At 34.7% G+C, this 124,424-nt stretch overlaps 2 protein-coding genes across 22 annotated transcripts; one reads left to right on the top strand and one right to left on the bottom strand.

The window, feature by feature from the left end:
• Positions 1-6,928: 6,928 nt before the first annotated feature.
• LOC123553770 (RNA-binding motif protein, X-linked 2-like) lies at positions 6,929-47,964 on the bottom strand. Of its 3 annotated transcripts, none has more exons than XM_045343414.2 (5): positions 47,870-47,964; positions 22,354-22,512; positions 18,939-19,068; positions 18,061-18,244; positions 6,929-16,866 (listed from the first exon to the last, which is right to left on the bottom strand). In XM_045343414.2, the coding sequence occupies exons 1-5, from the start codon at positions 47,872-47,874 to the stop codon at positions 16,226-16,228; spliced, it is 1,119 nt and encodes a 372-aa protein (XP_045199349.2). In that variant the 5' UTR covers positions 47,875-47,964; the 3' UTR covers positions 6,929-16,225. The 3 variants fall into 3 exon arrangements, with proteins under 3 accessions (XP_045199349.2, XP_045199348.2, XP_045199347.2); XM_045343413.2 differs by lacking the exon at positions 47,870-47,964 and adding an exon at positions 31,703-31,794; XM_045343412.2 differs by lacking the exon at positions 47,870-47,964 and adding an exon at positions 29,910-30,053.
• Positions 39,841-122,866, top strand: LOC123553768 (glutamate-rich protein 6-like). Of its 19 annotated transcripts, none has more exons than XM_053548814.1 (22): positions 39,841-39,976; positions 42,496-42,639; positions 44,957-45,043; positions 56,071-56,200; positions 62,010-62,137; positions 62,624-62,674; positions 64,051-64,083; positions 68,283-68,401; positions 73,636-73,719; positions 75,521-75,679; positions 81,708-81,889; positions 83,761-83,828; positions 90,018-90,089; positions 104,140-104,397; positions 107,026-107,183; positions 108,251-108,298; positions 108,834-108,878; positions 114,299-114,384; positions 114,837-114,989; positions 116,720-116,948; positions 117,835-117,914; positions 118,518-122,866. In XM_053548814.1, exons 2-22 carry the CDS (start codon positions 42,561-42,563, stop codon positions 118,705-118,707), a joined length of 2,439 nt encoding a protein of 812 aa, XP_053404789.1. In that variant the 5' UTR covers positions 39,841-39,976; positions 42,496-42,560; the 3' UTR covers positions 118,708-122,866. The 19 variants fall into 19 exon arrangements, with proteins under 19 accessions (XP_053404789.1, XP_053404784.1, XP_053404785.1 ...); XM_053548809.1 differs by having other exon boundaries at positions 90,015-90,089; XM_053548810.1 differs by lacking the exon at positions 73,636-73,719 and adding an exon at positions 70,257-70,340 and having other exon boundaries at positions 90,015-90,089.
• Positions 122,867-124,424: the final 1,558 nt, after the last annotated feature.

The following is a 124,424-nucleotide window of genomic DNA, read 5'->3' as shown; positions in this document are numbered from 1 at the left end:
TTAAATGTAGTGCACCTATCAAAGTCAATAAAACAAGACAGTCTTGTGATAAAGTTGAGCAATCCAGAATATTTTTTTGACATGATATTTGTTTAGTGGTGATGGAGAAAAAACATCAAAAAATAAAACAGTTTATTTTCAGTTATGTATGTTATGTTTTCTCTGTATAATTTAATCTGTTTCATCACATCATTGAGCCCACACAACCAAGTCTTGATATCCATGAATCATCTGTCTAAGTTAAAGACTGTGCATTTGTTTTTGGATGAATGCCTTTTTTTCCAACAGTTTTTAGCTCACCTGTCACAAAGTGACAAGGTGAGCTTTTGTGATCGCACAGTGTCCGTCGTCCGTGCGTGCGTCCGTCCGTAAACTTTTGCTTGTGACCACTCTAGAGGTCACATTTTTCATGGGATCTTTATGAAATGTTCATCTTGATGATATCTAGGTCAAGTTCGAAACTGGGTCACGTGCCATCAAAAACTAGGTCAGTAGGTCTAAAAATAGAAAAACCTTGTGACCTCTCTAGAGGCCATATATTTCACAAGATCTTCATGAAAATTGGTCAGAATGTTCACCTTGATGATATCTAGGTCAAGTTCGAAACTGGGTCACGTGCCATCAAAAACTAGGTCAGTAGGTCTAAAAATAGTAAAACCTTGTGACCTCTCTAGAGGCAATATATTTCACAAGATTTTCATGAAAATTGGTCAGAACATTCACCTTGATGATATCTAGGTCAAGTTTGAAACTGGGTCATGTGCCATCAAAAACTAGGTCAGTAGGTCTAAAAATATAAAAACCTTGTGACCTCTCTAGAGGCCATATTTTTCATGGGATCTGTATGAAATTTGGTCTGAATGTTCATCTTAATGATATCTAGGTCAAGTTCGAAAGTGGGTCACGTGCCTTCAAAAGCTAGGTCAGTAGGTCAAATTATAGAAAAACCTTGTCAGCTCTCTAGAGGCCATATTTTTCATGGGATCTGTATGAAAGTTGGTCTGAATATACATCTTGATGATATCTAGGTCAGGTTCGAAAGTGGGTCACGTGCCTTCAAAAACTAGGTCAGTAGGTCAAATAATAGAAAAACCTTGTGACCTCTCTAAAGGCCATATTTTTCATGGGATCTGTATGAAAATTGGTCTGATTGTTCATCTTGATGATATGTAGGTCAAGTTTGAAACAGGGTCATGTGGGGTAAAAAACTAGGTCAGTAGGTCTAAAAATAGAAAAACCTTGTGACCTCTCTAGAGGCCATACTTGTGAATGGATCTCCATAAAAATTATTCAGAATGTTCACCTTGATGATATCTAGGTCAAGTTTGAAACTGGGTCACGTGCCTTACAAAACTAGGTCAGTAGGTCAAATAATAAAAAAAACCTTGTGACCTCTCTAGAGGCCATACTTTTCATGGGATCTGTATGAAAGTTGGTCTGAATGTTCATCTTGATGATATCTAGGTCAAGTTTGAAACTGGGTCAACTGCGGTCAAAAACTAGGTCAGTAGGTCTAAAATTATTAAAATCTTTTGACCTCTTTAGAGGCCATATTTTTCAATGGATCTTCATGAAAATTGATCTGAATGTTCACCTTGATGATATCTAGGTCAGTTTCGAAACTGGGTCACGTGCGGTCAAAAACTAGGCCAGTAGGTATAAAAAATGAAAAACCTTGTGACCTCTCTAGAGGCCATATTTTTCATGAGATCTTCATGAAAATTAATGAGAATGTTCACTTTGATGATATCTAGGTAAAGTTCAAAACAGGGTCACGTACCTTCGAAAACTAGGTCAATAGGTCAAATAATAGAAAAACCTTGTGACCTCTCTAGAGACCATATTTTTCAATGGATCTTCATGAAAATTGGTCAGAATGTTTATCTTGATAATATCTAGGTCAAGTTCAAAACTGGGTCACATGAGCTCAAGAACTAGGTCACTATGTCAAATAATAGAAAAAACGACGTCATACTCAAAACTGGGTCATGTGGGAAGAGGTGAGCGATTCAGGACCATCATGGTCCTCTTGTTCAGTTATGTAATGGTGAGCAGTTAACAGCGAGCAGTTAACCTAACCAGTGTTCCTGGATTCTGTACCAATACAAACCTGTTCTCCAGAAGTAACTGCCAACTTCCCCACATGAATCAGAGGTTGAGAAGTTCAAGACTAGTCTTATAATTTGACCCAGTTATTCGACCCTGTTGTCATTTTCTCCTGCTGTCATTTTTAGGGTGATCCTGCTGTCATTTGACTGCCTCAGTGGCCTAGTGGTAGAGCGTCCGCTTCAAGAGCGGGAGGCCATGGGTTCGTTCCCTGGCGACGTAAAAACTGGTACTGGTAGCTTCCTGGCTTAGCGCTTGGCATTAAGAGGATAGTGCTAGGACTTGTCATCCCGGTGTCAGTATAATGTGACTCAGGGTGGGATATCATTCCACATGTCTACTGAGGATACTCCATTGAGGCAGCACTATAAAGTTGGGCATTGTGCTCACTGCTACAAGTAGACACTGACGTTTATAGGACTGAAAAGTTATTGAAAAAGACATTAAACCCAAACACACACACACACACCTGCTGTCATTTGACCCAGTTGTCATTTGACCCCATTTTTATTTGACCCTGTTTTTAGCTCCACTATACAAAGTATATGGAAAACTATTCTACTCGCCCCGGTGTCGGTGTCTTTCTGTGTACCCACCTTGGTTACAGTTTTTTAACACTTTCTCTTTTTAGCTCACCTGTCACAAAGTGACAAGGTGAGCTTTTGTGATCGCGCAGCGTCCGTTGTCCGTTGTTCGTCCGTCCGTGCGTGCATGCGTCAGTCCGTAATCTTTTGCTTGTGACCACTCTAGAGGTCACATTTTTTGTGGGATCTTTATGAAAGTTGGTCAGAATGTTCATCTTGATGATATCTAGGTCAAGTTCGAAACTGAGTCACGTGCCATCAAAAACTAGGTCAGTAGGTCTAAAAATAGAAAAACCTTGTGACCTCTTTAGAGGCCATATATTTCATAAGATCTTCATGAAAATTGGTCAGAATGTTCACCTTGATGATATCTACGTCAATGTCGAAACTGGGTCACGTGCCATCAAAAACTAGGTCAGTAGGTCTAAAAATAGAAAAACCTTGTGACCTCTCTAGAGGCCATATATTTTAGAAGATCTTCATGAAAGTTGGTCAGAACGTTCATCTTGATTATATCTAGGTCAAGTTCGAAACTGGGTCATGTGCCATAAAAAACTAGGTCAGTAGGTCAAATACTAGAAAAACCTTGTGACCTCTCTAAAGGCCATATTTTTCATGGGATCTGTATGAAAGTTGGTCTGAATGTTCATCTTGATGATATCTAGGTCAAGTTCGAAACTGGGTCACGTGCGGTCAAAAACTAGGTCAGTAGGTCTAAAAATAGAAAAACCTTGTGACCTCTCTAGAGGCCATATATTTCATGAGATCTTCATGAAAATTGGTCAGAATGTTCATCTCGATGATATCTAGATCAAGTTCAAAAGTGGGTCACGTGCCATCAAAAACTAGGTCAGTAGGTCAAATAATAGAAAAATCTTGTGACCTCTCTAAAGGCCATATTTTTCATGGGATCTGTATGAAAGTTGGTCTGAATGTTCATCTTGATGATATCTAGGTTAAGTTCGAAAAAGGGTCATGTGCGGTAAAAAACTAGGTCAGTAGCTCTAAAAATAGAAAAACCTTGTGACCTCTCTAGAGGCCATACTTGTGAATGGATCTCCATAAAAATTGGTCAGAATGTTCATCTTGATGATATCTAGGTCAAGTTCGAAAGTGGGTCAGGTGCTTCAAAAAGTAGGTCAGTAGGTCAAATAATGAAAAAACGTTGTGACCTCTCTAGAGGCCATATTTTTCATGGGATCTGTATGAAAGTTGGTCTGAATGTTTATCTTGATGATATATAGGTCAAGTTTGAAACTGAGTCAACTGTGGTCAAAAACTAGGTCAGAAGGTCTTGAAATAGAAAAACCTTGTGACCTCTCTAGAGGCCATACCCTTGAATGGATCTTCATGAAAATTGGTCAGAATGTTCACCTTAATGATATCTAGGTCAAGTTTGAAACTGGGTCACGTGCCCTAAAAAAACTAGGTCAGTAGGTCAAATAATAAAAAAACCTTGTGACCTCTCTAAAGGCCATACTTTTCATGGGATCTGAATGAAAATTGGTCTGAATGTTCATCTTGATGATATCTAGGTCAAGTATGAAACTGGGTCAACTGCGGTCAAAAACCAGGTCAGTAGGTCTAAAATTATTAAAATCTTTTGACCTCTCTAGAGGCCATATTTTTCAATGGATCTTCATGAAAATTGATCTGAATGTTCACCTTGATGATATCTAGGTCAATTTCGAAACTGGGTCACGTGCATTCAAAAACTAGGTCAGTAGGTCTAAAAATAGAAAAACCTTGTGACCTCTCTAGAGGCCATATATTTCATGAGATATTCATGAATATTGGTCAGAATGTTCATCTTGATGATATCTAGATCAAGTTCGAAAGTGGGTCACCTGCCATCAAAAACTAGGTCAGTAGGTCAAATAATAGAAAAACCTTGTGACCTTTCTAAAGGCCATATTTTTCATGGGATCTGTATGAAAGTTGGTCTGAATGTTCATCTTGATGATATCTAGGTCAAGTTCGAAACAGGGTCATGTGCAGTCAAAAACTAGGTCAGTAGGTCTAAAAATAGAAAACCCTTGTGACCTCTCTAGAGGCCATACTTGTGAATGGATCTCCATAAAAATTGGTCAGAATGTTCATCTTGATGATATCTAGGTCAAGTTCGAAAGTGGGTCAGGTGCTGTCAAAAAGTAGGTCAGTAGGTCAAATAATGAAAAAACGTTGTGACCTCTCTAGAGGCCATATTTTTCATGGGATCTGTATGAAAGTTGGTCTGAATGTTTATCTTTATGATATATAGGTCAAGTTTGAAACTGGGTCAACTGCGATCAAAAACTAGGTCAGTAGGTCTTGAAATAGAAAAACCTTGTGACCTCTCTAGAGGCCATACCCTTGAATGGATCTTCATGAAAATTGGTCAGAATGTTCATCTTGATGATATCTAGGTCAAGTTTGAAACTGGGTCACGTGCCCTAAAAATCTAGGTCAGTAGGTCAAATAATAAAAAAACCTTGTGACCTCTCTAGAGGCCATACTTTTCATGGGATCTGTATGAAAATTGGTCTGAATGTTCATCTTGATGATATCTAGGTCAAGTTTGAAACTGGGTCAACTGCGGTCAAAAACTTGGTCAGTAGGTCTAAAATTATTAAAATCTTTTGACCTCTCTAGAGGCCATATTTTTCAATGGATCTTCATGAAAATTGATCTGAATGTTCACCTTGATGATATCTAGGTCAGTTTTGAAACTGGGTCACGTGCATTCAAAAACTAGGCCAGTAGGTATAAAAATAGAAAAACCTTGTGACCTCTCTAGAGGCCGTATTTTTCATGAGATCTTCATGACAATTAGTGAGAATGTTCACCTTGATGATATCTAGGTAAAGTTCAAAACAGGGTCACGTATCTTCGAATACTAGGTCAATAGGTCAAATAATAGAAAAACCTTGTGACCTCTCTAGAGACCATATTTTTCAATGGATCTTCATGAAAATTGGTCAGAATTTTTATCTTGATAATATCTAGGTCAAGTTCAAAACTGGGTCACATGAGCTCAAAAACTAGGTCACTATGTCAAATAATAGAAAAAATGACGTCATACTCAAAACTGGGTCATGTGGGAAGAGGTGAGCGATTCAGGACCATCATGGTCCTCTTGTTTACTCCTTATATCTGTAATTTCTTAATGGATTTGCTTTAAGCTTAAAATAGTTATTCCTCATCATCACCCACATCATATGGCACATGGGCCATCACTCTCACACCAATATTTCATGAATTATCCCCCTTTTTCTCTGTTATTCCTAAATGGATTTGATTCAAACTGAAAGGCGTTGTTCCATTTTATCTCCCACATCATGTGACAGAAGACCCATAACTCTAATACCAATATTTAATGAATTATCCCCCCTTTTACTTAGAATTTCAGGTTTAAGTTTTGATGCCTTTTTACTATATTATTTGTTATTACTAAATGGATTTGATTCAAACTAAAAATAGTTGTTTAATGTCATCTTTTGAATTACACAAGGGCCATAACTCTTGCACCAATATTTCAAGAATTATCCCCCTTTTTTACTTAGAATTTCAGGCAAAGTTTTGGTAACTTTCACTCTCAGTTATTACTTAATGGATTTTATTCAAACTTTAAATAGTTGTTTCACCTTATCACCCACATCATATGACACAAGGTGCATAACTTTGGCACCAATTTTTCATGGATTATGCCCCCTTTTACTTAGAATTTAAGGTTAATTTTGATGCATTTTCACTGTATCTCAGTTATTACGAAATGCATTTGATTCAAATTCTAAGTAGTTGTTCCACATCATCACCCGCATCTTATGACACAAGGTGCATAACTCTTGCACCAATATTTTATGAATTATGCAACTTTTTGCTTAGAATTATACTTACATAGTGTTTTGATACATTTTCTCTTTACCTGTCTTATTACTTGATATTTTTGACACAGACTCGAACTATTGTGCAATATCTGTATATACCATTGGAGTCATTAAACACTCCAGTGACTGCTGCAGTTTTCTCAGACGTGCTCATTTTCACTATCCAGCACCAAAATAGTCAAGCATGCTGTCTCCTGTGACTGCTCTTTTTATTTGACATTGCTCAGTTGCAGTCATTTGATCCTGTTATCATTTGACCCTGCTGCCATTCAACTCTGTTGTCATTTGACAGTCACTAATGGAGAGGGATTTGAAACTAAAACCTCCCTGCTGAACCTTCCACAACAATATGTAACACAATTATACAGCAAAGCAATTGTGTATATATTTATTCTTTTTAATTACATAAAGACAGATAAAGTTTCCAACTAGGCTATCAACACGTTGTTGGAATATACTTTTGTATAACAAAAAATAATTAAACTTCAAGAGAAGTTTTGCATGTCAACATTTTTGAAAATGTTTTTAAACTACAGATTGTCACTATGAAAGTTCCGAATGCTCCGAGTCTCTTATCAAAGATAATTGGTAAGGGTAGATTTTGATGATTCGCAGGCTGGTTGCAAATGCACTATGTTGGTTTTCTCGTGGTGCGGCTCAGATAAATAAGAGCCTATGCCTGCCTCTAGAGGGTGTTTCATTATGGCTTGAAAACAGGTTTGAAAAGTGCAGTGCGTTTGCATTTTCTTATTTCTTTCATTTATTTTGTTTAGGTTTAGGAGATTTGTTTTGTGGTTTAAGTAGAACCAGTTTAATGTTTTGATGCAAGATTTACAAACTTCCTTAAACCAGCTAGACAGCTTCATCACATGAAAAAAAGTCAATAATAATTTTGATCCCAAAATGGTGGGAGAAAGGTAAGTCCAAATCCACAACATCTACTTGGCCATAGAGGAGAGTATTGTTTTACTAGGTTTGTACTAGATCTGGGACTTACACCTTACACCGAGAAATTGAGAGCCTTAAAATTATCAACTCAGAAGAGTTGATATTATACAATGTTTTAAAATCATAAGAGGTCTTGATGCATACTATATGAAGACTTTTTAGAACTTCTGAATCAAAAACCCGAGGGAAAACATTTAGTGAACTTTTAAATTGTCAAAGCCAAGAAGTAAAACAACTTTTAGGCTTAACAGTTTTTTTCACAATGCATCATTTTGGATTGGAATAATCTACCTGATGAAATAGTATCTGCAAAGACACTCGGTTACAAAAACAAATTAATAAACTTTGTGGCAAAGAGATGTATATTTATGAACTGTTTGATATCGCATGAGGCAACACAAGATTTGCCAGATTAAAACTGAATTCTGCCCCAAAATTATAACAAGTAATTTACCCAGAAGACAATTAAAGGTAGGCTTAAAAATGATCCTTGATCTTTCCATACGAGTCAGCAATAATTCTACAGTATATCCTACAGTATCAGGGTTCCTAGAAAGCAGAGAAAATAAAATTCCCCGACTTTTCCATGACCATGGGAACCCTACAGTATGTCAGATAGGATGTCTTGATAGTATTCAAACTTGCCATACAGACATTGTACATTAAACTAGACTAAAAGTAGTCTTATTTATGTATTACACTATACATATGTTAAAAGATTTTTGTTCAAAATGCAATATAAACAAGTAATTTCTAACAAGAGGGCCATGATGGCCCTATATCGCTCACCTGTTATCATTGCACTTGAGGACAAGAAGGTCCTCAGAAAAAATATCTAAGTCCAAAGGACAGGAACAACAAAAGAAAGAAATTTAACCAGAAAGAAAAAAAAATTCTTACAAGGTACAGATATGTCAAAATACACCTAAAAATTGGAGGTACCATCCATGTTGTACCATAGAAAAGTGGTCTCGGTTTTTCCCTACGGCCAATAATAAAAAAGTTACTAAAAATAAGCTATTTATAGTAACGTAAAAGGGAAGTAATTAATTTTTTTTGATTGTAAATGAAAAAAAGAAGGATCTGCCAAATAAATCTGTTGACATAAATGAAATTTCAGATCAGTATCTTCATTAGTTACGGAGATATACCCATTTTAATTTGAAATAAAGGGAGGTAATTTGAAATAAAATCAGTCCATAGTTATCTACCCTGATTGGCTCAGTCCAACTAATGACAATAATGAAATTTCAAATAAGTACTTACTGATATAAATCCATTTTGATTACAATCAGGGGAGGTAATCAGATATAAAATAACTCTGGAACCTACGATTGGATCTGATTTGTCATGGAATCCAAGATTTATTGTTGTTGAAGATATTTTGGAAGGTTGTATCAAATAAAACCATAAATGAAGTATCTATATGGCTGTAAAACCAAAATAGCCAATTTTGGACCTTTAAGGTGCCATAACTCTGGAACCCATGATGGAATCTGGCCAGTTCAAGAAAGGAACCAAGATTTTGTGGTAATACAAGTTGTGTGCAAGTTTGGTTAAAATCAAATCATAAATGAAGCTGCTATTGTGCAGACAAGGTCAAAATAGCTAATTTTGGCCCTTTCAGGGGCCATAACTCTGGAACCCATTAAGGGATCTGGCCAGTTTAAAAAAGGAACCAAGATCTTATGGTGACACAAGTTTTGTGCAAGTTTGATTAAATACAAATCATAAATGAAGCTGCTATTGTGCAGACAAGGTCAAAATAGTTTGGCCCTTTCAGGGGCCATAACTCTGGAACCCATTAAGGGATCTGGCCAGTTTAAAAAAGGAACCAAGATCTTATGGTGACACAAGTTTTGTGCAAGTTTGATTAAATACAAATCATAAATGAAGCTGCTATTGTGCAGACAAGGTCAAAATAGCTAATACTGGCCCTTTCAGGGGCCATAACTCTGGAACCCATAACGGAATTTCGCCAGTTGAAGAAAGGAATCAAGATCTTATGGTAACACAAGTTGTGTGCAAGTTTGGTTAAAATAAAATCATAAATGAAGCTGCTATTATGCAGACAAGGTCAAAATAGCTAATTCTGGCCCTTTCAGGGGCCATAACTCTGAAACCCATATTGGAATCTGGCAAGTTCAATAAAGGAACCAAGATCTTATGGTGATACAAGTTGTGTGCCAGTTTGGTAACAATCAAGTTATAAATAAAGCTGCTATTGTGCAGACAAGGTCAAAATAGCTAATTTTGGTCCTTTCAGGGGCCATAACTCTGGAACCCATAATGGGATCTGGCCAGTTCAAGAAAGGAACCGAGATCTTATGGTGATACAAGTTGTGTGCAAGTTTGGTTAAAATAAAATCATAAATGAAACCACTATCGTGCAGACAAGAAATTGTTGACGCACGGACAGATGGACTGACGAAGGGTGATCACAAAAGCTCACCTTGTCACAGGTGAGCTAAAAAGAATAAAGAACAAAATTAAATATGCATACTGTAGAGTGGTCAAATGTTTATTTAAAATGAGACCATTGCTCTTTCATGCACAGACTGATTCATGTATAATTCAGGGTTAGACACTAACTTATTTGAACAAGGTTCCCAAAGGAATCTCTACTTTTTAAATCTGGGGGTCCTCCTCAGGCTTTGGGATCCCTCATAATATGATAGATAAAAACAATCACAACAGGTGTCTTATGAGAAGTTACGGTCGTGACCCCAGTGGGATTCGGACCCGCAACCTCTGTATTGAGTGGCTGACACCTTAACTACTACAGAAGAATGTATCCAAACTGATATCAATTTACATTTTGCCAATGTCAAGACAAGGTCTCAATTTTGGAGACACTTGTATCTTATAGATATAATCATTGTCAAGTCTATTGTGACAACCACTAAAATTTATAATATCAAAAAAAAATTCTTGAAATTCTTGACTTCTCTTCATATATTTTAAAATATAAAATCTTAATATTACCTGGCATTTATATTTCCGATGATACAAAATTTATTGTAGTTTCTCTTTGAGGTTTGAAGATATAAAGAGTTAAAGTAAGGGAATTATATTTTTAGGCATAAAATTCTGCTTTGGATAACTTTCACATTGAAATTCATATACAATTTCATTTTGATGTTTGAAAGTTTGATTTATAGTTAAGGCCTAAAAAAAAAAATTCTTTGTTTCCGGTAACATGCTCAAAAAAATCAGGGTAGGTAGGTCGGAAAAACTTTTTTTTTTTATTAAGGGAGACTTTTCAGAAATTATTTTAGTGTCAAAAAATGAATACAAATAGGGGGATTATGCCTCTAGAGCAGCAGTAAGTTGATTTATAACATCACTGACCATGTTTAAAGCATAAAAAGTGCAGTTTTGCAACTTTTGTTAAAAAGTTGAAAAAAATGTTCTCCAAGGCCATAAAAACATTTAGGGTCGGGCCAAAAATTTAGGGTAGGTCAGGATACCGGAAACAAACAATTTTTTTTACGCCTAATAGACTTTTCTTCCGAATTGGAATCGGTAAGTATTTATATAAAAAACAACCATCAAACTGAATAACACTACAAAAATAACGGTTCGTAAAATTTCTGAAAGTGCAAAAAGATCGCCGAGATTGAGACTCGTAACCGACTACAGTATTCTTGTGCTAAAAATAAAAATATTTTTAGATAATATTACGTAATATTTTGATCACACGTCGGTACATCACGGGTGACTTCCGCTGCAATTAACTCTTGGGGTGTCATAAAATATTTGGAAGCCGCGGTCCTTCTGTTTTGATTAACACTTCCCGTTATGTAAGGCCATAAATTCCAAGCCATCGTAAACACAAATTTTTGTTCAGGGGAAATCTGCATGTATCACGCGTGACCTTCATGACCTAACACATTTAAAAATACTTAGATGTGAAATGGTTGTTATTTTTAGAACGAGGAAAGTCCCGCGAACTGGCCAGTTGCAAGCAGTTTTCTCAGTAATTTTCCATGACGTAGTGTCGTGCACATGTAGGAAAAAACCCCGGTGTCTTTCTTTGCAAAGTACTCGATATATTTAAATAGTAACCACATGATCTTGCAGTGCTCCAGCTAGGATTAAAAAAGGGCAGGGTGCTGGCACTGAAAAGGGCACTTCTGGGGTGGTGGTCGGTCCGGGACCGTGCTCCCCCGGGAAAAAAATATAACTGGTCCATGCATACGGTGCATTTTAACATACATTAGGCATGGAATTTGGCATAATTTAGGCATGTTTTTTGGCACACTTTAGGTATGGTCTTTTAATAGGCTATGTCTGTCATCTCTAATGCACCTATTTATTAACTAAAAATTCTGCTGTTTGTATTTTACTTGGCATTGATTTTCAACTTGTAACATTTCTTTGTAATTGCATACTGAATAACAATATCTATGTGTTTAGGCCTATTTTACTTGTTACAATTTCAGTACACATCTTCTCCATGTAGGCTACTTGATATTTATAAATTTATACCTGTAACATATTATATACAGAAAATAAAGTTTAAACTTCCACTTAAATAAATGAAATCGGGCAAAGTTTTTAACTTACAACAGTCTAAAAGCAAGTTTAGCACTTGTAATAGACATATTCCGGGTATCCAAAATTTTATATCCGGATATGGTTACACTTTTTTCTAAAAGTCGTGGAATGTCCAGTTTAAACAATATTTTTGAAAAAATATTATGATGCAAAGACAGTTTAACAGCATTTCACAGTATCTGACATTAAAGTGTACCCTGTCATTACATCTTAGTAAACTAATTTCAAAGAAATCTTCATGAAAAATCGGCAATTTCACAAAGCAGACGACAACTTACTTTCAGTTTCAAAAACTTGTAAAACGATAAAATCAAAATATTTTCCTATTTAAATTTGATTGTGATCGATTTTTTTTTAATTACATATAAATGTCTGTTGTCTGGACTTAAGTTTCAGTTGTATATAAAGGGGTATTTACGACTATATTACCGAAAACGAAAGTACACTTTGACAGGTGGCGCGAAATGATAATGATTTCAGACTGGTTTGCAAACTGTTTTAACACTAAGGTTCAATGATTTTAATGCTAGTGGAGCAGTCTAAAATATCATGGTCTGCCTCGGGCACGATTACAGCAGGTAATTGTTTAATTGTTTGCTAATTATGTCAATGCCCCCCGGCGTGTATCACTCGATAAAAAGGGGGCAATAAAGCAGTGTATTATAATCACTGAGGCAAAAAAGGGAAGTTTGGCTAAAAGAAAAGAAATGAATGGTTGTAAAACGGGCAGGGTGCCTGGCGGGGCAACAGGGCGGAACGAATTTCGGAACGGGCGATGCGCCCTGCTGTAAATCGCTAGCTGGAACACTGTCTTGTACGTAAATAATGATGACGAAATCCCATTATTTTGAGTTAGTAAACATCTGGAATTTGTTTCTTTAGGAAAAGAACGATAATAAAGCGATTGATTATGAGACACAGGATAAAACGATTCTGTTCAAATGGCCGTTAATCGGTATTAAACGTTTCTATCGGGTAACCGATAGACACGGGTCAATACGTTTCTGTTTGGTAATCGATAGATACGGTGATAAACGTATCGATGTGGGAAAGGGTTAAAATATTTTTCAAACAGGTATTTATCTTTTACTTTTTGGATATTATTGACAAAAAAAATAGGTATCCAGCCGGAATCCCAGCTTTTAGAAGTTGGTGTTCCTCCTCAAAATTTGGGATCCTCGGGCCCCCAGGACACCGTTAGTGTCGAACCCTGTATATCAATGTATAAAATACTGACAATCTTAATATCAAGTGTTGGTTGTTCCATAGTAATTGTTTATCACTTGGGAATGTTTGCAAACATTTGTGAAACTTTTAGGATGCAAACACATTCACTAATCAAGAAGTAGCTACTTCAAAGGCAGTCAGTCGCATCTGCGAAACATTTACAGTTTTGTATTTTTCATAAAATTTTGGCACAGGTTTCTTTGACAAAACAAATTTAAAGGCGTATGCTAGATGGGCGAAATTTTTCCCTGTAACAGAATTTCTTCAAACTTTGTATATTGGAGGGCAATCATCTAAGAAACAAAAATATGCATTAAAAGTCATCTATATAGGTCACCAGTATTGAAAGAGTTATCTGCCCTTGAAAATGGTATTTTCCCCAAACATTTGACGGTTGTACTTCTGTGTAACATATTGTTTCAATATTTTGGTAAACTTTAATGGTGCACATCCCTGTTAAAACTACATGTAAAACTGGCTGGTGGCCTGAAGCATTCTATAAATAAAATCACAAACACTGTGTAATGAAAATAACTGTACATCTGTGCATAACAAGAGGATCATGATGGTCCTGAATCGCTCACCTGTCCCCACATGACCCAGTTTTCAATTGAGCATGATGACGTTTTTTCTATTATTTGACATAGTGACCTAGTATTTGAGCTCATGTGACCCAGTTTTGAAATTGACCTAGATATTGAGATAAAAATTCTGACCAAGTTTCATGAAGATCCATTGAAAAATATGGTCTCTAGAGAGGTCACAAGGTTTTTCTATTATTTGACATAATGACCTAGTTTTTGAAGGCATATGACCCAGTTTTGAACTTGACCTAGATATCAAGGTGAACATTCTGACCAATTTTCATGAAGATCTCATGAAAAGTATGGCCTCTAGAGAGGTCACAAGGTTTTTCTATTTTTAGACCAAATGACCTAGTTTTTGACCACACGTCATCCACTTTCGAACTTGACCTAGATATTATCAAGGTGAACATTCTGACTAATTTTCACGAAGATCCATTCAGAAATAAGGCCTCTAGAGAGGTCACAAGGTTTTTCTATTTTTAGACCTAATGACCTAGTTTTTGACTGCATGCGACCCACTTTCGAAATTGACCTAGATATCATCAAAGTGAACATTCAGACCAACTTTCATGAAGATCCATGGAAAAATATAGCCTCTAGAGAGGTCACAAGGTTTTTCTATTTTTAGACCTAATGACCCAGTTTTGAACCGCACGTGACCCAGTTTCGAACTTGACCTAGATATCATCAAGATGAACATTCTGACTAATTTTCATGAATATCCATTTAAAAATATGGCCTCTAGGGAGGTCACAAGGTTTTTCTATTTTTAGACCTACTGAAACTGAAACTGAAACTGGTTTATTTGCTTAAACACCTATTTCTACATTTAAAACATATTCAATGGTGTTTTACAATACAAGTTGAAATAAAATATTAAATATAAAATATTTTAAATAAGATTAATTAAAACGAATCAAAATAGCAATTATTAATTTAAAGTCAATGATAATACTATATTTTAAAATATAGACCTAATGACCTAGTTTTTGAACTCACGTGACCCACCTTCAAACATGGCCTAGATATCATCAAGATGAACATTCTGACCAATTTTCATGAAGATCCATTGAAAAATATGGCCTCTAGGGAGGTCACAAGGTTTTTCTATTTTTAGACCTAATGACCTAGTTTTTGAACTCACGTGACCCACTTTCGAACATGGCCTAGATATCATCAAGATGAACATTCTGACCAATTTTTATGAAGATCCATTGAAAAATATGGCCTCTAGGGAGGTCACAAGGTTTTTCTATTTTTAGACCTAATGACCTAGTTTTTGACCGCACGTGACCCAGTTTCGAATTTGGCCTAGATATCATCAAGATGAACATTCTGACCAATTTTCATGAAGATCCATTGAAAAATATGGCCTCTAGGGAGGTCACAAGGTTTTCTATTTTTAGACCTAATGACCTAGTTTTGGACCGCACGTGACCCAGTTTCGAATCTGGCCTAGATATCATCAAGATGAACATTCTGACCAATTTTCATGAAGATCCATTGAAAAATATGGCATCTAGAGAGGTCACAAGGTTTTTCTATTTTTAGACCTACTGACCTAGTTTTGGATAGCACGTGACCCAGTTTTGAACTTGACCTAGATATCATCAAGATGAACAATCAGACCAACTTTCATACAGATCCCATGAAAAACAGGGCTTCTAGAGAGGTCACAAGGTTTTTCTATTATTTGACCTACTGACCTAGTTTTTGACGGCATGTGACCCAGTTTCGAACTTGACCTAAATATCATCAAGGTTAACATTCTGACTAACTTTTATGAAGATTCATTGAAAAATATGACCTCTAGAGAGGTCACAAGGTTTTTCTATTTTAAGACCTACTGACCTAGTTTTTGACCGCAGTTGACCCAGTTTCGAACTTGACCTAGATATCATCAAGATGAACATTCTGACCAACTTTCATAAAGATCCCATGAAAAATGTGACCTCTAGAAATGTCACAAGCAAAAGTTTACGCACGGCCGCACGCACGCACGCACGCACGGACGACGGACGCTGCGCGATCACAAAAGCTCACACTGTCACTGTGTGACATGTGAGCTAAAAAGGTGATTCTCCAATTTCAAGACAGTTTATGGCATAGCAATGTAATTTTTTTGTGTGACTTTAATTTTCTTTTAATATTGTAAATATTGCTTAATCATAAAATTAACCACTTGTACACTTAAAGTTTTTAAATATGGTTATGCAATTAAGATAATCTGATCGGTAAAAGTTCTTTAAGAGAACAGATAATTTTATAGCTTTGAAGTACAAAATAAACATGAAAAGTTATAAACATCTTTTCAATATTGAAATGAACACCAGCAAAATACCAACTATCATCTAGAATCTCTATATCTATCATAGGTTTCTCTGTCTTGGTAATGTTTCCTATCATCTTGTCTATATCTATCATCATTTCTGTCATTTCTATTTCCGTATCTATCATATCTTTCATCTCCCCTTTCCCTCCTGTCCCTATCTGACTTTCTATCATAGTCACGTTTATTTTTCCCGCCATATCTTCCTTCACCTCTATCATCACTGTTGTAATCTCTGTTCAGAGGTTTGTTTAATTCCCTGTCATCTCTGTACTGAGATCTGTCAAATTCCCTATCACCTCCGTAACCTCTTTCTCTGTTTCCTTCATATTCTTTTCTTCTGTCCTTTTCTGCACCATCAGTTCTTCTATTTCTACTGTCCCTGTCATATTTAGAGTTCTTATTTCTCTCACTATAATCATCAGGAGAACGATTTCGCTTTTTTCTCATATCTAAATTCTGTGCCCTTTCATATCCTGGGTCATGTTTTTCTTTCTTGACCTTTACCCTATAGTCTGTTTCAGAATCATAGTGTTCTTTCTTAATTCTTTTTGGTTTATAGTCTGTTTCAGATTCAGAGCTACTTTCTGAACTTGAGCTTTTTGCAGCCGCTTTTTTCTTCTTCTTTTTGTTTTTCTTTTCTTTCTTAACCTTTTTGTCTGCAAAAAAGCAAGGATACAACTTATATATTATGGTGGAAAACCCTGAAGAAATACTCTGAAATTCTGTGTCTAACTTGTCTGCTCAGCTCAATATGAAGAGAGCAGATCTACAGATCCCATGGTCATGAGTTTAATCCCAGGACAAGGTGTATTTTCTCCATGGCAATTTAAAGAAAGACACTGTGTCTGAAATCACTCATCTTCCACCTCTGACACGTAGAGACTTTGGCAGTCAGAGCTATCTGACCTTAATAAATCTCTTTAACAAGTATGATCAGTATACCACAGCTAAAATCAACGGACCCTTTTTAAATGTCTTGATGACAAACACATAGAAAGATGAATGTTAAAGCTACCAAAGCATGCCTTAATGTTAAAATAAAATATACTACACCCTTTTCTACCCTTATGTATGAAGCATCATTCTAACTTTTGTTATATAAATTCTGAACTTGGCAAGAGCTGAAATTTTTTTATACAAGCCGGAGAGCTCAGAATTATAAGAAAAGAACATAAAACAATGCATTGGATATCAGATAGATGTACAATTTTGACAATGAATAGCAACACACTATGACCAGGTTTACTAACAATTCTGCTGTTTAGGATGGAGATGCAGGGAAAAATGAGGTTTTGTGCATGTGGAATTAAGAGCAACAACTTTACAGCATCAAAGGCCAAACTAAAGTTTACAAAGAAACGATGGGTTTTATGCTCAGCCTGGCTTTGAAACTGATTAATTAATGGTCATAATTCAAATCTGAAATAATACCCCTTTTCCTCAAATTTCTGATAAAAATTTTTAGTCTAGCATCCAGAAAATTTCAAAAATCTACTAAAGCACTGATCAAAAAGAACAGAACAGAAGTTTTACTTTTGACTTAAGTATACAACTCATAACATTACATGACAGTCACAAAACATGTCATTTTGTAAGGGTTTTCTCATCTTTTCTTCTAAAAATTAATACTACCCAACTATATACTAATCACATTTATATTTACAAAAAGTAATCCAACTTGAGGTACATGTTACTTAAGTCCCCAAATGTAAGGCTATGGGCATACAGTATAGATCAGAATTCTCAACTAACCGTGTGGATACCCTATGGTAAATTTCATCAGACAGGCAGCAAGACTAAAATTCAACCAAGTTTATAAGCACAAACACTTCACTGAAACCTTCTCCTACCTTTTTTAATTTTGACTTTAACTTGCAAAGGTTCCTCTTCACTAGAAGCGTGTTCTGGGGACTGGGGTATCTGTGGGGCACACCCTTCTGTACGTAACTGCATTGTAACATCATCCTCATCACCATGTTCCTTTGGCTTTCTGTATTCCTCTACATGGTCTACTCGTAGAGTTCGTCCCAACAGCTGAAGTATGGAAGAAATAACATGAAATGAAAGGTAAAACTAAATGCATCTAAATATACATACAGTTGGTCTTCATCTACATTTTGGCTTTGTGTTCTTTCTCTATGACTGAGTTAGCAAAAACTCACATCTTGAGTACTCTGCTGTCCTGTACTTACCAGACTCTGATGAAGTTATATCTAGAGTACCATGTTCTCATTTATTTTGTAAGATGTGAAGTCAAGCTGGTATATTGTAAAATTTGCCTTCTTGTATAACTTTACTGACATACTGGGATATATTGAAAAATATTCATACAAATTAGGAAAACAATTTTTAAAGGGAGTAAACAGCTGCAGTCATTTGAAAATCAGTATTTGTCATGCTTTTTTTTCAATATAAAAACAAATTTTCGGTTCTTTCTTCTACCTCAATAATCAGACTACTTTCATTTGTAAGAATTGAATTTGGCATCGTGTAAGTTTATAAAATTTTTGTAACTGAGTTAGGAAACCTATCATGAAATGCAGCTTTACTATTCGTCATTTTCAAATTTGTGCAAATAAGCTAAAGCAGCCAATAAGATGCTTACATACTGGTCTCCAAATGATAAAACAGTCTAAGAAAATGAAGTCCCACAAGGAATTTAGTCTGAAGCTCCCTTTAAAGTTTAACAAGACCATTTGGGACAGGGATATGCTAATTCATTGCAAACCTTGATTCCATTGAAGTTATCTACAGCCAAGATGGTGCTTCTTTGGTCTTCATAGCATAGGAAACAAAATCCTTTAGATTTGCCTGACTTCTGGTCACGAACAAGATTTATGTTCACTATCTCACCATACCTAGAAATAAAAGAATGAAGTTACTTTTTTACACCATTTCAGCTGAATCAATACGTAATTTAACTTTCAAATACAGAGGAAGTCAAAAACATTACATTGAAAAACAAGAGGGTCATGACCCTGGATCGCTCACCTGAGTAATATTGCAAACATGTCACCAATAACAAGAAAGTAGGTCAGAAGGTAAAAACAAGAGGGTCATGATGACCCTGAATCGCTCACCTGAGTAATATGAGCCACATGTTTAAAATGCCAAACTGATGCTAAAATATTAGAAAGTAGGTCAGTAGGTCACATTCATGGTCAGTGAAAGTCGGTTTTAAGATCGGTGTGCAAAACTGTACATGTCATCCAAATTTCAAGGCTGTGTCTTAAAAAACAAGAAAGTAGGTCAGTAGATCAAAGTCACGGTCAAGTGACCCCTAATCACTTGGGGTCATCAGGTAATTATAATAAGACAGTCTAGGAAATATGATCTGAATTTTTTTAAAGTATTTATTCCTATTAACTCATATAACAATTGACCCCCAGGGTGGGGCCTGTTTTCAACCCAGAGGCATAATTTGAACAGTCTTGTTAGAGATCCACTAGGCAATGCTACATACCAAATATCAAAGGCCTAGGCCTTGAACTTCCGGACAAGAAGATTTTTTTATATAAGTCTTGTTAAATTTGGGACCCCCAGGGCAGAGCCTCTTTTCACCCCAGGGGAATAATTTGAACAATTTTGGTAGAGGACCACAAGGAAATGCAACATACCAAATATCAAAGGCCTAGGTCTTGCGGTTTTAGACAAGAAGATTTTTAAAGTTTTTTTCCTATTAAGTCTAAGTAAAACTTGTGACCCCCTGGGAGGGGCCTCTTTTTACCCCAGGGGCATAATCTAAACAATCTTCATAGAGGCCAATAGGATGATGTCACATGCCAAATATCAAGGCTCTACGCCTTGCGGTTTTGGACAAGAGGATTTTTAAAGTTTTTCCTTTCGGTTTCCATGGCTGCTGCTATAACAGAGTTCTGCATGGAATTTAATTCTTTGAACAATTTTGAAAGGGGACCACCCAAGGATCATTCCTGTGAAGTTTGGTGTAATTCTGCTCAGTGGTTTTCAAGAAGAAGATTTTTTTTAGAAATTGTTGACGGACACACGACGCACACCGCACAAGTGACGACAGACATTGAGCGGTCAAAAAAGCTCACCATGAGCCTTTGGCTCAGGTGAGCTAAAAAAGCATGGCTTAACATTTCTTCAATTTTCAAAATTACTGCCTGTAACAGTGATATGGTCTGTGTTTCATAGTGGTATTTTATTTCCTCTTTAAATACTTCAAACTGAGCATTGCTAATTTACAAGTATGGACATGCATTTTGTGTGATGTTCAGAAATTTCCACTCTGTAGAAAGCTATATTGTCTTTGAACATGGAGATCACCAAAATAGTCAATTTTTGACCCTTTCAGGAGCCATTAACTCTGGAACTGTGGGATATGGCTGGTTCAAGTAAGGAATCGAGATCTTATGGTGATACAAGTTATGTGCAAGTTTGGTTAAAATCCAATCTTAAATGAAACTGCTTTTTATTTGTGCAAACAAGACCAAAATAGCCAATTTCTGGTCCTTCAGAGACCCTAACTCTGGAACCCATTGTGGAATATGGCTAATTAGAGAAAGGAACTGAGATCTTATGGTGATACAACTTGTGTGCAAGTTTGGTTAAAGACGTATCTTGGAGTTGCCAATGCGCATCTTTTTGCGCATTCCCTTTTATGTTACAGAGAAGTAAAATTTTAACTAGCAGAGAAAATTTTTTCAAACTTTGCATGATCATAGAGAGTCATATTAGAAACAAATTTATGAAAGAATAATTGGGGGTCCCCATGCTACTGTTTGAGTTATCTGCCCCTGAATGCGAGTTTTGCTCTTTTAGGTCATTTCCAAGGGCAGATAACTCAAAATCAGCATACGAATAGCTTATTTGATTTCACATTATTTTTCGTTATTACCTTTCTAGTCATTATGCAAAGTTTTTAACCATTCTATCAAACAGAATTTTTGCTGTATTTAAATGAGTAAACATACTGCATTTTTCTTGAAAAATGGGGCATAATTTGAAGAAATTTTCTATTTGTTTGCGTAAGTGACTATAGAATAAAATTCATCACATAGAATTTCTGCAAATTTTGTACAGTTGAGGGAAATAAAGTAACAAACACTAATTGGAAATCAAATAAAGTGTAACAAACCATTACCTTGAGTTATCTGCCCTTGAAAATGACCTAAAAGAGCAAAAAAAACTCGCATTCAGGGGCAGATAACACAAAAAATAGCATGGGGACCCCAAATTTTTTTCCATAAATTTGTTTCTAATATGATGCTATATGAAGAAAATTCTCTCCGGCAGTTAAATTTTTCCTTGTTTGCCTATATAACAACTCCCGGATACATCTTTAAAATCCAATCATAAATGAAACTGCTATTGTGCAGACAAGACCAAAATAGTTTGGTTAAAATCAAACCACAATGAAACCACTATCATGCAGACAAAATCAAAATAGCCAATTTTTGCCATTTAAGGGGCCGTAACTCTTGAACCCTTGGTGGGATAAGACTGGTTAGACAAGAACCAAAATCTTTGGTGATACAAGTTGTGTGCAAGTTTTGTTTAAACCAAATCATAAATAAAACTTCTGTTGTGCAGACAAGACTAAAATAGCCAATTTCTTGCCCTTTAAGGGGTTGTAAATCTGGAACCCATTGTTAGATATGGCAGGTTCAAGAAAGGAAACAAGATCTTATGGTGATACAAGTTGTGTGCATTTTTGGTTAAAATCCAATCATAAATGAAACTGCTATTGTGCAGACAAGACCAAAATAGCCAATTTCAGGCCCTTACAGGGGCCTTAACTCTACAGCACATATTGAAATATTGCTGGTTCAAGAAAGGAACCGAGATCTTATTGTGATAAAAGTTGTTTGCAAGTTTGGTTAAAATCCAATCATAAATGAAACCACTATCGTCAGACAAGAAACTGAAGCTTTTCAACTTGCCAGATAATAGTTGGATATAAGACACTTCTACAAGAATTCGCTGGTATTAGGGCAATTATAAGTACTGCTGCCTTGTAGTACAAACAAAAAACTAAATGAGTCAATAAAATAATCTGTAAGAACAATTCAAACTGACAACAACAAACAAGGTTTCAGCCAATGAGAGACACAATCTAATAATTAAATAATTTTATTGTAAACAATATACGAAACAGTTACATTATAGTTTATACTCACTGAGAAAACACACAGACGATATCACCCTCTGTGAGATCATATGGTAAACCACCTACAAATATCCATGCACTGTCTTTATACTGGTCATGCCATGATTTCTTGTTTGTCAGTCCAAGCTCCAATTCCCTCTGGTTCAGCTTCTGTAAATTCTTCACATTCCTGATGATATAAAAAACTTTAATACACATGTACACTCCTGTTAATTCTTCACAAGAAACTTCATTTATACTTCTGCAAATTCTTCACATTGCTATATATAGCGGGTTACTTTCGTGGTGCCAATGTTCATGCTTTTTTGAAGAGTTTGAATTAATAGTGTCTTAATTTCACGCAAGCTACTTCCACTGCGAATTATAAACTTTGTAAACCACATAACGAAATGTCACTCTTCCTAGACATGGAAATAATAATAAACACGTGAATAAGTCTGTCACTGTTGTCTGAATAAAGAGGCATAATATTATAGCATATTATAATAATTCAACACTTGTGTGAAACATAGTTCTGTAATGCATTGAAATAAAATCTCACCACTGTTTTACTAATATTGAATTCTGTCAAATTCAAATCAGAGTTATGGGAATTGTTTCTCCTGGTGTAGACTTTGATAGTAAATAAGTTTCAAGTCAATAGCTTTGATAGATATTTGACTTTATCAAAAACTTTAACCAGCCGACGCTGGGTGAGTGCAATAGCTCTTCTTTTTCTTATTTGGGGATTTTCTATGGGAAGACACCAATTATCAGCCTCAATTTCTTAAGAAAACAAGGCAGTCTGAATGACAGCTAAAAGTGACAAAGTTTCATGAAAATCCTTCAAGGGGTTTAGCAGATACGGAGCAGACACGAAAGTGTTACGGACAGACGGAGACCATTCCTATGACACCCCATCACTTGTGGCGGTTAATTAAAAAAACCTGAATTAGAAAAGTAAACACATAATATAATCACATGACCAAAGGGAAAACATTCTTCTCAAAAAACACAATTACACATAAGAATTTTACTTTGCTGTGAATATAGATTTTAGTTTTATGATAGGTATCTACAGTCATAGATTTCCGCACGTTGTCAATCATAGCGCACACATTGTGCAAACAACACATAAACGTTTGAGATCTGGGAAGTACTACTAGTGCTGTCCTGGAACAACCAGTTTCTGACCGCTTAACAAGGTTTCTGTCAAGTTTTGCAAGACTTAACAGTTAACTTTGGAAGGAAGATCATTAATGTAAACCAGGAAGAGAAGAGGGCCAAGAACACTGCCCTTGGGGACACCGGAAGTGACTGAGGAAGAAGCTGAACTGGAGCCCGCAAGGACAACCTGCTAAGTTCTTGATGACAAAAAAGTCTTTGATCCACGAGTAGATGTTTCTGCTGACACCGTTGTGATCTAGTTTCTGTAATAGACGTGAGTGTGGAACTTTGTTGAAGGCTTTGGAGAAATCAAGTAGGACGGCATCAATCTGATGGTTGTTGTCTATGCCTTTGGGGAGATCACTGATAGTGGTGATAAGTTGGCTGTCTGTGAGGATATGGTGTATGTCAAAATGGTACATAATATTGCTGTGAATGATTTGTTCAAGAAAATTTACAAGATATAGAAGTCAAGGAGATTGGTTGTTAGTTTGAGGTGCAGGAACGGTTGCCTTTCTTGATGACTGGTGAGACGAGTGCAGATTTCCAATCATCTGGGATTTTGCCAAGGTCAATAGAAAGCTGGAATAGCCCAGTCAGGTCTGAAGGCAATTCCTCAGATGCCAGTTTGAGTAATCTGGTTGGGATTTTGTCTTGCCCTGCTGCTTTATGTGGCTTGAGATTGTTCAGTAGCTTTTGGACACCTTTTCTGTTGATATGTATGGCAGCAAGGTGCGGTGTATGACTTGTGGGCAGAGTGGGGCAGTTCTCTGTATCTTTTTTTGTGAAGACCGAGGTGAACTGGTCATTTAAAATGTCTGCTTTCTGCTAGCTACCACAATGTGTCAGGCCTTCCTTCTTGAGAGCAGACACACCAAAGCTTTTTTTCTCTCTTGGATTTGATGTAATTTCAGATAGTTGGGACTATTGCAAAAGCATGCCTTATTGTCTAGTTATATTAAATCTTCATTAAGCTGTTGAGTAAATGGCTGAATTGCATTTTGTCTGAATTTTGCCACCAGTCACCCTGCACAAGGGTGTAGGGGCTGGGGCGGCACCCGCTGCCCCAATATTTCGAGGAGCGGCGAAATGCCGAAGTCGTATTTTTTTTGAAAAAGCTAGAAAATATAATTGATAATAAATACAGTGGTCTTCCCTTGCCAACTGTCAATTTATAAGTGCATCAGCGAGTGATATGTAGGCCCTACACAGAGTCATATTGCTGACACCTCGCTAGATCACCTTGGTGACATGGTATTGTACAAAATCGTTAATCCATAACAACCAAAGTCGTCGTATTTTCACGCCCCACAGACTTGGGTTATAGGCGGTACATTAATTAATGAACGTTTATTATATTTAACTGCTTATTGCCGAACAAATTATAATGACTAAAATGCCATTTTGACTAGACTACACCTTTAAGTCAGGGTCAGAGCTCCAGATAGGCTTTTGGTGCAACTGGGTATTTACCCATCACTTTTTGTCTGAATTGGGTATTGGAAATTTGAATTGGGTAAAAATAATACCATTACCCAGCCTTTTCAGAAGTAATTGGGTATTTGCTAAAACCAATTGGGTATTTTACCAATCTCGCACTAACAATTGAGTATTTTTTGCTTACACTCATTAAACAGGACTAAGTACCTAAGTACTTTAATAGCACCCTTCAATGCTGAATACAAAAATGTATTTAAAATTGTAATGAATGTTCCATACTGTTGTTTTCTTTTTCACTTTAAATGCAGTAGGAGATCAGTTCATCCACAATATCCCAAACGATGTGGTCACCGTAATATGCATTCTCCCAAAAGATGTCATCCAGTATTGGTGACACTACATCATCACAAACATATAACTGTCATTGTTGAACAGCAAAATATCCCACTAATTTGTTTGTTTGTGCTGCAACAATGTTTTTTCTGCAACCTCTTTTACATTTTATCGGCGTAAAATTGTTTACAAAGCGTCCAAATAACACCGATCAGCCGAATGAAAGGTCCTGTGATTTTCCCAATAAATTGCAACCTGTTCTGCGGTAACATATAACCAGTCAGTCAAATCTAGCGTCTCGTACCCATTCTAATAATTAGGAAAATGCGATACGCAAGCGATTTTTTACGCATTGGGTATTAGGAATTTTACTTGCGTTCCAGTACGCACACTGTATGTATTCAGTTGGGTTTTCTGCAATTTTAATTGCGTAAATACGCAGCTTATCTGGAGCTCTGCAGGGTCTTGTGCTTGATCCCCTATTAAGACATTACTGGCTCTACCCTGGCAAGACGTTGTTCGTATTGTAACGCTTACTGAATGCATAAAGGGAAGTAATTCCATTAATATGCAATTTTGTAAACCTGTCAATTGTCATTGGAGTAAATTGACAGTATATAGGCGCAATAAATCACCTTTGGTGATGAGCTAGCTTTTCATCGACGGGATTTGTGGGTGTCTGTCCGTGTGGATGCCAGTACATGGCACTAAAACGTTACAGTATTTAACATCGTACCGACATAACAGTGTTTAAATACAGTAAAATGTAAAGAGGAGTAAAAGATCGAAAATGTATAACCAGTCAGTCAAATCTAGCGTTAAAGTCTCGTACCAGTTCTAGTAATTAGGAAAATGCGATACGCAAGCGATTTTTTACGAATTGGGTATTTGGAATTTAACTTGCGTTTCAGTAGGCACACTGTATGAATTCAATTGGGTTTTCTGCAATTCTAATTGCGTAAATACGCAAATACGCAGCTTATCTGGAGCTCTGCAGGGTCTTGTGCTTGATCCCCAACTTAGACATTACTGGCTCTACCAGTGCTCCAGCTAGGATTAAAAAAGGGCAGGGTGCTGGCAATGAAAAGGTCACTTCTTGGAGGGAGTTGGGGGGGACATAATCCCCGCCTCTCCGCCCCCATCAGAAAATTGTAACTGGTGCATGCATTAGGTGCATTTTAACATATATTTTAGACAAGGTATTTTGCATACTTTTGGCATTATATTAGGCACACTTTAGGCATTGGTATAAGGCATACTTTGTGCTTTGATAGGCTAGGTTTGTCATCTCTAATATACTAAGAATGCTGCTGATCCTATTTTACTTGGCAGTTCCAGAATTTTTTTAAAGACAGGTGTAATGGTTTTGACTTTTCTATATGCTACTTAGAAGTTTAGTAACTCTTACTTAATTCTGCAATATCACATGAATTAATTCCCTTTTATTCTGAAAATTTAATTACAATTGTTTCACAGCAAATATAAGTTTGTTAGAATTACACATTAATAATTATTCTAAGAGCAATTCTATTTCTCTTTAAAATGTAAAAAAATTTCTAATTATGATATGAGTAGAATATTTATTACTTATGAATATGTTAATATGCTAATTTCATACCAGTTTAATTGTTATTGAAGGTTTACATAAATACTAATGAATTCAAGACAACTGCACAGTCTAATTGACTGAGACTTGATCTTCTAAACGAAGATCTGAGAAACGACCATTCAACATACGTTTCTGTGATTTTGGATTTCGTAGTTTTTTTTATTTAACCAATCAGACGATTGTTCGAATTGTCAAAGAGTAAGAAAAATATAGCAGTATTTCAGAGTTCTATACCGGACCTGTTACAAAGCAAGTGGGCTTTTCGATTGAACTAACGTCATCTGACACAATACGAATATGATTTAAATATTAAAACTTCAGGCTACAGGAATTTGCATAAATGTTGTAAGCTATGGCTCTGTTTGGCTAGGAAAAGGTCGTCAGAACGAGACCATGAATAGGTCGTTCTCAGTCCTATCGTAGCGTAATAGGATATGTACTTGTCAATGAATGCACAGTGTATCTACAATCTCTGTATCACAAACGGAAGTCGCCAAAAACTAGGCGTTCATAAATCAAAATACAATTTTTTGCTGTCGCGGACGGCTTGGATTTTCGTAGTTTATTTTGTTAATACCGCATAAAGTAAGTGTATTTTTAGTCTACGTATTGTTTAAGAGCTACTGTTTACGTAGATACCAAACACGCCTATTAAAACTCTTAATATACTTCATTTCAAGTCAAATCACATGTGGGTATTTGTTCGATTTTGTAATGAAACTATTAATTCTTTGAAATACATGTATCTTGAGCTTTTAAAAAGAATTGAAACCTTTGCTACTTCGTAGATAAATATCTTACGCATCGATTAATTTAAGCATGGCTCCATGGTAACGAATGCGTTTTTAGGAAAATGTGTTTTTCTGAGACATATATGCCGATTACACTGTCCCACTAGTCGATACAATTAAATTTACTGGCCCACTAATCGCAGTTTCTAAAATCTGGACTGAAAGCTTAGTCGAAAAACTGTACGCCTATTCAAAACTTCTTTTCATTCATATATTTCAATAATTTTACTTTGTTTTATGATAACCAACAGTTAAAAAGTAATAGTTATAATTTCTTTCGTTTTCGTAACAGTCACGGACCAGTTTATATGTTATTACTGCAGTTTCGAATCCACTTTTTGTAAAGGTTAGTGTTTATTAGTAAGTAATTATCAAATTAATTTAGTCCGCGCGACTAATTCAATTTGGTAAATGCGTACTAATAAACTCTAACCTGCATAGTGTTTGAAATTATTTTTTGTAATAATGACTCGATTCTTTACACATAAATCACTAACGCATCATTCATATAATCGTTACGTGGCACAACTCAGTGTTTGATCCATTTCCGGCATCTTGTTTGGACTTTACCTCGGGAACTTTATCATCATTCACAGAAGAAACGGCTGCCGTCGGCGCGGTTATTGGTAATTTCTGTTTATTTTAATATCCGGCTCCAAATCCCTGCTGATATCAGTCAAAATCAAGCAGATTGAAGCTGATATCCAGTTATTTTTCTTTTGCATTAATAATTATTGCAGTAATCACTACAAATCAAAATGAAAATGACCTGGCTCCTAAAGTTTACATCAGTTGTTCTATAACTAACCACTGTCTTGGAAGATAGATGAGCGGACTCGTTTTGGACACTTTGATTGTACAAGGTCTTCATGTAGACAGCACGTTTGTCTGTTGGCGGAGCTTAAACTCAAAAAATAATTTCAAGAACAACACCTTGAGTGACCTTCACCTTGGGTATGATGGGCAGTCCCTGCATAAAAAGGCTTTGTTTGCACAATGTTTATGTGAAGTTACAGTAAGGTATAAGCAAAGTAAAACAAAAAAGATGTGACAGAAAAAAAGGTTGCCGAAAAACTTAACTTTAACCGAAACCGGGGCGAGTAGAATAGCATCGCTATTCCCCGAATAGTCAAGCTGAAAATACAAAGAAAAAAATAACAAAGTGTCCTGTCAAGCTGAGCGGAATAAATATATATTGTTCTCGTATGTTAACGGAAACACGTACACAGATTCTATAAATACTGTTTCACTGTCACAAGTAAAATACAATAAAAAACTTATAAATTCAATAAGTACAGTGTATAGAGCCTACATCGTCATTTCTTTATTGAATAGGCGTACAGTGTTTTGGCGAATAGTGGAACAGTTTTATATAAAGTTTTGCGACTAGGCGGTCAGTGCATAATTCAGATGCATGATGAATTAAACAATATTTGAACTATTCAGGATTGTAAATTCATATTTGTAGGTATAAACTCATTTGCATGGATTTATAATTTAACATTCAGAAGCGGTTCTGACACGTATTTCACTTGCAGTTCCTAAATAATAGGCATTTTCAGCCTGAATGCATCGTCTTTTGCTTTGACCTGCTGGGTTTTGGGTGAAAATACGTTTTAATTTCATGTGTTAATGTCTATTTAACGGCAGTTTGTTGCAGAGACATTTATCATACATTGAAAAATATATACAACAAAAATATTTATTTCAAATAGCCAAAGAAAAACATAAAAATACTCACTACCGACAGCTTCCAAAAATTTGAAAAACGAAAGTGAACGCCTAGTTATTGGCGACTTCCGTTTGGGCGTACAGAGAGTCTATACACTGTGAACTGGGTCAGCAACTCTGACCCTACGTCTAGCATATTTGTTTGTCACAAATCTGTGGGTTACGGACAGCCATTTTCTGTCATAACCCTGTAGATCATATAAATTTCTTCATCTAAAGGGGTACAGACAGCCCAATTCTGTCATAATCCTTATTACAGTATATGATACATTACGGGTTACAGACGGCCTTCTTCCGTCACCACCCACAAGTTCTTTAGTAAAACCTCATCTATGAACTGTACATAGTATTCATGATTATAGTTGTCACATTTTATTTTATGATTGTATTCTCGTATAATAACTTAGCTGTTCGCTATTGTTAAGGGTTTTTGTAAATAAATTTGAAAACTGTTATTCAGCTTGGTTTTTACTTGGTCTAACTTTAGAGTAAACTTAATATAACCAGTGTACGAACCTAGGGTAGTAACCACCCTGCTGAAATATCTGCTCTTTGGAACTATAGCATGGCTGGAAAGGTGCATGCTTAGTGAAACTTGAGTGAACTTGAGGGTTGCTAGTTAAGTGCATCCTACAGGATCAGCTTAAGTTGGCACTATTTTAAGTCAGAGCAGATTGAACGGTTACACAGGCATGAAATGGTGGCATCTGTTGCATTTTTTCTCCTCCTGTTTGGGTGGTCAGGGGGGTCTTCCCCTGGAAAATTTTGAAATACAGGTATGAAATGGTGGCCTCTGGTGCGTTTGGCCTGGCCCTGAATCCAGGCCTGTTCTTTGTAATTGTTTATTTAATAACAACATCTGTGTGTTAAAGAAATAAGAGCTTGAAATCATTTCTGTAGCTATAACATTTTAATAACTTTTGTTTAGGCCCATTTTACTTGTTAAAATTTCAGAACACATCTTCTCCATGTACTTGATATTTATAAATTTATATGTGTAATATACAGAAGATAAAGATTAAACTTCCACTTAAATAAATGAAATAAGGCAATGTTTTTAACTTACAACAGACTTAATGCAAGTTTAGCACTTCTAATACAAGGTATTCCGGGTATCCAAAATTTTATATCCAGGTATGGTTATACTTTTCTAAAATCTCATTTTTAAACAATATTCTTGAAAAATTATTATGATGTAAAGACAGTTTAACAGCATTTTACAGTATCTGACATTAAAGTTTACAGTGTTCTTACATCTTATTAATTCAACAAATTTCAAAGAAATGTTCACGAAAAATCGGCAATTTTATACAACAGACGACAATCTACTTTCGATTTCAAAAACTTTTAAAATGATCAAGGTAAAAAATTTTCCTATTTAAATTTGATTGTGCTCGATTTTTATCAATTAGATTTAAATGTCTGTTGTCTGGACTTAAGTTTTAATTGTGTATAAACGGACATTTACGCCCGTGACCGAAAACGAAAGTACAGTTTGACAGGCAGCGCGAAAATGAAGATAATTTTCAGACTGGTTAGATATTGTTTTAACACTGTAAGCTTCAGTGATTTTATTGCTGGTGTAGCAGACTAAATCGGGCCGATTTCAGCAGGTAATTGTTTGCCAATTATGTCAGTGCCCCCCCCAGCATGTATCACTCGATAAAAAGGTGCAATAAAGCAGTTTACTATAACCACTGAGGCAAAAAAGGGAAGGTTGGCTAAAAAGGAAATGAATGGTTGTAAAAAGGGCAGGGTGCCTGGCGGGGCAACAGGGCGGAACGAATTTCGGAACGGGCGATGCGCCCTGCCAAGATTAGCTAGCTGGAGCACTGTCTACCCTGGCAAGACATTGTTCGTATCTAACATCATACCGGCATAACAGTGTTTAAATACAGTAAAATGTAAAGAGGAGTAAAAAATCGAAAAAAACAAATATGTTCAACAGCTACTGAGCAGTCCAAGAAGTCGCCAGATTGCACCATTTACTCTATAGCTATATGTAAAATTTTCCTGGGGCCATCCCAGACCCCGTTGATAAGGGAGCGATACCCCCTCCAAACCGACCCCTCCACTGCCCCAATGATCAAATTGTCCAAACGCCCCTGCTGCATCTCTGCTAAATGTCCACACAGAGATTTTGTGGAGTATCATCGTTGAAATTGATCATATCCGAACCACGGTCACTATCCGTAATATAATTTGCTTTTCGCCCAACATAATTTCGTAAAAACGACAAATACGTCACAAACCAAATAGCTGTAAATGGAAACAAATAACAAAAACGTATCATGTAAAATTGTAATTACGTTAGAGGATTCATGATTTTAGAAAAAGAAGCTTATTTTTTCTTGACGGTCGAATTCAATCTCCCAGTTAGCAGACGCTTGAAACGTTTTCTGACGAAAACTGTCAATATTAAATGAAATGAACGGAATGGCAGTGTTTGTACAGTAATTTCAAATTTGATGACTATTTTAACATACTTCCTTGTCAATATACACATTTCGTAAACAGTAGACGCAGATTTATTAAATTATATCATTATAGGTCTCCCAATGTTTAAAGAACTTATGAACAGTAGACACAAAAAAGCTTTTTAAAAAATCTTGCATTGTTTTGTAAAGAAATGAAAACAACCTGCAAATAGTTTTGATAATGTTCTACCATTAGTTTTCTTCTTTAGAAAAGACATAGTTCACTTGAGCCTTATACTGGCTTACGACCACCAAATTCGGACGACCACCAAACCGGACAGTCCAGTAAACCCTTTATTTCGGTCTTTAGGCATACAGACATTAAATAGAAAAATGGCGCGAAAAAAATGGTAGTCGCATAATGACGGATACAAATAGCCCTCATTTCTTTTTGCTCTGTAGAGCTATTTTCCCTATTTTCTTTGCAATTTTTTGCTAAATTCACATGATTTTTAGTTAGCACTGACAATATTCTTCAAGAAAATGTAAGTTACAGACATTTAAAATGGGTCCTGATGTGTGCTGCGGTCATTGGAAATAGGTCAGTTTTATATAGAATGAAGAACAACAACTATTTAGTGTGTTATAACCTTATGGCATACAGACACTAAATAGAAAAATGGCGCGAACAAAATGGCAGTCGCATTATGGCGGATACAAATAGTCCTCAGTTTTTTTTGCTCTGTAGAACTATTTTCCTTATTTTCTTTGCATTTTTTTTGCTAAAATCACATGACAGATCTATGCTTGACATGTAGGTAACATTTTCATAATGAAATAACAACATGACAAAAATTTTCATGGAAACTTAGATCATACACCACCAGTATAATTTGGGGTCTCATTTTTTAGCTGATTTTGCAGTTTGTGTGTTTGACTGAAATTATTTTTCTTGCATCAAACATGACCCCCACTTTTCTTTTGATTTTTAGTTAGCACTGACAATATTCTTCAAGAAAATGCAAGTTACAGAAATTTAAAATGGGTCCTGATGTGTGCTGCGGTCACTGGAAATAGGTTAGTTTTATATAGAATAAAGAACAATAACTATTTAGTGTATTATAACCTTTAACCTTGCTAATCTGTTTACGATCAAATGGACGCTTGATTTTCAACAACAGGGCAAAGTTACAACAGTTAAATTTAAGTATTTTACAAGAAATGCTATATTTTATTTCGTCTGCACTCATGAAGCATGTTTACATGTCGTGGGAAGTCGGAAGTGGCGCGATACGCATGGCAGTATTTTCGTGAGGTCCCGCCACTAAATCTAAAGGTCCCATGCAAATTTGAGGTAAGCAGACGACACGTTTAGTAAACACTTATATTGGGGAAATACAGCTTGGATAATCTAGTGCATGACATTTACACACCCTAAAACAACACATTTTCATATCAAAATATTCACTTCGAAAAGTGAAATTTTAAAAGACTTGGTTCGGAGAGATAAGATCAAACCCTGTAAACATGAAGTCAGTGGGCCAACGACGGAAAACCGTCAAAGGATAATCGTTGTTGGGCCACTGTTGGCCCAACAATGATTAATAGGTATTGTAAATACAGCTGTTGGGCCAACGTTGAACCAACTTTGAATTTCAGTCACAGATATCTCTGCATTGGCCCAATATTGATTTTCAGAGAAAGACTTATACAGAGAAAACATCGTTGGCCCAACGTTGGCCCATTAGAAGTAATAATATAATAATTATATATTTTACAGATGACTGTTTTATAACAAGCCCCTACAGGTATACACGTTGTGTATGTGTAACATGCAGTTATTAATAATTAAATACTTTTCTGCACCAATTCGTAATCAGTTAAATTTGGGCTAATTAAACTTAAAACTTATGTGCAGCCGTAATGACATTTTGAACTGTTTCAAATCTACTACCTTGAAAAAAAAATTGTGAACAAAATATTGAAAAAAAAAACAAAACTTCTAACTCTATAACAAATATCTAATTTTATACAATCATAAAATGTTTACAATAGATCTGTTGAATATTCCAGAACATGAACTCTCGTTATGTAAGAAATACCAGAAAATGTGGTTAATTTTACTCTCTAGGCCAGATTTCTAGCTGCATATATGTGAAGTAAAGGAAACTATTATACATGTGATAGATCTAGATTTAACAAAACCCGGTCTACCAGCTATAAACTGTAAGTAGAAGTTTTTGAATATTTTTTGATAAAGTTGTGGAATCTTATAGAGAATTTCTTATTTTTATCCTGTTTGCAAGTATATACATGTGACTTGAACATATGTTAAATACTTTTATCTAAAACTGGCGGATGGCACTTGTGTGTTTGATATTTTTCTTTGTTGTTTTTTTAGTATAAAATTCTTTAAATAAAATAACTCATATTCTCGTTAATTCTAATACATTTTTCTCGGTTAAATACAGACAAAAATAAATTTCATACATTTTACGCAAGTTTATGTCCAGAGGTTTATGTGCATTTCTTTAGTTATTGTTATCAATTTGACATAGATGGTTTAATCAACATTATATATTTTACAGGGCGCTGTTCAAGAGAGTAATATTGGAGTTCCTAGCACTGTGGTGAAAAAAAAAAAAAAAAGTTGGATATATAATGAGTTAATATACAGACAGTAATTCACTTTAGTAGGATTTAATCAGTGACTGAAAAAAGAAAAATATCTAGATTTATAAAAGGCTGGAATCAATATTTGACATGTTATAATGATGAAATATTTTGTTATATTTCTTCAGGAAAATTGCAAACAAACTTTAACTAAATATTAGATTTCTTTTTGTTAAACTTTAACAAAATCACAACTATTTGAAAATAAAATACGTACTAAATAAATAATAATGTCTGCTATCTGGGAATTTGTAGATTTAAGAGAGGTAATTCGTACAATTCTAGGACTCAGACACTGTACGAAAATAGATGTGGTTGAAAATAAGTTTAATTCAATGTTGAATGTAAATTAAAAATCAATAAGAGTGACAACTCGCTGTCCAGAAACATGGTACTGTTAGACCTTAAAACAATGTGATTCGGTGGCCCTTCGTTCGGGCCTCGAATAAGTACTTGACCTAATTTAAGAAGTAAACAAATTAGCTCTTTAGTTAAGAGGAAAACCTAGCTTTGTTCATGTGAAATTTCAACCACTAGATATATCTATTTCCCGAGTTATCGTGAAAAATATTCCAAAAGTGTCCAGTTGTAGGACGCTAGCCAGTATGGCCTTCGCATTTTGAAATTTTTTATACATGTCACTGAGTATATCTGAAATCTGACATTGATGTTTGAAAAAAAAAGAGCTTTATTTTGCATATTTATGTCACATAGGTTAAGTTTAGTGGTGAGCATAATCAAGGACCACAAAAATATTTTGACCATAGGTCTAGCTTCTTTCACATAATTTATGATCATTTTTCATTGTGGCCGACAACTGTACTCATATTGAAAAATTTCGATTTCTTCAAAATTGTTGTTAAAAATTGAAGGTTTCCCATAGACTTGTTTTAAAAGTATTTTCATTTACGTCATATATTTTCTTTCATAATTAATAAATTGTAAAATATTTCATGCAGTTTGATAAAGCAATACTTCTTATTGAAAGAAAACTCTTTCTTTACTCCATTTTGATACTTCCAGTTTTAGGCCATTTTTGGCCAAAAGTGAACCGTTTGCTTTGTTAATGATGCATAAATTTGTTGATCATTGGCCAAGTTGCGGCTGTTTAGAGGTTATGGTCAATTCTCCCAGGGATTTTGGACTTGGTCCGGAATCCTGGAATATGGGAGAAAATATTATGAGTAATTGTTACTCATTCTCCTGTTGCTTGATATAATTTTCTGCGTTCCGTTTCTTACATGTTCATATTTTATATCATTTTTATTGTATGTCACATGTTTTTACGAACCATGACAGTATTAAATATATAGATCTTGAAATCTTATAGTCTGGGTTATCTGTCCTTTGGTACGAAATCACATAGTACGACGGGAACCAGACTAAACGTTGTCGTACATGTATGCTCGCGGACACTAACAAGAAAAACACAACTGAATATAAAGTAGGGTCCATACACACCAACACACACTCACACAAAGTAAGCTCACTAGAGCAAAACTAACAAATAAAGGAAACAATGGGGCACCGCTTTGGAACAGTCAGTGGCAAAACCAACCAGTATAATGGTACACCTAACCTCACTCTTATCCCCACCATGTTCCAAAGTCACAGGACAGTGTAAATAAAAGTTGTCCCTGCAAGTTGAAACCTTAACATACGCAAATGTTATCAGAAGGCGTGTTATGTAAAGCACAAAAATACATGTAGATAAAAAGCAATATTTATGAACCTAAAACGCATGGACACAATGCCTTTGCAGAATACAGATCATTCAGGGCCCGACGAAAAAGGCCAGAAGACAGAAATCAAAATAGCTCAGTCCCAGTCGGATTAAAGAACTACTTGTCATAGAGCCCAGACCTGTTCTGTCAGACACAAAGAGGGAAACGTAGCGTCAAACTGTAAAGGGCTAAGGAAGCTTATTTGTAGTATTCTGATTATGACGTTTATTGAAATCCTTAATATGAAACCTGGTGTAGATGTTGTTAAGTAAAAAGAAATGGTTCTAAAAAGAACGAGCTTTTCAAACATATCTTCTATTTATCTCCCAATGAGTCAAACCCCAATAGAAGACATAGATTTGTATAGGGTTGTTTAAATAGGTTAAAAGAAACAGTGTAAGCTTTAGAAGGTGAGATATGTTCGCAGCACGGAAGGTCTTTCCACCCCAAAACACCCCAAGACACCAAGAATATTAATTTATTTGTATCATTTATTAAATTTATATATATATCAAGTTCGAATCTGAGTCATGTAGGTCACCGGGTCAAATTAAAGGAAAAGCTATTTAACACTTTAGAGGCCACATTTATGACCATATCTTAATGAAACTTGGTCAGAATGTTAATCTTGATGATCTTTAGGTCAATAGGTCAGGTGAGCGATACAGGGCCTTCATGGCCCTCTTGTTTTTTTTTATTTTTACTTAAATTTACTAACATATTTTACAAACAAAATAACTTCTGAATGAAAGGGAAATAACTGGATCTCCTTTAGGATTTATCAGTTAAGCCTTTTGGATTGCTCCCCTTGAATTATTATGTTCTAAAGTTTCTTTTTTCATGATTCAGAAAAGGAAATTATCACCTAAAACATTGAAATATGTTATTATTTTGACATTTTAATACTAAACAATAGGATAGTTATTGCTTTGTCTTGGGGTGTCTTTTGGTGTTTTGGCGTGTCTTGGGGTGAAAAGACCCTCCCTGTTCCGCTGGACTTCTTGTCGAGCTGAACTGTGAACCAGTGGTTGGACGTTCCACTGTAAAACTGACTTTTAATAAGAAGCCAATTTTTGTTTTACTTCGATGGTAAGCAGGGGGTGAGATGTTATACTTGGGTGGAGATTTTGTACAGTATAGAACATGTTATAAATTGTTATCTTTATATAGAAAATAGTAGCAAAGACATTTAATACCTTCTTACCTGTAATGAAAAATTCGCACTCGTGAAAATTACTTCAACCTACGCCAAACTGGTATTTTCTGATCAAAATTGAGCAATTAAACACAATGGTATATCATTTGCTTATTTTGGGCAAACATGAACATTTTCGGAATATAGGCAGAAATTAAATTTTTAAGGTGATTCTCCACATTGGTTTCGCATCAGGGACATCATTTTAGATAAGAATGACGAAAATTGGTGACTTTTCAAGTGCATCTTGCAAACTAATGATAGAAATAAGAAAAATAAGACCATATAATACTTAATCAAGTGAAAACTTGGCATATTCTATGCATTTAAGATATTTTGCAGGTATGGACGGTCTATATTAAAGGGGCATAATTCCGACAATAGTCATTCTTATAGTCAAATTGTAGAGACTTAGCATCATCAGAGTTCTTAATTTTCCGGTACAGGATAAGTCGTCTGCAAAAAGACGTGCAGTAGATTGGCTGGATATGGAGTCAGGCAGGTCATTGATGAATAAAAGGAACAGCGAAGGACCCAGCACACTTCCTTGAGGAACAGAAAGAAAGAACTGGGGCTGTGCTGGACACTGACCCTTCAAGGATGACTTGCTGGGACCTAGAGCCTAGGAAGTCACCAATCCACTGGCGAGTAGTACCCCAGATGCCATAAAACAAGAACGATAATTTAGACATTAATTAATTATTTGATAGTGGGTATGTAATAAAAAGGTTATGAACTTTGTATGTGGATATAATAAAATTATGCACTTGTTCTTTCGCGGATAATATTGTGCTCCTAAAGTCGTGCAATATTACCGCTACAGAGCTCGTGCATATATATCCACATGCAAAGTTAATAACTTATAATTATTTGATTTTTTTCCCTTGATTTACCCAGATGTTGATAGCCGTCTTCTGAGTTGAAACTCCTGTTAGCCCAATTTTAATCGTACATTCACAATAAAAAGTTATGTTCTATCTATCTTCTATCTTCCATAACCGTCGAACCCCTTGCGGGGACGTAGACGTTTTGCACGTCAAAATCATAAAGAGAAAGAATATAGTGATAAAAAATTACAGTGGAAGAAACTAAAAAATAACATTGGTGAAATAAAAAGGTTAAAACTTGAGTTAGCAGGATAGGGCGAGACATGTTCAAGGCTGCAAACTGCGACACTGAACTGCTCTAGGGTAGGGAGGTGGGCGACACTGGGGGGAAGTTGGTTCCAATGGTACACAGTTCTTGGAAAATAAGAGAACTTGTAATAGTCGGTGGTTTCAGTAATTAACCTATAACTTAGGGAATTGCCATAGCGGACACATCGGGTCATTGGGGTAAGGTAATCTACGATTGGGATAGCAACCAGACCATGATGAATCTTATAGAAGAGTGATAACCTAGATTCTATACGCCTTAAATCCAGTTGACGAAGGTCTAGGGAGTGTAGCATATCTGTTAAACTGGAAGTACGGCCGTAGTCAGTCTTGGTCCAACGGGCGGCCCTCCTTTGGACGCTTTCAATTTGGTCTATCTGGGTTTGGGTGTGGGGCGACAATACCTCGGAGGCATATTCAAGCTGGGGTCGGACTAGAGTCTGGTAAGCAATGCTCTTAATGGGTTGGGATTTGACCTTAATATTTCTTCGTAAGAACCCTAGGGTTTGGTTAGCTTTTTTGGTTGACCTATTTATGTGATTGTCCCATGATAGGTCATTTGAGATATCCACGCCTAGGTATTTAGCTGAGCTGACCGATTCAATTTGGACTCCATGTAGGTAATACTGGGTAGGGATAGGATATTTCCTTCTAGTGGCGTGGATCACTTGACACTTGGAGGTGTTGAACTCCATATCCCACTCCAACTCCCACTTTTCAAGAAGTTTTAGGTCATGTTACACAAGAACGCACACATTAGGGGTGGTGAAATATTTTCAGAGTCCACTGAAGGGTGAACATATTATCTTTATTTTTCCATTCAGTGTTCAGTGCACTCTTAAAGGCATTTACGTTTTCTGCTACTACTGTCTGTTGGGACATATCAAATTATCAATTGATCCAATTATTTACGACTCTGTTGGAAAACCTACGTTGACTCACTAGACTGTTTACGTGATTTTTAGATAATTTGCAACAGTGTCCTCTTGTAGACGTAGATGTTGAAAACTTTATGTTAGGAATATAGGCTTTGTTATATCCATGCATTATCTTAAAAAGTTGTATGACCTCGGCTTGTTCACGTCGATAATACAATGTGGGCAGTCCTAATTTCCTAAGTCTCTCTTCATATGTAAATGTACACGACTGTGTACTTTGATTCATCCTCCATTATTTTCTCACTAATATATACGTTTATACTGAGCACTATTTTATGTTCATGTCCGTGAATTACCAATTCGTGAATTTTATACCATTTCTATAAATTTTACTTTGCCCAATCGCAATTTCCGACTTTATCACGTGACCATCACTAATGTAAACTGTCATGGCGGATTAGGGCAAAAATGTTACCATGATACGATTATAATTTTTAAACATTAATTTCTATCAAACGGCGGAGAGAGTTGTTGAAATTGTGGTATACATGTTCTTCAGCACTATTTCTAAAGTAAAACATCACACTTCTCGACCGTGAATTTGGCATTATGTAAAGTTGTGGGACAAAATTGAAATTATGCTCGGCGTAATAACTAATATCATGATTGACAAATCAGTTCGAAACAAATGTAAATTGATGGTGCCTGTTTACTGTCTAATTTCAAGAGAAATCCAAGTTGTATCTGTTGTTTTGTTTGCATCGAATGACTTGCATTTTGCTTTGACTTCCAGGTAAAATTTGAGCGAAGTTTGAAGTTCCAAAGCGCCTATTTCACTAAAGTCGCCCACTCACGAGAGCCCTGTACATGACGGTGTACTGTGATTCATCCTCCATTATTTTGGTCCTTCAGAATTTTGATGTTTAGATTGCTAGTCACAAATATCTACCACTCTCAAATCTAACCTCAAAGCGAAATGCAAGTCACCCGATTTTCTTTGATTTCCGTACTCGCTAATTACTGCTACCCGGGCTGTTTGCAATTTGCATAGTGTCATAATGAGTGTTGAATACACAAACACGCCTACTTCAGGTACTTGCGAGATTTTCCCGAGAAGTGTTAAAGCAAATCAAATACACCAGAGTCGATTGTGTTCTGCCAATTTGCGCCACGGTTATATCTTTGACACTTTGCATTTAATGTCAACATGTTCGAGTGCAATTTAAGAACCATGTTTTATAAAGAAACTGCTGATTAACCATGCGATTAATTGGAATATTGTACACAATTATTTGTTTAACATCGATGATAAAAGAACAACATGTAATGTATTAACTACATTAAATTGACTTCCATCGATGAATTGATTTGAATATGTGTTTCTAGTTTACACAGTTTACTTTCAGTTTTATTCGAGTGAGGTACTGACATTCACTGAGGTGGTAACTCGGTGTTAATAATAAACACTTCAAACAAGATATTTAACCAAAATTCGGCGGGTTACATTTACAGCATCGGTTTGAAAATGACTGTTTTCAAAATTTTGCAATGAAACAATAACCACTGTATGGGAAAGCAAATGAATGGTCACATCAATGTTTTTTATCTAGAAACAAGAAAATTACAGCCACCTTTTGAATCACTAAACAGCATTGCAGCAGGAAAAGTCTTCACACTTCTCACTAAAGTCTCCCCACTTCTCCCTAAATCAGCTTGAGGGAGAAGTGACTTCTCATAAAAAATTGGACCTAGCTAGACCCCAGATCTTGCAGGTAAAAACACTGACTGGTAAGTTTATGAAATATGTTAACATATCTGTTGGATTCTGGTTACAAGAGAAATTTTCCCAGATCATGGGACTAAAAACACTTGGTGGCTTCAATGTAATCATTAGGCTTATGGTTGAGTGCCAGTTGTCATTCTTTGTGGGGGTCATTTTCAGCAATGGTTGGGAATTTTTAGGCCTCTCATTGAAGACTGATATACGCGTCAAAAGGAACATCTCTTTCTTTGCCTTCTCTCTTGCACTGTTGTATAAAGGGCACTCACATGTATAAAAAATACTCCGCTGTCTCACGACATCCACATTGGCAGTATGGACAGTCAGTCAAGCCATCTTTGTAACTGTAGTCTCTCATACAGTACCCACCCTGTAGTGCCAATATGCTTCTTTGATGCAGTAGACCATCAAAGTTTACTTTGTTTCTGTTGACTTTTAGTTAGTATACTGGAATAGAGATTGCGCTTTCTGAGATTTCACATCTGCGTTGCCACTTGTCACAGGTTGCCGGCGATGCTACAGCACGTATTTCTGTCTTACTCAGGTGGGCTGATCCAACTCCTCAGCCTCCGTGTCTTCAGCCTCCTTGGCCGCTTCTTTAGCAAGGCCGTCAGCTTTGTCATTTCTTTGCATGTTTGCATGCCTGGCTGTCTACTAGAGGTCTATTTTGCAGCCAGTTCCCTCCACTTGCCTCCATAGCTGGCGTGTTTCAGAGCAAAGGTGGGGATATGAATTGCCCTCCCAGCACAAGGATATGATTCCCACTGTTTACTGGCTATCACTGCAGTAGCTACAACCATTCAATAAAAACATGCTTAGACAATAAATCAACAAAATTACACTGCTCAGTATTTAGTTAGGGGGCTGCTTAATGTGTCACTACAGTTTTGTCACGGTGTGCACGTTTGTATTTCAATAGAAGTTTTTGTATGCCACCCTCTTTTTCTTTAGCTCAGAATTTTTTTTCACATTTCCATATAACAAAAACAACAAAAGCATACTGAACATTTTAAGAATTATAGATTAATAGAAAGGGTTAAGCATGGACAAGAGAAAAGGGTAAAAATTAAGAAGAAACTCTAATAATAATATTATTTTTTATTCATTATCATAAACATCACATGCAGTAACTTTTAGGCAGTTGCAGCACACTTGCTACAAATCATTGCTAATTGGAATTTAATTGTACAAGAACCTAATTTTCACAACTCTTGATGAAGCTAAAGTCACGGTGTGTCAATTTGAATTGTAATTATTACTTAAAGTTTCTTATGATTTCAGAGAACGTGAGATTGGTTTGATAAAAAATGATTTAGAAAATTAAAAAAAAAAAAAGACGGGAAAATATGGATGACAATATTGACACAGCCAAAGCTACTGCTAGATCAGCTGAGTTTTCTGTAAATAGACCTCTTCCTCCAATTGGTAAGTCAGTTTGATTTTTATTCTAATTTCATAAACAGATTCATCTCTTTAAGGTATATAAAAAGCATTGAAGATATGACAATTTTGAAAATGAAATTTTATGTTTTTTTTTTAAATTTTTAATATTTTTCTGATTTTTAGCTAGACTATACTCACCCTGGCATCGGCATCGGCGTCACACCTTGGTTGAGTTTTTGCATGCAAGTACATACAGCTATCATTTAAAGGCATATAGCTTTGAAACTTATTTTTTCTTTTTCTAGGTCAATTACCAACCTCACTGGGTCAAGTTCCATAACTCTGACATTTATTTTGAGCAAATTATGCCCCCTTTTGGACTTATAAATTCTGGTTAAAGTTTTACATGCAAGTTACTATCTCCAAAACTAATGCAGATATTGAATTGAAACTTCACATGTGTCTTCGAGGTTATAGAACTAGTTGATAGCAGCAAGTCCCATAACTCTGACCTTCATTTTGGCCAAATTATGCCCCCTTTTGGATTTAGAAAATCCTGGTTAAAGTTTTGCGTGCAAGTACGTACAGCTATTACTAAAAGGCATATAGATTTGAAACTTATTTTTTCTTTTTCTAGATCAATTACCAACCTCACTGGGTCAAGTCCCAAAACTCTGACATGTATTTTGGGCAAATTATGCCCCCTTTTGGACTTAGAAAATTCTGGTTAAAGTTTTACATGCAAGTAACTATCTCCAAAACTAATACAGATATTGAATTGAAACTTCACATGTGCCTTCGGGGTTATAAAACTAGTTGATAGCAGCAAGTCCCATAACTCTGATATGCATTTTGGTCAAATTATTCCCCTTTTGAACTTAAAACTCTTTGGATATTTAACTATTTTGGGTAATATTTTCCTGCTTCTGGGACAATATTTCTGACCTTGACAATGTAAACAGGTGGTGCAAACAGAATGCGATGATTTTAAATGCGCAAAAAACTAAAGCAATGTATATATCCTCAAGAAGCACAGACTCAACTAGCAATTCAGATCTATATTTAGAAAATCAAGCCATTGAATTTTCTAAAACTGAAAAATTGTTAGGTGTTTACGTGGATGATAATCTAAACTGGAAGACTCAAGTTTAAAAAGTACTTAAAACATGTAACTCTCAATTATATTTACTGCTGAGAATCAAACAGTATCTTGAAATTCACACAAGGAAGTTATTCTATAATGCCTATATTTTACCACATTTGGACTATTGTTGTACAATTTGGGGCAATTGCAACAATGAGTTGACCACAAATCTAATCAAATTTCAAAAAAGGGCAGCAAGAATAATTCTAGATAAAAGCTATGATACTCCATCTGATGCTTTATTTAGCGAATTAAAATGGATGAAATTTGACGAGAGACTTCAATACAAAAAGGCAATAATGATGTTCAAATCCATCAATGCTGACTCCTTTCCCGAGTATATGAAAGATAAATTTCAAAATATTAATCAAAGGCATCATCATAACTTGAGATCTGTAAATAACTCTGAAATAGTCATTCCAAAACAGAAGAAAGATATCTTTCGTAAATCATTGGTGTACTCAGGTCCCAAACTATGGAATGATATTCCACTTAATATATGAAAGTCTGAAACACTTAAGGAATTCCAAGCTTCATACGTTAAGTGGAAATTCTCTTCTCATATGTGAATAATGCAATTATAATCTACCTGTTCATTTCCAACATAAATATATTTTGCTTTGTGTTAAACTTGATATTAATTATTTGAGTATGACAATCTTTAAATTATGTTAACAAAGCCACATTTCTTATTCAGTTTGTACAAAACTTTTATTTATGTACCATTCTTATTTGTTTTGTATTGTAACTTTGTGTAATGCTCTGTTGTTTATATGTATATATGTTGAGGCCCACATGGAAGATTGGGAAACCAAATGTGTAGCCTCATTAAATAAAGTCTTTACTTACTTACTTACTTACTTACTTACTATTTCGAATAGTCGTAATTGTCTGTCTTACAGACAGCTCTTGTTAATTCAGCATTCAGTGGTTTGTTAATTTTTCTTAAATCAATGATTGTTTAAATCTTAAAATTACAGTTGTTTTTAATACTGGCAGTCAGAGGCATATTATTTGTAAGCATTTGGAAACTAAAGTTTTGAAAAACAATCTTAGAATTTCATAAATGAATTTTAAAGCAAACTAAGAATTTGTAAACTGTAAACATAAAAGAAATCTGATGAAATAAAACATTGCTCCTGTTTGTGTGCGGGCACTGTGATGAGAAATTAAATACTCTAAACATATTTACATTTGGGCATTTGAAATTTTCAGGTGCATCTAAAGAAGAAAGTAATGATGAGGAAGGCAGTGTAGATAGAACTGACCCGTACCATCAAGATGATGATCAAAGATCTAATGGTAAGTATTTCAATTTTCAGCAGTAAGGTGGTCAGTTAAAGGTAAATATTGTGCCTGCATTCTGTACCTGTACATACTTGCTTTCTTTAAAGATGAACATCAAAATTTTATTCTTTTTTTACATATCAAATATAGAAAAATCATAAAGCAACATTATCCAGGCTGATGTGAACAGTATTAAGTATATAATCAATAAAATAATTAATTATAGTAATATTAAATTCTTCTATTTCACAGTTACCTAATGGCAGTAGAGCATTTTTCTTCACATTTTATAGACTAAACTAGTGTTTTTAGCTCCACTATTCGGAGAATAGGGGTGCTATTCTACTCGCCCTGGCAATGGGGTAGGTGTCGGCATGAGCTTTCTTGGTTAAAATTTTTCAGCAACCTTCAAATGTTTTTCTTTGTTACTACTGCTTATATCTTACTGTAACTTCACATTAACATTGTTCAGCATGCAAACAAAATAGATACAGGGGCTGGGCCTATTATACTCAAGGTCAAGGTCTCAAGGTGTTATACTTAGGTTATTTTTAAGGTTAAAGTTTTTTGGCAACCTTCGTTTTTCTGTCATATCTTTCTTACTATTCAGGGGTGTGGAATTTCTATATCCGACTTGTTCTACTCGGGACTTCCTGACGGCGGACAAGTGAGTTTTCGCATTCCGTTTGTCCGCGGACAAGCACAAATTTTCTGGTTTGAAATGAAAAAAAAAGGAAAGAACAATTTAGAAACTCTGAACAGTGCTTCAAGTTTATGGAGTTTATAAAAGAATCTGACGTACGAAACAGATGTTTCACCAGCCGAGGGCCTCTCAATTTCTCCATTTTTGGGAAAACCATACTGTGTCTAAATTTAGCATCTCTTTCTCTGCGTTCTGATTGGTTCCTTGTCTCGATCTCGCGTGATATTTGTACATGATAACTCAGCAAATAGAAACCGGAAACGTAAACAATTATCACAAAGGTTTTTTACTAATTTGTTGTTACCACTTCGTTCGCCAACAAAAATTGAAGTCAGCAGTCAAAGCACAAAGAGCTCGCTAGTACAAGTCAGAAAGTTTCATGCTTTCTCACATGGCTTCGCATGGCATGATGGGTATTTTTGTTAAATGCTTAACGGCCTCACGGACGAACACAAGCTAAAGTATCGAAAGCTTATTTTTGAAAAAGCTACAGTATTACACTTTATTATGTTTGCTTTTGTCACTACTTGTAGATTATTGTCCAAAATAAAGAATTATTTGCATGCTAAAATGTTGAAAATCCGGGCAAGTAAGTTTTGACTGCGGACAAGTAGATTTTCAAGTCTCATTTGTCCGTGGACAAGTGAAAAATATTGAGATTTCCACACCCCTGCTATTGCTTATATTTTACTGTAACTTCACATAAACATTGTCCAGCAAAAAAGTATGTACAGGGGTTGGGCCCATTGTACCCAAGGTCAAGTTTACCAAGGTGGGATACTTAGGTTATTTTTAAGGTTAAAGTTTTTCAGCAACCTTTGTTTCTCTGTCATATCTTTGTTACTATTGCTTATAGTAATTATCTTACTGTAACTTCACATAAACATTGTCCAGCATACAAACAAAGTATGTGCAGGGGCTGGGCCCATTATACCGAAGGTCAAGGTCACCAAGTTGTTATACTTGGAATTATTTTCATGTTAAATTGTTTCGAAAGCTTTGTTTGTAAACATACCTTTGGTATTTGAAGATAATGACTTGAAATTAAAAATATTTCTTTATAATCATCATCTGCATTTGTGGTTATAACCGTCATAACTCTAATTGTATTTAGACAGAATTATGCCCCTTTCATGTTTAAAGTTTTTTGGCAATCTTCGCTTTCTGGATATAACTTTCGTACAATATAAGATAATGACTTGAAACTTAAAATGTATCTTTATCACCATCATCTGCATGTGTGGTAACAATCCCCATTTCTCTGATTTGTATTTTTGACCAAATTATGCCCCTTTCATACTTAAATTTTTTGACAAACTTTGTTTTCTGGACATAACTTTGGTACTATATGATATATATGTATGTATATAATGTTCCACTGTTTTGATTTTAGTATACTTTGAGAAATTTGTCTCCTTAATATTTATAGATCAAAGAATAATATTTCATAAGAAAAACCTGGTGTAAAATTTTAGCCCATGAAAATTTAAAACACTTCATGGTTCCATTTTTTCTTATATGAAAATGTTGATAGTTTTTTTTTTTGCTAAATTTAATCAGACTCAGCAATAAATGGATAAAAAATACACTGGATATGTTCCAAAATAGACTTTTGATGATACATTCAAAGCCAGTACGATTATATTTTGAAAACATTTAGGAAACCATTTATTTATCTTTAGAATGGTGAATATTTATTTTACATTGCCATGAATTCAATGGTAATAAAAACCTTGCCAAACCCTTGTTTTCATTGGAAATATCTTTGTTTATCTCACTACCGGTAGTTTAAATCTGGGTAATTTCCCTTTGATGTTTTTTTACTATCGGTGTTTACCTCCCTTGAATTTCAGTACCTAGTCAGAGTTACTTCCCTTTGTATTGTTATTTACTGACAGAATCTTGTCAGGTATGACATCTTTTACTTTTAAAATTTTCCCAACAGTTTTTTTTTTTTTTTTTTTTTTTTTTTTTAATAATGCTCAACATTCAAAAGATAAATTATTTTTCATTGTATTTTAACAATATATTTAAAAGTCTAGGCAAACTTGATTTATTGTAGATATTTCTACTCTGGTACAGCAGAATAATTTGAAGTAAGGAACTATCATTTTAACTAACAGAAAAAAAAGACCTACCTCATAATTTAAGCTCAATTTCCATTAGGATGTATCCAATGACTTCACTTTATTTATGACATCATGACGTTGTTTTGATATCATGACGTCATTTTGATGTCACAACGTCATTTTTGACGTCATAATGACGTGGTTTCTATGACGTCATGATTTCATTAGAAAACTCATAAAAAGTGATGTTATTTCTGTGTTAAAAGTCTATCATTGTGCAATGTAAAGTTTTAAGTTCACACATAACTAATAAATAAATCTTTGGAAAAAAAAAAGAAGTTAATTTTAAGAAATATTAGCAATGGACAACAAGGAACCAAACAACATAGGATTCCCTCCTTGGAAATACAGAAGTAGGTTAATGGTTTACATCTTTATTTTGCTTCTTTATGATATTAATTTTATTTTAATTTTGATTACTAAATTAAAAACAGAAAAAAATAAATAAGTTATGTTATATATTGCCTTTTAAAGATATAATTTAAAAGTTATTGAATTAAATTACATATTACTATTTACCTAAAAGCTGTTTAAAACTGATACTTTGAACAAAATGGAGAAATTTTCCTTTCTTTTATTCCAAGAAGTAGTCATGGCTATGCAGTTTGTATACATAAATTAACAAATTATAAAAAACAACACAAAATTGGAGAGTATTTTGCACTAGAATTAGATATTTAAACATCTTACTGTATCTCAATTTTTTAAAGAAATATTCAAAAATCTAAAAAAAAAAAGAAGAAAAAATGATTGATATTTACAAGGAATTTTTAAACTTGCAGAAGTCCACATTTAAACATCCCCGGAAACAAAACAAAACAAAAAGTATCCAGATCTCTATCAGCATGATACACTGTGTTGATACTTCCTTTCATACTTAGCCTTTTCACAGTCATTTAACTATATGCGATAAGATTTTTCCTGTTATTCTAAGTCATTTTATTACATTCATCAGAGATTATTAGTGTATTTGTGTCTTGTTGGATGCCTACATAAAACAGAATAAATTAAGTTTTATTCTAATATATCATGTATTTAATATTAACATACCAAAGTTCATTAATTTTATATAATACCAAATTACATTTATGTTAAGAGTCCCCTAGAAGGTAGGTTTTGTACTGTCTGAATGAAAAAAACCCAACCTTTCTCAAAATGTTAAAAGAAATGCAGACATTTAGAACTTGAAGAATGGAAGTATTTTTTCAGTGTTCTAAGGTTTTTTTCTTTCATAGTTTTATTTAAGTTTTATTTATATTAATAAATTTTAGTCCATTTTACCCCATTGTTGCTGTGTTGTTCCTCCCTCCCCCTTATTATTTGTTAAGTTTTATTAAATAGTTTCCACTTGATAGATTATTATTAAAAATTAATTAAGATAACTAATGTGAAGTTTTCATGGGTATAAAAGCCAACAGAAATAGTCCATGTTGAAAGCTGAAGATGTTTGGCAGGACTATTTGCCCTTCTACTTGTCTAAGAGTAAATGTCCAAGGTCACATCTTAGTAACTGCTGCATGTATTGGATTTAAATTTCAGGCTTTCTAGTTCTGCTGAAACAAGCATATAAGATAACTTTGGGTTTGAATTGAAAGAAAGTTATGGCCTTTTTTAGCTCGACTATTCGAAGAATAAGTAGAGCTATCCTACTCACCACGGCGTCGGTGTCGGCGTCGGCGTCACACCTTGGTTAAGTTTTTCGCACCAGTCAACATTTTGACAAAGTCTTTTGAGATAAAGCTTTGAAACTTTTAGATTGTAAATTACTTAACACTGTAAATAATGTGAATCTATTTAGTAAAAATATTTCATTTTTGTGTACTTTCATCATCCTGTATATACAAAAATGATCCATGCTGTTCGCTAACAGTTTCTCTAATTGCAATAGGCTTTGAAAGCGAACAGCATGGAGTCTTGACAAGGCTGCGCGGATGCGCATGGCTCATCTGGATCCATGCTGGTCGCAAAGTCACTATGTTGGTTTTCACATGGCGCGGCTCAATGTAAATTTGCAAATCACTCTTTTTTTCTATTTTCTTGTCGGGGAATAATTAAAGAAACCTATGTTTGAAAATAAAGAATTTTGACAGCCCTGTTTTAATTCATAGCAGATAAACTGAAAAGATTTTTTTCTACACCCCCAGCCCCGTCCCCCCAACACTTTACTAACCCTTAAAGATGCGTGAGTTATGCAAGATTAAACATTTTCATAAATAATTCAACCACTTATACCATATTCAGTAGCTATAGTACATGTTTTAGCGCGACATATTCACATTTTGTGCCAAACTTGGTGAACATGAACATGTTGAAAAATTTCACCGAAACTGTGGGCAAGTAGCTTTAACTGACTCTGATATATATTACTAGATAATAGATAAATATTGACTGCAAAATACGCAACAATGTACATCATGTGAATATATTGAAATAAAAAAGATTCTAAAGATTTTTGTGAACTCTTTAAGGTCCTGTTTATATCAATGAAAGCCATAATGAAATCAGTGTTTGCGCGACGTTAACGCCGTCATTGTGTATCAACGTCACAAAATTTACATTACTAAAATTACGAATTGATAAAAATTATGCACACTGGCTTTATAATTAAATTGATGGCTTTGGTTAAGTTTCAGTGACTTGAATATTGTTTTATATTTTGCCGATTGTCAGTGCCACCTATATTGTATGACAAGTGGAAACAATCTGAACTTTGGTTCAGCTAAAATGTGTACAAAATAAAAACCTTATCGGCTGATGTTCAAACAACAGTATCGGAGATTTATAAGACTCTTCACTGAGATGGGACTTGGACTTAGTAAATTATGAGTCCGAAAAAACATTTATTACTGGATATGTCATTATGTGTTTCTCAGTGTCAAAGGCACATGTGACATATAGTGTCTGAATGTCTGTCCCAAACATACTTTCAAAGGGTCTTCTTACAGATTTTATCGGCATATACTTCAAGAGAACATGGGAATGTTGGTGGGAGTTTCACGTTTGATAATTATCTTTTGAGTTACAGTACCTGGCTAGAACTTTAGTCAAACTAATTTGATGCGATCCTGATTAGATTGCCTGTCAAACATATTAAACAACCATTAATCTGACTGTCAAATTATTTTGACTACATCATGTACATGTAGTTTGAATTTTTATCACATGTATCTTTGTCAAGCATTTGCATGGACATGTGTCATTTTACATTGAAATTGCAATTTGTTTTGAACAGAACTACTGAAAATTGTGGTATTAGTTATTTTATCTTCTCTAACCCCCAAGACTTCAAAGTAAAAAAAATGTGTTTAGCAAGTTGATACTCACTTTTGCTCCTCCATTTTGCCATTTCTTCAGTTTCTTTCCTTTTTATCAATTGTGGTATTTGTCTGACAGTCCCACATGAATTTGATCATTGTCCAATTATAATATACAGACAACAAATCTCGTACATGTGATACGCCAGAATTTTCAACATTTGGACAGCGTTGATAGCGAAGGTCATTTTTCGTACGTGATTATTCCTAATGTTGAGCTTTAGGTGCTGTAATTTCTACTCAGATCCAATTTCTTTACAATACTTGTTATCTCTGCCAACTTATTCCAAAGATTATTGTCTGTTAACTTGTATATTTTTCCTATTAATTTCACACAATTTACATTCAGTATAAGAGCTGAAATAAGACTTTTCTCGAAACACATCACAATTAGTTTTCATAGTCATAAATTGATTGTATATATTATAAAATGATGTTTTCAATGCAAAATAATCATTAAATTTGAAAATTTTTGAATTTTGACCATATTTTGAGTAGATGCGCCTATTTCGGCAGCAATTTCTGCAATAGAAAGGCCAATATTTTGTCTCCAGAATGTGTGAAAATGCACAAAATGCGTCCATTTGAGTCATATTCATGACGGAATGAATGATATTTCAGAATCAAAGTGAAAAATGATGCATACAGGTGAAACTTTTACCAAAATTTACAATGAAGCGACCATAGAGCCTAAATTTTGCCCAGAAAATGGGTAGGGGGTGGCCTCACTTAAATGCCTATATTTCTCTAAAATCTCGAATTTTCACAATGAAACTTGTTAACATGTTCGGTATTACATCTTTCTTGAAAATAGAGATGAAAATGTTATGAAATTTGATAAAAAGATATCTCTTATAAGAGCTGAAATAAGACTTTTCTCGAAACACATCACAATTAGTTTTCATAGTCATAAATCGATTGTATATATTATAAAATGATGTTTTCAATGCAAAATAATCATTAAATTTGAAAATTTTTGAATTTTGACCATATTTTGAGTAGATGCGCCTATTTCGGCAGCAATTTCTGCAATAGAAAGGCCAATTTTTTGTCTCCAGAATGTGTGAAAATGCACAAAATGCGTCCATTTGAGTCATATTCATGACGGAATGAATGATATTTCAGAATCAAAGTGAAAAATGATGCATACAGGTGAAACTTTTACCAAAATTTACAATGAAGCGACCATAGAGCCTAAATTTTGCCCAGAAAATGGGTAGGGGGTGGCCTCACTTAAATGCCTATATTTCTCTAAAATCTCGAATTTTCACAATGAAACTTGTTAACATGTTCCGTATTACATCTTTCTTGAAAATAGAGATGAAAATGTTATGAAATTTGATAAAAAGATATCTCTTAATATAAGAGCTGAAATAAGACTTTTCTCGAAACACATCACAATTAGTTTTCATAGTCATAAATCGATTGTATATGTTATAAAATGATGTTTTCAATGCAAAATAATCATTATATTTGAAAATTTTTGAATTTTGACCATATTTTGAGTAGATGCGCCTATTTCGGCAGCAATTTCTGCAATAGAAAGGCCAATATTTTGTCTCCAGAATGTGTGAAAATGCACAAAATGCATCCATTTGAGTCATATTCATGACGGAATGAATGATAATTCAGAATCGAAGTGAAAAATGATGCATACAGGTGAAACTTTTACCAAAATTTACAATGAAGTGACCATAGAGCCTAAATTTTGCCCAGAAAATGGGTAGGGGGTGGCCTCACTTAAATGCCTATATTTCTCTAAAATCTCGAATTTTCACAATGAAACTTGTTAACATGTTCAGTATTACATCTTTCTTGAAAATAGAGATGAAAATGTTATGAAATTTGATAAAAAGATATCTCTTATAAGAGCTGAAATAAGACTTTTCTCGAAACACATCACAATTAGTTTTCATAGTCATAAATCGATTGTATATGTTATAAAATGATGTTTTCAATGCAAAATAATCATTAAATTTGAAAATTTTTGAATTTTGACCATATTTTGAGTAGATGCGCCTATTTCGGCAGCAATTTCTGCAATAGAAAGGCCAATATTTTGTCTCCAGAATGTGTGAAAATGCACAAAATGCGTCCATTTGAGTCATATTCATGACGGAATGAATGATATTTCAGAATCAAAGTGAAAAATGATGCATACAGGTGAAACTTTACCAAAATTTACAATGAAGCGACCATAGAGCCTAAATTTTGCCCAGAAAATGGGTAGGGGGTGGCCTCACTTAAATGCCTATATTTCTCTAAAATCTCGAATTTTCACAATGAAACTTGTTAACATGTTCCGTATTACATCTTTCTTGAAAATAGAGATGAAAATGTTATGAAATTTGATAAAAAAGATATCTCTTATAAGAGCTTAAATAAGACTTTTCTCGAAACACATCACAGTTAGTTTTCATAGTCATAAATCGATTGTATATGTTATAAAATGATGTTTTCAATGCAAAATAATCATTAAATTTGAAAATTTTTGAATTTTGACCATATTTTGAGTAGATGCGCCTATTTCGGCAGCAATTTCTGCAATAGAAAGGCCAATATTTTGTCTCCAGAATGTGTGAAAATGCACAAAATGCGTCCATTTGAGTCATATTCATGACGGAATGAATGATATTTCAGAATCAAAGTGAAAAATGATGCATACAGGTGAAACTTTTACCAAAATTTACAATGAAGCGACCATAGAGCCTAAATTTTGCCCAGAAAATGGGTAGGGGGTGGCCTCACTTAAATGCCTATATTTCTCTAAAATCTCGAATTTTCACAATGAAACTTGTTAACATGTTCAGTATTACATCTTTCTTGAAAATAGAGATGAAAATGTTATGAAATTTGATAAAAAGATATCTCTTATAGGTTATAATGCAGTAATTCAGTCCAAAATATGCTTCCGTGGTGTAGTCGAAAGAAGTCCCTAATAAATAGATCCTAATTTTTCCATTTTTGGCCAAATGGGCATTATTTCACTCGTGGAATGAATTTTACATAAAATAGGACACGTTTCATAAGGAAATGCTTACTTTTGATGATGCAAGTCTTAACAATAAATGCATTATAATCCTCAAGTTCTTTTTGATAAATAGATCTGATGGTACCCATTAAACAAATCTGAAAAAGGATCTATAAACAGTTATATAATATTCTTGTATTTCAACTCTACTTGAAAAATAAAAAAGTAAGTCTTTAATGCATGCATTCTTGGATTGTGAGTTTGTAACCTCTTTAGGATTCCTTTGCCCAAGTTCCATGTGCGTACCCCCATCTCCGCCAGAAAATTGTGTTCATTTTACATAGCTGTTGGAAGCAATGTACCATTCCTTAAAATCAAAGTTATTTCAACAATTCATTAATTATGATGTAACACTGGTTGTGAAGTCCAAATTGAATTATACCGCCTATCATTTAAGTACTACCAAGTTACTGCTGATATATATGTATAATTTTAAGGATCGCAGCAAAACGTTGTTCTAATCACCAGCCATTATTAGACGACACTGTTTTAAATAATGAGATATTGATGTTCATTTTGAGAAAAAAAATGTCTTGTGGAAACTCTTCCTTATGATCTTTCCAAGATTTATTTACACAATCTAACTGTCATTTCGGCTGTCAATTTTGCAAACTGGGGCAACACAGAGCCTCAAACATGTTCTTCTGGTGTATTAATGGACAATTATGATTAAAAGTATTAAATTTTATGAATTACTGTCTCTTCACAGTGACACTAAGGCCCCTAAACAGTGAAAAAACGCCCGCCCTGAAATTTTGAAACCGGTTTGCAAAAACTGAAGCGAGCGGAAGCTGATTTTCAAAAAAAATATTTGTTTTTGATTCTGGAAAAAAATGGAGTGGGAAATCTGTTGACCAAGTAATCAATTTGATGTGGCCTTAGAAAATTTTGTGGAAGATTTGCTTGAATGTACATGTATCAATCTCTATCTCAGTAACAGTTGTAACTATGTATTGGACTGAGATTTTGCACACTACTTTCCAGTTATTCAAACCTACAAAATTAGCGCTGTACCTCAGTAACAACTATGCATATGTTTCAAATTGAAACTTTACATAAGGCAGTCTTCTCATCAGTGATACTTTCATAATCAAGTTAGATAACTCTTGGTTTATAACAGAAATAATTATGACTCTTTTTGACTTAGATAATTGTCAGGCTGTACCTGACTAACAGCTACATATATGGGATTGAAACTTCACACAAAGCATCCTTCACATCAGTCGACTGAAATAACCAACTTAGCCTTTACCCTGCTAAATGTCTAAATGGAATGGTCCCTCATTCAATTTTGGCAGTACCATTTATCATTTGAAGGGGTGTTTACTGAAAATTTACTGACTGAATAGCGAAAAGTGCAGACCATGATCAGACTACACAGATGTACATGCTGTTCTTGGTCTGCACTGGTCGCAAAGGCTGAACCACTTGCTGGCAGCAGGCTAAAGGTTAGATAACTCTTTGACTCAAATCATAAGTTTAATTTGACTTAGAAAATTTCGTTGAAGTATTCCAATTATTATTATAATGGATACTCGTTCTTCCCTTCCGGAATCCAAATTTGGAACAGACTACCAGTAGAGGTATTGTCAGCCCCGTCCCTAGATGTCTTCAAGACCAGGATGGGGAGGCTACACATGTAACTCTGGAGCAGAATGTTTTTATCCTGTTTTTAGATGCACTGATTTTCCCTTCACACATGTACATACTCACAATTGTGCGACAATGCTCCAGAGGAGTCCAGCACATTATCCGGAAGAAGAAGAAGAATTTGTTATTGCCATAATAAAATTTAAGAAGCATGTTTTGAATAAATTAGACACTCTCAGTTTGATCTTACCCTTTCTTCATAACTTATATTGCAGCATCCTCGGCAGCCTTAGACCGTCCTGGTGAAGGTAGTGCTAGACCACGCATTGTACGAGGCTTTCGTCCTGAGGCTATATCTGACGACGATATGGAGAAAGCCACAAGATCTGTGTCATTTACAAATGGGTGAGAAAAAGATACAGTTTTCTTTCTTATTTATGTAAACAATAAAAAATAAAAATTCTGTAACTGAATATTTATCTTAATGAAACATTTCATATTTGTAAATACCTACTCTGAAATCATTAACATTCTTGGGTGACTTCTTTTCATGGATTTTACTGTTGAATGAATGCATGAAATAATATCCCCACAAACAAGTAAACATCCAGTGAGTTCATTTTATATTCAAAATTTGAAATTTATGAATACAAGTCAAATCGAAAAAGCTGTTTGCTAAAACCATGAAATTTAGTGCCCACTAAATACTAAATGATTTTGCAGTATTTACATTTCATATAATGGTGAAGTAAAATGTAAACGTCTTTGTACATTTTTTTTGAAAAGTGTGATTATGATTAAAGAGAACCTGTAATTTGAAACTGGTTTACAACATAATGTTGGATTTTTTTTTACATATAAATATATTTGTTTAGATAGAAAGTATGGTTGCTTATTTTACTTGTTAACTCGCAAGTTGTCATTAAAATTTTATTCTTGGTATATTTGTTTCTGTATTCAGGACCCAGGTTATATTCATGATTATCATGATAAATTACAGTAAACCTTGACTTACTCAAATATGCAGAACTACCTTAAGGCTACTGAATCTCATTCTGTCACTGCAGAGTACAATGCTTGGGCCACCCTTAAAAATATGTTTGTTTGCAACTTTGGACCCTGTACTTCAAGGACTGGGTCAGTAGGTCGGTAATTTTTTTTTTTTCCAAAAGTGAAAGAATCGTCATTATCAGCCAGTTGCTGTTTAGACATTAACATCCTTTCTTTTTGGAAGCTGAACACATCAATGAAATATTAAGAACTCGAATGAAAAATATAAACTCAATCATTTCAGAAACGGCCGCTGGCCTACAGAAACGAAATTAATTCAAGCTCTGAAGCATGCACTTTCATGTGTTGTAGATCTACATTATTTTGTTTACAATTCCATGAAAATTTCAACATAGCTGCTGACACGAAAATATAATGCATAATTATACTAAATTTCTGTAAACATGCGGTCATCATGGAAGGCACATGCAGTTTTCCCGCCAAAATAATTGAAGAGACGTCTGCTTCCTGTTTCATTTGGAAATCCATTATGGCGTATTAGATGGTCCGATATTTAATACAAAATTTTAACGCAAATACTAAATTTTCTGTAAACTCGCGGTCAATACCAAAGTAGCATCATGGAATGCACATGCAGTTTTCCCGCCAAAATAATTGAAGAAACGTCTGCTTCCCGTTCCATTTGGAAATCCATTATGGCATATAAAATAGGCCGATATTTATGTGTTTTCATTTGTTAAGACTGGCTGTTTACAACTTGCGCCCACGTTCAACCAAATATTCGGAAAGTCAGCCTACAAGAAATGTATAGACGATATATATTGATTTAGCAATACAGTTTTGGAAAAATCCTGTTGAGTCAAGGGCATTTTTATTTTAAAACATACATGTATCATCGGCATGTCCTGACGCCGACAAGGCTTGTCATTTCTTTGGACATGATTTATCAAAAATTAGTCACTAGTTTTTAGAATAATGATATCACGCAGTACATGTTTTAGTAAACATGTTTTAAAACACTTTTATTAAATGGGTAAAATGCAAAAATAACACATTCCGATCATTTTGGCCACATACTACTTAAAGAATAACAGAAATTAATAAGACAGATAATTGCTTCGGAAATGATAACAGATATTTCGCATGTCTCATAAATTTTTTTTACAACATCGTAAAACAGCTGACTAAAATTGTCAGTAGTAATAAAAAAAGTTGCAGGGCTACCTATCATTTGCTTTAATCTGGCGACAAACTAACAGAAGAGTTCACCTTGCAAATCAATTTATTTTTATGCCCCCGAAGGGAGGCATATTAGTTTTCAACTGCCCGTCCATTCGTTCGTTAGTTCGTTCGTCACAACATTAACTTTTTGCATAAAGGCACTTTACTCGCGAACCACTGCATCCAGGACCTTCAGACTTCACATGCTGATAGTACTTATTGAGTACACGACCCCTATTGACTTTGGGGTCACCAGGTCAAAGGTCAAGGTCACCAGGTCAAAGGTCAAGGTGCTACGGGGGCATTTGTGACCATAAGTGACAGCTCTTGTTTTATCATGGAAATATAATGTTTTCTTCATGTAATTATATTAAAGTAAAAGGGATGTTCGTGATCTTTAGAATTAGCATTGCACTGATACATATCCTTATTGATCCTTACATATCCTTATTGATCCTGATTTTGGCAATCTAATGAAACAATTCGGCAGGAAAACAGACAAAACACATGCGCAACAGTTTAAATACATATTGGGCTAGCAATTTCGTGCGACAGCTTTGCAAAGAAAAAAAACGAGTGTAAAAGCTGCAGTCAGTAAGTTAACAGTTCAATACAGGACTGTCGGGGATCATTATATAATTTATATATTTTCTTATAAAAACATTTCAGAATCGGCTAGTGCCTTCACAAATATATAGAAGAAATTTCTGTGTCTATGGATGACGATGATATGTACTGATACAAAGGCACTACGTCGCCTCTAAATAATAAATGGGTACATGTGATTTATAAATAACATGCAAATCACGAGGATTCTGTACTATTGTTTTACTAAATTGTATTTGTATGGGCAAAGAAAAATTCGACTAGTTTTAGGTAAAAGTGATCTCCATACAGAGAATTTGTTCCCAGTTCAAGCATGTTTTCTTTTAAGCGTCGTTTTCATTTCTGGAACTCTTGTTAGCTGCAATGCATTCTATTTCTTTTCCCTATTCACTGTGTATATGCGAAACAGCCATTACAAGTGTATGAAATTATTGTCTGAAAAAGTTTATATAAATTTGTGTACCAATGGCACACTTGGCACACTGGCATAGTTGTAAGCTCTCCAGCTTTTACGCACGTCACCATGGGTTCAAATTCTGCTCAGACCATCAATTTTAATACTTTTTTGTGTAATTGTATCCATATTACCTGTATTTTTTTTGTGTACTGGTGACAGTTTCTTGAAATGTCTGTTTATTGAACAAAACACTTGTCCGACTCGTGAAAATTTTAGTCGACATTTTGTAGAACGGTTTTGCGGACTATTATGCATGAAGAAGAATATTAATGTTGAATAGTAGAGTAGTTTTTCATGAAATTGAATGAAAATCATGATATTAAAGCGTGACAATTTTCCGATCTGTTCAGTTTAAGCTTTAAGTTAAGTTTATGCTAATTCATTTTAGCTCGATTATGATGAAATTTAAAGCTTGAAGCTTATTGGAACCTGTCTCGAGCCTGCTTCCTGGAAAGTCCAGTACTGGTGTCATATGAGGTCATGGTCATGTCCAAATAGGAAATACAATATGATATGGTAACATGGAGGACTCCATCTTACAACAACGAGATGGATCTGCACATGCAATATTAATTAATAAATTAAATGATTATCGTTAAATATTTAAGTTCATTCACCGAAAATTAATTACAGAAACACATGGAATATTCATGAGTTCTGGGTCAATGCATTATAAACGTCACGTGCCAGTTGGATACATGGCTGGAAAATGGAAAAATCAGTTCGTCTCCATTGATTTTTTGACATCTACTCATGTGCGAGATACAGTAAATAATCGGTGGCACGAATCTATTATGTCAGGACATCTTGATTGACAATTCTCAGCGATGCTCTCCATGAAATTTAAAGCATGATCCAGACTGCAAATCTAATGAGAAGATACATGATAAAAAAGAAATATTTAATGAACAGAGAATTTCCAGGAGTTATATTTTTCATTGCCAGGAGTAACACATTTCCACAAGTTATATTTTTCCATTTCTGGAGTTATATTATTCCAATTCCAAGCATTATATTCTTTCATTTCCAGGAGTTATATTTTTCATTGCCAGGAGTTACACATTTCCACAAGTTATATTTTTCCATTTCCAGGAGTTACATTATTTCAATTCTAAGCGTTATATTCTTCCATTTCCAGGAATTATATTCTTCCATTTCCAGGAGTTATATTCTTCCATTTCCAGGCATTATATTCTTCCATTTCCAGGCATTATATTCTGACATACAGGAGTTATATTCTTCCATTTTCAGGAGTTATAGTCTTCCATTTCCAGGCATTATATTCTTCCATTTCCAGGCATTATATTCTGACATACAGGAGTTATATTCTTTCATTTGAAAATGCTATCCAGTTGGTTGGATGATTTTAAGAATTTTGATTGAAAAGTCTTGATGCTTTGAATGATTTAGTCCAGGAAAAAAGTATTTGGCAAAAAAAAGTATATATATTATTTGTTGATATTGCTTGAAATAGGGTTTGAGTGGAAGGTTGGCAACTTTTCACAGTTTTGTTTTGGGCCAGTGGCCATTATCAAATAAACTATTTGCCATTGGCATTTATTAATCCCCCGCCGTGGCGGAGGGATTATAGGAATGGTCTGCGTCCGTCCGTCCTTCCGTCCTTCTGTCTTTCCGTCCTTCAGTCCGTCCGTCCTTCCGTCCGTAACAAAATCGTGTCCGGTCCATATCTCCTAAACCCCTTGAAGGATTTTCATGAAACTTGGGTCAAATGATCACCTCATCAAGACGATGTGCAGAACCCATGAGTCAGCCTTGTCGGTTCAAGGTCAAGGTCACAACTCAAGGTCAAAGGTTTGAGCCTACCATTTTGTGTCCGCTCTATATCTCATAAACCCCTTGAAGGAATTTTATAAAACTTGGGTCAAATGATCACCTCATCAAGACGATATGCAGAACCCATAAGTCAGCCATGCCGGCTCAAGGTCAAGGTCACAACTTAGGGTCAAAGGTTTTGAGCCTTCCATTTTGTGTCCGCTCTATATCTTCTAAACTCCTTGAAGGATTTTCATGAAACTTGGGTCAAATGATCACCTCATCAAGACGATGTGCAGAACCCATGGGTCAGCCTTGTTGGCTCAAGGTCAAGGTCACAACTCAAGGTCAAAGGTTTGAGCCTTCCATTTTCTGTCCGCTCTATATCTCCTAAACCCCTTGAAGGAATTTTATCAAACTTGGGTCAAATGATCACCTCATCTAGACGATATGCAGAACCCATGAGTCAGTCATGCCGGCTCAAGGTCAAGGTCACAGCTTAGGGTCAAAGGTTTGAGCCCTCCATTTCGTGTCCGCTCTATATCTCCTAAACCCCTTGAAGGAATTTTATAAAACTTGGTTAAAATGATTACCTCATCAGAACGATGTGCAGAAATTATGAGTCAACCATGCCAGCTCAAGGTCAAGGTCACAACTAAGGGTCTAAGGTTTGAGCCTTCCATTTTGTGTCCACTCTGTATCTCCTAAACCCCTTGAAGGATTTTCATCAAACTTGGGTCAAATGATCACCTCATCAAGAACTCATGAGTCAGCCATGTCAACTCAAGGTCAGGGTCACAACTGAAAGTCAAAGGTTTCAGCTCTGTATCTCCTAAACCCCTTGAAGGATTTTCATGAAACTTGGGTCAAATGATCACCTCATCAAGACGTTGTGCAGAATTCATGAGTCAGCCATGTCAGTTCAAGGTCAAGGTCACAGCTAAAATCAAAGGTTTACCCTTTCACTATCCATAGCAGTGGCGGGGGATATAGCTGTCTTTCAGACTGCCTTGTTTGTAGATTCAGGTTTTGAATATTTTTTGTGGAATCATTTTATGTTTACATCTTGAAATGAGCTGTATTTGCTACCATATATCTTGCATTCTGTTAATAATTATCTTAAAATTTCTATTTTCTCATTTACAGACCACCAGTAACTTCTAAACGACGTACATATGATGGCAGAGAAATAATGTTTGTTACATTGAATACCCAGACAGACTGGGATTGGGTTGAGGAAGTTGAGACCACGGGTACAGCCAAAACTATTGCAGGTGAATACCACGATAACTGCTTTTATGAAAGGATCAGGTTACATGTTGAAATCAAGTTTTTGGTTTTTGTTAAAATAACTAGTTAAAGGCTAGTAGCTCAGTGAAACTTGCTGTATTGGTGTGGGTTGGTAATTCTATATGCTAGGTGTAGGTCAGTGATTCTTTGGCTTTCTTTCATTGTCTGGCCTTGATGTTTGGTTCTCCAAATATGTTATAATGTTTATCTTTATTTTGCTCTTTATTGTGCAAGAGCCAGATAATGTTATACACCATTCACAGGGCCAAAGTAAAAACCTTTTGAGTTTTGAATATATCCTGAGTCATTATGATTTTATAGGCAAAACTTGTTTTTGTAGACAGAATGTGAGCATGGCCTCTACAGTTTGTTTGGTAACGTATTGCCATTAATGTTAAAGTATCAGGACTTATTCTACGCCCAAAGTGTAAGATAAGTAATACATATGTATTGTGATTTTTGCTTTTCAGAGACAGGAAGTATTGGTGGGAAGGAGAAAACTGAACTGTCACCAAGATCAGGTAGATACCTCTGCATAGCATCTCCTTTGTTAGATTGATATGCTAACATAACAACTGTTTGTGTGATTGTATAATATAATTTAACATACATTATTGGGAGTTTGGATCTAGTGATATAGGTGTAGGCCAGTCATCATGTAGGGCATGGGTTCCAGTGGCGTGTCCTATTGGATGAGGACCATGCCTTATCATAAGACATCAGTGCTGGTTTTTACAGGAAGCAGACTTGAGAGTAATTGAGACAAGCTTCAAGTTTTCATCACAAACAAAACAAGCTGAAATAAATTAGTATAAACTAACCATACATTTGGTTTCTGTGTAGTACTAATCCATCCAAGTACTAACCTAGGAGGCCTCTGTGGCCGAGTGGTTAAGGTCGCTGACTTCAGATCACTTGCCCCTCATGGATGTGGGTTTGAGCCTTAATTAGGGTGTGGAATTCTTCATGTGAGGAAGCCATCCAGCTGGCTTACGGAAGGTCGGTGGTTCTACCTAGGTGCCCGCTCATGATGAAATAATGCACCGAGGGGCACCTGGGGTCTTCCTCCACCATCAAAGCTGGAAAGTCGCCATATGACCTATAATAGTGTCGGTGCAACGTTAAACCCAACAAAAAAAAGTACTAACCTGTCTGCAAGGCCTTCCCACTTAGCTCAGTAGGGGGAGTGCAGATCTATGGATTGCAGGATTCATTGTGAGTTTGATTCGCGGAGGATCCTTTAATCCTTGAAGATGTGATAAAAGACATTGTGTCTGAAATCATTCATCCTCCGACTCTGATTGATTGGGGAAGTTGGCAGTAACTTGTAGGTTTGTACTGGTACGGAATCCAGGAACACGGGTTAGGTTAACTGCCTGCCATTACATAACTGAAATAATGTTGCAAAAACAAAAAAAACTATAACCTGTCTGCAAGTATCTTACATTTTAACTTTAGGAATCAGATGTTGAATACAAATGACTTGAGGCGTATTTTCTGTTGTCAGATCTTCACAGAGCATATGCTCCAAGTCTGGGTTTCAAACTCACAACTGCCGTATTTTTTCTCTACACATTATGCTAAATAAGTCGTTAGTGCATCTTAAATACTTAGGTGAATTCTGGTCATATGTCCTTTTAAACTTCACAGATTAGATCAGAAAGAAATACATGTAATTTTTTGTGGTTTATGACAAAATGGTAATGTTACAAATTACAGGGAACATAAAACTGAACCAATGTTAAAATGCAGTTTAGCCCAGTCTAAGCTTTTTAAGTTTGAGCATGGACCAGCTGTTCTTGACTGATTTCCATCATATTTATAACCTTGGACCTTGTTCATAATTTAATGTTACTGGAAAGTAGTATATTTAGAAATTGCATGGATTATTTCAAAGATTTGACAGAGAAGAGCTCAAAAGAAAGTACTGGTAAGAAACATCTTTAAAGGGATACTCTGTATTCTGTATTGTTCAGATATATTAAAAAAACAATTTTGTTAAATTAATTCTTTCTACAATAATGACTACCTATATGTGAAGTCACAAATACATATAACAAAGCGTACTACGTAGAATTTGACAATTTGTTATCTTACCTTGTCCATGGTATAAATAGTAAGTGAAAAAACATGAATATGACATTTTATAGCAGTTTTCAGGTGTTATCGTAATCTGTCATACATTGGTCAGGATAGCCAAATCTTGGATATTGTGCATCCATGTCATAAAACTAATTAAAAATAATATTTTTGATGTACTGTTCACAGTAATGTGACAGCAGTTTACTATCCTTCAGTAGATAAAGGGACTTTGCTTTTTTGTCAACTATTCCACCTTTATATCCCTTTAACAGAGATCTACATGTAGTTATGTTTTATTTTTGTCAACTATTCCACCTTTACTGGTTTCGAAGCAGTTTCCATCATAAAATGAAGGTTTTTAAAATATCTGTTTTCTTGAACATTTCTGTTCCGTAAAATGCTCCCAAAGAGAACACCTTAGCTCTTCTGCTTTACGAAAACATAAATATCAATAGTGTCTAGCCCATGTGATAACACACAGAGGGGCTCCAAAAGGGATGAATAAATAGCGCTGAATCGGTTGACTACAGAAGCAGTTTCCGTCATCAATTTTTGTTTTAATATTTATGTACATTTGTACATTTTTACACTGAATACGACTAGAAAAGCACCATCCGTGTTTTTTTAGAATCTTTCTGGTGAAATTAATTAATACAATTTAAAGAAGTTTGAAGGTTCAGTTGTTAAATTAGGCTTGTTGAAAATAGGAGGTAAAAAAAGAAAGCAAAAACCTGAGACTCGAACTCGCGATCTCATGCTTGTGAAGCAGACGTTCTACCGATTGAGCTAATCGGCTAGATGACATCATGGCAGCAATTTATATATCTTATATGCACATATTACTACGTAAGGGATACAACCGTCACTTTGTATAGCACATAGTATGTGACCAGTTATCCCCCTTGGATAAGAATTTAAAATCTGGCAGGGGTAACTTGATCATCTATATTTCATATTGACTTTTTGCTCTTACCGTATTTTACCTAAGTCTTGGGACAGCATAAAATAATTATTTTTTTCACTGTCCCAAGGCTTATTTCCCGAAAAATAATTATTTTGAAAAGTGTCCCAAAAATATGGACACAATAATCGTCATCGGGTAACATCCCCCACCCACCCGTGTTGAAAGCGAAAAAAAAAAACAACGATTATCGGTAATTATTCTGTTGATAAACAAAGTAATTGGCCTTGTTTTCATCATCAATTAATACCCCCTCAACAAAAGAAGTGTGTCGGTATTATGACAGTAGAAGTGGAGATCAAAGCGGTATAGTTTCCCCGAGATTTTCATGACATTACGTCATGTTTTCGCGCCATGTTGCACATCACTGTTTGATCGTACCGCCTCGGTTCTTAAGTGCTGAGAAGTAGATCTAGTGTTGTAACAATCAATAAAAAAAAAGCTTCTTTTTAATTTGTTAAAGCGAATGTGCAATATCCCGTATAAACTGACAGGTAAACGTGTCAAACTATAACTGTTTTTTGTACTTTCTGGTCAAAAGTCTGAATTTTATGCCCATAGTTTGTATCATTTATTTACTTTTAGAAAGAAATAAGTATTTAGGATCGCGCTGTTTGAAATTTTGCAAGTAATTTTATGTAAATTCGACCGTTTTTATAGAATTTTGCCAACATTTCTGTCGATACCTTTTTAAAATCGTTATAGAATTCAAACTGTATTACTTCTCAATTGGTGTTGAAAATCTGAAGCGATAAAATCAAAAAATGAATGCGTGACGCGCGTTTTCTGTATACGTGTCGATGAACAAAAGTAATGGCGTTGTAAGTTAGACATTACGATAGGTCGCACATGCTCGTGGAATGGAAAATTACCGGCGTGGCGTTTTGATATCTGTACGATTTGCGAGTAAATTCCAGTCAGTGGTAAATAAAAATAAATAAAAAACGGAAAATGGACTTCCTGGCTGCAGCAAAAAAAAAAAAAAAAAAAAAAAAAATACAACACAACTGGTATGGTAAAAAAACACTTTACTAGTAAAAACACGACACGAAAATGTTAAAAGAAATAGTCTTTGGTTCTTATAATTATTTGATTTTTTGATCGATACAACACCATACAATGTATAATAACGGTATTTGGGTTTACACAACCTTAGTCCCAACACTTAGGGACGAAAAATACGCTGAGAAAATACATGTCCAAAAACTTAGGGTCAAGAAAAATAATTATTTTTCCACATTTTAGGGGTGTCCCAAGATTTAGGGTGTCCCAAGACTTAGGTAAAATACGGTAATTTTTAAAAAAAAATTATTGCCGATGCACAAAAATGACTCATTTTTATCTTTATTATGTGTTTTTGGTAAATCATCTGGTTTCGACTGCCAAAAGGAGGAACTTTCAACTTAATTGGGGATTACGGAGTTATTCTCTGCGCATGCGCATTAGTTGCACGTGAAATGCCCCATGTGCGGAATGTAAATAAAACAATTATGGACTGAACAATTCGAGTTTTCTTGGAAAGTTTTTACCCTTTGTTGCTGAAATTTCACAGAGCTCTGGATTGCAAGGTAGCGTTATGGAAACAATCTCGACTTCATTGTGAAGAATGTCACGAAACGTAAAATATTGCGTTGACGGATACTACTAGCCGACAGAAACTGCTTCGAAACCAGTATATCTCTTTAACAGAGATCTAGTTACATTTTTGTTCATTTCGTTGTTACGTATTGTGCGTTTTAATCAACCTGGTGGGTGGAGTTTTGCGACGCTCCACTGCATTATTGTGTTATTCAGTTGCCAATTACCTTACATTGTAACCAATGTAGCATTGAATTTTAGTCGTTGGTAACTGAATTCTTATGGAATTAAACAATTATATTGCTCTACCTATTTTGCTCGTTTTTTGAGATTACCATTATTTGCATAAGTCAGAGATTAACTCTGCCCTGCCAGGTCAAATAACACGCACAATACATTCTTTGCTTGACAACTGAGAAATCTTTGAACAAGCTTCCAGTTGGTAGCACCCTTTCTCAATTTTGTTCAGAGTTTGCAGAGAGCATTGGCATGTATTTAACTTATCAAGTTTTGTTTTTTGAAAAAAAGTATTAAGGCCCCTTTTAATGTTCTTTGAATGATAAAAATTCCGAGGGGATCAGTTTTCAAAGACTTCAGGGTTGTGTCAGTCATTGAAGTAAAACCTCAATGATCAAATATAATTCCAAGTTGTGTTTGCTTGTTGAAAGCTGCAAATTCATTTTCCCACAAAATAGTCATTTGGAACACACTATAAAATTTCATGCTTACAAAATGAAATTATTTTTTAGCACATATGCAAAATCTTGTTTCCACTTTGATGCAGTGATGCATAGCAAGGCTTTATCTGAATTCATTATTTGTCCTGTACAATCTTAAGTCTGGTTTTGAGGACTATAGAATTGTGTTTCCCCCTCCACCAGCCCGTCAGTCTGTCAATCTGTCAGCATTTTTATGTCTGCATCAAAAGTCTGTCATCGGTCAAGGAGTAGTAATATATTTGAAACAAATGTTTCACATAACAAGATTTGCCATGCACAGACCCAAACTCAGAGCTCTTAGGTCACACTTTGAGGTGAAATATTAATTATAGAATTTGTCTTGTGTCTGTTTCATGACTCTACCATCCATTAAGGGAATTTAATATTACTTGGCACAAATGTTCCCAGTAATAAGATAATTCGTCATGCACAGCTTCCATACCCTTGGCTCGACAGTCAATGTCACATTTGGAGGTCAAAGATTCCATGCCTACTCATGTTCCCAACTAAGCGATAATGTGCTTTATGAAACACCAGAAACATAGCTTAAAGGTCAATGTCACACTTAAAGGTTAACGTTAAGAGGATGTAAACATTTCAATTCATGAAGGGATTTTAATATTCTTAGCATAAATATTCCCCATTGCTCAAATGTCAAGGTCACAATTTTAGATCATTCATAACAATTTCTTGTTTATCAAGAACAAAACCTTGTTGTATCTTTAACCAACTTTCAATGATGCTTTCACTGTTGTATAGTATGCATGTATATTTATTTTCTATCACCAGCCTCTAGCAAGCCGGATGCATCTGAAGACAAAGCTACGTCAGATGTTTCACAGTACCCAATGCCATATAATGATGAATATGGAATCCCTATTTTAGACCTGAGCAGTGACACTGACGATGTAAGTATTGATTGTCTCCCTTTACATTGTTTTTATCCAAAGAGATAGTAATTGTTTAACAGTATTAAAGATTCAACATGGTCTTATTGGTATAGGGTATGTGATTAAAAAGTTATTGTTATGCTGTACATTGTTGGAACAGCCATTCATGTAGGTATTTTAGCCTTAATTCAGGACATGTACCCTTGATCAGAAAAATCACAGTGAATCCAGCTGTACTTCACTCCATTCATTTTTATTCTTTGCCAATTTCCAGAATGATAAAATTGAGCCATGCCATGCCATGAGAAAACCAACATAGTGCATTTGCGACCATCATGGATCCATGCTGGTTGCAAATGCACTATGTTGGTTTTCTCATGGTGCGACTCATTTATCATTTTGAATCTGGCCATAAGTGATGAATAGAGAAATATATAGACAATTTTTTTTTAAACATTTTTACTCACTTATATATTAATGTCCTATCATCAACACGAAAAGAAATTCCAAGTAGAACCAGATATACCAGTGAAAATGAAACGAAGTAAACCAGATGTAAATCTGGTAAAATAATGTTTCTCAATATTAAATGGAACTGCTGCTGTTGAGTTTCAGTTATAAGAGAGGTTGTGATTCAAGTACTTGTACATTTTGTATGCAAATGTGTAGTGAATTTTGAACAGGGGTCTGATAAAGCTCCCTACATACAACCTCTCTATTGGCGACTCTTGAACAGCTTCTTTTTCTTTTTAAGTTTATAAACTATTTTGTTTAAAACATGGCAGTTGAGCAGATAAATATAAACGTGTTTTTATTATTTGTAATTGATATGAATGCATATATTTATCATTTTTACAACAATCAGAATCCAGTAACTGTTGTTGAAACTTCAGCCAACTTTTAAGCTAATCGCCATTCAAAATATTAGTCTTGGTGGGAATCACATGTATGATGTTTTTCTTTTACTGTAAAGACTTTTTAGTGTTCATAATCCTTAACTCATGCATCTGTTTTTCTAAGTCTTCGAAAATGTTGAAATATAACCCTAGAAGTAAACCAGCCATTAGCTTATATCGCCTGTTGAAAGTTTCGAACAAATGGGTTGTCAGTAAATAAAATTTTCATATTTTCTTGATAAGTTACTGGTTCACTCGTATTATATAAGAAACGTGTTCCTATTGAACTGCTCAGCTGGTATGTTTTCCTGTATGATTTATATTGGAATTGTTTTATGTTGAAATGTTAAACAAAATACTTGGTTGTGTTGATCTATTTCAGTTTGTTTAAGGGCTGATTAACAGTTCATAAACTTTAATTGTAGTTTTTAAGGTAATAATATGTACAAAGGTAGCAAATTTTAGATACTGCAAATTATTATATACTAATTATTTAGTTTTCAATGATTAGTACCTTTATGGCATTTTGGCTGTCTTTGTTGGACAGTAACATTTTCATACTTGGCCCTAAGCAGAACTTTACAGTATTTTATTAAAATGTAAAATCAGCCGCTATGCATTTTATGAATTATTGAGCATTTGGAAAAATATTAAAAAGATCTTGCATAAACAATGTAACAGACAACACTTTTTGTCATATCATGCTTCATAAACTGTATGAAAAAAACTCTTTTGTTTCTTGACTTTTATAAACATATGCTGATTTGGTAGTTTTCATGATGGGTTCTATGTTTTGCAGAGAAATGCGTCAGTATTAAACACTCTTCAGTATTAGATAGCATTGTCTGCCAAGAAAGAAGTCTGCATTCATAGTACAATATAAGAGTGACACAAGAGTTACTATATCTAGGCAGTTTGTAAATAAACTGTTTTGATTACTTACATTAAACTGTACATTGAAATATAACTGTAAACAGAGTTCCGATGACGAAGTGTCTTACAAGAAGATTAAAGACGACCGAACCTTTTTGCCGAGTGTTGGTCCACCAAATATTTTACAGGTATTAGCGTGCATGTTGTGGTAGTATAACCCTGGATGTAATCAGAGACTAACATTTTATGCTTATTTTCTAGAACTAACTCAAAACTTTTCTCCGTTAGCTAGAATAGACATAGACCAGAATAGAACCAGTTAATGCAAAATGAAAAATGCAATTATTTTCCTATGATATTAAATGCAACCAGATCTTTTGCATGATTTATTTTCTTGTTGAAACTAATGTGTTTTTTTTTAAAGAATTATAGAAACGTTCAACATTTACTCTTAAAATTCCAATACAAGTATTCTAGTTTCACCTGCTCAAGTCTAACATCACAAGAAAGCTTTTCTCACTTGAATATATCTGCGTTCAGTTGCAGGACTTTTTCTGATAGTGCTTGCAGTACTCACAAATTTCATAAATTTGTGAGTAAGAAATTTCTTAGTTCTAGCCAAAATAGATGTAGATTTGTGGAATCAACTTTTAAAGATGAAATTAATGGGACTTTTATAGTAGTAAGGAGACACAGCCTCAGTATAGCTACAGTCTTTTGAAATTGATTCTAAAGTGCTTTACATTTTCAATAAATGGTTCTCAAAATGAGGCATGCCTGATTTTTTTTAAATAGGAAAATTTTTTTTTCTCAAATTCCTGTCACAAATTTCTAATCTTCTGGTAGAGCAAAGGAGTCTAATATCGACCCTCTTCTATTATCGACCCCCCACCCTTAATTGATACTTAATCACATTTATTCCCAGAAATCATGTGATCATGTCATTCACTGTCATTTTTACGTCACAAATTTTCTTAATGCGCCATTTTGAATGTTTACATACAGTGCGACTGCATGAGATAAATTTCAGTGCCAACCACTACATCGTCCGTTAAGGTAGGTATCTTACTGTTAAATAAAATTTACCGTTTTTATGGATCAAATCAGTTTAATTTTGTATTTAATCCTACTATACACATACAGAACCCATTTCTAGCAGCCATTTTTGTAGTCTCTTGCAACGTCTGGAAAGATTATGTGGGGGTCGATAATAGCAGATTGAAAATATGACCTTCTGCTATTATCGACCCCCAACTAATTAAATTTATATAATTTCTTGTTGCTTTGAGAAAAGCACTTAATTCATAACTTTAACATGTCCAAAACATTGTGGAATGATACTTATTTCACTTGGGTATTGATTACATATTACTCGGACTTTATCACAGACTCTGTGTAAAATCTCAAACTTTTAACTAAAATAAAGGTATTAAATCAATATAACATGTCAATGAAACTTCAAAGTTTTGTTGTTTGTAGCATCATCTGAAGCATGTGCAGTGAAAAATCTTGATTTGATTTCTAAAATAGGGTGATATTTATTTCTAAAGTCACTATATGTTCATTGTAAATATACTTTGTTATACCCAAGTGGAAACTGGTAGGTACTCTAAAATGCAGCTCTCTGATTGGTCAGTTAGAACCCCTAATGTTCTGTGATGACTCATGATAAAGTTATGAATGCACATTTTTAGTTGATCACAAGGATTAAAAATCTCCTAAAATAAAAAGAAAAAAAGCGCAGAGTCTCTGAAAGTTCGTCATAGTCTGATGTTTCTATCATTTATGATGAGAGTGACAGTTATGACGATTTTGACGATTCATCTGATGGACAAAATGATGATGGACAGTGCAGACAGCTTAGACCAATGTCAGGGGTGTGGTCAGTTTAATGGGAAGCCAAATGAGTGAAAAGGCTGTGATGAATGCGCTGGATGCTGGCACATTAAATGTACTAAGCAACCAGAACTTCACTTGTTGACTCCAGAGGACTTACAAAAAGTTAATTTTAAATGTATAAAAAATGAATGCTAAAATATGTTGTTAAGGCTGTAGATAATATGGATAATCAATTTTGTTTGAATGTTTGAATTATTTATCTCTTGTGTGTGGCTAATGTTATATTACAAATAACTATTATCTAATATTTACAATTTGTCAGTCAAAAGACCAAATATGAAACTGTGATAGTATGAAAGACCAAATTTATAAATAAAAAAAACACACACATTAAATAATATTTTCCATGAAATCGTAGTAAAGTTATAGTTTGTTTATATGCTCAGTTGCATAATTCCAAATTGCAATTATGACAATAAAGGACAAATAAAAATTAACTTAATAATAATATTATGCTTGATTTTCAGTGTTTTCAAAGTTTTTTTTTTTTTTTAAACTAGGGGGTCGATAATAGCAGAAGTGGGTCGATAATGGCAGACACATGTCACGAGACAGAATATTAGACCATACCTTATGCTGTAATCTAACAAGTGTTTTCATTGGTTGAAATCGACCAATGATAGTTTGTCTCAAATATATGTATCACTTTGTCTCCGAAAGTGAAAGTAAGAATATGTACGGTAGATTATGGTCTTAAGGGGTCGATAATTGCCTCCTTTGCTCTACTATATTTCATTTTGCTTTAATTATTAATATGCGCTTTTCTAGCCATCTTTCTAGCAGCTTCTCAAATTCTTATTCCTCTTGTATTTTAGTTACAAAATAATCTACAACTTATGCTGATTTTGTAGTTTTATATTGATAATATTATTATATATTTATTTTTCTGTTTTCCTAGGTAAAATCTACCCTAAGTCTAGCATTGTTGAATGACAATTATATCTGTTTAACTTATTCAATGAAAAATACTTTTATTTTTGTGTCACCTTTTCTTTAAAAAGAGGTTTCCTTCATTTCTGGGTTCATGTAAGATGTTTGATAGTTAACATCTTCCTCAAAGATACATCCAGACGGCAGGCTCAATTCTTAGGGCAGTTACATGCTTGGTTGCCTAAAAGTGATACTCCACTCATAAGAAAAATTCTGTTTCTCTCGACTATGTCTGTAAAATATTAATGAAAGATGGGCATAGTATATTTATAAACATTTTGATAGAACTTTATACCTCTCATGTACAGACTCAATCAAACCAAATCTGCTATTATTCCACTTGGTTGCATTCTTTGCTTCCAAAGGATCTTTTTTACAGGTTTTATTATTTGTAACAAAGGAGTGGGGGCTTGGGAGAAAACAGGGGAGAGATACTTCCGTTGGACTTCGCTAGAAGCAAGAATTTTATATTTTACTGACAAGTACTAACCATTCTTTCCTTCTTTTTTTCTGCTAAGTCAGGTTTCAGCATGACTTTCTGTATTTCTGTGTGAATACCAAGAGCAGAATGCATATCATTATGTTAGCCACCATTCTCTTCTGTTTCTATCTTTCACTCTTATCTCTCTCTATTCTGTTTCTGTTCTTTCTTAGTTATTCTCACATCAGTTAGTACCTGAAGTGCAAGAATTGCCTAAAATACCTAAAACTAGAGGAGGCAGTAGGAACCTGTCAAAGGTAACTGTCTAACTATTACTGTCTTTCTATTCCTTAGAAAAATTATCAGTTTGTTTTTATGAATTTTCCAGCTACAAATTGTTTAACCATCATGCCAGGATTGTCCTCCTCCTCCTTAACTTAATTATTAACAACAGAATCAACATCACCACCTTCCTTTCCATCTTCTTACCATTCTTTTCTTCTTGTTTTGGTCAGTTATTGTATTTATGGTAAAAGAAAACAACAACAGCTTTACATCATTAGTCTTTTCCACTATCATCACATTCATCTTCATCAATTTTCCTTTCTTTATGTCTTTCTCTTCTTCACCATCATGATCTGTTTCTTTTTTTTTAGTACTTTATCTTCTCTGTGTCTTCCTTCTGTGTTCATCATCATTCATCATCATCATCATCATGTCACTATTGCAATTATGACTACTTCTACATCATTAATTACCATCATCATCACAGCCACAATCATATCATCATCACAATCTTTATCATCATCATCATCATCATCATCATCTCTTCTTCTTCTTCATTTCATCATCATCATCATTATCACAACAACAATAACAATACAAGTTTATTAGGCAATAGGCATTATAACAATAAGATCAGTAACATCATCATCTTAATCTTCATTACCACTCCCTCATCGTTATATCATCATCATCATCAAATACCACATTACCACAACATCCTCATCATTAATGCCACCATCAAATTACTTTCCCTTCTATTATCATCATCTTTATCATCATCACCAAGAATAGCAGGGCTCAGCAGAAGTAGTATCTTTTTCGTCATTATCATCAACATCATCATCACTTTAACGACTACCACTTCTGCCATAATCATCATTATCTTATATATAACCACCATGATCACCATTATTGTCACCACCATCACATGAACTTCATTGTACTCTTTTTTCACTACCACCATTATCATCACCACCACTTCTAATGTCATCTTCATCATCATCATCATCATCATCTTTATATGCTTATTCAACTTCATTATTGTGTTCATCAAAGCAGTATGCTTTGTCTTCCATGCTTTAACTTTTTTGTCTTCATTGCCATTATCAAACAGTTAATTAACAGTATTATTATTTTGTTCTTATAGTACTTCCATGTAATTAATGTTACTATTGTTTTTGAATTCATTGATAGGAAGTTAAATACAATCGTAGGTATCTGTAAAAATGTTGTCAGATTGTCTGATCACCAGTTTGCATGTTTTAAAGGTCACAACTGTAATGTAATTTGATACCAGTTTCTGTATTGTGCCAACATTCTTTCCAGTCTTTGATAGTGGTTCAGTTTAGACAATGTTAGTGTTTATAAATAGAACATACCAATTTTACAAAACAAAAACAATCGAAGATTCAGTTAAAATCAGCTTTTTTAGTTTGTTTTTAAAATGGACTCGTCTTCAGTAAGTATTTAAGACAAAGTTAGATGTTTCTTGTTGCACTAGCATATCTATTTAAAGGCAGATATGTTATTATGTGTGTCAAAGGCCAATGGGTGAAGGATTTTGTATCTTTTTTGCATAGAACAGTTATTCAGTAATTACTGTTTTGAAATTGCTTTTAACATTATTGAATATGGAAACTATTTACTTGATTAAATACCTTTTTATAGGTGTATTCTTTTTCATTCTTTTTTTCCTGTCATATAAACACTATATAGACTATAGTAATGTTGTCAATCATTCTGTTAGTGTTAAACTTCTTATTTTCAGTATGTTTCCTTAAAGAATTTAACTAAACAATGATTTTATTTGAAATATTTGTTTTTGTTGCTTAGTATCAGAGGGAGTCTGAGAAACAAGATATTGATGTGGAAGACCCTGAAGCTCGCCTTGACACTGATGAGACGGGTATGCCACACGGAATATTTTCTGGCAATTGTGAGTTCTGTAACCAGCCCATTAAACCATTCCCAACAATGGATCAACAGTTAAAGGTAAGTTACATTTTGTATGACTTCAATCAGTTATAAATGGTATTTTCTTTATGTAGGTTTAAAGCCATTATAATATTATGCTTGAGGTTGGGGTTTTATCACTAGCAAGATCAGACCAGGGACCTTTTAGAAATATTGTACCATATTTATATAGCACATGTTAAATACGTTCAACATTCATATAAACAGATACACATAAAACGGCACTTGTTCAGGGGTTTCAGTTATCCTCAACCATAGCAGTGATCTGACAAGAGGGACGGAGTGAAACAGAGCTCCTGTATTGCAGTGAGTGGGAGAGATACAGAGAGAGATGAATTTAGATACATACAGGTCAACCTAACATAGCCTAGTGAATAGACTGTTTGGGTCTTTAACATGCACTGTGTAGTCCTCTGATACAGACCAAATGTTCTTCTAAGGGAAGAACCTGTACTGGCTTTATAGTTTACTTTATTTGATACTCGGCATCAAGAGGATAGTTTTGGTCAGTGTAGTGTCAGTATAATGTGAGTGGATGGAACATCTTGTCATGTGTCTACAGCGTGATATTCCAATAAGGCAGAAGGATAAAGTTAGGCATTGTACTGACACCACTACAGATAGACACTGTTAGACACTGTTGTAAGATGATTGACAAATTGCTAAAAAAAGACGCTAAAACACAACATACATACACACACTCTACAGTATTTAAGCATAACCAGTGTTTCTGGATTCTGCATAAGTACCAACCTGTTTATAACTTACCTACACAGTTCATTACATGAGTGATAGGTTGAGGAAGATTGATGTTAGACATGGTTACTGTCTTTTGTTTACCTTTAGCCTGCTGGCAGCAAGTAATTTTGCCTTTACGACCAGTGCAAGAAAGGCTTAAGTACGAGTTATTGTTCTTTGCAAGTTGCCAGACAAGAAAAATAGACAAATTATGTTATGATGCGTGTGTGTTTGTCTGTCTGTCCATCCATCTGTCTGTCCATCTGTCCAACATACTTTTTGCCTGGAGCATAACTCAATAATTATTCAAAGTATTGACTTGGTATATAAGTAGATAGCATTTAGATAATGTGCAGAGAGCGTGAACCACAGTACGTCAAATGTCAAGGTAACAAATGGAGCTCAGGAGTCAAATTTGACCCTTGTATAAGTTGTATAGAGCAAAACTATTCAAGGTTGAGCTGAAATTTAACTTGAATTCTAATATGCTTGTCTCTGTTAAAACACGCTTTTGCTAGAATGACGTCACATTAACGTGCAGTGACGTCAAAGTCTTTGTTGCGACCAAGAAAGAGCGCTTCTATATTTTATCTACTGTTTAGATTAAGGGCATATTACAGGGTTCAAGCTAGCCCAGAAAAATTGGGAGAAGTGACTTCTCCCTTCAGTGAAAATAGGGAGAAGTTTTCTCAGAACAGGGAGAAGTGAGGCTGCGGGTCAAAACAGTCATTAATTAAACCGTATATTACAGTTTTGATGGTACAGCACAAAGGAATAACATTTCAAAACAACACATATTTTACTTATAAATAAGTACAAAATACCAAGTATCAAATACAAACACACACAGTGAGCATGTATTTATGCAGTAGTTTGAAACATTCATAAATAATACTAAATCACCATCAGTATTATAACAGGCATGTGTAGTGTTATTTGCTGTTCGGCTCATGTGTCATGACCCCTTGCATTGCATTATCAAATTTTGCCAGTCTACATATAACACAGTGCGATTTGCCGGGCTCATCTTCCTTCCACCAGTCAAAACTAACAATAGAAAATTATTTTTCAATTCTTATCCATGCACACCCCTGTTTCAAACCCCAGCTGGTCAAAATCCGGATATCCAAAATTTTATGTCCGGATACTGATACACTCATAAGCATTGCCCAATTCTCGAGTCTAAAGAATATATTTGACAAATTGTGATGATGGAAAGAAAATTTAACGGCACTGGACAGTATCTAATATCAAAGTCTACAATGACAATACCTTTTATTGAAGAAAATTAAGAAAAATGTCCATGAAATACCGGCAAGTTGTCACCGCGAGCAGACATTCTGACAGCCTACTTTCGTTTTCAAAAAACTTTAACAAAAAGATAAAAGCTAATGTGTTCTTATCTAAAATTGATTGTGACAGATTGAAATTAAATACATGTTGTCTGAATTTCAATTTAATTTATGTATAACACGAGAATATTTACGTCTGGCAGCCGCAATTAAAACCATACATTACGAACAACTCTGGTTATTATTCAGAGCTTTTCTTTAGGCCCTATCGGTCAATTTGCGATGGGCTATCATCCTATAACCAGCTACTGACTCTTGCGCCGACATACTTGTGTTTTTGTTTTTATTTACCCTACTTTTGACAGTTTTTAGTTGTTTGTTTTCACACGTGATGCACACACTTTTTATCCGTGATGCACAAAATCAATTAAAGGCAATTTTGTTTCGCCTCGTTTGATTGGTGTTTCCAAAGTTTTCGACCAATTAAAATCATCCTAACGATATTCGGTGATAGGCGGAGCATACTTTGTTGACACGTGAAGTTCACAACCCGTAACGGGAGAAGTTTCGCTAATTGATTATGTAATGTTTTTACAAGCTGATTAGAAGCTGATAGATGTGATATATACATGTATGATAACTGCCTCGGGCGCCAGATTTTAGGGCGACTTGTTTTTCGCTTTTCTGTACAAACAGAGCGAAGTCATCAGAAAAAAAGCGACCACTTCGCTCACGTCGCCTAGAAGCGTGGACCCTGATATTAGAATCGAAATGATTTATAGCAAAAGAGTGTTTTAACACTATTTATACACTCAGGCGGTAATATGTCGTACAAATAACTTCACTCGGGCTGCGCCCTCGTGCAGTTATTACGCCAGACTTATAACCGCTCATCGTGCATAAATAGTGTATAAGCACTCTTTTGGTATAAATTATTTCTGAAATAAAGATGGGTGGTGATGAAGTGACTTGAGAATATATATGCAGCAATTCAAATTACTATCCCCGTACCGCCAATATTCGATCAGTTAACTGAATTCGTCGTGCGCATATTTTTATACAAAGAAATATCGCAAGGCAAACGATTAAATTGTAAAAAGTAACCATTTTTACAATAAATTTAAGATATAAAGTTAGTACTCACCAAACCAATGTTTTTGTATCGGCAAAAGTTTATCCGGTGGCCATTTTGTTTAAACTCCAGGGTCACGACCTATATTTGATCAAGGGAAGCTACTCCAATAATCAGTCTGTTATAATTACACTGCACACATAAAAAAGTGCTGCACACAAATTTAAACTGTTAGTAACTGGTAAACAAGTGTAACTTTTGAAAAAATGTAATTTAAACACTATTTTAACAGTCTTAAACATATTTACAGTTTCTTTTTTTGCTTTAAGTTTACTGTTCATTTTCTATGTTTTCACAGTTGGGGCACAGAAATGGAGCCCCACACCTCAAAACTCTTACAGGGGTGCAGAAAGCAAGGTGGACCCACCCATTACACCTGTCACAACACCCCCACTTTACAATAATGATGAATGGAAATTTAGTTGTGTCAGGGGAGAACTTCTTGCAAATTATGCATTTTTCCTCTTCACCTATTTCTTCTTCACTCTCACTGTCAATTGTAATAGCAGCATGCTGAGACTTCCTGCCCCTTTTTACAGAAAGACCGGATGTACTGGCCACAGGAGATTTCACAGTTTTTCTCTTACTGTTGCTACATTTTTTCTGTTTATCATTATGGTCCTTGATTTTGTCAATTATTTCTTCTTCTGTGATAGATTTTCCACCAATAACTTTGCTGAGTGTGTTTCTTTCTTTTTTAGCACTTTGAACATTTTCAAGAATTTTGCCACCTTTACGCAATAAAAAGTTTTCAGCTGATTTTGGCACATTGGAGTTTCCTGAACTTTCTGTGGGTGGAGGATTCTGGGATTTGAATGTCATGGCTGGTGCTACTACTGAATCACTGACAACTGCTGAATTGAATGGATGGATTCCGCATCTCTTGAAAGCAGCAACAATATTTGGCACAGTGAGGGTAGATGAATATACCTTGCAGGCTAGTTGACAGACATCATATCTGGTTATCAATCGCCCGCCTGACTCTCTCATGTACTTCTGGCAAGCAGAATTCCAGGCAACCTCGAAAGGGCCAAAACAGCTCACGTCAAGGGGCTGGAGGATGTGTGAACAGTGAGGCGGCAACACAAACAATATGATTTTCTCTGACTTGGCCCATTCTATCAGTCCAAGAGAGCAGTGTGACTTGTGACCATCATACAGGACTAGCACATAGTCATTATCACGTGAAGGAAGGTATTTCAGCAAATGGTCTTTCATGTACTGACAGAAAATTTCAGTATTTGACCATCCAGTTGGTGAGACTGTGCCCTTTGATCCTGGAGTAGAGCCTTCCATCAATCCATCAATCATGTGTGCACCTGGGAAAATGAAAAAGGGCGGAACCTGTTGTCCAATCCCGTTGACACACCCAATGACAGTAGTTGTCTTGGACTTGCCTGAAGTTACAGCCTGTGTCTTGTTAAATTTTCCAGCGACAACCTTTGGTGGCTTATGTTCAGTATTCAGTCCTTTTTCATCCACATTGAAGATTCTGTTTGGTTTATCTTCAAGATCATATTTCACTAAAATTCTTTTAAGTTCTGTGAAATAATTGTCAACTGCATCTCTAGTTGCACTCTTTGCTCTGGCAATCTCTAATGCTCTAGGCTTTTTCAATTTAAGTTCTGGCCAGCGTCCCAAGAAATTGTAAAGCCACTTGTCAGACACAGGTCTATCATCCTTTGTTCTCAATCCAAGTTCAATGGCATAATCTGTGGCTAAATTCATGGTTTCCTGGCGGGTATGACCATATCCCACTTCAGCCATAGTGTTAAGATGTTGAGCCAGAAGAGACTCCTGCTCCTGACTAAAGAGTGGGAACACCCCTGACTTGACAGTGTCCACACTGATCCATCCAGCAATCCTATCTGCAAGTGTTGCAAAAGGTACACCATATGTTACTGAAGCCTTTCTTATAGACAATTCCTTATTTTTCACAGCAAGGAAGGCTCTAGTAAGGTCATCTGTGTCATATGACCTGTAAGGACCTCTAGCAGATACAGGAGGCTGAAAAAAAAGAGACAAATTCAGGATAGGTGTACTTAACTGCATCCACTTATTATCCAATTAAATTCCAATTAGGAAAATAAATGATAAGCATAGTCATATATGTGGACGTAACTTTTTTCGGTAAGTATATGTTGCGGGATATAAGCGATGACACTTCTGCCCTGGAAAATATGCATTCTTAGCAGACGGAATGTAAACACATATATTTTCTAAGTTTATATAGTTAATAAAGGGTGATTATAAATTGCATATTTTGGGAATAGTAAAATCCAGCCATTTTGATTTTTTTTTTAAAAAAAATAATGCTTTTTTACCTTTCTTATCTCCATTTTCGTCAAAGACACTTTTTTGACAGTTGTAGTTGTCCGTGTAAACAAATGGTGCGCGCGCAACCGGTGTAAAGTCCAAATAAGGAAAAATATAAAACATTTCCGGGGCCGATCGAATTTAAGTTGTGATCGAATTTTGGCAGTACGAGGATACCCCCTCCCAACTCCACACATACAATTTAATACCCACCCACCCCCACTCACTCTTTGAAAAAAAGAAAAAGAAATCACTTTCAGTTTCTTGTGCCTTAGTATTCCATCACCTCTGCTGCACAAACCCTCCCACACCCTCCCCCCCACACACACACCACACACTGTCACATTCCATCAAATTAAATTTCTTTAAATTTTATTTCTTCCACCTCAGATGTAGAACTTTATGTTGCCCTGCTTTGTGGAACTCTTGTTATATATTGGTCCTATTACAGGGATACTGCTTGAAAAAGACTCAAATTAGACTAACATTTCTTTGCATGTTGCAAGTTTGCCATGTGGGAGTTATATAACTTCTATATTATATTTGTTGGAGTTTCCTTTCTTTGCAGCTTGCTCCAGAGCTGCTATATTGTTGCAGTGACTATAGGGAATTTGTTGAATATGTGCTGCATAAGTCCACGGAGATGGAGGAAGAACTGAAGAAGAAAAATAAACTGATAGATATCAAACCTCATGAACATGTCGGCTCAAAACAGGAACGCAATGCTGCCAAAGAAAAGGCTGTACAGAGGTATATACTACTATATATTTTAGGGCATAACAAATCAACTTGTAAACATGAGTAGAAATCAACTTCAGCAAGTGGAAAAATGAATATACCAAATAAATGCTGCATTCAAGGGTATACCCAAAAGACACCATATAACTCTGACACCAATAATTCATGAATTATGCCCCCTTTTACTTGGAATTTAAGGTCAATTTTGATGCATTTTCACTATGTCTCAGTCATTACTAAATGGATTTGATTCAAACTTAAAATAGATATTCCACCTTATCACTCACATCATGTGACACAATGTTCATAACTCTGACACAAATTTTTCATGAATAATGCCTCTTTTACATAGTCTATAGAATTTAAAGTTAATTTTGATGCATTTTCACTATATCCCAGTTATTACGAAATGCATTTGTTTCAAACTTTAAGTAGTTTTTCCACATCATCACCCACATCATATGACACAAGGTGCATAACTCTTGCATCAGTATTCCTGAATTATGCCCCCTTTTTGCTTAGCATTATACTTATATAGTGTTTTGATACACTTTATCTGTATATCTCTTATTATTTGATATTTTTAACACAGACTCAAGCAGTTGTGCAATATTCATCCACCATTGGAGTCATTAAATACTCCAGTGACAGTTCTTGACAGATTTAAATGTTTTTGGTACACAGGTGTAACATCATAAAATACAGGTAAAGTTCAACTTTGGCTTCCTAATTTTATGAAAATTATGTAGTTAAGACCTCTTTCCATCTTGAAATTTGTCAAACTCATTGTTGCCGGACAATAATTCAAAAAAGACTTGACAGATTTAGATAAATTTTGGTACACAGGTGTAACATCATAAAATGCAGGTCAAGTTCGATTTAAATTGCACCTTCTTGTGGCCATGTCTTTCTTGTGGTTGCCATTCTTCTGTGACAAGACTGTATTGTGGGGGTATTTGTCACTCCTTAGACAGTTCTAGTTTTCATTGAGTTTTTCCCCTTACAATACCAATACTAGGGCACAAAGTAACTCTTGTAATAACAGGACATTCTAAAAGGTACAGGGTAACAGAATTTTTGTCATGTACATTTTCATTCAGTGTTCATTCCAGAATGTTTTTAAGTGGGGTCAAAGGGCCCCATAAAGGCAAAAACTTGGGGACATTTGGAAAAAAAACAGGGGCCACGAAAGAATAACTGTTTTACTTGAAATGAAAAGCTGTATTTTTAACACTTTTCTTACATGGAGCTAAACGTATTACTTTTGCTGTTCTTAAAACATAGTTACAAGTCTTAGTATTCTTATCATTACCAAAACCTAACCACGGAAAGTCCAATAGTTATTTACGACTATTTACTATGGAATGATTGTTTGTCGCCTGATTCCGACTAATAGTGGTTATGCCATTGGGCGATCTAGGGGTCTCAGACATGTCATCTTTCTTTTGAATTTTGTTCTCCGTCGTCTGCTGTTTTTAGACGTTTTGAGAAAAACATAAAATTGTATTTCTTTTTTGTCCAAATCGGGACTGTGTTTTTGTCCGCCATTGCATAGCAACACTGAGAGCTGTCTGTTGTCGGGCCACCGGAGACTGGCTACTACTTTAATATCGACCAATGAAATGGCATGTTAAGTCATCGGATGAGTCATATTCGATTCACAACTTCTGGAAGTTTGCATTACGACTAATCGTAAACAGATTGAATTTTTTTCTGATGGGCGCTATAGGGCTAATATTTATGTGCCAAAACAGTAAAATATGCACCAATGGCCTCATGGCGCGGCCTGGAATGAACACTGTTCATTGCAGCTTCACATTTACAAAAATGTCAGATAATCTGAAAAGCATGACTATTTCGTGATTTTATGTGTGTATTTTCAGAATGCGAGAGAGAGAATTACAGAGGCGGCAACAAGAGGCCAGTGGATTACAACAAAATTTCTTTGCATGTAAGTATTTAAGCTTTAGATATTATCTACAAATTGAACTTCTTTGTTTTCAGAATCACAGGCTTTTGAGTATTTCTGCAACATCTCCTCCTGTGTGTTTACTGTAAATCTAAATACATTTGTCAGCGTTACAAGAATTATTGGTTTAGTTTCCGTGAGCTGCCATTTGTTTTAGCCACCTTTCCCACACAAAAAAACTATAAAGAGAAAATATTATAGATTTACAGAAACAGAAAAAGCACTCATTCCATACTTTCTTGTAAAGAGAAGAAATGCCTTTTTATTTGCCATCTTTTCCTACTTTATTTGCTTTCTTTCTGGTGTGGACTTTTGTATTTTTATTTTAACAAGTATTTAACTTGTTTATATTTGTTCATTTTATTGTGAAGTGATATTTTTACTAATAAAATGGTTATGGTTTGTACTGGTCATCTATAGTATTAGAAATAAGACTTTGCCCACTTGTCCTTGAAATTCAAATTTCAGCGGTGATAGATCTATTCCTGCGGGCTTGGTTGTAAAATGATACAAATTCATTCTCTATCTTTCCCCACCCCCACAAGCTGTCATATGAGCTATGCCATGAGAAACCCAACATAATGGCTTTGTGACCAGCATGGATCCAGACCAGACTGCACATCTGCGAGGCTCATATTATGTTTGTGGCCTCCATAGAGTTAAAAAACTATGCCATATGAAATTCAAATTTTAGCAGATTGGCTGGTCCACTCTTTCACCAAATATACTATTTGGTCGGGGATATAAATCCACCGAATTTACTTGAAATGAATAAAGTATCTAACACTTCAGCAATTTTATTTGACATCCGGAGAAAAGGTTAATGAAATACCTTCATCATGAACATAGAAAAATTTGCAAATGACAACAGAATTATGTATTTTATGTACCTATGAAAAAAAGCAGCCATTACATTTTTGATGAGTCAAATTTATATTATCATTTTCTTAACTTAAACAGGGTTGCCACTTACCTTGAAAAGTCAGGGAAAAGTGTTTGTTTTTTCAAGGTCAGTGAATTGTCAGGGAAATCTTGATAAAGGTCAGTGAAAAATGAAATTTTAGAAAAGTCAGGGAAAATGTGAGGGAAAAATGAAATTCTGGGTCAATGTTTAAAATGTTCAATGGCTATGGCAGAGTCTTCAAGCAGTATTTATAAGTAATTCCAAACACATTTTGGTGTAATTGTGTATAAACATAATTTGAAATTAATGTGTTTGAATCAATTTTGTATTTGTATATTTTGGTATTTGTTAATGAAAGTTTGTTATAATCTGAAATAATATGTATAAAAGGGTAGATTGGATGGCTGTAAGGGAGGTGGAGGCTGAAAAAATATGGCGGTATTGGTCAGTGAAAATTATGGTTTAGTCATGGAAAAATCAGTGAATTTCATTTTCTCAGTTATGTGGCAACCCTTTATTATGAAAACCTGTTAGATTTTTTGTTGTTGAGCCCACTGGCAGTGAGCTTGACATAGTTGTCACAATGGCATTTGGTGTATGTGTGTGCATGCCTGTGTCCTTTCGTCCCAATTTGTCTGAGATGTAACTTATTTATAGATCAAGGGATTCTTGAATAGCTTGGCACTTATGTTTGCCTCAGTGACAAGGTGTGTTGTTTGCAAAATCCAGAATGGTAGCTTAAAGGTCAAGGTCATACTTAGATGTCAAATTTCAAAACATGGTGCTGTTTTGCTTGTCCGGGCTGTAACTCAGCCATGCATTGAGAGGTTCTCAAATACTTTGGTACAAATGTTTGCCTTGATAAGATAATGTGTCATGTACAACAACCAGATTGGTAGCTTAAAGGTCAAGGTCATTCTTAGAGGTCAAATGTCAAAACTTGGTGCAGTTTTCCTTGTCCTGGCTTTTGCTCAGCCATGGATTGAGGGTTTCTTAAATAACTTGGCACAATAATGCTTGCCTCAATGAGACAGTCTGGCAGGTGTTAGTACTTGATAGGTCAATGTCACACTTAGGGGTCAAAGGTCAAAAGTTGATGCAGTTTCTTTTGTCTGGGCTGTAACTTAGCCATGGATGGAGATATTCTTAAGTAACTTGGCAGAAATGTTTGCCGCAATCGGTAATCTTTTAATAGTATCATAATGTTAGTCCTTTTGACAGCTGGCAGCTCGACATGTTGCCTGTGGGCTTCTAGTTAAGAATTGTTGCAGTTTTTCCTAAATTTAGAGCAAATTTATTTGATGGTCTGGAATATGTTTATACAATTTGCAGCTTTATTTAAGATCATAAACATTTCTTTATGGCAATCAGTGGTCAAGTTATTAAGGTTGCTAACTTCAGATTCACTTGCCCCTCATTGAGTTCCTTGCGAGACTTCACTTGGTGTGTAAATAATTCATCATGTGAGGAAGCCATCCAGCTGGCTTATGGAAGGTCGATGGTTCAAACCCAGGTGCCCGCCCATGATGAGATGATGCCATGAGGTGCACTATGGGCCTTCCTCAGCTGGAAATGTTGCAGTATGACTTAAATTCTGCTGGTTTTACTCCAAACCCAGCAAAAATAATACAAAAAAAGTGATAACTTTTAGTTGCAGGAAATGAATTATTTAGTTTGTTTCACATAGTATTGCCTAGAGTTAATGAAAAAAACATAACAAAAAAAAAACAGATGAAAATTATTTCAATATTTTGTCATGAAATGAAAGAAGATTCTATATTATTATTATTATATAGACATATGAAAATATTGAAGTATTCATATTCTGTGAAATGCTATTTTCTGATTGGTTTTGGCTAATTCTGTCTGCAGACAATTCTAATAATGAGGCCAGTATAAGATAGTTCTTTGATTATTATTCAAGCCTATACTCAATAAGGAAGTAGAAATTCATTTGAACTGCAAAATTTTTCCCAGCTTTCTTATTTGACCATAATGATTTTGTGAATTGTTTTACACTGGTCAACATTCAAAATCATTTGAATATATGAGCCATGCCATGAGAAAACAAACATAGTGCATTTGTGACCAGCATGGATTCAGAGAAACCTGCGCATCTGCACAGTCTGGTCAGGATCCATACTGTTGTCGATCGCTTTCAAAACCTATTGCAATTAGAGAAACTATAAGTGAACAGCATGGATCCTGACCAGACTGCGCGGATGCAAACGTACTATGTTGGTTTTCTCATCGCGCGGCTCATATACACTACATGTGTGACTCGTTTCTAATTGGTGAAAAATATTCACAGATATTTAAAGGTATTTCCTGAAATTCATGTAAAACAGATTGAAATTCAGGCTGGAAGAAAAGAAAAGTGTGCAACAAATCTGTTAGAAACTAAACAACCCTTATAATTATATGGTTTAGTGTGGAAAATGTCTCTGCGATGTAAAACTCTTTCAAATATTTATTATGTCTCCCCCAGGAGACATATTGTTTTTGCCCTGTCCGTCCGTCCGTACGTCACACTTCATTTCCGAGCAATAACTGGAGAACCATTTGACCTAGAACCTTCAAACTTCATAGGGTTGTAGGGCTGCTGGAGTAGACGACCCCTATTGTTTTTGGGGACACTCCGTTAAAGGTCAAGGTCACAGGGGCCCGAACATTGAAAACCATTTCCGATCAATAACTAGAGAACCACTTGACCCAGAATGTTGAAACTTCATAGGATGATTGTACATGCAAAGTAGATGACCCCTATCGATTTTGGGGTCACTCCATTAAAGGTCAAGGTCACAGGGGCCCGAACATTGAAAACCGTTTCCGGTCAGTAACTTGAGAACCACTTGACCCAGAATGTTGAAACTTCATAGGATGATTGGTCATGAAGAGTAGATGACCCCTATTGATTTTGGGGTCACTCTGTCAAAGGTCAAGGTCACAGGGGCCTGAACATGGAAAACCGTTTCCGATCAATAACTAGAGAACCACTTGACCCAGAATGTTGAAACTTCATAGGATGATTGGTCATGAAGAGTAGATGACCCCTATTGATTTTGGGGTCACTCTGTCAAAGGTCAAGGTCACAGGGGCCTGAACATGGAAAACCATTTCCGATCAATAACTAGAGAACCACTTGACCCAGAATGTTGAAACTTCATAGGATGATTGTACATGCAGAATAGATGACCCCTATCGATTTTGGGGTCACTCCATTAAAGGTCAAGGTCACAGGGGCCTGAACATTGAAAACCATTTCCGGTCAGTAACTTGAGAACCACTTGACCCAGAATGTTGAAACTTAATAGGATGATTGGTCATGCAGAGTAGATGACCCCTAACGATTTTGGGGTCACTCTGTGAAAGGTCAAGGTCACAGGGGCCTGAACATTGAAAACCATTTCCGGTCAGTAACTTGAGAACCACTTGACCCAGAATGATGAAATTTCATAGGATGATTGGTCATCCAGAGTAGATGACCCCTAATGATTTTAGGGTCACTCTGTTAAAGGTCAAGGCCACAGGGGCCTGAACATGGAAAACCATTTCCGATCAATAACTTGAGAACCTCTCGACCCAGAATGTTGAAACTTCATATGATGATTGTTCATGCAGAGTTAATGACCCCTAATGATTTTGGGGTCACTCTGTTAAAGGTCAAGGTCACAGGGGCCTGAACATTGATAACCAGTTCCGATCAATAACTTGAGAACCTCTCGACCCAGAATGTTGAAACTTCATAGGATGATTGAACATGCAGAGTAGATGACCCCTATTGTTTTTGGGGTCACTCCGTTAAAGGTCAAGGTCACAGGGGCCTGAACATTGATAACCAGTTCCGATCAATAACTTGAGAACCTCTCGACCCAGAATGTTGAAACTTCATAGGATGATTGAACATGCAGAGTAGATGACCCCTATTGTTTTTGGGGTCACTCCGTTAAAGGTCAAGGTCACAGGGGCCTGAACATTGATAACCAGTTCCGATCAATAACTAGAGAACCACTTGACCCAGAATGTTGAAACTTCATAGGATGATTGAACATGCAGAGTAGATGACCCCTATTGATTTTGGGGTCAGTCTATTAAAGGTCAAGGCCACAGTGGCCTGTTCATGTAAAATCATTTTTTGGAAATAACTTGAGAACCACTTGACCTACAATGTTGAAACTTAATAGGATGATTAGACTTGCAGAGTAGATGACCCCTATTTATTTTGAGGTCACTTGATCAAAGGTCAAGGTCACAGAAGCCTGAACAGTGACTTGAGAACCACTAGGCCAAGAGTGTTGAAATTTAGTGGGATGATTGGACATGCCAAGTAGATGATCCCTATTGCAGCCAACCATCAGTGTCTCTTTGACTTTTGCTCCTGACCCCTATTGACTTCTTGCCTATAGGACTTTGCATTGGGGGAGACATGCACTTTTTTACAAAAGCATTTTCTAGTTTATTTTGACACTAAGTGCCACAAAAAGTGTAGAAAAACGAGACTGGTCAAGGTTGGTTGTCTCTAATTCTTATTTTCAAATTGAGCAATCAAAATGATGCTTTCCTAGTCTGGTCTCCAAACTCAGCTTCTTTATCTTCATACCTGTTATTTTTCGCAAATGATTTACAGAAATATACTTTTCATATAATTATGCAGCATTGAAAATACCTGTGAATATTTTTTGTATATATGCACATTACTATTTCTTTCTGACTTTCCTATAAGTTTTTGTAGTATATTTTACAGATATTTGGTATTGCTATAGCTGATTTGTTTTGAGAAAATTGAAACAATTAAAACAGTTGCATAGAGCAAATTTTCTTTTGAACTATTTTCTTTGTGCAGACAGATAATGTTCCAAGACAAGAGTCAGAAATAAGTAGTACTTATATATTATAACAGTGTGTGAAATTTATATAACATTTCCAAGGTTAACAGAAAACTGTTATAATTTTCCTTTAAAGGGGCATGTAGCTGGATGAAAATCAAAGTTTCAGTTTCTCATTTAATGCCTAGAAATAACTGAATCATTTTGATTTTACTTTTTACAACTATTATTGAAAAATGATTTTTAGAAACATTGACATTAATCTGGAGGGTGTCCCTTTCAGTTTGAGGGTAAAAAGTACAGTTTTCAGTTAACTTCACAGTCTGTTTTAACACAATTGTTATGTGTTCATTTAACTAATTTTCTTTTCTTTTCATCTTCTTTTTCTTTCTCTATCTCTCTCTCTTACTTTTCTTTCTCTCTTAAAACACTCTCCAGCAGGTGGCTCTTCTAAAGCAGCTTTTATGAAAATTCCGGGTGGCCTCGGTAGCCTTACTATGAAAGACATGTATGGTATGTATAAAACATTAAAAAATTTGCACCCATGCTTTGTTGCATGTTCATAGCAACTGTTACCTAGCAACCATGACCTTAGCAACCATTGTCATGTAACCTTAGAAACTGTTGCAATGTTGCTTGTCATGATAATGCTTTAGACTACCGGACAATTATCTATAATCAAAGCATGTTATGTTATACAATTTGGATTTATAGAAATATGAAAAAAAAAAGATTTTTGCATTTGTTTCTTGGTACAAAAATAGTTTGCAGGTATATTAATATGTATTATATGTGTATTTTTTTTGTAAGTAATAAATTAAATGTTTTTACTATTTCTTTATTTCTATTCATTGTTCGTTATAACTGATACTATTTCAAGCATAGATTACAATAAATGGGGCAGCAGGGACAGAAGGTTTGGATTATCCAAAGAGTATTTGCAGCAGATAACAGCCTTAAGAGGTTGTTTAATTGGTTAATAATGGTGTTCTAATGCTACTCCATGCCCAATCACATACATGAAATTATGTCTGAATGTCAGTTAAATTCTGAACATAGCATAACTTTTTAAGGGAACTTTCAGAAAGGTAGTTGCATCATAAAGGTATACTGGAACTCTAAATGATAAATTAAATGTTGTATATATATTCAATTTATCTTCAAGTTTAAAACATGGTTTTCTATGCTTTAAAATGCATTCAAGGCCGACAAAAATAGTTTTTGTTTGCATGTTACAATGTAATGCATGAGAGTAGAAATTAGCATGTGGTTAACTGTACTATGTAATGTAGTTTTATATACACTATTTTGTCACAGTAGTTATACATACTATAATGTCATGTTAGTTTCATATACTGCACTGATCTACTGTGTTATTTTCATAATTTTGATGCAGTTTAAAACCAGAAATTTTGAAACAGGCATGAGTTGGCACTTTGAATGTTTACAGAAGAGGCTTAAATGGTTCAATTTCTTTTGTTTGGAATTTGGTATTTTCCACAAGCAAATAAATGTGGATTTTTGTTTTGTTTTCTTGCTGAAGAAAAATACATTTATTTGGATTAATTTAAGTCCTTTTTATGTGTGGAAATGAGATCAGTAGTCAGTGCATTACTTATTGCATGCATGCAATTATTCAGAGTTCAATCTAGTTTAAGGGAGAGGAAGATCCTTGTAACAGGACCCTGGGCAGCTTGCCTTTATCATGTGGTTTGGGTTTCCCTAACACAGTCACTGGAAGGAATAACTCGTCACCACATTGCATAACTGCTTTTTTTCAGCTCGTCTGATTTTTTGAAAAAAAAGAAAATGAGTTTATTGTCATCACTTGATGGCATTGACATAAACATTGGTGTTGCCTGGTTATGTTTTATGTTTAGATCAGCTTTAATCCTAAACTATCAAAGATATTGCTTTAAAACTTGTAACACTTGTTCACCATCAAAAGCTGACTCTGTACAGCAAGAAACATAACTCCATTTTGCTTATTGCAAGAATTATGGCCCTTTTGGACTTTTTCTTGGTTAAGTTTTGCAGTTAGGTCAACTTTCTCCTTAACGGTTAAAGCTATCGCTTTAAAACTTGGAGCAGTAATATTCACCATTAGAAGTTTACTCTACACAACAAGTACCATAATACTACATTGCTTTTTGTAAGAATTATGGCCCCTTTTAGACTTAAAAAATCAGATTTCTTTTGCGTTTAGGTCAGCTTTTCTCCTATACTATCCAAGCTATTGCACTGGTTCACCATCAAAAGCTGACTCTGTACAGCAAGAAACATAACTCCATCCTGCTTTTTGCAAGTGTTATGGCCCCTTTTGGACTTAGAAAACATAATAAAAACTTATGGGTAAGAAATATTTCTATTGTACAGAGACAAAAAAATCAGATGAGGGTCTGCACCCGCAAGGTGGTGCTCTTGTTTTGTCATTATGCAGCTGTCCACTGTTTGTACTGAGATGACAACTATGATGTTAAGGTTTTTGAGTATATCATCAAAACACATAAATATTTGATAAACGGTCAACTTTCTACCTGATCATTACATGTTCTGCCTACTGTCCTGTATGATGAATACTTAAAATATTCTGAAGACATCTCCTTTTAAAAATGAATGCCATTTGCAAAGAAATAAAAATAAAGAATTGCTGAAAAATACGTCCCACCTTCTGTTTTGTGAAATTTCAACACTGGCACATTATCGTAAAGGCATCAAAATGAAGGTCATGATGTAACAGTTCTTTAAAAATGGTGAACTTTTAAAGGTGTTTACTGTCCTTTATGCAGGCCTTTTTCAATTTTCATTTGAAACAGACCTTTTTTCAGCAAGGTTACCCAGGAAAGATCATGAAAAGTGTTTTATTCAGTCAATAACTAGCTTGAACTCTGCAGGGACTATATTTAGTATATTTATAGGGATTGCATGTAATTTACTCAGAATTTTTTGTTTGATTTTTTGATCCTAATAGCTGCTGCAAGAATTGAAGGTACAGATCTGTGTTGTTTTGTGATTGGCTAGAAAACAGGGTGGCCATATTTGAATGTGTGCAATAATGTCTGTGGCTGTTGTTATCGTTTTTTAAAAGATTTCGTTAATTGTGCTGTCGTAAGTCTGAAGAAAGCTTAGTTTTGATCTGTTTTATACAAAAGGAAAAAAATAGGAATAAAAAAAAATTAAATAATTTTTTTATTTTAACACCTTTACAAAAGTTGATATCATTAATTTGTGTATAAAAGGTAACTTTAGCAAATTCATGTTTTGCTCTTTCTATGTTTGCTGAGTTATAACATACCTCAGTGGACTTTGAAGATGATCGTTTTTTTTTTTGTAAAAATAGAAAAACACTGAAATTGTTTTTAAAGTAGTTTTTAAAAAAGATATTGTCATCCTGTCTGTGTGTACATTATGAAAATCTGAGTTAGATGATTATGCTAGATTGACCTATATCACAAGGATATAGATGAATTGTTGCATGTCATAGAAATCATGTTGATAATTCAAGGAAACGGCATGTATGATTATTTAAAACACTTTTAGGAGTGGTAAATGTAAGGGAATTAAAATTGTAATGGTGTTACTTGATTATGTGAACCATACTGATTTCTTCTTTATTTCTTAAACTGTAAGGTTGCAAGTTTCTAGTGAAAAACTTGTGATATGTCAATTTGGAAAGTAAACTTATGGTGCAGATTATTATGTTAATTTATTATGTTGGATAGTAGAAAAAATTATATATAGTTCTTACTCTAAGCAGTACTCACTACTGGATGCACATGCCATTAAAAGGGTCATGCAATTGGCCTTAATTTTTTCAAACGTTTTTAAGGATGTACTAGCGTTTTTTTCAGGATATCCGCCATTTTGAAAAATGTTTCTTCGAATATTGCTTTCTAACAAAAGTTTTGCTAAAAATTAATGCTAAATAATTAAAATATGGCTAATAATGTACGATTTGACCAAATATATTATACTATTTGCGAAAAAAACTTTTCACCCTTATTTTTGGCTGGCATTTGCCTAAAATTGACGTAAGATTTACAATGGGGTAGGGATAGGTAATTTCAAATATCTATTAAAGTAGATCAGATTTGGTTTTGATATTTTTCTGACTGATACATATAATGTTAAGCTATAAATAAAATAAAAGTTCTCAAGATAGTACTTTATATTATCTAGAAAATATAAATTTAAACAAAAAGAACAAAAAATATCAAAATTCACCACTTTTTAACAGTTTTTTCTTAATAAATCTCTTAGATGCACGGTGACCCCAACTTTTTTCTTTCCATTTTGAAGCATTTTTGTGCATCATTAATGCTGCAAAATATTTTGAAAATCTTAACGTCAGAATTTATTTTGTAGATCTAAATACGTTTTTTCCATTGAAAATAAAGTGGGTGGGGTAATTACGTCAACATGTAAAAATTAAAGAGATTTGTTAGTGACATTTATGCTTATATGATACTGACATCACCATATATTCATATTAACCTGTAAGACCTGAAATCGCTATAAGATTAAGTAGAATATTATATGTTTTATAAAGTACCAACTTTTTTTCAATTTTACAAAATTTCAGAAATGCGTAAACAGTGGGTGAAGAAAATACCCTATAAAATTAAAACAAGTTCGGTGACCTATGTTTTTTCTGCTCTTGTTTGTCTTAGAAATTAATGTTCTTCAAGCTCAAAGGGTATGAAAAAAATCTTAACGTTAGAAAAAATTTCGCTCGTACATCCTAAACAGAGTTTTAACAGGTCACTATTAAAATTCACCCATTACTTCTTACTATTTAATGGGATTTTCATGACCATAGTTTTAATGCCATATATTAAAAAGCCATGAAATAAGTATATTAAAACCCTGGTAAAATATACCTTGTTAAAACGACTTTGATGGCCAAGAAAAGCTGCTTAAAATAAACCATTAAAATAAGTTAATTGGCTCTTTAAAACTCCATGAAAAATTTTAATTGGCATGAAATTAATGTGCCATTAAAAAGTACCCCTTAATTCCACATAAATTAGTAAATACTAATGGGGCCATTATTTTTTTTTAATACTCTGTTAATGGCCATTAATTATTTAAAAAAAATGATTAATGGTCTCATTAAATATGTCATATTCAATTTTAATGAGTTCATAATATTTCAATTGTATATCAAATTCAGGGCCATGAAAATTTGCCATCAGAATTAGACATCGTAAGATAATCAACTTCATATTGATATTTGCCGTATTGATTTAAACTGTGTATTTCTACACACGTAATAGTATCTAGACATATATGTACTGTTATGTAAAATGCTAGAAGAATATTTGATTCTTCTTTTTTCTCTCATTATTTTGTAATGTAAACACATGTAACAAATTTGAAAATCTAAACTGGTCTGAACACATTTTATAATGTAAATTCCTTTCCCCACCAACTTTCTTATACAAACGCTGATCATTTGGACAGGAAAAAGAAAAAAAGAAAAAACATGCATCAATACGTATTTACCCTTACCAAAATAATGTTGATTTATGTTATCAAATAAATTAATATGTTTTCATCCAACTTTCATTGAAATAAATCCGATTTTTTGTAGGAACACAAGTTGGCGAACATTTGAAAAAAAATGGCGTAACTGCATCAAGGGGAAATAACTTTAATGCAGCTAAATATAACATCATGATATATCATAGACGATGTGTGCGTAGTATGTATTTATTGTGATTAAAGTCCATTTTAGAACAATATGGGACTGGAATTATAAGCATTCAATGGGACGAGTGCAAGCCAAAAACAAAAACAAAAAAACTTTTTTGTGCTTTGAATGAAGGATTTAACGGGCATCAAATTGCTGTTAAGGGCCATTAAGTTTACTCTTAAATGAAATTGTACAGAACCTGAACATTTAATGGGCATTAAATCAAATTTAAGGGCCATGAATAATCCTGTTAAATTCAAAATATACAGAATTTCACTATTTTTTCAAAGCCATTAACATTTTTAGCTACCAAACTAAATTTTTAATGGCATGATTCATGGTCAAAAATAGCTGTTTTAGTGGTATTTTAACATGTAACCCATTAATATTGTGAAACTTATTAAATAAAGTGATGCAGGAATGAATGGGGTAAATTAACGGTTTTTCCTATTTTAATGGATATTTTACAGGGTTTTAAACCATGTTTAATGGTATGTGCATCCAGTAGTGACTATTAGTGGTATGTTTATTGCCAGGCACATGAATATAAGTATGTATTCTAAACACTGTCTGTGATGTTTTGTCATCTATGATTGCTATATCTGCCTTGTTCTGGCTGTTTGGCAGGTTTTTGAATCTTTAAGGAGTAATATTTCTGTGTAAATTTTGATGTAACTTGCAAGAGGATGACTATTTTGATGTCTGTATATCTGGTTTGAGGTTCCTAAACAGCTTGATAACTGTGGCTACAAGTCAAAGGAAGAATGCTTTGTTTTATTCAATAAAGATGACCTCTTACTTTTAGCAGATCAGCTGGCTTGATATACTGAATTATGTCACTTAAGTGCAAAAAGTAGGTAAGTGTATTGCCATGACAACACTTCCTATCTTTATGCACTTTGGAGTGTCTGACTTAAACTAGAATTAAGATATATGATTTCAAGATTACAGCTGACAGGAACTTTGTTGTACGAGTTACTTAATGTTTGACTAAACTTGGATGTGAAGTTTGCTGTCTATGTGCATGCTTCTTGTGTCTGGAAATACTAAAATCTGGGTCACATGAGAAGGAATGATTGTGACACCAGTAAGATTTGAATGCATGAGAAGGAATTATTTTGACACCTGGGGATGGGGGTGAATGCTTGAGAAGGAATAATTGTGGCATCAGGGAGGTTGGGGGTGAATGCATGAGAAGGAATAATTGTGACACCAGTAGGGTTTGAATGCATCAGAAGGAATGATTGTGACACCAGTGGGGTTTGAATGCATGAGGAGGAATGATTTGACACCAGTGGGGTTTGAATGCATCAGAAGGAATGATTTTGACACCAGTGGGGTTTGAATGCATGAGAAGGAATGATTGTGACACCAGTAGGGATTGAATGCATCAGAAGGAATGATTGTGACACCAGTGGGGTTTGAATGCATGAGGAGGAATGATTTGACACCAGTGGGGTTTGAATGCATGAGAAGGAATGATTTTGACACCAGTGGGGTTTGAATGCATGAGAAGGAATAATTGTGACACCAGTAGGGTTTGAATGCATCAGAAGGAATGATTGTGACACCAGTGGGGTTTGAATGCATGAGGAGGAATGATTTGACACCAGTGGGGTTTGAATGCATGAGAAGGAATGATTTTGATTACAGTGGGGTTTGAATGCTTTAGAAGGAATGATTTTGACCAGAGGGTGGTAGGTGAATGCTTGAGAAGGAATGATTGTGACACCAGGGGGTTTTGAATGCATGAGAAGGAATGATTGTGTCACCATTGGGGTTTGAATGCTTGAGAAGGAATGATTGTGACACCAGTGTGGTTTGAATGCATGAGAAGGAATGATTGTGACACCAGTGGGGTTTGAATGCATGAGAAGGAATGATTGTGACACCAGTGGGGTTTGAATGCATGAGAAGGAATGATTGTGACCAGGGGTGTGGTGGGTGAATGCTTGAGAAGGAATGATTGTGCCGGGGGGGGGGGGGGGGGGGGGGGCTTGAATGCATGAGAAGGAATGATTGTGACACTATTGGGGGTTGAATGCATGAGAAGGAATGCTTTTGACCAGGGGTTTGGGGGTTTGAATGCATGAGAAGGAATGATTGTGACACCAGGGGGGTTTGAATTCATGAGAAGGAATGATTGTGACACTAGTGGGGTTTGAATGCATGAGAAGGAATGATTTTGACACCAGGGGGTGGGGTTTAAATGCATGAGAAGGAATGATTTTGACACAAGGGGTGGGGGTTGAATGCTTGAGAAGGAATGATTGTGACACTAGTGGGGTTTGAATGCATGAGAAGGAATGATTTTGACCAGGGGTGTGGTGGGTGAATGCTTGAGAAGGAATGATTGTGACACCTGAAAGGTTTGAACACATTATTATTATTATTATTATTATACCAGATTTATATAGCGCCCTTTTCATGATCAATTTCACGTTCAAAGGCGCTTTACATAGTTCAAATGCAGCCACACAGGGCGCATAATTCATCCTCTACTAGTACAGACACAGAGCGATCTGACCAGAGGGACAGAGTGAGACAAAGCCCCCACGACAGAGAGATCAGAAATCAGATACAGGCTTGTCCGGCTAACTTAGCCTAGCTCGTTGCGAATAGACAGCCTGGTTCTTTAACGTGCCCAGTGTATAGCACTGATACACGCAAGGATTGCCTGGGTTCCTGACCAGTACACCTCTAGTTGGGTGGGAAACTCTGAAAAGCGTTTCTGAAAATTCCCGAGTAGTTGCCGGGGATCGAACCCCCGACCTCAGGATTGGAAGGCCAGTGTGCAAACCACTGAGCTATCCGTCCACACTGAGCTATCCGTCCACATGACTTGTGATTGAGTAGCAGACACATTATCATTTTCTAAAACCTGCAGTCCTTTCTATGAAAATATCAAAAAGGAAAGTGTACTTCAGATGTTCTTCCTGTGGCTACTTATTTGTTTGATGAAAATGTGTAATACTATGTTATTTAATATGATGATCTTGTATGATTCATTTCTAGGAAACCCTCAACCTGTTCCCAGAGCTCCTGGTGCTCATGGTGGTAACATTAGCACATGTTAGTGCTTAAACCAGACATTCTACATGGTTCATTACAGAAAAAGTTGAAATAGTTAGCATGGATTGGGACTGAAACCTGATTCTTTCACCCTTTTCCCCTAGAAAATGAGAATTTCTATAGGAATATATATCGTAAATCAGTTAGCTTTGAGTTGTAATGCTGCCACTGTATACATACACTAGAGTCAAATCATGGTGGTCGTATTTCGTATTTCGTGCAGGAGCCCTATTTGTTTCTTTTGTTTTGTTTTTCGAAAGTTTCTCTGTTATTTCAGGGCTTTTTTCTTGTTGAATCACATAGTAGTACAGTAATGTGTAGCTACATGAATTTACATTATAAATTATATAATGCCATTAATTTAGTAAATGCATGCCTGTAAACAGGCTTTTTCCCTGTGGAAATTGTAAAATTTCCAGTTGTCAAACTAATGTGCCAATTCATGCTATGAAGTAGTTTACCTTTAGATATAATTTTAATGTGGTATATGTTTAGATGTATTTCTCATGTGATATGAGAAAGGATGGGCTTTTGCAGTCCTGTTATACTGTAAATATTGCAAAATATGTAGCTATGATGTTTAGACAATAAGGTAGTATAGTAGTCGCAACTTGACCGCGATGGTTGACCTTAGGCTGATTATTCATATCGATTATTTCATTATAGAAATCAAGGGTGCTTAGGGTAGCCGTATATATTTATATGGAATTAGTTTGTATATAATGCAGTTTCAAAGTATATAAACTTACATTTGATCAGTTAAAACTTTCCAATACAGTAATTTATATTTACACAAATTTTCATTTCCTTTTTCTCGTGCAGCTCTTGTGTTACGTACACTCCTTTTCAATAATAGGCTGTGCCTCATTATGTATTATAATACAAAGGTCAACCATCGAGGTCAAGTTGCGTCCACTATACTTTGTGCATTATAGATTGTTTGAAGCCACTTTTTATTGGTAAATTAGTTATTTTTAAACTTTTTCTAAAAAAAACCTAGTAATTTCAATGGTTTCAATAGATCTTACACTTGGTAGAAAAGTTCAGTTCTCTATTTGAATTTATGATTTTTTGCATGCCATTGGCTTGTGAAATGTTTAATGGGTTAAGTGTCCTAGATTAGAATAATATCTTGACTGAAACGCTCAGCACCAAGTCTAATTGCACTTTTACTTAGATACAGTGAATACTCTAAATTGTTAATGAACTCTTGGTGTCCACATACATTTAATAGTTGAAATGAAACTCCATTGTGGTTTTAAAAGGTAAATTCTGATTCATGATGGGAAGTTGTCACCTAGTCTGAGAATAAGTCTGTACTGCTGCAGAATCCATTGAACACTGGACCAATAACAAGCCTGTACTGCAGGAGAATTTAAGAACACTGGAACAGTACATAACTGAAATACTGTTGAAAGATAGCTTTCAGTGTTGTTAAAATCTCTGGTCCTTTTGGGTCATGGAGAACATTAATTCTTATTTTAATAGAATTCTGCTTTAAGCTGGTGCTGGGTGGTGGGGGCTGCATGATGTTGGGTGTTTCACATGTCATTACCACTCATGAACAGACTCAGGTATTAAATGAAATGTGGATCAAACTATCAAGTGTAATATTATTGAACAACCCATGTTTTCTGGATGATGAATTAACCTTTAGCGTGCTAATTAAATTTCTAAATCGACTGGTCCCTCATTCAATTTGGGCAATTTCATTTATTATTAGCTCGACTTTTCGAAGAAAAATTAGAGCTATTGCACTTGCCCCGGTGTCGGCGTCGGCATCGCAATTGGTTGAAGGTTTTGATGAAGTCAAATATCTGTTACTATCAAAGCTTTTGACTTGAAACTTAAAATACTTATTTACAATCAAAGTCTCCACCAGGAGAAACAATCCCCATAATTCTGATTTGAATTTTGACAAAATTATGCCCCTTTTTAACTAAGAATTTTTGGTTAAAGTTTTTGATAAAGCCAATATATCTGTTACTATCAAAGCTGTTGACTTGAAACTTTACTGTCAAAGTCTTCACCGTGGAGAAACAATCCCCATTAATCTGATTTGAATTTTGACAGAATTATGCCCCTTTTTATTTTGGATTTTTTTTGTTAAAAGTTTTGATAAAGTCAAATATCTCTGTTACTATTAAAGCATTTAACTTGAAACTCAAAATATTTATTAACTATCAAAGTCTACACCAGGAGACACAATTCCCATAACTCTGTTTGAATTTTGACAGAATTATGTCCCTTTTTAACTTAGAATTTTTGTTTAAAGTTTTTGATAAAGCCAAATATCTCTGTTACTATCAAAGCTATTGACTTGAATCTTAAAATACTTATTTACCAGCGAAGTCTTCACCAGGAGAAACTGCTTATTTACAATCAAAGTCTTCGTCAGGAGAAACAATCCCCATTAATCTGATTTGAATTTTGACAGAATTATGCCCCTTTTTAACTTGGATTGTTTGTTAAAATTTTTGATAAAGTCAGATATCTCTGTTAGTCTATTAAAGCGTTTGACTTGAAACTCAAAATAGTTATTAACTATCAAAGTCTGCACCAGGAGACACAATTCCCATAACTCTGATTTGAATTTTGACAGAATTATGCCCCTTTTTAACTTAGAATTTTATTGCTAAGTTTTTGATAAAGTCAAATATCTCTGTTACTATCAAAGCTTTTGACTTGAAACTTAAAATACTTATTTACCAACAAAGTCTACACCAGGAGAAACAATCGCCATAACTCTGGTTTGAATTTTGACAGAACTATGTCCCTTTCTTAACTTGGAATATTTTTTTTACTGGCAAAGCTCTGATTCAGAGTCAAGCACTGAGAAAAGTCGAGCTCGCTGTCTTACGGACAGCTCTTGTTATTCAAATGGTTGTCAACTGAAAATTTACTGACCGAATAGCAAACAGTGCAGATTAATCTTGGTCCGCACTGGTTGCAAAGACAGAATCACTTGCTGCAAGCAGGCTAAAGGTTAATACTTAATACTTAAATGAAAGTGGTTTCATTTTAATTTTTGGCTTTTCCAGGAAAAAATATATTTGGATTTAGATTGGTTTAAGTAATGCCAATGGAATTACAAATACATTGTATTCTATAACAATTTTTTGTAAAAAGCTTTGTTTATTACAGATACCATATTTTGTTTTCAGAATTTAAATTTTCCTTGCATGGTGTTTTCCTGGAAAACCACTGTTCCTTGTATGGAAGTTTATTCATACTGGAGATTTGTTCATAACTTTACTGGAGAGTCAAATCTTTTAGTATTGTTGAGGGTTTTTGGGGTTTTTTTGTTGGGGGAGTGGGTGTGGGGTGAAATATTTAAGTTTATGTTGTTGTTTTTTCTTTAAAAAAAAAACAGGGAGAAGAAAAAAACACATTAAAAAAAAAACTTGGAAACTTGATACTGTACTGGTGTTAATAGCAGAAGTAAAATTAATATTAATTTTCATGTCTGGTTGATCAACAAAACTTTGAAAAATAAACATTTCCTTCACTTTGATTTATGCTTGTCATTGGTAATATTGATTATCAGGATATGATTTTAGTTTTTTGATCACAAAAACCTGAAAAATTATAAGAATTGTTTTGATATTGTCTGTGACTGGGTTGCCACTTTAGTACAATATCTCATACTAAGACTGATAATTCATGTAGAGTCGTCTGATCTGAGGATGATTACAAATGAAAATGAATTAATCAACAGTTAATGGAAGCTGTACATTAATTGATTAAGGCAAACTGAGTAATGATATTTGCAACAAACCTTTGCAGGATGGTAGAATTACGATGTTTGAAGCAGGTCTAGTTTAAAATTTATAAAGTCATGTTTAAAAAGGTGAGTAACTGTTGAAAGTTTTGACTTTCCAGTAAAGATATGTAAGAAATTATTTTTAGAATTTTAGACTGAATGTTTATGTTAACTCTGTGTAGTGTTAGATGTCTTATTTGTGAATGAATATGAGGGCATGTATTGTTCAATGTTTAAAGCTTCAGATTTAAACCGAAACTTACTTTATGTTCCGTTTCCGACTTTTTTTCAGTAAATACTGAATTAAATATAGCTGTTTAATACTAACAATGAGTGGTTAATGTAGATTTTCAGTTTGAGGTATATTGTTCAGTACTAACAGCAATAATACATAATGAAAAGTATACATTTGGGAAATAGATTTTTAGTTTTGCATGCTTTGTTGGCAAACAAAACATGGCTTTGAGTTCAGATATGTGTAGACGCATCTGAAAACTAATTTAAAAAATCTATTTCCATTCAAACACATTCGAACTACACCAGGAAGGGATATTAATTTGGAACCCTTTTTTTTAGGTGTAAATGGCGCAGTAAACATAGCCAAAACTGTGTCATTTTGCGAAACGTGTTTTAATTGACAAGACAATACATGATAAAATCTTTCTTTGTTTATATAAAAGAAAATCTTAAAATTGTTAGAATTTTAGATGTGAATGTAAATTTTGACTTTGAACATTGATGAATACAACATCTGAAGTCTTCTTATGTTGTGTAACTGTTTAGATTTTATTTTTAGCTGGAGGATCTCCAAGGAGATTTCTAGAGAGTGGTGGAGCATGTATGTTTAATGCTTTCCCTAGATTTGTGATCCACAGTCCCCTTGTTCATTTTGTGAACCACGTCCCATTTGACCATCACAGTTTAACAATGACTTGCAGATTACCAGTTTTTTATTTCAGTGATATTACTATATCCAAATGCATGATATTGATACTAATTAAGTTTTCTTTTGAACTGCCTTAAACATTTGAAAAACTGCTTGCCTCCATGTTTTCGTGTTATTGGTACTGTTTAGTTTCTCAACATGACCATTTCGGCCTGGGTGGTTCCAATACTCCAGCTTTCATAGCCTTGGGTATTGTATAATCACCCCTTGGATATGTAGCCTGCTTTTTAATTTTGTCTTTTGACAGTTCCTGTGATATGCAGGCTCCATAACGTCAGACCCCCTTCCTAAATTCCAGTTTGTTTAGTTCTGCCCATTGTTTTCTCGTTTGGGGCAAACCATTTACTTTATCTGGGGACCAAACGCCGCTCTTCATGGAATTACATGCCTCAACACGTGTATCATTGAAGGTTCCATGTTCACCGCCGTTTGAATACATCTGCGGATGTCTCTAAATTGCTTTTTGTACTTTTAGCATGTGTAAATGTTGAGTTCTGCTCAACCCGGGGCTAGAGGGCGTGGACGGTAGCATGCATTTCCACTACTGTCCATGAACAGGCCCAATCAAACCGAGCCTGCAACATTTTCATTTCTGTCGTGTTGAACGACCTGTGAAGTTTCCACTTTTCTCTATTTCAATGCAATAGGATGATTAAACTTACCAATAATGAGGGCTACAGCTTCTTGATAATGTGCCCTGTCACAGTGAAGGGTAAAGTCAAGGGAAGAGGCAATGCTATCTTTTAAAGATTGTAAAATATACTTTATTGTTATACCTGATGTACTTTCAGCTTACACTGTCTGTATTTTATCTGGGACAGGAAGAAAAATGACTTACCTTCCCACTTACAAAAGTGATTTATGAAGTCTTTCAAAACTTATTTAATTATATTGGTGTGGTGGGAGGGTGGGGGAGCGGGGTGTGTGTATTGTTTTACTGCCATCAGTAATTAGAGAATTGTTTAATCTATAGCTGTGAAACTTCAACAGGTGATTGCCTGTGGTCAGTGAACAGAATGGTTTTAGAACATCAGTGGAATCTTTTAACATACAGTTTTTTACAACTAATTATGTGTATCTTTTTTAGAGGTAAATCTAGATCCTTCAGAAATAAACCTAGATTGCCTGGATAGCTGTCCACAAAAATTCAAGACGAAGATATCGGTATCACCAGAAGGAAAGGGGGTTACAGATAAACCAGATGGGGCTGGGGTTGATTTAAAATATAGTAATGTGCAGGCTAAGAGAAATTTGATTGGTCAGGGTCATTCCTTCGCTTGCACGTCTTATCAGTTATGTCAGATTGCAAGCTCGTATTTGGCTGCAATGAGGGTATCGACTGCAGGTAGGGGGAGAATAACTTTCTATGTTTTCTTTTTTTCCTATTATGAAGTTTGAATTTGAAGATTTTGAAATGATGGTAAATATTGTAGGGGAAGACACTACTTTGTTGTCCCTTTTGATAATTTGTACAAGTTCCTACATTATGTCCAGAATGGAAAGAAAGAGACATAATTTGTCATTTTGCTTTAAATCAAAGTCAGCAATTTCATGGCAGTGTGCTTTTAATAATGAAAGTATATGAAAGAGCATGTACATTTCAAAGACCAAAAAATATCGAAATAGTGATTTTATAACATTGAGTTATAAAAACATATTCTTTCAAACTATGCTTTTCTTTCAGCTTCTGGAAAGAGGCATTCGGTCATGGTGTAATATGATGATAGAAGCAATGAAATATTTTATAAATACAATAAAGAAAATAAAGCTTGATTTAATAGTAGGACAGATACATGGGAAATATTGTAAAAATTCCTAAGAAAACTGAATATACTAAAAATTCTTGACTGACAATAATATTACATTATTAATCCCCCGCCGTGGCGGAGGGATTATAGGAATGGTCTGCGTCTGTCCTTCCGTCCGTCCGTCCGTCCTGTCCGTCCTTCCGTCCGTAACAAAATCATGTCCGGTCCATATCTCCTAAACCCCTCGAAGGGTTTTCATGAAACTTGGGTCAAATGATCAAGACGATGTGCAGAACCCATGAGTCAGCCTTGTTGGTCCAAGGTCAAGGTCACAACTCGAGGTCAAAGGTTTGAGCCTGCCATTTTGTGTCCGCTCTATATCTCCTAAACCCCTTGAAGGAATTTTATAAAACTTGGGTCAAATGATCACCTCATCAAGACGATGTGCAGAACCCATGAGTCAGCCATGCCGGCTCAAGGTCAAGGTCACAACTCAAGGTCAAAGGTTTGAGCCTTCCATTTTGTGTCCGCTCTATATCTCTTAAACCCCTTGAAGGAATTTTATAAAACTTGGGTCAAATGTTAACCTCATCAAGACGATGTGCAGAACCCATGAGTCAGTCATGCCGGCTCAAGGTCAAGGTCACAACTTAGGGTCAAAGGTTTGAGCCTTCCATTTCGTGTCTGCTCTATATCTCCTAAACCCCTTGAAGGAATTTTATAAAACTTGGGTCAAATGATTACCTCATCAGAACGATGTGCAGAAATTATGAGTCAGCCATGCCAGCTCAAGGTCAAGGTCACAACTAAGGGTTGAAGGTTTGAGCCTTCCATTTGGTGTCCACTCTGTATCTGCTTAACCTCTTGAAGGATTTTCATCAAACTTGGGTCAAATGATCACCTCATCAACAACTCATGAGTCAGCCATGTCAACTCAAGGTCAAAGTCACAACTGAAGGTCAAAGGTTTCAGCTCTGTATCTCCTAAACCCCTTGAAGGATTTTCATGAAACTTTGGTCAAATGATCACCTCATCAAGACGTTATGCAGAATTCATGAGTCAGCCATGTCAGTTCAAGGTCAAGGTCACAGCTAAAATCAAAGGTTTTACCCTTTCACTATCCATAGCAGTGGCGGGGGATTTAGCTGTCTTTCAGACTGCCTTGTTATTGTTTGCATGCTTGTCCTGAATGTAGAGTGTTTGTAGATTTCAAGTACAGTCTTAAAATTGGACATGGATAGATTCTTCTAACCAGTCTTTTTACTTTATATCATTTTGTTGAAATTTGTCAGTTGATGTATCAATCAAGGAAAGTCCTTACAAAAATTGTTTATTATTTAATATAAGTTTTGAGCTTTTTTTCTACAAGACATTAAATAATTTAGTTAGCAACTTAGTATCAAGACTACAATTTTTATCAGCATTTCTGTGTTTAATTATTCATTTTGTAAATTTATAGCTTTGCATGTTTGTTGATTGTATACTTAATTGTTTTTTACTAATTCTAATACTTTAAATTCCTTTGTGTTTCGTTTGGTGATGATAATCTAGCAACTAATTATGGAATTATTGATAAAAAAGTAAAACAATGCTTCTACTTATATTTAGTCATGATGTAAAGGAACAAGTTTTATCTAGCTTTATGATAAAACAGTTTTATATTTAACTGTCCTGTACTATGAAAACTGAATACTGGTAAACAGTTTGGGTTGCAATTGTAAAACTAATGTAATGTCAGTTTTTCATGCAAATGCTAATTGTCAGTTTTTCATGCAAGTGCTATGTCAGTTTTTGTTCGCAAATTATGTCAGGTTTAGTAGTCAGGTTGTCTTTGTTTTTTATGCCTCAGAAATAAAAACATGGCTTGAAGTAAAATAATTCTTTTGAATAAAAGAAGCAGTGAGCATTTTACACAACTTTTGAAAGGCTTGTTCTATAAAAGCAAAAATAATTAATTAATGGAATTTCCCATGAGTACAATTATAATACAGTGAACCTTTTGTCTCAAAATAATATTCATTGTTAAACTTGATTTTAACATTCAGAATAAGTTTACTTCGTTCACCAAAGTGTAAGTATAGAAATTGCTGTTTTTATCTGATAAACTAAAATTGTAACATATTTAATTTATAATTATTTTATCTATTGAAAAAAAGAGCACATTCCCAGTCACTTTTGACTGTATGTGTAAACAACAGCCTAAGAAGTTTCTTTTATTTTTACAGTTGCTCGACAAATGAAGACAATAAATTACCAGTTATCATCACAAAAATGTCTTGAGGAAGGATGGACCCTTCGAGCGCCATCTCCGCTGATGGATGAAGATGGTGATGATGTTTTTATACCAGAACCACTACACCCTGACATGATAGCAGACGGCAAGGTAAACCAGAATTTCTTTGTCTGCTTCTGCATAAATTATAAGACACATAGTCAGGCCCAGAATTTCCTACTGAAAATTTCAAAGAAAAATTTCCAGAAACCTTAAAATAATGGGTTCAAAGCCCAAGAAAAAAACAAAGATTACTTACTGTGTTTTTTTTAATAGCGCATGGGCTGGAAAATATTATCTAATTTTGTGAATGGTTGAAAAATATTGTCAGCCTAGCTTTTTTGCTGTAGTTGACATTATACAATAACCTCTATCAACTTCAGATGTGATATTATATCGTAATGTAAGCTTAGATTATATAGGCAATGAAATGTGCTATGCTTAAATGAAATAATCTGCAAAAATATTCATATTTGTGTGAAATGTTTTTGATATTTTAATAATTTCTTTATTTTATCAAGACAGAATCAAGCTTTTCAAGGAGTTCAGAGCTCTTTTCTGACAGTTTTAGTGTAAGCAATGTAACATAGGAAGTGTAACCAACATTTTTGTAATATTTTTACACATTTACTGCATGTATAATTGAGTTTACTTGATAGATCTCAGTCAAATTGCATGTACATAATATCTAAAAATCATAATATCAACTTTTTTAATCCAGATTTTATTTCATGAATAGTTTTTCTTACATTTAGTTATGTTTAAGAAATTGCATATATAAAACTACACTGTAACAATAGGTCATTTGTCCTGTGCAGTATGGAGATATATTAGAAGAATAGTAAGCTGGAAACCGTGTTGATAAGCACATAAAAAGGAGAGAGCAGACAGACTTACATGATTCTATCTTTAAAACATCTAGACAAAAACATTGTGTCAAGCATACATTCATGTTGATCATCATGCAGATACATTTTATAAATTCAAATTAAAGTTGTTGTATCTTCTAATATTTAAGTATATTGGATGGTTTTCTAGTACAAAATTTAATGTGCTTTGCTGATTGAAAGAAAATCAGGTATAGAATGAATATTATTTTGTTATGATTATCTGAATACAGAAATAGATAAATATAGAAAATATAGTTTTGATAATTGAATATTCTGGTTGTGTCTTAGCCTAGCAAGAAGAGAACATCTCGTCTTTGGCAGTCACCACGTATGGATGTAAGAATTTAGGTTTTTTTCTTGAAATATTCAAATAAATTAAAAATTCAAGAACTAAGGTTAGACAAGAAAAGATTAAGTATTCTGCTATCTTCAGAAATTTTGTGATTTTATAATAAGACATGGAATTAGAAAGACATATGTCATGTTTTACGTTGGGGTAAAAGTAATGCAACTGTTTAGTTTACAAGAAAATGAGATGAAGTGATGCAAGAAGTAATAGCACCTTCTGTCTGTATGTTACACTTCTTTTTAAAGCTCTTACCTTTATACATGTCAAAAGAGTTCATTGAAACTTTAGACAAATATTTGCATGATGTAAAGATGTACCACTCCTGTACCTCCAAGGTCAAGGTCAAAGGCAACAGTGTTAGTGACAAGTCTTGTTAAATAAATAAACTAGACTTTATAAAGTTCAGAGATTTTCTTTTTGAGTTGTTTTAAAAGCTATGCTTCATGATGTTATTCTAATGATCTATGACACATATTCTGGTTCACCTAGAAATATGATCAATTGAAATTTACTTTTGAACAGTCAGAGCACCATTTCACATTTAGACCGGTGACAAGTGAGAGCAGTGTAAGGGGCTGTATGTTCATGATCTTGATTGTTTCTGTGTTTGTGTCTTGGGAAATAGAAACTTAATACCTAGAATGTTGATTCTAAAGACTTCAGTATTGTGTTAATGTTGGTTTTACAGAGATAAAAGGGTTTGTAAAAGGGGCTGTTGATACGGTTGTCATTGTCATTGTTAATTTTACTGTCAGTGTCTTGATCATCAATATAGAATTTTGGAATATGTTACAATCACAAAAAGTAAAAATGCAGAAAAAATGTTACAGAGAAATAAAAAATGTTTCTCTTGAATATTAGAGAAAAAACGATAGCACTTTATAATTACCCAAAATGCACATTGGTCTTTCACTTTGAGAATTTTCTACGAGTTCAACAGCAGTTTTTTAACATCTTGTAATTTCAGGTAATTTAGATGAATATTTTTCTGTCTTCAGTGCCTTCTACTACAAGTCATCCTTTAAATATTATATTAATGTATTGTAAATATTTGTCAGTTGATGTATCGGTACAAACAGTGACAACTCTAGATTGTGTATGGATAGTAGTAGTTTAACAACAGTAGGTTATAGATAATGTGTTTGTGTGTTACTAAGAACAGAACAGAACATACACATGTCAGATTATAAAACTTAAATATTGTGTATTAATATGTGACAGAAATATTCTTTCATATAATATGAATAATTGACTTGAATGAGTCAATAATAGGTATTAATGCTTGACTTGAAACAGTGAATTATGAATATGAATGCTTGACTTGAAACAGTGAATTATGAATATGAATGCTTGACCAATGAAACTGAATGCTTGACTTGAAACAATGATGTATGGGTATCAATGCTTGACTCGAGACAGTGAATAACAGTGAATAATTGACTTGAAAGATTGAATTTAGGTTATGAATAATAGACTTGAATGAGTGAATTATGAATATGAATATTTGAATGGGTAGATTGGAGTATGGGTATGAGTAATTGACTTGAAAGAGTCATGTAGGAATTTCAAAGTAATAGCATTGTGTATAAGGTTGAAGTCTCTTTCTACATTATAAGATATATTTGAGTTACATGAATGATTCTTTACATGATTACCTGTATCATTTGACTGCTGTTGTAACATTTTATAAACTTGTATGTATATGACAGTAGTGTCAGTTTTCTAGCCCAAGGTCCAAGACTTACTTTGGCTATTACAGTCATGTATTATGTCTTAGAACATAAGCAACTGATTGTTGATTTTCAAAATTGTTTTTACAAACAGCCATAGCAAGGCTGTATTTGGAGACTTATATCAAATTTAGAACTGTCAAATCATCTACTGTTTGGACCATTTATTTCGTTTTCAAGTAGTCTTCCATTATTTTATTTGTTTCCATCTATTGCCTTTTTTCTTGTGGATGTCCTCTTTATGGTCATATTAAGCTTGAGGAGCATATATTCCCATACTGGTCATATAATTCTTGTTATTTTCCGATCATTTTGTTCATTAGATATTATTTATTCATCATTTCCTTCCCCTTTACATAATTTCCTTTTTGCAATGTCTCCTTCCTGATTATTGTTTGTCATGTGAATTTATTTTTGTTTATGTTCTTCCTCATTTAGTAATTGTATTAAACTTCTTGTTTATTATCTTGTATTCTTTCTCATCATGAATAATTTTTGTTTGTCATTCATTTCTCATTTACCCTTATCCTATCCTATTTTTCTTTCTCATTGTGGTTCACTGCTTCATTATCATTATCTTTGTTCAGGTTATTTTTGTTCTCATTAGCAGATGTCTGTCTGGGAGTCCTTTAACAGCTAAATATAATATACTTACAATCTCCTGGACACTTATTTGGAGATGTCTCAAGATATTTCAGATGTTTTGTCATTGTTGTCATGTATAACAGTGTCTGTTTGTTTGTATTTAGTGGATATTGATGCAGTAAACTTAGCTATAGACAATGATATGCAAACAATTGGAAAATTTATAAATGATTTTGACATGGAACTTAATGCCATGATAGAGGAATATTTTCCATATGAAGTAGACCTACTTCGTTGCAGTGCTCCAAAGACTGGTAAATAATTTTTCAGCATGCCCTAGCTTATAATTGTTTCTATGAATTGTCTCTAACTTAAGACTGATAATAATTTTTGTTACACAGTATGATTTGGCCCAGGCTTACAGACCAGACTCCGAGTTCTATAAACGTTGTGTAAGATTACTGTAGTAAACAGATGTTACGTTATTTCACATCCAGATGCCACATGCACACTTATTAAATATTGGCAGTTTTTATTATGTTTAGCTTGATTGTACAAAATAGAAGCTTTATGCATGTAATTTTGCCTAAATTTCCCCTTGGTACCTGTACAAAAATTAACCCTGTATACTGTATAATATTCCTTATCAAGAAATATTATTGAATATAAAAGAATTCTAACCAAAATTTTATACAGTGCAAAAAAGAATATCTTTCTGATTGGTTATCAGAAAAATGTAAAACTGGGGTCATGTTTCACATAAGCAGTCAGTGACCATTATTTAAAAATTTCCAAAAACTATTGTAGTGTTTAGAAGTGACAAAAGTGATGTGACGTCCACTGACACATCTCTACTTACATACCAAATACAAAATGAGGTGCACACTAGTTGTTTCAAGAGAGGTTGAGATTTTATATTTATTGCTAAACACAAACATGTGAGGTTTCATTCTGTATTTCAATAATAATTAGCAGTCTCAGAAATTAGAACACTGTAATTGTTGTCATAATTTTGCAATATGCATGTTCAGAATTTACTTGTAAACCCTAAATCTGAAGCTTTAAAAAGGAAATATTACATGCAGCTGCTTTATTAGTATGTGTTTTTTGGACAGTTTATTTTGATGTTTTCTTTCTGCATATTAAAATCTCAACCTTGCTTCTATTAAATCGTCTTAAAAAGAAAGTTTGTAACAGATGGTCCTTTTTATACACCCGTCTTAAAGATGGGACGTATTAAGGGAATACCCTTGGTGGATGGACTGTGTCCACAAAATTTGTCTGGAGCATTTCTTCTTCATGCATGGGGGATTTTGATGTAACTTGGCACAAAAATAAACCACCATGAGAGGGAGCATCATGTGCAAGAACCAGGTCTAAAGTCAAGGTCATACTTGAGAGGTCAAAGGCCAAATTAAAGAATGACTTTGTCAAGAGCATTTCTTCTTCATGCATGGAGGGATTTTGATGTAACTTGGCACAAATGTTCACCACCATGAGACAGAGTGTCATGCACAAGAACCAGGTCCATAGGTCTAAGGTCAAGGTGACACTTAGTTGCCAAAGGTCAAATATAAGAATGAAATTTTCTTGTATGGCCTTTTAGTGGGTTGATAAATGCTTCTACCTGTTGTCACCAAACTTTATATACAGGTCACACATGCCACTCATTTTAAGTTGAGGTCAAATGTCAAGATCACTGTGACTTCTTTTATTAAAATGCATAATTATGAAAGGTGAATGATTGATTCCACCTATTGACTACCAAATTCATTTAAGATCACCAATGACACACATTTTGAGGTCAAGTTCAATAGGAAACTGTGACCTTTATTATAAAAATGCATATGAAGGGTGAATGCCTCCAGAAGCTCTAGATGAGTGTATTTTGTGACTATGGCTCCCTTGTACGTACAATTTTATGGTACATTTTTTACTGCTTTTTTGGTTACACCTAGGTGCTTACATTAACATTTGAGCAGCTTTAACAATTACAGATAGATTGTAGCTGTGTAGTTGATTTTGCTTTGGATTAATGACTTTTACCCCACAGACATGATTGAAAATATCAAATGAACATTACCAGTATATGAGACAACAATATACCCTTTTGCTTTAGTTAAAGTAGAGATATTTTCAGTAATAAGAAAGTGTAGCTGAAGTTATCCAACACTTTATTCCACTCATTTTTATCTATTAATGCTATTAATGCATCATTTTATTCCTGTCAGTAGTTGCATGGTAACGGACCATACAAAACTCATTCAGGTCACTGACTGAAAATCACTTTCCCAACACCTCTATTGAAGCCTTGCTTGTGCCTCCAGCTAGCTTGCGAAAAGTGAATGGTTCTACTTGCCTCCCCTTCCAGAAGTATGCACAGAGATGCTGTGTGGTCTTCATCCACCATTAAATAGTGTTATGTATTTCCATTATATTTGTCTTATATGTGCTTTTTAAAACTTCTTCAAGAAGTATACCTTAGAACTGTTCCCAAGTAGCAGAAAATATGATAAGCAGAAAATATTTAACTTAATTTAGCACAAAATATATATACTGCACAATTCAGTGCTCGATGTTGTCCAGATGTCTGGAAACTGTATTGTATTGCTTTTATTATACTCTCCCCATGATTATTTAAAGTACCTGACAATCATCATATTATTTGTTGGTCAAATATTTTGAATATTTTGATTGGTTGATCATGCAGTCCATTTTTATCTGTTTTCACTTACTTTTGAGAGCACTTTACTTTTGTACATTTTTTAAAGTTTTAACTTTTCATGGATTTTTTAGCACTATCATAGAATAGTGTTCAATATATTTAATAAATGTGCAACATGAGCAAACATAGCTGCTGAAATATTTTGTTGAAGAGAGTTAGACTAAGTTACTTTGGAGAACAGTTACTGTTATGTAGATATTTTCATGAGGCCAAAATATTTGCTAAAAGTCAAGTTTGTTCATGTGGTAGAATGCTCATATCAAAATGGTAAAACATTTGTAAGACTATTTTTGACTGCAATTGCATGTTACTAAGTATTTATTGTCATGAATACAGACGATAAGCAAATACTAAATCCCTCATGAAAAAAAATCTGCTTTTATTGTGGTTGATTGACTTAAACTGGTTTATCTTGAAAAGAAATATCTGCCTTTGAATAGGAAGGTATTTGTTTTTCAGGGGTGTTACCATGTAATTGGTGTAAAAGTTAATGATTTGGGGTTAAAGAAAATAATGTAGTTTTAGTTGACTTATATCTAAAGTTGATGAAATTTAAGAACCATGTTATAAAGAAATGAGGTGATAATTAAATTTGATTTTACATGAGACCAATTTTTCTTACTTGGTCATAGAAAGATGGTTACCAAGCAGCATATAAAGATAACTGTTACATGGTAATAACCGTATTATCATTGGTACCGTTTTCTCTTTATTATATCATTGAACATTTAATCGTTTAAGATTTACAAAGCAGTTGAAACGTTAGAAATATAAAAAAATGAATGTTATAGTATTACTAGTGTTTGGTATTTCTTGTGATCATTTTCTATAAGAAATCTTTTTAAAATTTATTTTTTCAAAATGTTATGCTATTATTAGATCCTTATTAACACTGTATAACATTGCAGTGTATTGTTTCTTGCTTAACTCATCTCTCTATATTTCAGTTACGTGAGCGCCCATTGATAGAGAAGTTTTATGAGAGTGGGAAGAAATTCTTGACGATGTTCCCTGATGGAACTGGGAATATTTTGTATCCTTTTTGATACTGTAAAGAAGCAGAGAAAGTGTAACATAGCATAGTCACCACCTCTCAAGCCTGTTAGGCATATGTTGAGGATTGTGTCACTGCAGGGATTATATCTGCTTGAAAGGGAAGCTCTGCTAAACATGTCTCATTCAAACATATATCCTCTGTCCATGTAAGATCTTTGACTAATTTGATAAAAATACCTAAGTTATGATCAAATTCCTGAATATTAGATGTTATGTTTGGTTATAATCAAAACCGTGGATTCACCCTGTAAAATGTCAGGCCTTGATTATGAGCAAAATGCAATGATCCAGGTTTGGTAAAATCCACTTGTCACTGAGTCTAATAAAACATCTGAGCTCAAGGTAATGATTGCTTGACTTGTGTAGAAACCTTTGTATTGACAATTAAAAAAAACAGAACAAAAAAAACAGCCTTGACAAGATGATCAGTTATCCTTCAGGAAACCTGGCCATTTTGGTATCCTCAGTGAAACTAGGACAGTATTACTATACCATCCATCCAGACAGCAAGAAGTCCGTGGTTGCTGCAGCTTTTGAACCCAATGGATTTGGATATTGCTACTTCCCTAATGGAGACATCAGGTAGGAAAATAAAACTTCAGTTTGTAAACCAGTTACAAAATGCAACCAAGTCATTGGTCAATTCTAATATTGTGTCCAGAAACAACCAGTCAGCTGCTTGTGTGTTTAGACTGGTCTCAAGAAATTTAGGTAGTGAATCAATAATAACACTTGGTAATTTCTGTGTGATTACGTTTTTTAGCTCACCTGAGCAAGGTGAGTTTTTGTGATTGCTCAATGTCCAGCATCCGTCGTCTGTCGTCTGTCAATATTTAGCTTGTGTATGCGATAGAGGCTGTATTTTTCAACTGATCTTCATGAAATTTGGCCAGATTGATAACCTTGGTGAAATCTAGGCCAAGTTTGAAAATGGGTCATCTGGGGTCAAAAACTAAGTCACCAGGTCAAATCAAAGAAAAAGCTTGTGTATGCGATAGAGGCTGTATTTTTCAACTGATCTTCATGAAATTTGGTCAGAATGATTACCATGATGAAATCTAGGCCAAGCTTGAAAATGGGTCCTCTGGGTTCAAAAACTAGGTAACCAGGTCAAATCAAAGAAAAACCTTGTGTATGCGATAGAGGCTGTATTTTTCAATTGATCTTCATGAATTTTTGTCAGAATGATTGCCTTTATAAAATCTAGGCCAATTTGAATATGGGTCATCTTGGATAAAAAACTAGGTCAGTAGGTCAAATAAAAAAAAAACCTTGTGTATGCGATAGAGGCTGTATTTTTCAACTGATCTTCATGAAATTTTGTCAGAATGATTACCTTGATGAAATCTAGGCCAGTTTCGAAAATGGGTCATCTGGGTCAAAAACTAGGTCACCGGTCAAATTAAAGAAAAACCTTGTGTACGTAATAGGAGCTGCATTTTACACTGGATATTCATGAAATTTAGTCAGAATGATAGCCTTGATGAATTCTAGGTCAAGATAAAATATGGGTCATCTGTGATCAAAAACTAGGTCACTAGGTCAAATCAAAGAAAAACCTTGTGTATGCAATAGAGACTATATTTTTCAATTGATTTTCATGAAATTTGGTCAGAATGATAGCTTTGGTGAAATTTAGGTCAAGTTCGAATATTGGTCATCTGGGTTCAAAAACTAGGTCGCTAGGACAAATCAAAGAAAAATGTATTGTATGTGGTAGAGGCTGTATTTTTCAATTGAGGTTCATGAAATTTGGTCAGAATGATTGACATGATCAAATCTAGGTCAAGTTTGAATGTAGATCATCTTGGCTCAAAAACTAGGTCATTAGGTCAAATAGAAGAAAATACTTGTTTACACTTAAGAGACCACATTTTTGGTCCAATCTTAATGAAAATTGGTCAGAATATTTGTTTCTATGAAATCACTAGGTCAAACATGTTTACACTGTTCTCAGGTGAGCAACCTAGGGCCATCTTGGCCCTCTTGTTTTTTTTTTTTAAATAAGGCATTCTTTGGACATAAATTAGGTCAATCCACATATAACCTTCTGGAAAAAATGGAAAATGTCAAAATTGCAAAATATAGACTTTGCTGGTTGTCATTAAGGGTCCTCTGTCTATAGCTGTTTACCGACAAACAAGTAACACCAGAAGTGATACAATACTGATGTTAATCTAAATGAAATAAAATTTTATGTCAAAGTTTTTCTGTAGGCCTAATTAAGAAAATGCAATTTTTAAGATCAACAGTGTCTGTAAAATAACTTTTTATTGAATCAAATACAACTCTGTAACCTTTTCTGATTTCAGGCTATATATAGATCAGTATGGAGGTTTAGAGCTCGACAACTATGGAGCGAGACGTCGTAAATGGAGTTGGAAAGATCAAGTGACCCATGTGCATGCCCCACCCTTCCAGCCTATATGTATAGGAATAAACAGACATATTGGCATTAGAGTGATGAGTCAGGAAAATATAGCCTTGACCTTCAGTGCTAGCAAGAGAAGTTGTAGGTTTAACATGGGATCTAAATTGAAGGTATGGTGATCTGGAACTGTAGATTTGGTCATTTCGCATCACATCCATTTTATGATTTGGTAGACAAAGCTTTAATCACATTATTAGAAATTCATGTTTCTTTGGTATCTGTACTATTCAAGACAATCTTTTTTCCTTTCATTCCAGACAGGGCTTTCCTATGTTTTTGCTGGTATTGGAAAAGGTTGTTTTGCACCTAGGGGTGTAAGATGACATTCATGCTGTAATTAATGAATGGCTGCTTAAATTTCCACCCTCCTAGATCTATAATGAAATAGTGCATAAAAGTAAAACATGTTTCATTGTATTACTTCTATTATTTGAAGAATATGATATGCAAGAAAAAAGAACCTATCAAGGGTAGGTGTGGATGGACATATCTGGCTCTTGAGTAACTGTTTTTGCATGACCTTGGCAGAGCCTCATTACCACCAGAACAGTTACCTTCAAGTCAGATACTTCAGTCTGCATTTTCACCCAGTGAAGGATTCTTCTATTTCTATATGTGAACGTTTTGACTTTGCATTTTGCACTGAATGTGAAAATTAGTGAAAATAAAACCCTTGCAAGTATAAATCAGTCCACAGAAACAAATGATAAACAGAAGCAGAATCATAATTGGCCAATTTCTTGTGAAATCAGAAATGATGTTTGTGGAAAAATGAATTAAGATTCTTAAGCACTTTACAAAGCTTGTTCTGTATTCAATCTGTTACACAAGTATATTCCAAGAAAGAAATTGCGAAAATATATTTCTGTAGCAAGTTTACGTCTCTGAAAGAGATCAGTACTCATTTTGAATAATGTTCAATTTACTGTTTTCTGTAACAAAAAAAAAAAAAAAAAAGCTCTGCCTTCTCTAAATGATTGTAATGTTTAATTTCAGTTGGTGGCTCCAGAGAATGCTCCTCTTAAAGAGGTGGAGGAGGAGTACATATTCCTGGAGGAGAAGAAAAACCATGTGGAGTAAGTTCTCTTTTAACCCTAACTCTACTAAATTTCTACAGAGGCTGTAGGGGTTTGCAGGTTTTTGGTAAAAACACCTTACATGTAGATATTGACTGTTGATGACTTCTACCTATTATCTTTATGTGCCTTCTGCTTAATTAAATGTTATACTTCTTAAATTGAGCATTGATCTTGATTCAATTTGTATAAAAGTAAAGTTTGTTATACTATAGTTTCTTGAAGGACCTTTTTGGTGTTTATTTCTTGTTTACATACATATTGATAAAGCTAAGAAATGTTATGGAAACATCAAAAATATTAACTTAAATACCCCCAGATATATGTGAACAATGTAAAATATTCATTTTGTTATTTTATTTGCCGATGATTTATTGTATTGATGAAACTTTGCACAAACCTTGATAGCGGGAAGACCTTTATTTATGAGAAGTTTCATTCAAACAAGTCCAACCTGAGAAAGGTGACAAAATAACAAATTTTGCATTTTACAGATTGAGTGTTGATTAATATTTTCATACATAGAATTTGAATATGTACAGGTCAAGAACTCTTAAGAACATTAGTTAAAAGTGAAAACAGTTTTGTTTGTTTTTATTTCAGTGCCTTACTGAACAAAGTTGCTAATTTGTTGAAGTTTCCAAACAACCCCAAGCTGGACAAAATGCTGCCCCCACTGCATATCACATCCAAACAAACTAAGACAGAGAAAATGAAGAAAGATCGACAGATATATCTTGCTCAGCAGTCTGCAAGAGAAAAGAAACAACCATCCATTACTGTTCATTCATAAAAAATTTTAACTTTAGACACTAATTATGTTTTTGGATTTTAAATCTAGACAGATTGGTTTGTTTCATTATTTTTTTGAACATTGATTTTGTTATATATATAATGTTTGACAATTTAGCAATAAATTATCTGCCAATATATACAAGATAGGCTTATATGTTTATGATTTTGTATAGAATAGAATGTTGTTATAAATGAACCAGTATTATAAGACAGAATGAGATTTCATCATTACACAGGTATACCTATGTGTAGGATACTGATTATATTTCAGTATGGGCCTGGCATGTTGAAATCAAGAAAATTGAAAATTTACCAGAATTTAGATATTACTGTTTACAGAATACTTGTGATACCAGACTTTGAAGTAGCAAACTACTTTAGTTAGTTTTTCTTACAGTTTTATTATGTATAGAAATTAACTACACATATGCATACATAAATCTTATTCCCATTAGTGTGGTGCACCTGGTGTATTTAAATATTCACATATTATTCATATTTGCATAATTATTCATATATTCTGTTGTAATCTTGAAATTAAATGAGATCTTTTCATTTACTTTGGAGCATTCAGAATGCAGATGAAAACTGCTTGTCCTCATTTAAATGGAGTAACAGTTTAGACAAAGTTATGGTTTAGGCAAAGTTTCGGTTTAGACAAACAAATCTGATTATTCACACTTAGATATAACTCCTCTAAACATGTTTAACATGACTTTAAAATTCACTCTTACTATAAATACTGCCTTTTGTTTTCCTGATGACAATAGTTTGAGTATATTGTAATTGTTAATTTGAAAATTTGTTTCTCTATGTTGCTGTCAGTACCGTAGATACCCATGTATAATGCGCAGTTTTTTTACCCCCAGGACCACCCGCGAATCGTGGGTGCGCATAATATACAGGTATAGACAATTTTCTAACTTCAAAACAAGTTTGTTACCGATGTCCGCCATTTTTGTAAAGGGAAACTACTCCCCGCGCTTACTGTCACCGCTAAAATCTAAGATTGCCGTTACGTTCCGTAAAAGATCGATGGTTTATTTTTCTTTCAAACAAAATTAATTTCATATAAATTTAAAAGTATTTTGATGAAAGAAATGTTTATAAATCACAAAAATTATGATACTAATTTTATTTTCGAGAAAACAAAAATCGATAGTACCGTGAGACCGATACTGCTCTCCACCGCGGAGATAAAATTTATTACCGGTGTCGATGTAAACTCTACTTTCTTTTTCCATCCACCTCAAAATTGACCAAAAATGTTTTTTTTCCCAGGATTTCGGGCCAAAATCGGGGATGCGCATTATACACGGGTGCGCATTATACATGGGTATCTTCGGTATTATTGGTGAACAGCCTTTATCAAGAATTTTTGCCTAGCAACTGAATTTGATTTTGTACATTGAGCTAATAAATATTCATATGTGGACTTTAGGTTCACAAGTAGCAATGTTTTCAAGTACAGTATAATGCTTGTTTTTGTGATTTCAGCTCCCTACAGTATATAGTGGTTTAAATATTTATGATATTGTTTTTCTAGATTTTACTTTTCTGGAGCATGAATGTCAAGCAAACTTTAATGTCTAAATATCCGATACAGCTTGAATATATTTTAGGTTAAATTGAAAAAAAAAAACGTATAAAGAGTAAAAGGAACTTTGAGTAAGCATTTCACATAGAAAGTAGATGTTTTACCGTTTGCAGATTTGTAGGACTCCTTGAAGGGGCAAAAATCTAGCTCTGGTATAAGCAAAAATTGCACGGTATCCAATATTACTAAATCTTCAGTATGTTTTATAATTATTGAGTTACAGGGTTTGTTTTTATGTCTGTTATTTGTACAGATGCTTAATGTTGTTATTCTTTATAGTATATTTTCTGTTAAAACTGCTGACTATATAATAATTTATGTTAAACAATATGTGGTTCTTCCAAGAATTTTGATTTTGTTGTACTATCTACATGACTGTGATAATTGATTTTGCAATTAATTATAGTTTGATTGTTATTGTTACAATGGGTATATATGTTTAGCATTTATTTTGTCTGATAAACCTACACCTGTTACATGTTCTTTACCTTGAAGAGTGCAGAGTTCCTGATAATAAGGTAGTAAATTTGAGTATATTAATTAATTTTCCTTAAAAAATACTTTAAAAAATGAAATAAAGAATTTAATATCTTTGTATAATTATAAAAACTATAAAAAAACTGTTTGTTTAATAAAATTGTTTTAGCCGGTTTCAGTTATTATCTCAAGTAAATATAATTGCACAATGAATTAGTGCTAATGCTGTGCTAATAAAACATGCATGTTTTTATTTCGCTTATTCATAGATGTTTTCCCTTACACACAGGAAATATAAGTCAATTACTCAAATTCTTCAGTAAATGTTACACTCAGCCACACATGTTTCAAACGTAGGAATTTCTATGTATGCTAATTATAAGTATTTTGTAATATGACCCCTTTTTATTCACAAGTATATCAGCACTTGTTTTGAAGTGTAAGCAGTTTTAGTGATCTGCTAAGTACAGAAATTAAGCACATGAAAACACTTGTTCAAATAATGGATCAATGCTGTCTGCATGTCAGAATGTGAAACAAAACAACTCAAAATAAGTACAAAACTGTATGGTAACTGTTATGATAGTTCAAGACCACAACTGTTCCTACTCGATCTGTATGAAACTTAAGTCAGAATACTTGTCTATACGATATCTAGGTCGAATGAAACCCAACCATTAAGGGTAAAAAACTGGATGAACAAGGTCTGTATGTTTGTCTTATGACATCTAGTTCAAGTTCAAAACTTTTTGTTACAAAAACGTCCATGACAAGCTAAAGGCCACATTTAAAAATTTTTTTCAAGTGCAGTCTGGTGAGAATGTTGGGTTTTTATGAGATCTAGGTCCAGTTTAAAACTTGGTCATCTTGGGTCAATCATAAGGTCACTAGGTGGAATCATGGAAAACCTTAAACATAACAGATGACCGTCACCTTGTCCTATCAGGTGAGCGAATTGGGATCATCATGTCCCTTTTGTTTTTAGCTCATCTGATTTTTTGAGAAAAAAAAAACAGATGAGTTATTGTCATCACTTGATCGGCATTGGCGTTGCCTGGTTAAGTTTTATGTTTAAGTCAGCTTTTCTCCTAAACTATCAAAGCTATTGCTTTAAAACTTGCAACACTTGTTTACCATCAATAGCTGACTTTGTACAGCAAGAAACATAAATCCATCCTGCTTTTTGCTAGAATTATGGCCCCTTTTGGACTTAGAAAATATCAGATTTCTTAGTTAAGTTTTATGTTTAGGTAAACTTTTCTCCTAAACTTTTAACACTTATTCACTATCCAAAGATGACTGTAAAGCAAGAAACATAACTGCATCATGCAAAGATGACTCTGTAAAGCAAGAAACATAACTGCATCATGCTTTTTGCAAGAATTATGGCCCCTTTTGGACTTAAAAAATAAATTTTCTTGGTTAAGTTTTGTGTTTAGGTCAGCTTTTCTCCTAAACTATCAAAGCTATTGCTTTAAAACTTGCAACACTTGTTCACCATCAAAAGCTGACTCTGTACAGCAAGAAACATAACTTTGTCCTCCTTTTTGCAAGAATTATGGCCCCTTTTGGACTTAGAAATTATCAGATTTCTTGGTCAACTGTTCTCCTTAACGTTCAAAACTATTTTTAAAACTTGGAGCAGTTATTTGCCATTAAAAACTGACTCTGCACAGCAAGTACTGTAACTCTACATTGCTTCTTGCAAGAATTATGGCCCCTTTTGGACATAGAAACTCATGGGTATGACAATATTTCTATTATACAGAGACAAAAAAATCAGATGAGTGTCTGCACCCACGAGGTGGTGCTCTTGTTTATCACTGGCAGTATATTTTTCTAGGGAAAAGTGATATCATCAGAATCATTTTAATGTTGGAACTTTACCTAAAAGTGAATTAAACAATGAACTAAAAATTTATTAACAACTCTAGAGTTTTGGCTTGTCCTACTGTTTACAAAGATTGTTGTTATTTACTTAATTTACCAAACTTATTAAATGACTGCTGTCTTAATTAATACATGTATTTCATTGCATTTATTGAATTATATTAAACATAGGAATAAAAGAATTATATTAGCAGAGATATTTGAGTGTTTTTTCTGACAGTAAATGCCTTGCCAAACAGTTAGTAATAAAATGCTAGTCACAGCATGTCATAGCCACAGATAACTTCTTGTATCACTATCCTTCAAGGCTACTAGTTTGACAGTGTAGTCGCGTAGGAGAAGAAGAAGAAGACTATCCTTCAAGAAACTTCGGAGGTATCGGCCTGTGGATAGAGTGTGTCAGTTATTATTTTATACATGGATAAACAGAACAGAACATATATAAACAAACTGAAACGCACTTGCCCCCCATTCAGTTTTAAGCATTTTAAAAATGCTATTGCAGACCAGAACAAGCAACTGAGCAAGGTGGACGTTGAAGTATGCTAGTATGCTGTAGAAGAGTGAAATCGAACACAGTATGAATGCATCGTTACAGAAGATGGAAGATGCGCTCCCTTTCATCACGTGGCTTTTACTGGAAGTGTGAAAAGTGCAATTAGACTTGTTCTCGAGCTAAAGTATTAAGATTCGTTAACAGGATCATTGCTGATACTTAAAAATCATAAAACCGTTGAAACACTCAAAAGCGTACTTAGTGGTGCCATTAAAATACGAAGCACGTGTTTTTAATCCCTCGCCACGAGTGGTGGGGGTTGTAGGAATGGTCTCAATCTATCCTTCCATAATTGTGTTCATGAAACTGGTCAAATGATCACATCATCATCATGAGTCAGCCATGTCAGCTCAAGGTCAAGGTCAAAGGTTTGAGCCTTCCATTTTGTGTCCGTTCTGTATCTCTTAAACCCCTTGAAGGATTTGCATGAAACTTTGGTCAAATGATCACCTCATTAAGGCGATGTATAGAACTTATGAGTCAGTCATGCCAGCTCAAGGTCAAAGTCACAACTCTAGGTCAAAGGTTTCAGCCTTCCATTTTGTGTTTGCTCTGTATCTCCTAAACCCCTTGGAGGATTTTCGTGAAATTTAAGTCAAAGGATCGCCTAAACAAGGCGATGTGCAGAACTTGTGAGTCAGCCATGTCGCCTCAAGGTCAAGGTCACTACTCGCGTTCAAATATTTGAGCCTTTCATTTTGTTTCCGTAGTGTATCTCCTAAACCCCTTGAAGGATTTTCATGAAACTTGAGTCAAATGATCACCTTATCAAGACAATGTGCAGAACTCATGAGTCAGCCATATTGGCTCAATGTCAAGGTCACAACTCACGGTCAAATATTTGAGCCTTCCATTTTGTTTCCGCTCTGTATCTCCTAAACCCCTTGAAGGATTTTCATGAAACTTGAGTCAAATGATGACCTCATCAAGACAATGTGCAGAACTCATGAGTCAGCCACATTGGCTCAAGGACAGGGTCACAACTCAAGGCCATAGGTTTGGGCCAACCATTTTGTGTCCGCTCAGTATCTTCTGAAGGTCATACATGAACTATACAATATTTTAGCTGTTTTTAAATCTTCAGATATACTGACAAAATACTAATTGAGATAATAAGTAAAGCTCGGGAAATACCTTAAATTGTCCACCTGTCATTTTCTAAGTAAAGCTGTAATATCTTAATTATTTTGGGATA

Source organism: Mercenaria mercenaria, chromosome 7 (assembly GCF_021730395.1).
Source record: "Mercenaria mercenaria strain notata chromosome 7, MADL_Memer_1, whole genome shotgun sequence".
In the NCBI taxonomy this organism is placed as follows: domain Eukaryota; kingdom Metazoa; phylum Mollusca; class Bivalvia; order Venerida; family Veneridae; genus Mercenaria; species Mercenaria mercenaria.
This window is presented reverse-complemented; position numbering and strand designations above follow the sequence as displayed.

What these genes read in the sequence shown, in the direction of transcription:
- LOC123553770 (XM_045343412.2), bottom strand. Translation starts at nt 30,022, where the DNA reads ATGCACTTAACTAGCAACCCTCAAGTTCACTCAAGTTTCACTAAGCAT. An exon ending in ATCGTCTGTGTGTTTTCTCA is followed by an intron (nt 19,069 to 22,353) that starts GTGAGTATAAAC and finishes TTTTATTTCTAG; the next exon opens with GTATGGTGAGATAGTGAACA. An exon ending in ATAACTTCAATGGAATCAAG is followed by an intron (nt 18,245 to 18,938) that starts GTTTGCAATGAA and finishes TCCATACTTCAG; the next exon opens with CTGTTGGGACGAACTCTACG.
- LOC123553768 (XM_053548809.1), top strand. Translation starts at nt 42,561, where the DNA reads ATGGATGACAATATTGACACAGCCAAAGCTACTGCTAGATCAGCTGAG. An exon ending in TCTGTGTCATTTACAAATGG is followed by an intron (nt 56,201 to 62,009) that starts GTGAGAAAAAGA and finishes TCTCATTTACAG; the next exon opens with ACCACCAGTAACTTCTAAAC. An exon ending in AAAGAAAAGGCTGTACAGAG is followed by an intron (nt 81,890 to 83,760) that starts GTATATACTACT and finishes GTGTATTTTCAG; the next exon opens with AATGCGAGAGAGAGAATTAC.